The 144,179-nt window shown below is 39.4% G+C and overlaps 1 protein-coding gene across 1 annotated transcript; it reads right to left on the minus strand.

Annotated features, from left to right (window-relative positions):
• Positions 1 to 404: 404 nt before the first annotated feature.
• Positions 405 to 61,969, minus strand: NOX3 (NADPH oxidase 3). Its single transcript, XM_030929425.1, has 14 exons — positions 61,820 to 61,969; positions 61,103 to 61,198; positions 60,880 to 60,990; positions 59,481 to 59,565; positions 49,731 to 49,876; positions 46,384 to 46,565; positions 42,538 to 42,667; positions 37,306 to 37,398; positions 35,198 to 35,451; positions 29,067 to 29,229; positions 17,343 to 17,489; positions 13,234 to 13,358; positions 2,156 to 2,309; positions 405 to 607 (listed from the first exon to the last, which is right to left on the minus strand). Exons 1-13 carry the CDS (start codon positions 61,865 to 61,867, stop codon positions 2,183 to 2,185), a joined length of 1,707 nt encoding a protein of 568 aa, XP_030785285.1. The 5' UTR covers positions 61,868 to 61,969; the 3' UTR covers positions 405 to 607; positions 2,156 to 2,182.
• Between the last annotated feature and the right edge of the window lie 82,210 nt (positions 61,970 to 144,179).

The raw sequence follows: 144,179 nt of genomic DNA on the forward strand, positions 1-144,179 counted from the left end.
AGGTAAAGATTAGATTTGACTATAGAAATTTCTGGTTACAAAGGCTGAATTAAACTCAAATGGGGAAATAATCACACAGAAAGATTGGTTCTATTCAAATTAGGAGAGTTTGAATTATATGCATCAAGTAATACCTCAAGTTACTGAGAAATTCCAATGCAGAGATAGTAGAAATAATTTTTTTAGACATGAATGGAATATTCCTAACTTATAAAATCAATATTAATATCATAGAAAGCATCAGGTCAACATAAAAATCTGAGGATAAAGTAAAAGAAGTGATCAATTTATAATTTAGAAATACTTAGAAGAGCTTAAGAGGCTGCCTTTGTCAAAACACATCATGCCAGATCAATTTAATTCTCTTTTATGGCAGAATGACAGTCCACAAAGATAAGAAGCCTTTGAGAAACATAATATATTTTAATTTCAGTAAAAGTTTTTGTGCTGTTGTATATGACATGTTATTTATAAGCTAAGTATGGTATGGTGTACTGTTTGCAGTAGTTAATTATTGTTCACCAGTTCCCAACTGGGAGCTCATATCAACAGGCCGTCACAGGAATTCCTGGTGGAGTTCTTTGGAGTCAATAACTTAATTGAAAACCTAAACAAAAGATTTGAGATATTATCAGTGAAATATGTAGATATTACAAGCTACATACCTGTATTAGTGTCTGGGGCTAAACTTCAAAACAATCTTGAAATATTAGAAAAATTCTAAAAAATTAATCAATATTAGTAGCAAGAATTATAAGATGTGAGGAATACTTTGTGAACATCTTGGGAGTAAAATAGCTGCATAGTATAGAAAGACTGGCACAATGGGAATTAAAGAAACAATTTCAGTTATTTTGTGGGGCAGAAGTTGAGTAGGAGTGTAAGTGTTAAGAAGACCACAGACCAAAATGTGGTAGAATAAAAAGTATTTGTTAAAAGAGAAAGAAATATGAAAGGAAGAAGGAAAGGAAGGAAGGCAGAAAGAAGGAAGAAAAGAAAACATAGAATTTATTTGTAAATATATGGCATATAAGCTCTGAGAAAGTCCCTCTTCTGCTCAATACTAGTCATGCTTCTCAATGCATTTTAAAAGGATATGAAGAAATGGAAGTGAATTTGAATAAGAGCAACAAGGTGAAGGAAGGGCTTGATATATATCCTAGGCCAAAAGGTTAAGAATTTAGTATTGTTTGGACCAGAAAAGGCATAGGAAAGCGATGATTTGATTATCATTTTCAAGTATTAAAGGACTTTTATGAAAGATAACCTCCGTTGGTGATTTCTGTGGTCTACAGAGGATGAACAAAAGCACAAAAGGAGCTTAAGTTTAAAGCAGAAAAGATCAGGTTTGGATATAAGTTGGTTGTCTCTGCCATCAGGGAAATGAAAATTTGAAATGATTTCTAAAGGAAACTTCAAGCCAAGCAGCAGCATAAGTCTCCATGTTGGATGTAACGTTGGGCATGGAAACAAGTTTGGGAAAGACAGCCTATGCCAGGGGTCAGCAAGCTCTGGCCCACAGGCCAAATCCAGCCCACCCCCTGACTATGTGGATGGTCAAAAAGTGACTTTTACAATTTGTAAAAATTTCATGATACAGGCCGGGCACGGTGGCTCAAGCCTGTAATCCCAGCACTTTGGGAGGCCGAGACGGGCGGATCACGAGGTCAGGAGATCGAGACCATCCTGGCTAACACGGTGAAACCCCGTCTCTACTAAAAAAAAAAATACAAAAATCTAGCTGGGCAAGGTGGCGGGCGCCTGTAGTCCCAGCTACTCTGGAGGCTGAGGCAGGAGAATGGCGTAAACCCAGGAGGCGGAGCTTGCAGTGAGCTGAGATCTGGCCACTGCACTCCAGCCCGGGCGACAGAGCAAGACTCCGTCTCAAAAAAAAAAAAAAAAAAAAAAAAAAAAATTCATGATACAAGAAAATTATATGAAATGTGACTTCAGTGTCCATCAGTAAAATATTTTTGGAACACAACTATACCCATTCATTGACATTATTGTTTGTGGCAATGTTGGCACTTTACAATGGCAGAGTTCAGGAGTTGAGAGTGGGACCATACAGTCCACAGAGCCTCAAATGATTACTATTTGGCCTCTTGTGGGAAGAATTACCCAATCCCTGACCTATATGATTGCAGCCACTTACACAATGCCTGATCTTGACCTCCAAAGTCTAGAAGATCTCCTTGTTGTAATAGAAATGAACACCTCTGGGGTCAGCTGATGAATACAAGCGGCACATCTTTTGAAGGGTCTTTGAGAGAGCTTTAGGTCCACAGAAGAACACGCCAATGCTGCTGCTGCAGTAGGGGTAAGAAAAGGAAAGAAAATGTCACCTGGAGGCAAGGCCAGCCAGAAGCCAAGACAATAAGATTAGTGAAGTGGTTGTGACTGTGAGGTTACTTATTTATTTTTCTCCCTCCATGTCCTTTTTTCTTAGTTTTTTTTTTTCTACCTACTTTCAGCACCATGCTGAGGTAGCACGGTTCTGAAAGCTTCTCCCAGGTTCTCAGTATCCTCCCCTGAACTAATCAGGGAGGTGGAGCCGAGAAGACTGAGGCATGAAAGCGGCCATGAGACTGTTGAGGGGTTTTGATACAGAGGGATTTTGATAGACTAGGCTTTTTGGCCAGGTGACCTTGATTCATGTCTTCTTGGATACGTGACCAGATGTAAACTTCCTGAGAACATAAACTTGATCTGTTTTATTCTAGCACCTGGAACAGTGCATACAGTGGACAATCAACACACATTAGCTGAATGAGTGGCTAAATGGCTTTGCTGAGTAGTATCTGCGTGGTCTTGGGCAAGTCACTATACCTCAGTTTCTGCATCTGTAAAAGATGATAAGGACTACTTTGTATGTTTTATCAAAAGCAAGACGAGATAATACATTCAAAAGGGTTTTAAAAAGGTTAGTTATTACTAATATCCTGTTCAGCCCTGCCTTTTTATAGATAATAAAATTTATGCTACAGTAATAGCAATTTAATTAATTTCTCCTGTTGGAATTATTTTAATTTTCAAAGAAGTCCAGAAGGGAGAGCTGGAAAAGAAAAAGACATTGCTGATAACACAGTCACCCAAACATTGTCATCTCTAATCTTGACATTGCTGATAAGACAGTCACCCAAACACTGTCATCTCTAATCTTGACATTGCTGATAAGACAGTCACGCAAACACTGTCATCTCTAATCTTGATATTGCTGATAATACAGTCACCCAAACACTGTCATCTCTAATCTTGACATTGCTGATAAGACAGTCACCCAAACATTGTTGTCTCTAATCTTGACATTGCTGATAACAGTCACCCAAATATTGTTGTCTCTAATCTTGACATTGCTGATAAGACAGTCACCCAAACATTGTCATCTCTAATCTTGACATTGCTGAAAGAATACAGTCACCCAAACACTGTCATCTCTAATCTTGACATTGCTGATAAGACAGTCACCCAAACACTGTCATCTCTAATCTTGACATTGCTGATAATACAGTCACCCAAACACTGTCATCTCTAATCTTGACATTGCTGATAAGACAGTCACGCAAACACTGTCATCTCTAATCTTGACATTGCTGATAAGACAGTCACCCAAACATTGTTGTCTCTAATCTTGACATTGCTGATAACAGTCACCCAAACATTGTCATCTCTAATCTTGACATTGCTGAGAATACAGTCACCCAAACACTGTCATCTCTAATCTTGACATTGCTGATAATACAGTCACCCAAACATTGTCATCTCTAATCTTGACATTGCTGATAAGACAGTCACACAAACACTGTCATCTCTAATCTTGACATTGCTGATAAGACAGTCATGCAAACACTGTCATCTCTAATCTTGACATTGCTGATAATACAGTTACCCAAACATTGTCATCTCTAATCTTAACATTGCTGATAAGACAGTCACCCAAATATTGTCGTATCTAATCGTGACATTGCTGAGAATACAGTCACCCAAACACTGTCATCTCTAATTGTGACATTGCTGATAATACAATCACCCAAACATTGTTGCCCCTAATCTTGACATTTCAGAAAACTGTGTCAAAGAGATACTTCCTGCATATATTGACTATCCCAGAGCTGCTCAAATGCCTTGCGACTTAGTTTATGTGTAAACACCACATCCATGCAGGGGTGCAAAGTTGTTTTTGGAAGCTGGGGTGCATCAGTCTCTAGAGATTTTCAGAGACTGTGTCTTTTTTCTCTTGTGTTGAATATTACTATTCTTTGTAGCATTTTTTCCAACCTCTAGCATAAGCTGAATTGTTTACTCTAGTGTAGATCAAAACTTCTCAAGCTTTGCTGTGCATAAAATCATCTAGGCAGATTGTTAAAATGTAGATTCCTAGGCTTGAAGTCAAGGAATGCATGTTTAGTAAGGATCTCGGGTGATGTTGAGGCAGATCGCCCTGTGAGTCACACTTTGAGAAATGCTGTCATCAAGACATTCTTTGGGCTTCAGGACCAGCTCACTATACCATCTCTGTTTCTTCAGACATGGATCTTGCTGAAAACTGTCTATGTAGCCTATTTTTTCTTAGCTTATATGTTAACATGGTTCTCTACCATGTGTCATAGCCACATTTTAATTGTGTGTTCCAGGACCATCACATCCACAGTAGAAATTGATGGTTCCACTGCATTTCAAACTCCAGCTTCAAAGGAATTTATCAATGGCTTAATTTACAAATGACAATATGTTTAAAATGTAACAGTACTGCTTTCAAAGGAACCATTCCCATGGCTAAATTTGAGAAAGTAATTTTTCAGAAAATATTTCCCACGGAAAAGTATGAGTTTATGGCTTAATGAAGAGATTTTGAGGTGTTTATGGAAATAAAAGGCAATGGTTAAGAGTGCTCTTGGCTCCACCACTTTGTTGCTGGGTAACTTTGGGCATGTTAATTACCTTCAGAAAGCCCCCAGTTTCTCATCTATAAAATGGGGAGAATTATAGAATCTAGCTCCTAGAATCTCTGTGAGGATTAAGCAAGACATTGCAGGTATGGCCGCTGGTCCTGTGCCTGGCACACGGTGTGCTCTCAGGAACTGCTAGCTTCCTAATGTTTTTTCCCATGTGATGACTATTGGTGTCTGCCTGTTCCGTGAAGCTGAACAGAAGATGTGGTGCGGGGTGTTAACACAGAGGTGAGTATGTGGACTTACTGAGATCAGCACTAGATTTTTGAGCTCTGGACTGAAACATTTTGAATGGTAGATGGGTCAGGTGAGACCCTTCCCAGTGAGGAGTCACAGCTTTGCTTTGTGTCTGATGCCCAGAGGTATCCTTGCATCTATTTTCAAAGATGCTGTTATGGGTGGTGATATTTTTCCATTAGTGTAGATGTCACCAAAGAGATTGCCCACTGGCCCACTCCAACAGGCTAAGACTGCCCTTTCGTTTGCAGCGACAGTAACTGCAAACCTGATGGTGCCCTTTGATGCTCTGCCTTTAAGACTCCATTTCAAAGGATTCTGATTGCTGCTGCCCGGTGTTCTACTGGTGTCCTCAGCAGTTCACAGCTCCCCTGCCTCTTTTGAAGTTGTGGCTATCACACTGCACAGCTAAGTCCATACTTTACTCAGGGGCCATAACCGCCATGGTGATGTAATCACCAAAAAGTTTCACAAAGGCTGTTGATTATCTACTTTCTGCTAAGGTGGAAAGGTCAGCCCTTCACTGGCTCTCTGTGAATCACTGTTCCCACATACAGCATTCTTCTGCTTGCCTGGCTTACTCTTCTCGGCATTTATGACTCCAAGTATGGAGAATTTCTTGTCACAAATGCATACTGCGAATCACAGGGCAGAGAATCCACGCAAAGTAGTTAAGGGACAGATGTGGCAGCTTCCCTTTTTTTTTCTTTTATGAGGCAACGGACAAGTGCAACCCTAATGGGGTTGGTAAAGAAAAAATTCTTCTATAAATTTAATTACCCAGAATCACTTGGAATTAAAAAGAGATTCTCTCCAAAAGAAGTATAAACACACAAGGTGCTATTCTTCAGTTTACAGTCTGCATGAGCTTGCACACGCATGGGGGAGCTGGGTCAGGGACAACGTTAACGGCATTGATCAGTCTGGGCTGCTGACTTTGATGATAAAAGGACAAATTTTACACAAGCTGCAAAGATGGCTAACATTCACAGTATTATTTTTAGCTCCGATAAACAATAAAGAAAATTCTCCTTTCCCTCTCTATGTCTGCGAAATAACTGTTGTGCTCTTCTCTGTGGGGTTGGTGCATTTTTCAAAAACAGTTCAGTGATGCCATGCATGAAAGGCATCCAAAATATCACCCACCAGGAGATTTCAGCCCCGCCAGATAAATGGGCTTGTGGGTGCGCCCAGGAGTAATCCTACCACCTTGCTGAATTCACAGGTTCTGCTGCCGTGAGCCCTTCTCTCCTTAAATTGTATGTTTGTTTTTATGTGTTGGCTTTTATGCTTGGTAAGTTATAACCCTGTAGGGGCAGACCCTAAACCCCATTTTAAAAAAATCAAATTACTTTATACCCTGAGTGCATTCTGCAAATAAAATCAATAAACAGAAGCTTCCCGTGGATTTATGGAGGCTTAGAAAGAAGATGAGAGCGACAAACTCTGTATCCGACAATGGACACAACTTCTGGTTAATCCTTTCTAGTGAGTGTTTTTCATTAGAAATGCCTCCAAATGATTCATCACATAATTATATTTTGTACAACACCTTCTTTTTTCAGAACCACAGATGATAATTGTGCTGGCCAGCTTTTTTTTTTTTTTTTTTTAACCTATCTCCCAGTTAATTTGTAGCAGCCTACGACATTACTTTTCTCTGTGTCCTAATTACTCAGTTGCTCATGAGTTGCTGCAGATGTCCCTAACCAGGCTCACTGTGGTGATTCTCCTCCTGCCCACGCTCCACAGGCTCTGTTTTCTTTGGCAGCCAGAACTGTGCTGTTCGGACTCTTGTCCCAGCTCCCTCATTGGTCTCATGGTGCTGCCACTTGCACATACTGGCCATTTTGCTGGGCTGTGAGGTGCATAGATAAAGTTGCTTGTAACTGTAAGACCTTGAGAAGCTTATGGTCAAATGGGGAAGAAAAATGAAAGCAGCTGACTTGTAGCATCCGATTCCAGGGAATGGTAGAGCCATTTTGCCAACCCTCCCCCACCCCATAAAACACTAACATATACATGCCTTCGTGCATAAGTAACCAAATATTTTGCCAAACTAATAATTTGATAGATAGGTAGTACCATCGAAGAAGCTTTGCAGCATAATGATAAATCCACCCTGTACTCACCCATCTCTCCAATTCCCCCTACCACAAATGGAGTAATTTCAGCAATTTTCATTGAGTCTTCACTTGGCTCTAACCAGAGAGATTGATGCCCTCTCGTGGGAAGGAACTATGGGAATATGCTGACAATTTCCTCATCATAAGTTTATGGTGTCTTTATTTTTCCCATGAAGCTATAATTTATCATGTGTTGTATTTCCATTTAAGTGTATTTCTTTGAGTATTCTGAACATTTTAGTCATATAATGAATGTTTAGGATATCCTGTTAGATAAAGGTCCCTGTATGCTATAATCAGAATGCTAATTTGTCAAAAATATCATTTTAAAACATTTTGCACATATGCACATACAAATGAGAATTGAAGGGTGCGTACACAAGCAAATGTGGATCCAGATGGACACATTTACTCAATTTAGTATAAAGGTATTTTCACGTTTCTGAAAACAATGGGTGGTCTAAAATACATTCTTGCAATATGGATTAGAAGCCCCCAATCATATGGTAAGTTGACACCTTTCTTCATCGTTAGGTTGGGTTAAACTGTTCTAACAAATGGTAGTACTCTTCTATTTTTTGTTTTTTTCTTCAGAGTTAAAAGAAACACTTCTACTGAAGTTACAAAAAAAAAAAAAAAAAAAAATGACCAAACCTTTAAAGTTTTTATGGTAACTAATTACATCAAATTTACACCTAAAAGGCCTGGTGAAGTTACTAGCAGATAAGTCGAAAGTAGAAAACTATAAATATTATCTGAAGTGTAAGATTGAAGATTTAAGGCCTATGGAAAATCATTTTATTCAATTAATTTAAAACAACTGATCTACAAATTCAGAAAGCTAAGTATCTGTACAATGTGTGTTTGTCAAAAAAGTAACTAGATGTGACAAGGGTATTTTTATTTTCATTCTGTCTACCTTCTTGGAAGTATTTTCCTGATTTTCTGAACATTTACCTAAAGCTTGGGAACGTATTGACAATGTTTACAAAAAATGCAATACAGTTTCCATTTTTGAAAAAGATACCTTTCTCTAGTAAGACACAGATGTCAATGTATATAATTAGCCTACTATATTTCAATTGGGAGAATAATTTTTAATGTTTTTGTTTTGTAGTACTTTTCTGTGCTTTGTCTAACTGAAATAAGATACAATTTTCACATATGTGAATTTGAATATATTAATAAAAGGCTTATAATGCATCCACTTAATGTTTGTTGATTGTCTTTCAAAACTATACTTGTGTTTTTGTAATATAGCTAATATAGTTACCAAAATTAATTACAAATAAAAACAATAGAACACACTTTTCTGTTTTCTACTGTCAGTCTTTGATCTATTTTTAATTTTTCTTCTCTCTTCCTTATTTGTATTCATTTTGATGCCCATCAATTTGTTTCTCTAGTACTGTTATTTTTGCAATTTTCTGGTTCCTTTATAGCTTGTACTACTCTCTTTGATCTGCTTCCCTTCAAGCTTTATTTTTGGTGCTGTTTTTCATGTTCTATAAAAAATCTTTTTGCCCCTCTTCACTTTATTCTTTTGATTTAACTCCTTCTTAGAACAAGAACAAACTCCAGCTTTGAGTGAACAGGTAAATAGTTTTGAAAGAGTGAGTCCAGAGAATCCTCGGCTTCGCGCTGATGAATAGAAATGGTTGAGAGCCTACTTCAAAGGCCCTCAAGAACAAAGAACCCTTTCTGAGGCCACTAACAAATCCACCAATGTCTTCTGACCCATCTTTGCCAAAAGATATGAGCTAACGACAGGACAGAACTGTCTTGTAAGAGTAGCCAAGCAGGCTTGGGAACAAACATATCCTTGACATAATAAGGGGAAAACATACTGTTTATCTCTTTAATAACCATCCTGAGGAAAATTAATGTTACTTTGTCCTTTGTGCAGAACAGTAATTGGATTGTGTGTTTCATTTATATCTGGACAAAGGCCAGGATATTGAAATACTTCTCAATATTAGATTTTCTTGTTTAAAAATTAGATTTTATTGGCATTCTCTTTCCGAGATTTCTTCATTAAAAGCTTCATTAAACATAAATCTCCTTTTACACAGCAGAAAACAAAATTATTTTAAGGAGGTCATTTTAAAAGTCTTTTGAAAGGGTGGTGCTAAGCTTTTGACTAAAGGCTTGTCTTTTCCCAGGGATCTGGCATTCCAGGGATAAAATGATTGACTTTGCCTTCATGTGTCTAAGATTAATGACATAGATGTTTGAAGCTATATAACAAGTTACCATGTTCTAGAGTCTAAGGCTATTACAAATATGATATCAAAAAATTTGGGACTAGGAAGTATGCTGTAGAGGTTTGATTCAGTGATTCCAAACCTTGGGGGCCTCGTCTACTCTGGAAGAGATGAAGTCATCCATCAAGGAGAGAGAGTTTGCATAGCTACTGTGCTGCAAAATATAGCTGAGCATTAAGTACGTTTCTGCACTTAACTTTGATTATAGCTTCTAGAAAGGTACTAGCAACAGGGAAAGTGATGGTAATGTAGTTTTTCTACCTTAAAACTGATTACTCTTTACTCCCTGCAAAAAATTGGACAGGCCCACTTCTCAGCACTGAGTAACGTAATTTTCTGGGCAGAGTTTGTGCAAGCCCAGTTTTATCCTTTGTCTCTTGATGCTCCGTGTTCCTGGCTCATGCCTTTTGGAGGGAAGAGAGATAATTAAATAGTTTGGTTTTAAAGGCCTTCCCCACTGGACTGCAAGCTTTGTGTGTAAAAATAAATAAATACATAAATAAACGCCATGTGAGATGTCAAAAAGGGACAATCCTAATAAAGACTGAGACTATCTAGAAGAACTTAAAACCAAGATATAGATGTCCATGTCAAAGCCTGTGAAGTGAGAACATTTATTCCATGATGACTGAAAACCGAATGTAAAACATTTATCAATGAATATATATATATTTTTTCCCTAACAGAGAAAATAGCAACAAAAAAACCCTGAGTTTTCTCATATCAGCGTGTAATATTTTGTTAGTTTCTACCTATAATCTTTTCAAGGAAATGGCAGATGAAATGATCTCATCTCTGCTCTGGGTGGGTGTGAGGTGGGGGTGGTGATTTAGACTCAGAAGCGCTGGGGGCCCAGGAGCCAGGGTTGGGTGTGGAGCAGGAGCTCAGAGGAACGGGATTCTGTGGCTGCAGAAGCCAGGATGGGTTGGAAGCACGCATTTGGAGAGAAGGTAGAACCAGAACTGGATTCTAGGCCATATGTCACCTGAGGTCAGGGCAAGAAGCAAAATGGAGAAAGGAGGTATCAGGAAGTGGCACCTGGAAAAGTCTCCAAGGCCACTGCCACAGCTTATGGAGCATCAGAATGAGCTCCACGGGGCAAGAGGAAGATTGCAAGGTTGCGCAGCTGGTCCACTCACTCCCTCCCCAACTGTATGCTTGAAGTCATGCTTTTCTTGGGGTCTCCTGCTGGAAAGCCTGTACTCTTGGGCTCAATGCGAGTCAGGAGTAATCACCACAAGCAGGCCTTCAAACCTTCTCTTCCCTGGGTGTAAACACTCCTGCTTCTCTGCAGGTTGCTGGGTGCAGGGTGCAGAGAGGTCTGGCAGGGGCCTCACGGAGCACAGGGCAGTTGAGGTCTGAGTGACTTCACAGGGAATAAGGTGACTGGAATCAGATGGTTATGAATCTTGGATGGCTACCTGATCACTCCTTCCACATCTCCCTCCTCGTTAACATCCTTCAAATAGCTGGTCCAGGGAGTCTAACAAATTCCATGACAACCGATAAAAAAGAAAATGGCATCTTTCTGGCAAAGAGAGAGTGTGAAAAAAATGTAAAAAAGGAGCAGCCAAAAATCACCAAAAGATAAATAATATTCACCAGAGAAGTACTCTGTGAAGCAGAACAAATACGAAGGAAGTACCAAGAGTTTAATGAAGCATGCTGTCTCTGCAGGAAGCCCACGAGGCAGAAATGCAAGGACTGAGGCTTTAAAGGATGCAAGACAATGGAAAAATCGCTGGGGATACGGAAGCACTCAGAGGAACCCTGGTGGGCTTTAATGTATTCTTACTGGTGCAATACAGAGAAAGTGGATGGAAAGAAGGTCAGTGTATAGAAGACCCAAGGGGCATGATTATTAAGGCAGATATGAGTGTCACGTATTAAACTCTGTGACCTGTCAATAGTCTATTTCCTGACCCTCCAACAGTGCAGTTCTTGGAACTCTTGTCCATCTGTATCTGCCCGTCTGGTCATCTTATCCAGTTTCATGGCTCCAAACAGTCCATGTGCTCACACCTCTGGCTGAACTTCTCCCCTGAACGTTTGCTTCTTATATTCATCTGCCCACTCCATAACTCCACATGGATGTATGACAGGCATCATAAGGTAAACATGTCAAAAACTGAACTCCTGATACCCCATATCTGCCAACCAGCTGCTCCTCTTAATGTCATCGCTAAATGGTAAGTGGGGACTCCATTCTATTGAATAGCTTGAGTCATACCTCACATCCCATCCATAGTCAGTTCAGCTCAACCTGCAAAAAACTCCAGAATCTAACAATTTCTCATGACCTCCTCTGCAGCTCCCTAATCCAAACCACCACACTGCTGATCCTCTCTGGCCTCTCCACCTCTGTCCCAGGCACCTCACATTCCCTTCTCTTGCAGCGTGATCCCATGCCACTCTACTGCTCAAACCTGTAAGTGCCTTCCCCTCTGTGAATAAAATCCAAAGTCTTACGATGACTCGCAACTGTCTCTGTGACTTCTCCTACAGTCTGGCTCTTGCTGCTCTCCCTCTCACGTCCTCTGTTCCAGGATCATGCCAGGAATGATGTCTCCTGCCTCAGGGTCTTGGCACATGCTCCAGTTGCCCCCATGGCACACTCCTTCACTGCCTTCAGATCTTTCCTCAAATATGGAAACTGTTCTTTAATGAAGACTATATTATGACATGCTGACTTTTAAGAGCCATAGACAATGAAGGTTCAAAGCAAACACTGACTTAGGAGACATCACAACAATGATAACTGTTTGCATTAGTGCTCCATACTACAAGTATATTTACATTATGAAAACAACACTGTGAATGGATGTTATCATTCATATTTTTCAATGGGGTGCAAAAGCTCAAATAAGCTGCCTCGTCCAAGGTCACACAGCCAGTAACTTCTAGAACCAGGAAGTGCAGGCTTCACTTCAGTTTTGTGACCCCAGAACAAGTACTCTTGCTTCTCTATATTGAAATTCGTTATATAATGATAATAATAATAACAGTAATAATGGAAATGATAATAGCAGTGATAGCAGCTAGTGCTTCTTGTGTACTCCATACAAAGCACTGTTTTAAGCCTCTTACATGCATTCATTAATTTTATCCTTGCAGACTCTTAGGAGGAAAGCACTATTATTATCTGCAGTTTGCAGAGGCGGAGACGGAGTCAGTACCAGGGTAGGTAACCTGTCCAAGGTCAACCAGTGGTAAAGGCAGAGCCAGGATTTACAGCCAGATGCTGGGTCCTTAACCACCACCCGAAATCCCTGCTTTGTCTTCTAACATTTTCTCTTTTGCTAGACATGCTAGATAGTGTACAGTTGGACAGGAGTGAATTCTCCAGTTGGGTAATTAGAGATCAACTGTATCCACCAAAGATGTCTTGAAAGCATATGCAGTTGAAGAAATACCATCTTTAAATTGAGGTTAAATGTGAAAAATTGCAACATAATCAATAACTGTCAGAGGTTGTAAAAGCCAGTTCAGCAGAGGCTTGTGGCCCCTGAAATATACCATTGACCACCTTTTCTAAGGTAGATGTTTTGTCTCTAATGGAGATGCACAGTCCTGCAGATTAACTTTTCACTCCAGCAACCTTTGCATTTCTCCAGAGAAGAGCCCAGCAGGGAGAGGAGCAAGATCTTGCCTCACCTGGGGTGACTGTAGGCAATCTGCTTGAACTCATTGTTCCAGTTGGGTCTCCCATAGAAGGTCTTCTGTTTTAAGCCTGTGATCACATCAGTATTTTCATCCCAATGTAAAGCTATGTGAACAGCCTAAAGTAAATTTGTGGCATTAGATGACATTTAGAAAAAAAAATAAGCCTTCTATCAATAAAGAATAATCATGTTCATTTGTAGATTTAATTAAAATATGTGTACAGGGCTGGCAATGCTTATCACTATTTGCAGATGTCACCAATGCTGTACTTTAGGGCAAGCATCATATCTCATTTAAGTCTGAATCAGGCCTCGTCGGAACTAAGTGCCTCTTTATACATAGTAGGTGTGCAATAACGTTAACCTAGAAAGAATATTTTCCTTTAAAAGGATGAAAGTAATATAGTAAATGTGGTTAAGAAAAAGCAAGCGCTAAATGACTTCCTTCTTTTCCTGCCAAACTTTTCAACAATTCATCTCTATCTGCTATCCCCTTTCACTTAACATTGGCTCCTGGGGAGTTGAGAAGGGCATTGCCAGATTACAGTGCTATGAAATGTCTGGGAAGAAACTGCATCTTACAATCAGACCTGCCTAGTGCGTTGAAACAGTGTGATGTATATGGTCCGGTTTCAAGTGCCGGGAGGCCGTGGAGCCCGGCAGGCAGAACATGGTGGCCAGAGCCTAGCAGGCGGCTTGGCTAGAGCTCTGTGCCTAATCATTTGCCTTGGAATTAAGTGACTCCATCCAGGCATCATGTAGCTAGTGGTCAATAAGTGAGAGCCCACAGCGTAATCTCTTGTGATCATTTTTTTGTTTGTTTGTTTTTGTTTGTTTGTATGTTTTTGGTTTTTTTTTTGAGACAGTCTTGCTTTGTCACCCAGTCTGCAGTGCAGTGGCGCGATCTCGGCTCACTGCAACCTCCGCCTCCTGAGTTCAAGCAATTCTCCTGCCTCAGCCTCCCAAGCATCTGGGACTACAGGTGCATGCCACCACACCTGGCTAATTTTCTTATTTTTTATTTTTTATTTTTAGTGGAGACGGGGTTTCACTGTGTTAGCCAAAATCGTCTCAATCTCCTGACCTCGTGATCCACCCGCCTTGGCGTCCCAAAGTGCTGGGTTTACAGGTGTGAGCCACCACACCTGGTCATGATCATGTTTTAAGTTGCTGTCATTTATTTTAGCACCTTCTGTGTTCTGGTAGCTACCTTGCTTCTCACCTCCTAGGATCTGTGTCACCAGTGCTCATCCCTTAGACCCCTATGTGGTGCTCTATTCGTCTTCACCCTCTGACTCATCCTGACCCTGACCAGTTTGGGTAACAACCCTGCTGGGTGCAACTCATGCCCCAGGTCCCCACTGCAAGCCTGACTTTCCTGGCTGACTTTCTCTCCAGTCTAAAAAAGTAGTTGTATCTAGGGAGGTTCAGCTGAAAATAATGGAAGTGTCCCAACAGGTCAGGAGACAATGGCAGGTTGATCTCAGAAATCCAGGCCAATTATATATAAAAGAAACCTGAATTCATATGTTCATCACAGCAGTATTCACAATAGCAAAATCATGGAACTAACCTAAGTGTCCATCAACAGTTGCCTGGACAAAGAAAATGTGTTATATACGTACTATGGAATACTATGCAGCCATAAAAAGAATGAAATCATGTTCTTTGCAGCAACATGGATGGAGCTGGAGGCCATTATTCTAAGTGAACTAACTCAGAAACAAAAAAACCAAATACTCGGTGTTCTCAGTTATTAGCAGCAGCTAATCAATGGGCACACATGGACATAAAGATGAGGATAACAGGCACTGGGGGCTCCAAAAAGGGGGGATGGTGAGAAGGGAGTGAGTTTTGACAAAGAATCTACTGGGTACGATGTCCACTATTTGGGTAATGGGTACACTAAAAGCCCAAACCCCACCAGTATGTGTTATACCCATCTCACAAATGGGCACACACACCCTCTGAATCGAAAATATAAAGATAAAAAGAAATCCAGGTTGTAGAAAGTTGTGAGCAGGCAAGTCTGACCCCAGATGGCAGGGCTACTGCTGGAAAAGAGTTGGACTATAGGACTCTGTGCAAAAAGAGGTGGGGAACAGTGGCGAGGGTGTTAAGTGATATGTCAGGTGCGGGAAGAGAACCAGCAAAGCCATGGGTGTGTGAGCATGCACAGTGTGATGGGTGAACACGCATCCTTTGGTGGCTCTGGTGCCAGAGAAAACTGATGGGAGTGGGACACAACTAGTGAGTCGGAGTCAGGCTGGGAAGGGCCTTAAAGTCCCTGCTGAGAAGTTTGGGCACCATTTCACACACAAAAAGGGCCTTCCCTACTTACGCTTGTGGTACCGCCAATCACTGATGTTCAAACATTTGGAATGATATTTGTCCCATATTTCTCAGCCCAGTGTTCAATTAATCTCCAAACTCTGTTGATTTGCCCTTCATAATACCTCTTCCATCTGTCCCTTCTGTTCTTGTCATTTTGCCACTTTGAGGTTGTTGAATTCAGTTTAACAATTGGGTATTTCTAAAACAGCCTCTTCATTCTTTCCCGACAGAATGCACCAATTATTTTTCCTTTAAATGTTGAAATTAGTGATTTTTCTGCCTGAAATTTGGGAGTCGAAATAATTTTCAACATGTCATGGCAAAAATGTAAGACATCTATTTTAATTTACTCGTGTTTAGAAAAAAAATGTGTATTTTATAGCATATTCTTGGAAGTAGTAGAGATGGGAGGGGGCAGGATTGTGTTGTCGCCAAATCAACTTCAGTTCTCGGTTATGAGAACCTCAGTCCCATGGCTCCCAGTTGGCAGGGAATACCTAGGTGCACACTGGGATCAGTGCACCTTAGAAGTAGAAGAGCAGGCGCAGTACGTGAAAGCAGAAGACAGAAGCTGTCTCTACTTCACCAAACCGTTCATCAGTCAAAAATCCCACTTGAATAAGGAAAGTGTTTGTTTGGAAAACATAATTAACACTATATAATTCATTAAGATGTTTCAAGCCTAGTTCCCAAGAAACCTACATTTTAAATTATCCCAAAGGATTAAATATTTAAGAAGGACTGCAAATAAGACCATAAAAATTCATTAAGCTACTGAATTTCTAGCAGAGTCTTATTCATTTGCAGATGTACAGAGTCAAATTACAGTGATGTTCCTTAGGGCCAGTGTGTGTGTGTGTGTGTGTGTGTGTGTGTGTGTGTGTGTGTGTGTGTGTGATGTACATACACAGAGCATTCACTTGTAAATGCAGTGATTAATGCCAATCTCCCAGGCTCAAATACACTTTCCTTAAAAGTACATATCAATAATAGCTGCTGATTAGAATATATATTGTGTAACCTAGTAATCACTTCATTGTTAATTCCCATATTTGAGGAGTTAAAATGAATTACAATGTAATAGTTATCATTCAAGAGTATCAACATTGAAATACTATCATAGTCAATATTTTGGTATACATTATTTTTGGTAAATTCAATCTTAATGTTTCATTAATACAATATACTGCAGAACACCTGCCAAAACAAAAGATCATCTTGATCTTAGGTAAATAAACATGTATGCACACAATTTCTAGGAACACCTTAAGAGAACAAACTCTGGACAAATTATGTATTCATAATAATTATTTTCTACAGACGCTCACATACTTTACAATACAAAATGTTGAATGTAAACACCTAGGAATCTTTTTTGCTTAACTCTGAACAGCTCAAGGCACAGAATTAGAACCAGTCAGGAACTCAACAAGATGATGCAGCCAATCAGTACTATTCATTTGATGTCACTTTTAAAGGGACAAATGCAAATTTATTTGGGATTTCCAACCTCTGGATTGTCTTCCATTGTCTGACCCTTTCTATTCCTCAGCAAATTAACTGTAGCTTCTTTTTTTGGTTCTTTGATTGTTACAACTTGAATCACTCTTGCTAATCTGATTTTATTTCACTCTCCTTTCCTTTTTAAGAACTTAAAAATAATTATGTCATCCTATCAGAGTGCTACATAGCTCATTATTGAAATTGTTCCTCATTGCTATTAGATGAGTTAAGCAATATTGCTTATTCTCAGAGTCTTATCAGTACCTGATTTTCATCCCAGCCAGTAAGAAATATATGATAACTCAAAAAGTGAGTTTTCCCCTGCTCACTCATCCGTGTTTCCAGTGAGAGTAAGAGATCAGCAAACCACTCAAAAGCTCTTGCATCCCGGCAAATCCAGTAGAAATACACCTGTCAAGAGAGAAGGCAAGTGAACGGATATATCCCTCTTTTCATATGTGCTGATAATCACAGACTGCTTTATCTCCCTCAAATTATTTGAGCCCAAATGGGCACTTCTGCAAAATAACATGCTTTCTTTTTTTTTTTTTTCCTGTCAGTGAACAGTCACACTGTGATTTCTTTTGAAAAAATTCACATTGTGTTTGAAAAAGCCCAGAGTGAATTCAGAGAGTCAGGAGCCTGTGGGCCGTGCCAGTTTCTCTGGATGAGGATCAACTCACCACATTTCTGGCTGTGCTGCTTCTGAACAAGATTAATAATCATAACTAGCTGTGCCTTTCACTGCTCCCAAAGGGGGATAAACCGTTAGACCAACCCCTTCATCTTTACTTATGACCTAAGCTCTGGATTTGAACTTTGTTCTCCAGAGACCCCAAAGGCTTGGGCACTAATCCACTTCACTAGCTACGGCCTCTGGAGAGTGAAGATTATGGTAATTTCAGAATCAAGTCACACAGGCCAGAAATTTCCTCTCAGTGAAACATATCAGTGTCCAAGAAAGCTGGTGGGTGGTGGCTGTGCCTGTGTGTCAACTGCTATAATGAAATTATGTCTAGGAAGAATTATTTTTTTAACTCTCGGTGTTAAGCAAACGACATGTGACAAGAAGTAGTTCAGGTTTGCTAAAATAAAAGCTTAGTTTTTGTGCTTCGAGTTTCAAATAATTGCATCTAGAAGAAACCACAGGAGAGAAATCTATTAATTCTCCCAATTTTTCTCACACTCCCACCCCTTGCTGCCCACACCTCTCTCTCTTGTGCCTTCTCCCCAAAGAGATATCTCTATGGCTTAACAATATCCATGAGGGCTGGTCTTGATTCCAGCTGCTGCCTGGTAAATCCCCACCTGGAAATACCTCATATGGTGCTCAGTGTTCTCTTCTCTCCCTCTCTGCCAGCCAGCTTGTAAGCTCACAATCATATAATCAGAGATATAAATGAGATTTAATTAATATATCAAATTCATGAGACAAAAATCAAAGAGTTTATTTCAAAGCTAAACATCTTTTCTATTTGCTTCATGTTTAGGCAGGACTTTATAATATTAATTATTTGTAAGAGTAAAAGATGCTGAGAATAAGGCCTCTTCTTTCAAGAATTAGGCCTACATATTTGTTGGACAGCTCCTGTTCACAAGGGGACTTAAGATATTAATTTCGGGACAAATAATCCCTCAGTCTCTAAGCACAAAGACCTTCTTTTCTCAGGAAGAGAGAGGGTTGCCCTTCTTTTCCTGACACTGCTTTCTTCCTGGGGATGATTGTTCACAGCCTCTCCAGGCAGAGCTAAGCGGGGATTCCCTTTGGTGACGCCCTCTGAATCCCCATGAGCAAGGGGCTCAGGTTCATCCATTCGTTCACTGATTCAACAAATATGTGTTGAATGCTTCCTACCTGTCCAGACTTTTCTGTGCTCTGGAACTATACAAGTGAACAAGACAGGGCCAAAAAAAAAAAAAAAAAAAAAAAAAAAAAAAAAAAAAAAAAAAAAAAAAAAAAAAAAAAAAATTGATGTCCACTTAGAGTTTGCATCTTAGCAGGAGAAGGAAGATGATAGGTAAGTAGAATATAGGCTATGTCAGATGGTGAGAAGTGCATGCAGAAACCCCAGGTGGACTAGGAAGTGTTGCAATATTAAGTTGAATGGTCAAATGAGGGGTCATTGAGCCCTTTCTTGTTTTTGGCCTCTTGTGTTCACTTTTATAGTTCTAAGGCATAGAACAGTTTGGAGACATAAGAGGCATTCAGTACATATTTGTTTAATCAGTAATGGATGGACATGAACCCTCAATTCGTGGAGATTCATGTCCCCTCTTCATGAGAAGGGGACATTGGAGAAAAGACCTGGAAGAGGCGAGGGAGTCAAATGCTTAGGGGAAGAGCTCTGCAGATGGTGGGAAAGTTGTCCTGAGTGAGACCTTTCCAGGAAGAGCCTGGAGGCCCGTGTGGCTAGAGGCCAGAGAGGGCAGGGAGAGCAAGGAGATGGGTGAGGGGTGGGCTGGGGGAGCCATAGCGTTGTAGGGCTTTGGGGCCATCGTTGACTTTCACTCTGAGGCAGGAAAGCACAGGGAGTTGGCGAGCAGGGGAGTTCCATGGTTCACCGCAGGTGGCAGGATCTCTCTGGCTGCTGTATTGAGAACAGAACCAGGGATTGGAGGGTGAGGGAGGAGGAAAGGAGGCCAGTTAGGGGCGGATTTTATATTCGAGGTTGGTGATGAATTAACAAGGTGCTCACCTACGCACGACCCTCTCCTCCCTGGCCTCGGTAGTCTGTTTCATCTCAGAGTATGGCACTGGGCATAGAGCAAATATCATTGATTTATTTTCTCTCTTTCTCACTTTTTAAGGAACATGCTTAAAACAGATTCATAGATGGATAATAAACCAGAACATTTGCTTTATAAAAAAATCCTCCAATTTCAAATCTAGTCCCAGTCATCCTTTCTTGAAAACTATGCGCATCTTAGCTTCCTCCGTACGTGAAACTTTATCCTTTCAAATAGAAATCCTTCCTTACTTTCTCGTGGCCTAGCTGTGTGTCAGCGTTCTTAGGGTTTATTAAGCCTTTTATACTTTTTGCTTCCTTGTAATGGCTTTGTGTGTTTTTCCCTCCGTAATTGACTCGTAAGTGACACTGGGCCGCTTTGGTGTAAGAGGCTATGGAGGAAAAATGGATAGACTCAGTAGAAGTGTTTCAGGCAGAAAAAGAAAGAAAGGGACTTTGAACAGAAGCAAAAGGTATTTACTTTGACTTTCTTTCATCTTTCTAATGGTGGGGGACTCTCACTGGGAAGGGACATAAGAGTTCCACCTCTGCATTTCGCCCATGAGAAAGGACCTGGTCAATGACAGACCAAGTATTCCAAACAATAGGCTACAACTCTGTGATCTGTGCTTTTCAATGCTCACTCCACCTTAGTCTCCAAAAATAAAACCACCCTGAAATCAGCTACCTGTAGAAAGCATGCCTTTTCAGAATTCCATAGCTGATCTCAGAGACCAAAAATACTTGAGTATACTTTAAAAGATTTTATTAAACAGAAAGTCATTCTCAGTAAAATAACAAAAGTTCTGAACTTTCATAGTAATGAAATTATTATCTTTTTTTACAGGACTCATCCCACACTTTTTTTTTTTTTTTTTTTTTTTTTTTTTTTTTTTTTTGGAGAGGGAGTCTCTCTCTGTTGCCCAGACTGGAATGTAATGGCGGGATCTTGGCTCACTGCAACCTCCACCTCCCGGGTTGAAGTGATTCTCCTGCCTCAGTCTCCCAAGTAGCTGGGATTACAGACATGTGCCACAATGCATGACTAAGTTTGTATTTTTTAGTAGAGATGGGATTTCACCATGTTGGCCATGCTGGTCTCGAACTCCTGACCTCAAGTGATCCACCCACCTCAGCCTCCCAAAATGCTGGGATTACGAGCATGAACCATCATGCCCAGCCACATTCTTGTAGATATAGTGGATGTCTAGATGTTTTGGGAGACCCCTCTGGGACTGTGTCATGGGGTTGAGGGGTTCTGTGTGCATGTGGCCTGTCACAGACCTTAGCTGTCACATTGTTTCCAAGCACTGGCGATCAGCCCAAACTCAGCCAAGTCCATTTGCAAAGGGCTTGGGTCTGAGTGACGGTCACTAGGCTGGGCTCTCTGTGTGTCCCTTCTCATTTTCATGTTTTCCCAAGCCTAGGCTTCTCTTTAAGAATTCTTCAGCATCACATAGGGACCAGGTCAAAGAGGTCTGGGGCCAGTAGGAAATGCAACTGTGCTAAATTTTGATAAACAGTTTTAGAAAATGAATTGAGAAGCGCTACCAGTCTGTGTTACTACGAGAGCTCAGACTCTCCAATCAAAGTTGGATGCTTTTAGGCGATTGCATCTCCAAAGCTTGTGCTATATCTTGAATAGATATCCATGAACACAGGCAGAGGGCCCTTTCACAAACACAATCTGTATGTCTTTATATCCAAAGTCAATTTCCAGAGGATGAAACAGAAAAAAAGTTATTTACTTATGTATTTATTTATGGCCCAGAACTCCTCTAAGCAAGGAAAGTGAACACAAGAATACAGATTTAGGATACAGTGTAGCATGGTACAACAACTCAACGTTGTGAGCCTATGAGATCCATCCGCTGTTGAAGACTGCTGCCGGCTTCACCATGCAGGGAGAAGTTACAAATAACTTGTGCAACTGGGCACAAGGTTCTTAACTCGAACCTATATTACTGCATATGTAAAATGGCAATAAACACAGAACAATAGCTCATGAGGTTATTGTGAGGATGAAAGGATATGTTTTACTGAAGCATTTAACGCAACGTCTGGCAGACACAGTAAGTGCTCAGAAGATGTTTGCTGCTATTGTTGCTATCCTTGTTTGTCATTTGGAGGAGCTTAGAGAATGAAGAATGGAGACAACATATTACAGAGCAAAGAGGGACATGCGCCTTGCTTGGCACGTGTTCCCACTGATCACTCCTGGTCACTGAGAAGGGAAGCCAAACTTGACCTCTGGCACCAGTGACAGAACCAGAATCTCAGCATTCATCATGAAGACGTGCTCCATGAAGGGGAAGCCCCTCACCAGGTTCGGTGTGTACTAAACCAGCCTAGAGGCATTTTACAGGGAGCCAGGGGCCCACCTTGACCATCGCCTCCTCAAGGAGAAGGGCAGTGGCTTGCAGTGCCACCTGCCTCCTACTGGGCAGCATGCCTCTGTATCCCACACGGCAAATGAAAGGACAGAACAGACAGAAGCTTGAAACCAGCAGGATGACAGAAACTCTGCGTAGAGGGAGAATCAGGACCGTTTTCCAAAAGGAGAATTTCTCTCCGTGAAAAGATAAAAACTGGTGTTTAGAAAATATATTACCTACTCAATAAATGATCACTCTTATTGTCCCGGTTTTTATTTTGTTTTTGTTAAGGGAATCCTGGATTAATACAAGAACAAATAAGAAGAAATAAAAGAAGAAATATTTTTTTCTTAATGATAAGCCTGCCTAATGTGTAAAACTTCTAGTTTAAAGTGATGCAATTATAAAATTGTTTTTCTGGTGAACCATTATAAGGCCAAGACCAGGCTTTGTGAATCATTTTTCATCCTTAAGACATTTTCTGAATGTCATTATCCTCGATGTTAACTATTTCATGACTATATTGCTACTTTGCCCTGTGGCTGAGGACTGATTTCTTTTGGGCCTCGGTTTGGTCTAATTATAGTTAATAATCCTTATTGAACAACTGAAACATTCTTTTCTTTTCTTTTGGAGACAGTCTCGCTCTATCCCCTGGGACTGGAGTGCAGTGGCATGATCTCAGTTCACTGCAACCTCCGCCTCTCAGGTTCAAGCAATTCTCATGCTTCAACCTCCTGAGTAGCTGGGATTACAGGCACCTGCCACCACGCCTGGCTAATTTTTGTATTTTTAGTAGAGATGGGGTATTGCCTTGTTGGTCAGGCTGGTCTTGAACTTCTGGCCTCAGGTGATTCGCCTGCCTTGGTCTCCCAAAGTGCTGGGATTACAGGTGTGAGCCACCACACCTGGCCTGAAACATTCTTTAATAGCAGAATGATTCCATACATTGTGGCCTACCATACTATGGATATATATTCCATACTATGGGATACTCTAAAGACACCAAACGAAATGAAATAGATCATCAGGTATTGACACTGAAGGTGCCCCAAGTTATGCTTTAATGAAAAACAAAACAAATTGCACTTCCTCTTCCTTCTACACACACACACACCCCTATTTATGCATAAATGTGTATGGGTATATGCATATAAATGCATGGAAAAGGAATGGAATGAGACATATTCAACTGTTTAATGGTGAGTTTCTCAGGGAGCAAAGTTGGGGAGGTGTTTAGTTTGGGGAGGGAGGTGAAGGGAGATTTTAAAACGTTTGTGTATTTCATTGGACTCTTTTACAAGAAGACCGTAGTCATGGAATCTGTGGTTAATAGACTAAGACATTAAAAATATTAATAATCCCAGCACTTTGGGAGGCCGAGACGGGCGGATCACGAGGTCAGGAGATCGAGACCATCCTGGCTAACACGGTGAAACCCCGTCTCTACTAAAAAATACAAAAAACTAGCCGGGCGAGGTGGCGGGCGCCTGTAGTCCCAGCTACTCGGGAGGCTGAGGCAGGAGAATGGCGTAAACCCCGGAGGCGGAGCTTGCAGTGAGCTGAGATCCGGCCACTGCACTCCAGCCTGGGCAACAGAGCGTCTGTCTCAAAAAAAAAAAAAAAAAAAAAAAAAAAAAATTAATACTGGTCACTTCTGTACAGAGCAACAGTGAGGGCTGATGGGGTACTGAGGCCTTTTGAGGCCCTCCAAGGAAAGGCAAGATGCACACGTTTCTTTATGAGAGGTGCGCATGGCCCCTCTTAAAGAGGCCAACTGATGGCAGCAATCTTGGTGGTGAGTGGAGATGATCAATTCCAGGAGTAGCCAGAGCTCCAGTGTGAGGGAAAGGGAAAGTAAATAATTTCGCAAAGTAAACAGATCAAATTAAATGCATTTTTCATTCACTAGAAAAGAGAGCAGGCCCTCCTCTGTTTTATTAATATATTTTAGTAGAGTATGGATTTTTTGTCTTTTTTGGCCTCTTTCCCTTGTTCCCACTGGCCCGTGCTGTCTTTTTATTTGATTTATCTGTTTATTATATTAGGTTAAGAACCCAAAGGCCATTTTGCATGGGACACACTGTAAATACCCATTATCATGGTTATATATTATGGAGCTGATGAAGGAAGACAATTTATGAAGAAATGAGATTATCTCAGTTTTTGTATAATCTATTGTATTGTAGTCTGAAGATTACATATGCAGTTAAGAAAACGCACCACATCTTGCAGTTGGCAGTTCTCTCAGTTCTGACTGCACAGCTGTGATATCAGGGAGAACTAAAATGTGTAAGCCAATCTATTTATGTCAGCAATCCTCTCCCTCCCTCCCCATTCATACACACCTATTTCATTCATCATTTTGACAGTTTGCACAAGCAAACCATCCTAATTTTTTTTCAAGAACTCTTTTCACAAATTGAGTGTGATGTAGAATTAATCATACCCGTTAGGCAGGAGGTGGAGGACTTTATCGCTAGAGGGCATTTTTCGCCCCCAGCATTCAACTTCCTCCATATTGCATCACAGAGAATTCTCAACCACCCTCAGCCTTCCCTCATCCCACAAGGGCACAGCATTCGTAGCTGCCTTCAACTCAGTGAAGTTTGGCTCTTACTTCTCTGTTGAAAATATTTCTTTCATGTATTACAACTTTTTTTCCATTTTCATCACAGCAAGCCATCATTATACTTCTTGTTATTTTGCCTTCTTGGGAAATCCCCTCCTGCCCATTCTTCCCCCTACCCTTCCACTCCCCGCCCTCTCCCAGATCTTTCAAAATAAAAGGTACTTAGAAACATGGAGATTTTAAGACATCAGCTTCAAATGGAAAGTACTACTTACGACGCTTCCCACTAAGGAAGTGGCAGGCGTCTTACTGGTTATGCTCCTGCGTTTTACTTAGAAGTTTTCTAGAATAATGCAGCAGAGGAGAAGGGTAAAGAAGTTCTAGTTTGCAATGGTGACAATTGAGAAAACTTTGGTGCCCATCTTTTACTGTAGACTTGCAACTTGAGTTTTGTGTGTAAAAATCTATACCTTATGCCAACCAGTGTTTTTACACAGGGAGGAAAAAAAATCACACCTAATTGCAGTTAACCATTTAAGCTTAAAATTCCAGCTCTCAATGCCTATGTGAGTTTTTGTTTCCTTCCTTATTACAAAAGAGGACAATCTGAAAACCATAGTCCAGACTTAAAATTGTGACGACACTGTTAGATAAATACATACTGCTTTGCTCTGCGCTGCACTTCAAAAATTATATAGATGCTGACAGGTTAGTGGAAGGGGTAGTCTTTATATCTCAAAAGCAGGTGGGTAGCCCTGACAAATATTAGTTACATAAGCCTAACGGTAGCTGTACTCAAATCAACACAAAGTTGCTTTAAAAGAGAGAAACTTCCTAAGCCTGTTCTCATGCCTGCAGACGTGAAGGAATTGGATCTGAAGTGTAATTTTCAGCCTAAACTTTCAATAGCATGAAAACCTCACTTCTTCCATGAAAGAACTTTGAAGCAAAAATCAGAAACACGCACTCAGGTCCTGACTCAGTGGTAAACCAGCTGGGTGACTTTGGACCAATCGTCCCCACTCGAAGTACAGAAACTGACTTTCATGGTCCTATGCAAAGCTAGGAGATTAGGGCCTTTAAGTTAGTTTATGATCCCACACTTTAGCTTCCCTTCTCCCACATGACATTATTTCTGCCCTTATTTTCAGCTGAGTCGTGTCCAAATAGTCCCTCACATTTTTATAAGCAATGAAAACATTGCTTTTATATTTTTGACTCTACGGTTTCTGTTTCTTGGAATAGAAATCAATGTCCCTATTTTATGGTTTTGTGGTGACTGCAGTGCTGAAAGCCTTGAGAAACCCCACAAGCAGAGCCCAGGAATGACAATGGAATGCTGAGAAAGGAGGTGGTATTAAGATTTTGTAGGCTCCTGTATGAATTTGAAGATTTTGGGGGGTTCTTATAAGATTTTTCCTCTATGTTCCTAGTAAAATAATTGGAATTTAGTAAAAATCATTGAACAATCTTTTTGGTTACATAAATAAAATCTTAAAACCTTTGAATTTTAAAGAAAATTGTATACAGAAGCCATTGTTTATTCTTTTTGGACATGGAGACATTCACTCATTGATTTATTCACTATTTTAACTATATATATAGTTATCACATAATATATGTGTGTGTGTATATATACATATATATATAAAAGTATAAAGATATTTAGAGAAGCTATGCTCAAGGAACTCACAGTCTGTTAGAGAAAATAAGATTATTTTGTGAATCTTAATGCAGGAAAGATATGTGACGTAACAGGAGGGCAGCAAAGGAATGGTGGAGGTTAAGAGAAGCAGGAGGTGATTGTGAGTCGGGTACGATGAGAGTGAGACTTTGCATGCCTCTGAGCAGGACTTGAAATATTAGCTGGATTAGTGAGTGAATGAAAGTGAGACACGCTATCCACCACCATCTTCCTGTGAAGCGCAAAGTGACTTTTAGCGTCATGGAAACCATGAAGCAGTGAGCCACCGCTCTAAGCGGGTTTTACTTGGTAGGCAGCAAGAGGGAAGGAAGAACTTAGGGTGGCTGAGAAATCATCATGAACCAAAACAAAGCATTGCTGTGAGGTCCAAATCTCCCAGTCACTGTTTTGCTTGCTTTGTTAAATATATTATGGTGTAGAGGAAAGAAGATGAGCTTTGGTGCCAGAACGGTCTAGATTCAGACTCTAGTTCTAGTATTATTTAGCTCTCTGTGTGCCAGGGTCGTCGTCAGTATTGAGAATATTACCTATCTGAATGAGCTATTATGAGCATTCAGTAAGATGACTCTATCATTTCTATTAGCTTTGTGATCTAGCTTCAGTTTTCTCATCTGTAAAATGGGAATGAAAATGATAGGTACGATGGAAAGATGGCATGAGGTAGTGCATGTAAAATGCCCAGTTTCCTTCCTGTTAGGTAGTCAGTGCTTGATAAATCTAGGCCATTAGTAGTAGTAGTACTGGTAACCTATTTATATCTTTGGTAGATATAATCAGCATTTAGATAATCATTTATATTTCTGTACACACATTTCTATAGTGATACTTCCATATTATTTCTCTTATTTAGCATTAAAACTCTCTGTTGGATATGGATTCTTATTTCTCCATTATGTGGATCAGGAAACCCAGCTCAGAGAGGTGAACTGCAGGCAGTACTTCAGTCAGGGTGGAATCAGGCATGTTCTTTGATAACAGCAAAATTCAGGTGCCGATTCTATGAGCAAGAATCCCATGGTCTTCCTACAATATTGCACTAGGGCTGCAGGAGGAGCTGGGGTCACATCTACCATGTGTTGGTTTTGTCATGGAAAGAGCCAGATGAACCTGAGTTTGAATCCCGATTCTGCCTTTGATTACCCATGTCTTTTCAGGAAAATCAATTTAATCTCTCCAAGCTTCAGTTTCCTTATCTGGAAAACAGGCCTTGTGTTATTTACTTTATAAGGTTGTTGGGGAGATTAAAAAATTCAGATGAAAAAATGTATGTCAAGAACCTGTCACTTGAAAACTCAGGAAATAGCTAACTCCTGTTTCTTAGTTGGCAGAGACCCGAATTTAGAGATCTTCTGGCCTGCATTGCCTGGGATGCTTCACAGAATACGATTTCTTGACAGAGGTTAGGTGAGGAAAGGTTCTGTGGCTAAATAACCTTGGGAAAGATAGATGAAACAAAGCTGAATGAGGCTCTTTTCTGCGGAACTGTTTTTTAGAGACAGAGTCTCGCTCTGTTGCCCAGGCTGGAGTGCAGTGGTGTGATCATGGCTCACTGCCTTGAACTCCCTAATATTTAATTTTTTTGTAGAGATGATGTCTCACTATGCAGCCCAGGCTGATCTAGTCTCAAACTCCTGGCCTCAAGTGATCCTCTCACTTCAGTCTCCCAAAGTGCTGGGATTACAGGTGTGAGTCACCACACCCCAACCCCACAGAACATATTTAATGGCTAGTAGATGATGTCTTCCAGTGTGCGATGTTGCAGGAGCATTGCTTAAGTTCCTTTGACTACAGAATTCTCTTTAGTAGATCATGTCAGGTGACAGATGTCCCATGTTTTACACATTGAGACCTGGTGGTTAAGTCAAGCATCTCCCTTTGATAGCTGAGGACACTGTGTACAAAGGGTTAAGCACAGAAGATACGCAGGACTGGGCCCAGCACCAAGCTCGCCTGCTATCCTCACTCCTCCTGCATTCACACGGCTTTGGGTTATTAGGGCTCCTTGCCTACCATTCCTCTAGTGCCTGCTGCTGGTCCTAAGTGGGTCCAGCAGCAGGTCAGATGGAGTATCTAGATATGACAAAGGAGAGAAAGAAATTCTAGAGGCATCTAGTTGTAAAACATACAAGAAATGACAAAAGGGAGATTCAGAGCGGGATGGCCACCCCACAGCAAGGCGGCCAATAAATCCCAATTGTGGCTTCTTGTTAGGACTGGGTCCATGAGAGGAAGACATTGAATTGTGCACTTGCAACCACAGTCTGAAGCTAAAGAGACTAAGGAGAGGTTGCCTGTTAATATTGCGAACTGCCACCCAGTCACATAGCCATTTGCAGCCTGTCCATATTTTATTGAGATGAGCAATTACATGTCCTGTAATGGCAATGAAGCAATAAAATTTATGTCTTGTCATCTTTAACAAGATTAGACATAACCCTACTCATAAATGTAATACTGAGTGGAGATTTTTAAGAACATAAGTATAGTTAAGGATCCTTGAGTTTATCCCTCATAGTTAATTAAAATCCTCCCCAAGAATTGGCAGATGATAGATATAAGGACATTGAACCTTTTAATCCATGGAAGGGTGAACTAATGATTTTTCCATACCTTGCTCAGCTTCAGCGGGGTCTGCGCCTCACTGCATTTGTACCATATAGATTTCAGAAGAGCAGCGAAGGGAGTGACTCCGATCCCCGCGGCAATGCACACACTCACTGGGTAGTGAAATACATCTGTCAGGGCAGCTCCAAAGGGCCCGTCCACTGCCAGCCTGGAATCACAGAGGAACGCAGCCTATTTGACCTTCAGAACACCTTGCTTGTGAACCCAAAACCATCTGGAGCTGGTGCTTTTTATAGGACGTGTTTGCCAGTGCATGCAGAGGTTGACTCTGTGCTTGAAAATGCCCTGTTTGGAGAGCCTGGGGTTAGCATGAGGATTTCCAGCTCTGCCTTATTGGGAGACAGCCAGGTTGTCCTGGCTCAGGCACTGTTCATAGAAGGACAAAGCCTGACATCTCTCGCTATAGCTCAGGCCTCTTCCATGTGGCATGCTCTCCTTACAGTTCTTAGAAGCTTGTTTTGGCTCCAAGTATCATTGAGGCTGCTGGAAGAGCCATCTCCCTTTCCACCCCAGTTGCCATCAGAGGGAAAAATCTGGAAGCATCAAGATAGCTTAGCAGGCTTATCTTTCCTCTTCCTAGTGTCATTCTCCCCTTTTTACTTTTGGTCACACATCTTAGTAGGTTTATGTAATTTTAGTCTAATGGAAGCCATTCATTTGGAATAAACACAATTTTGAAGTCATTTGTCAGTTATGTGGAACTTCTAAAACCCATTATTTTAGATTATACTGACGTAAAATCTGTAGTAATTAGGCCTTGGGTATCACTGGTATTTTTCTCTGCTTAGCAAATTTTTCTTAATACGGATAAAGTATATTCACTGAATAAATAAGAGGGTCCTTAGCATGGTCCTATGTAGACTGGCCCCTGAGTTCTTCTCCATCTCTTATCACTGGTTTTCACTCTGGTGAGATATTAATATTTCTAAAATATTAAATACACAATACTCCCTACTGCCACCGGGCCTTTGCATACGATACCCTTTTCCCTTGGAATAATCTTCCCCAGTTTCTTTTCTTTTTTTTTTTTTTGAGATGCAGTCTTGCTCTATCTCCAGGCTGGAGTGCAGCGATGCGATCTCGGCTCACTGCAACCTTCGCCTCCTGGGTTCAAGTGATTCTCCTGCCTCAGCCTCCCAAGTAGCTGGGACTACAGGTACGTGCCACCATGCCCAGCTAATTTTTTTGTATTTTTAGTAGAGACGGGGTTTGACCATGTTGGCCAGGATGGTCTTGATCTCTTGACCTCGTGATCCACCCACCTCGGCCTCCCAACGTGCTGGGATTATAGGCATGAGCCTCTGCACCTGGCATCTTCTCCAGTTTCTTCCCTCTCTCCTTAGTTAGTTAATAGTTATTCCTCTGGTAGGTCTTATCCAAATCATTCTTTTCCTGTGGAAGCCTTCTTGAACCCCTCAGATTAGATTAAATCCCCTCTTATATAATTTATAGCTACATGTTCCCCTCCTCTATAGTCCTCATCACAGCTGTAATTTTACAATTTATTGGTGTGTGTGCATGATCTGATTGATGTCTGTCTAGAGCTGTGAGGTCTAGGAAAGTAGGAGTCAGGGCTGTCTTTGCTCACTGCTGTAACGCCAGCACTCTCTGACATGAAGTTGTTCAATAACAATTGGTTGAATAAATTGTAAAGGGAATGTTTAAAATATTTCAGTCAGCAGAATGTATTAAATAACCTCAACTATTCCAAAAGCACACATTTACATATGAACAAAGATATGCTAATTAAAAGGTTTCCGAGTTATTCATAACCATTCCCTAAGGGGTGTCTGTTGAGGACACCGGAGGTTGGCCCATTTGGGCTTTACTATGTGTTCATGAAAGTTCAGTTGGGTTTATTTTAAACTGTTCTATATGCCAGACTTCCTAATAATTCAAATGAACTCTCCTCAAGTTAATCTTAATTAATAAGGCTTTATTACATATTGATATATGGAAATGGAAGAATAAAAATAAAAGGTCATTAACCAGAAATGGTTAGTATCTTAGCCCACTGTAGATTATTCCATAAATAATTAGATAAAGGAAATTGAGAGAAAGAGAGAAAAAAACCCTGTACATAGATTAAAATGTCTTATTGTTCATTTTTTAAAAAGAATCAGTCATATTGGGGATTTATTTGACACTGATTTAAAAAGATATCAAGAATTTTGTAATTAATCCACAGAAATATACAATAAACAAATTTCTACATCTTTAGAATTGAAACTCAAAGCTACAGGAGAAAGTATTTAGTCTAAGTTCCCTGCTAATACAGTAATCCTCCTGCCACATCCCTGAGAGATGATCATATTCCGATGTTAAACTGCAGGGCACCTTGTTCCACTTAGGGGCAATTCTAAGTATTAGACAATTTTTTCTCGTGTCTTACTGAAATCTGTCTTCTGACAACTCTCATCTTTTGCCTTTCTGAGAAGCACATTCCAGATCTTTTTCCTTTTTTGCATCTCAGGCCTTTAAATAGTTGATCATAGCTATCACGACACCCCAGTTGTTCTTTTTTGGGCCCAAATTTCTCCATTTCTCCAAATTTTTAACAATCTGAATCAACTTCCTTTGCACAAATTTTTGTTTATCAAGTTTATGCAGCTATCCCTGCCTTGAGTCAGACACAGCGTTCCTAACAATGCTGCTCAGAAAATGATTCGTCTTGCCTGCATCCATGTCCTGTGGGTCCTTGTTGGATAGTTCAGCAGCACCCCACCCTACCCCATAAGTTCCAATCTCATCTCTCTGAACTGACTGCATTTACTCCTCTAATAAACACTTCCATTGCTATCTCTGTGGTAGGTGACCATTCTTATCTTGGTAATAATAATAGTAGTTAACTCTTTGAGCACTTACCGTGTGCGAAGTATTATGTTAAGTGTTTTTATGGACTGTTATATTTGATCCTAAACAAAGCCATGAGTACCATTATTGTCATCTTCATTATACAGATGAGGAAACTGAGGCAGTGTGTTGCATACGTTCTCCAAGATCATACACAAAGTTGGGCTTTGAACCCAGCTCCTCTCACACTGCAGCCCCCAGCTCTGGGCACAGGATAACTTGCTGAAAATGCTATCCTCTGTTTACCTTCAGAAGGTCTAGTCTTTTGAAAGAGCTCACATTCTCTCCCTTTTTCTTGGGCTTAGAGGAAGAGGTTTCCTTGTTCTTTTTCTGGGCTTGCTTCTCCTCCTGGGCTTCTCACTCATGAATTCCAGGGGCTGGATTAAATTTGTCTGGGATCCAAAGCAGTAAAAAGATATATTGCTCTCCCCAATATGGTAAATTTAATTCAAAATTGAAACAGTGGGGAACTGTAAAATCATCCAAGGAAGTCCAACAACATCCTGATTCTTTGTATGTTGAAGATTTAAAGAAATTCTAGTTTTTTGGAAGGCTTTGCCTACACACATACAGAGGCAGAGGGCGAAACAAATTAGTGAATGGAGGAAAGCAGCTCTGTTTATGACAACTCATTTTTATCGAGCCCATAATTACTTACTGAGTGACTGCGGGTCAGGGCCTGTTCTAGGCCCTAGGAATGGTAAAGTGAACCAAACAAAGCCTCTTTTCTCATAGAACTTCCATTCTAGTGTGGAGAGATAGACAGTAAACAAACAATCAAGCAAATATTTAGCATGTCAGGTGGTGGTATGTACTATAAAGAAAAATAAAGTCAGCGTGTGGCATCATGGCGATTGAGTGACTGCTGGGGGTTGTTTCATGGGAGTGGGAAGGAAAGGCCTCACTAGAAGGAGACATTTGAACAGAGACCTGAAGGAAGAGAGGAAGCTGCCCAGCAGAGATGTGGGGAACAGCATTCCAGGTGGAGGGAACAGCAAAGGCAAAGGCACTGAGGACTGCATTTTCAGTGTGTGTGAACAACAAGAAAGCTGGAAGAGCTAAGCCCAGGAGGGAGCAGGAGGTGGAACAGATGAGCCCAAGGAGGCCCTGGGGATCCTGTTGGGCCTTGCAGCTGGCAATGCACTCCATAGGCAGAAAGCATATCAGCTACTGAGTAACCAGTACCGAGTTCTTCTTGGGGGACTGGCTGAAATGCTATCCGGTTTGTGAAGGGGAAGGGTGGTTGATAGAGGAGATAAGTGTATGCACACAAGGCAGAAGCCAGGTAGCAAAAAGGATGAAGCCTTTTGCCTTGGCGTTGCCAAGGGGAGAGCAGGGACCGAGAAAGCAGTTAGATACTGTGCCCTGCATATGTGTGTGTGTGTGTGTGTGTGTGTGTGTGTGTGTGTGTGTGTGTGTGTGTGCTGGGGGAGTTGGTGAGGGTGGGGTGCTGTGCAGTGCTTCTACTTTTATGTCTGATTTTAAGCATTTGCACTGCACTCTGAACCTTAAAATTTTATTACATTGCTTCATTTCCACTATAAAACAGAAAATAGTCAGGTGTTGTCGTCTGATCTGGGGCTCTGGTTTGAGCAGATGATGTTTCTACTTGGCTTGGCATCATACCATTCTTGAGGACCAGGGTTTGAAAGGAGGCCTGTGACTCTTCCTACCCACTAAATACAACCAAGCCCAGGGGTGCAGTCATGGCTCAGTAGCCTATGAAAAGAGGGAAAGCAGGACGATAAGCAGATTAAATTTTGTGTCTCAAATTTATTACGGTACCTTGTTTGTCACCAATAAATATTTGTCAAATTAAATGAGATAACGAATCCATATTGGCTCCAGGGCTTCATTTATTCTTTTGTCAAATCTTTCCTCTGTATGCACTGCACATCAGACACTGTTGTAGGCACCGGAGATTCCAAGGAGGAAAGACAACGTCCTGCCCTCAGGAACTTCCGTTTGAAGTGTCTCTGCCGAGCTCCCTACCGAAGTGCTCACGGCAGTGGCTGCTTCTTGGTAGTTCCTGATACCCTCCAGGGATGGCAGAAGTAGGAATCTCTTGATGCTTCTTTTCAAATATGAAATTCTTCCAAAAATGTTTTTCTCATCATTTTTTTGGTGTCCCTGTTATTCCAGAGCCCCAAATGTGTGCTTTGTAAGCTTTTGGGTAACCCTGCGTGAAGAGTGGGAATTGACCTGAAGCCATTGTTTACTGAACAGAGCCAAGGAGTGGTCATTTACATTGGCACTTCTGTCATGCGCCCAGGCCTTTTCTTTATCTTTCCTCCTCCTCCTCCTCCTCCTCCTCCTCCTCCTCCTCCTCTTCCTCCTCCTCTTCCTCCTCCTCTTTCTCCTCCTCCTCCTCCTTCTTTTTTTGAGACAAGGTCTCACTCTATCGCCCAGGCTGGAGTGCAGTGGCATGATCTCGGCTCACTGCAACCTCTGCCTCCCAGGTTCAAGTAATTCTCCTGCCTCAGCCACCCAAACAGCTGGGATTACAGGCACATGACACCACACCCGGCTAAATTTTGTATTTTTAGTAGAGATGGGGTTTCATCAGGTTGGCCAGGCTGGTCTCAAACTCCTGACCTCAAGTGATCTGCCCGCCTTGGCCTCCCAAAGTGCTGGGATAACAGGCGTGAGCCCAGGCTTTTCTGAATAGAGTGATGGTGTGGTCAACCCCATTGACATGTTAAAGTCCTAACCTCAGTACTTAGAACATGACCTTATTTAGAAATAGGGTTGCAGACATAATGAATAAAGCTAAGATGAGGCCATGCAGGAGTGGTATGGGCCCTTATATCCGATATGACTAGGGTCTTTATAAGAAGAGGACACAAAAACATAGCATCCTTGTTATGAAGACCCGACTTTACAAATATAATCAAAAAAACTCAGAGTGTGATAGAAAAAAATGCCTAGAGTTGTCTCACTCATTGCAGGCTACATAGAAGTCACCAGGTGATGCTTTAGGACCTGGGAGAGAAACCCCTTTCCTGGATCACCTTCTCTTGGCTGAACACTAGTTTTTTTTCTGTTCTTTTTTTTTTGTTTTTGTTTCTGTTTTTACAGAAATAGATGTGTGTCTCCTAGAAGTCTACAAAATTATGCTTTTTATACACATTCTCAAATTTAAAACATGGGCTCAAACTCACCATCTAATAAAGGTATTGCTGAATCTGGTAACATGTTGATGCATTAAGATACCTTACTTTTTATAATGTTGCGATTTATACATGAGAGAAAGGGGCACGAACCTTGGCAGTCTCCAGGGCTCCTGGAGGGCCTGTCCCTCTGCCCCAAAGGCCTCCAGTAGCGCTGCCGTCCAGTCTCCTGCTGCCCGGATGTGCACGCTGAAGAAGTCTTCCTGGGGGGCAGAGGTAAGGGTGAAGGGGTGCCACTCCAGCGAGGATATGGCCGAGCACTGCACCAAGATGTACTGCCCTGGCGCCATTTTAAAGCCACGCTTTTTCATGTGAAGTTCCAGGACTCCAGAGGGGTGGCTTACCACCTACGTGAGAGCAAGAGAGTTGGTTGCCTTTGTCCTCAAAATAATAAAGAAACACCTTTCATTCCCTCAAAGGTGTTCACAATTTTAGATGAGCTTGTTTCAGGTGTAATTTATATATCCCATCTGCTATTAGCTCCCAACGATATTTGCCACCACTTTCACATCTGTGTTTGCAACTCCAGCAAGAATCATGCTCCTCTGCTTCAGAGGGCAGTGTTTGAAATAGCTGTACCCAGGTGCAGTTGGTGCCCAGCATGTGAGTCCATGTGTCAAATGGCCAGGCTTTCCACAGCACAGTCAACCAGACCCAAGAGAGTAGAAGCTTGCGTATTATTATGCTTAGGGTTATTAAAATAGTCACCACATTAGCTCTGGGTTTTTAACATCTAGGAACATTTTTTTAGCTTTTTCAATGATCTGCATCTTATCTCAATGTCTTGTGAATTAACCCTCTTATTTCTTCAGGCTAAGTGAAAAAGGATCTTCAAACTCACTTCAAACTCTTTTCTTGTTTTAGTTGACTCCACCTTCAAACTCTTTTCTTTTTAGTTGAGTCTTATCCCGTGTCCTGACTCCACTGTGAGTTTTAGATGTAGGGAAGCATTGTGCAAGGTTTCTAGTAGTGTTTATAAAAGTTTTATGACTTGCTGCTTATCAGAGGGAAAGAGCTAATTTCCCTTCTTAGATTTCTATCTTGTTTCCTGAAAAATCTCTCCAGGCCCTCCCGTCTTCTTTTGTGACAAGAGGTATAAGGGAACAAAATCTAGCATCTAGATACTGTGACAGTATTTTTCCATTCAAAAGAGAATTTCACGGCATTTTAATCATTGGTTCTAAGTTTTCCCTCTCCCTACTGGTATCTGTTCTGACACTGCGGTTAAATGGTCTCCCTAGTAACAGCTTGAGTAGGTTTCCAGAAGTTTTACAGTCTGGCTTTTGATACAGCCTGACATCCTTTGGTGCTTAACTTAAAAACAGCAACATAGAAACAGCTTAAAGCAGAAATAGGAAGTAATTTCTATACATCTGCTTTCATGAAGGTGGCTATAGAGATACAGGATTCTGTTAAAATTATGTTAGCAAAGTGGGATAGGCTTGGCTAACGGAGAGTTTCTTCTTGGACATTTCAAAAACTAGGGGAGAGTATTTGGCACCTTTTCACTCTCCTAGGCATGCATTTTTTTGGTCTTGGTCTATCCCTTCCCAGCTTCCTCCAGCAAGAGGTAAACATTGTGAGGATGTAGAGATGCGAGAATGGGGAGCAAGCCTGAAAAATGCTACCAGGAGCACGCCGCTCACGAGGGTAGAACTCTGTCTTCATCCTTCATGCTGCTCATGAGGGTAGAACTCTGTCTTCATCCTTCCTCTCCATTTTTCTTCCCCACATTGGTCCCTCTTGCTCTGAACCTTATGGTGACTGTTTGCCCTTCCTCTGCTTGTTAGTCCCCAGTGAGAGTGTATAGATTTGAAAATGTTGTTTGTTTGCAAAATTTGTGTCTTTACTTGGTGAAGGAAGTGATTCTCCTTCAAGTCACTATGACCCATGTAAAGCACACTCGCTCCCCTTGCATTTCACCCTAGAGAGAAACCAAAATAAAGAAAAAGCGGATCATTCCAGAGCTGTACAATAAACCTTTATCAGAATTCTGTGTACCGTCTGGAGCCCTGATCCCTGTCTTCAGCAAAATTAGTCACACTAAAAGATGCTCAGGATACAAGCAATTATTAGAACAGAAGATGAGCCTCTAAATTACAGACAGTTCTGCAATAAAAATGGCAAATTAAAAACTTGGGCTAATAAAAAATTTTCATCTACACTCAGGCTTTTATTCAGACATAAAGCTACATGCATACCTTGGTAATGACAACTTCTTGTTGAAATCGCCAGAATCTAATTATTCTTTCACATGCATACAAGACCACAGGGCCTAAAATCCATTTCCAAGCCTGCAGAGAGTAGCAGAGAGAGAGAGAAAAAGGAATGAAAATAGAATCCAAATATTTTCAATTTGAACCAAATCAATATAAAACATGACGGGGTTTAAACATTTTTCCTTTAACTTTGGGCCAGTTATCAACAACAAAGATGTCTCCTTGTATTATATACTATAACATTCAATTATTTCTTGAAGTCTACAAGCTTATTTAAGAGATTAAATTCTTCTATATTGGTTTTTATGCTTACTTGATCAATGATGCCTTTATGTAATTGGAAATAATTGAATTTGCAAAGAAATAAAAAAGCAGATTGATGTTTATGTTACATACGATAGAGTCATAAATACTCCCAAACTCAAGCCAAAGTCAAAGCTACATTACTCGCCCAACACAGGACACAAGAAATTGCATTTTAAAATCTCAAATAGTACTTTTTGGGCCAAGAATGCATCACAACTAGAGGGTCTGCCTGAATAAACACAGAAATACACACACACACACACACACACACACACAGTTATATAGAGTAAAATATAGTTTCCTGATACCTTAAATTTAAGTTTATCTAATCACAGCAAAAGACTCAATAATTGTCTAGAGAATTGTGATGGTGAAAATGTCCTTTTTAAATCAGATGCTATGTGAACCTTTGGTGAGTATAATGTGCATTACTGATGATCAATTTACCAGCAGGCTATTGTATCAGGCGCTCTGAACAACATAAGGTGTCTTCCTCAGTAAAAGGGAAGGGATGGGAAGTTACAAATTTTGAAGAGTTCTATTTGTACTGAACAATCCCATGAGGCATATGTATTGTCTTGATTTTACAGAAGACGGAATTAAGACTCAGTCAGATCAACCAAATTGTCCAAGGTCATAAAGGGAAGAAGGTGTCTGGTAGAGATGTGAACTCAGATATGCCTGACTACCCAGCCTGAGTTCTTTCCAGGACCCCAGGCTACCTCCCACGTGCATTGCCATATTGTCGTGGTCCTTTCTGTCCAGCCCTGAAATTGATACTGAGGCTTGTTTTCCAAAACATTAGAAACTCATGAACTCATTGAATTTTAGGATATTAAACGATCTAGGAAATCTACTCTAATTCTTTTTTTCTTTTTATAATTTTTATTGTTTTAAATAGACAAACAATAATTGTATATATTCACGAGGTACATAGTGATGTTTTGATATACATAATGTATCATGATAAGGTCAGGGTAAATTACTCTATTCATCATCTCAAACACTGATTATTTCTTTGTATTGGGAACATTCAATACCCTCTAATTCTTTTAGAATTAAAAGAAGGAAAATCCTGATATTCTGAGTTGCCTGGAGAGTCCGAAGCGGACCAGAGAGAGCCAGGGCTAGAACTCAAGCCTTTTCATGTGTCCCTACACTTCCTCCTAGGTTTTCTAAATCCACCGCCTTACCCCTTGAATAGTATCTAGGGAGGCAGGAAGGATGGCTCGGTCTTCGGAACTCAGACATTCACCACCCCTCACCAACTGACCCGTTACTCAGTGCTCCCTGACCAGTCGTCTGGCTCCGTCTCTTCTGTTGGTGGGTCACAAGTGTTTTAGCATTAGTTGTACTTCCTTTGAGTCACCACTTTCTCATTTTGTCTATTTCTTTTTGTTGATTTCTGGGTCTCTTTGCGTGGTCCCTCTTCTCAACTATATCAACCATCTTTGCTTTTTTTTTTTTTTTTTTTTTCCTGGGGGGCTCTTGGCCTCATAAAAGCTAGATCGATGGGGGCAACACAAGGCAATTTGACCCACTTACTTTTTCTGCCTCAGTGAGGCCCAGCAATGTGTTCGGAACAGCAAAGAGAATAAACCTTTTGTCTCCCTATGCTGTGGATGACGAGGTGAAGATGATCAGAGTAAGGGGAAATTAGGAAGCGTCCCTAGGAAGCACGGGGTTGGGCCAAGCAAAGGAATCCTTAGGTCTCTTATGCTTGAATGAACCAGAAAGCTTTTTGAGAATTGCTTTGGCTGTTTACAGAAATGAGAGTGAGAATTGGCAGTTCTTTCTATGTGGGCTAAAAGAGATATTTGCAAAGACACTCACAGTCTTCATATATTTTTACAAATAATCTTCCCCACCCATTTTAGAGAGTTTGGGGGCATCACACACTTCATTTTGGTGATGTCAAATCAGACATGGTCTCTGATATTTTCCACGGTAATAAAATGTAATGGATTATTTTTCTTTCCATGGTTCAGGTAGGAGAATGTAAGCTATTAATCCCTGACTCCATCTCAACCTGAGTATATCCCTTGCTCCAAGAGGAGGTAGCCAGTGTAGTTACCTGTGTTGTGCCTGGAGCCCCTGGAAGTCAGGGCCTGAGGGAGAGATGGCCAGGGATGAATATTAGGGAACTGTCCTTGCAGTGATACCTGGGACAGACAAGAGTGAATCAAGACAAGGAGGCCTTGATTCAGAACAAGAGGGATGTGTGCCAAGGTAGATGCTGGGCTGGGTGTCTGAAGACCTGATTCTGTCCTTGGGGCCACCACCCCTCATTCTGTGCCACTAGGCACATCTTGGGATTTATTATGTTCACAATATCCTGTTTTGTAAAATGGGAACTAGCTGGAGAAAATTATTATTTAAGTTCCCTCCAAGCTGTTAAACACTATGGCTTTATTCACAGAGATAAATAGAACGTTGGGGCTATGTACTTGTAGCTAGCAGCAGAGTGCTGACAAAATGGGGGTTAAGGAAGCTGGAGATTTACAGTGAATGCTGTGGGGTGTGGAGGAGAAAGTTCATGGCCACAGAGTTAAGGGCTCTGGGTCTTTGATGTGGCTTTACTGGGAATGCCTTTTGTGACCATAGGTAAGACACTGAAACTGCTTGGACCTCAATTTCCTCAGCCATTAAATAATGGGGAAGAACTATTTAGTATCTAAATTTCCTTAATGCTAAAATACTCCATGGCTTCTTGGATTTATTTTCTTCTTCTCCAAAAAATACTCAAAAAGTCACGCTACAGTGAGTATTTTATGATAGAAATAAAACAATGTTGATTCAAAAGCAGCAATAATGAAACTTGTTTCCTTCACTTTCACTCCTGGTTTTTCATTCCTACCAGAAAATAAGAACATGCTGGCTTTGATTTTATTTTATGTGTGTGTTTATGAATAGCCTCTTTTTCTAGACAATCAGATCTCCTGGGGCAGGTCCCACGTCTGTGAATCCTGTCTACTGCATTGCCAAGCAGTGCACTTAGGCACTCAGTGAAAGTTCGCTGAATTGACTCTACCTCGGTCAGGGCTTTCTCCTTTACCACTCACAGCCTTCCCTAGTAATTACAAAGTGTCAACCTTATGGTTACGATTAGTTGATGCTGTAGTTAAATGACATAAAGTGCTTCTTTGGCCTAGGACGACCAGGCATCTTTTGAGACTGGATTGCATCAGAAGCAAACCAGGAATCTGGAGTCCTGTATGCATCAATGCATTTGGGCTGGAAAGGGAGACTGAGACAAGCAGGGGAGGGGGGACTGCCGGGTATAGTTGGTTTCTTTAATCGGTTCCGTTTATGCGAGGTGAGGTACAAAGCATTCTCTGTCCTAACATTGGGAACAGTGCACCACTGAAGGAGAAATGATACATATTCTATTGATCAGAGCACCGTGAAAATGCCCTGAGTTAAGAGAGGCAAGGAAGGAGAAATGGAGCTTTGCAGAGACCGAGTAGGTGTGGTGCAGTGAAGCACAGGAACCCTTCCTTGTCCTTGGGATGCCTTTCGGATTCAGTGTCTATAAGACATCAGAGAGAGTATCGTACGGTTCAGCCAAGCGGTAATTGCATAGCCCACACACGCTTTGACTCAGGATCCATTACAAACAATGGGAGAGAGTGACACCCTGAGTTTGGGTGTGCAAGGAAGTGGAGCAGGGGAGAGTTAGAGAGAGACGAGTAAGGCCCCCTCTTAATGATAATTAATGCCAGCAAACGCTGCTGGGAGCAGGTCCTGGTCTGTATTCATGAGGTGTGGGGGAGTATTGATTTTTTTATGGAGACGCTGTAGCTGAAAATTTTAGAGAGGTATTCATGTTCCTTATTAATATGCAGGTTGGATAGTGGCTACTGAGAGTTGAGTTTAAGACAGAGACAATCTATACCGGCCATTAAAAGAACCACAGTCTAATGGGCACATCTATTCTGGTTCTCTTGGTTTTAAACCTTCCTCCTAGTACTTTCACCCTTAAAATCCAGTGCTTAATTTAATATATTTGAGGGATTTTTTTAAAACAATGCAATCACTTATATTCTTCATATGTTGATGACTTAATTTCCCAAATCTTCATCAATTGTATATATTATACCCTGTTATTCCATGTTTTAAGTTACGTATTTTTGGACACTTATTTCCTCCTACTTTTTATCTGCCAGTTGCATTTATTTTCTTGCAAGCATCACTTGGTTGTCCCAAAGATTTGCACTGTTCTAAGATACCAGAGGAGGCCAGATAGGAATATTATTTCTCTTTACCTACGCTACCAACTGTAACGGTTACCACCTACCCAGGAAATCTGACTTTTCAGATCTGTGGACATTATCATCTACACAAATTAATTAAGTATCTTCTTGGCTAATGTCATCATTATTTCAGTTACAAAAGCTTAATTAGGGCAAGAAGTAAATGCATTTGACACCCTAAGTTTTTGATCCCCAAAGCTGTGGAAAGGAAGAAGGCAAGCTTATAAAGAAGGCCTGAGCCTCATTTGGCTGTTCACGGACCTAGGTTTGAGCAGGGGTGCTGGTAATTCTTGGACTGGGAGCAGGGGCAGTTAAGCAGAGGACACGTGGCCAAGGATGCAGGGAGCACAGAGAAGGGTGGTGAGGCCTAAGGCTGACCCCTCCAGGGACATCAGTGTGCTGTTATGAATTCCCACAATATCAGACAGTAGTATTTAAAGGTAAGTAGAATAATACATTTCAAAGCTGAACATAGTGCTTTTGGCAGTAAACCTCTTTAAAAATTATCTGTAACTTGATTTCTCCGTTAGCACACTTAATAAAGAGTTGGCTTTGTCTAGTGGTGAAATGTGCTTTCTTTTTTTCAAGCCTATAAAAGCTCTATATTTTAACTGCAGGGACATTTATTTTTAAAAGCTCCTGGGTTCATTCTTACCGAGGGTTCCTTGCCAGAAAATTGAGGCACAGGGCATTGGGCCTCTGTCTGCCATTCTGCATAGCGGTCTCTACAGAAGGTGATGTTGTGCAGAGAGAGACTGTCTTGGGTTTGGCCTCGAACAATCCGACTTGTTAATTAAGAAAAGCAAAACAAAACAAAAAACAAAAACATCAAACTGATTTTGAGCAGTCTTGTTATTCCACAGATATACATTCTACAGTGAGCTTGGAAATATCACTTCCAGTTCTTGAAACTCAGGCTGTCATTCATTTCCCCCACCTTCTTTAAAACTAAGCATTTAAGAAGCTTCGAGTAACTTTGAAGATCCCAGAAAAGAAGTGCCCCTCTGTGGTATCCTGTGTTAAATTGAAAGTGTCTATATTAGAGAATTCATAATGAAGGGAAATTGTTTGAACACATCCTTTTGTAGACTGTTGAATTTAATTAGGTTTCATCTTGTCCTGATTGCTGATTTGGGCTAATTGGCTAACTTTGTACTATTTGGTTCTTTTGCAGATTTATTTAACTTCTACCCTCATTGGGTTGTTTCTGAGTGCTTAGAAGTCTTCAAGTGAAGAAGTCAAAAGAAGTGCCCAGAATAATGGTATTTTTTCCCCTAGTGACCACCAGCAAGCCAGCGTTTCACTCGGTCAAAATAGGTCACAATGGAGTGTGTCTTCAAGATGGTATTGATACATTAGGAATGGAAAGAGAAGGCAGTCTTAATGAATAGAGCACTGGACAAAGAGTCCTATAATCCTTCTATATTTTATTTGCCATGAGTGCACTCCTGACTGGCCTTTGACAAGTCGCTTTGGTACAAGCTCCTAGGGTTCCTCCTTGGTGCAGACAGCAAAGCCCAAGACTTTCCCAAGGTCAGGGAATCTGGGAATTGTTTGGTTCCTAGGTGTTAGTGAATAAAATGCATTGATCTGTTTTGAGAATCATGGTACTCTAGACTGAGAAACCTTAGCATCACACAGACTTATGTCCTGGACAGCCTGTGGAGTGGTGTGGTCCCTGTTATATCACAGGGCATGGGAGGAGGGAGCAGTAATATGCCCTTGGAAACAGCCTGGTGTCAGCTAGAACTGACATCTTGGCCTTTGTCCCAGTCTGTTTTATGGAAGCCATCCAAACTTGATAACATCCCTCTGAGTTCGATGAGAAAAACTATCTGTAAATCTCCAATGTACAAATGACGCCCAGGCATAGGCAGGGTGAATAGTAAGTGAGAGTCAGAGGAAGGATTCCAGACATTTAACACTTTCATTCTCAGGCTGTAGGCAGCATTCCCCGTAGTGTCTAAAAGAAGCCTCATCTTATTCCACAAATGCTGTATCTTTTAAAAATTTTAAACTTTTGAAATGGCTTCATCTATGCCATCCCATAATAGGAAGATTAGTGGGCCTTAACACATTCCAATAATCCTACTTTCACTTGGCACTTTGTGTAGAATTTGCAAATTGCTTTTGCTGTAAACAGTAGCTGTAGAATACTTCACACTGAGAAGATTAAATGAGGCCCTTATCCTAAAATAAGGTTTTCAACTAGGTTAAAATCACTAAAAAATTTCATCTTATGATATGTTATTTGGATATCAAAAATATCTCCAATGAAACACTGCCCATTGAAATTCTCTTGTGCTTCTACAGTGCACCAGGGTGTGGATGTGGGGGATGTATGTTTAGTGGGGCAAGTACATAGTGTCTGTGAAGAGGGCTTCTAGACTCCCCTGGGTTATAGGTAGCCTCATAAATACGCTGCAGGGGTCACAACCCCGGCGTCATGAGCGGAATCAGCAGTAGGAAGGGGGGACTGACAATCTCTGAGTTGGAACACACTAGGACCGTCACACACTATCCACCTTGCCCACCCCAAGTACAAAAATAACTGGTGAGATTTTCTTTTTTTTTTTTTTTTTTTTTTTTTTTTGAGACGGAGTCTCGCTCTGTCGCCCAGGCTGGAGTGCAGTGGCCAGATCTCAGCTCACTGCAAGCTCCGCCTCCCGGGTTTACGCCATTCTCCTGCCTCAGCCTCCCGAGTAGCTGGGACTACAGGCGCCCGCCACCTCGCCGGCTAGTTTTTTGTATTTTTTAGTAGAGACGTGTTAGCCAGGATGGTCTCGATCTCCTGACCTCGTGATCCGCCCGTCTCGGCCTCCCAAAGTGCTGGGATTACAGGCTTGAGCCGCCGCGCCCGGCCGAGATTTTCACATTCAGAAGAGCCAGTCCCAGAGAGTTCTAGCTGAAAGAAAATGGAAATCCTCTAGCCAGGCAGTAGAGTACCTGTGAACGTGGACTGACCCGGTTGCTAAGGCTCAGCAGAGGCACAGGCAGTCTTTTAAGGTAAAATGCACCCTCAGGGGCACTTCTTCCTTGGAGAATGTGTTTCTTTCTGTCCGCCAGCTGAGGGACAATGGGAGATGTCTTAGGTACAGGCAGTGGCGGCGGCAGAACTGTGACCCCCTTCCAGAAGTAGGGGGCTGAGCATTAAGGGTGAGGAGGGAGACTGGAGGGGTCGTTGACTTGCAGAGGGGCAAATCCCAAAGCATTGCCCATGGGCTCTACATGGGACCCAGAGTCACCAAGGCATGTGTGACTTCCTAGGCCGTGCCACTCTGCAGCTATGCACTTGCTCTTCCAGGTCCGTGCAGAGAAGGAGGCCACCTCCGGGACAGGACCCTCTGCACTCAGCAGTGGCAATGGTGGGAGAATGAGGGGCGGAAGAGGGCATTGTGCTGTGCAGGAACAGAGGAGTTGCTGCTGGCAAGCCAAAAAGGGCGTTAGCAACATTGCTGGTCGCATTCTTGCTGGTGTTGAGGAAGGTTTAATTCATAAAACGGAAGACTTGTTCTTCCAGGGCTTGCTAAATCAGAGTAAAGGTTTGATGATCTAAAGACTGGTGTCCTAGATCTGACTCTGTTGTTTATTCATCATGGGAACTTGAGGGCATCACTTAACCCTGAGAACACCTTTTTCCTTTTTATGAAATGGGGACAATAGCACCTTCTCTACGTGACAGGACTGTTGTGGTGGTCGAGTTGATCATGCATATGAATGTGCTTTGAAAATTGTAACATGGAAAAAATGGCAATCAGTTTTTGAAATAATTAAAAGGGACAAACTAGTTCATAGACAGCAATTGATTCATTAGTCCAGGGCCATTTATTAATATTTAAAGGATTGAAAAACATTATATTTGAGGGATTTTGAACACATCAGGGGCTATGCTAGCTTCCTGATGAAGAGATGAACCATATCAGGTGGGTATTGAATACCAGAGCAGTGTTTTACGGGATGTCTGAGCAAAATGGAGTCCTAGAGGTCAAATGGGGAAACTGAGGCCCAGAGGACCTGAAGGGCTCACTCTGATAACTGGTCTCAGAGCTGGATCTGGACCCCGCACCAGACTGCCCATGCCACACATTGTCCCTGCCCGAACACCAGGTTTCCTAGTTGATGGTTTTGGTTAAGCAGAAGTGAAATCTTGGTGTCAAAAATATATATCCTGAGTAATCCCACATAAATTGGATTGCAGAACAGGTGCTGAATGAAACATAGATCTACTGTCATCCTGCATTCATTAGAATTCCTGAATTTTATAAACATGCCAAGACTCACTAACAGAGTCAATGAGGAAAAATGAATATAATACTTCACCATCTATTAGCTTACTTTCAGTGTTACTGAAAAAGCGTTTGCCACAGTCAATGTGCTTTTCACACATTGTACAAGTCCTTTAGTCACTGCATGCCGGGATCCTTCATCTAAAGGACTTTCTGAGATTATTTTGGGACTCTCAGAGATAAAATCCTTACAGAGGAGCACAGTGTGGACTTACCCCATCCCATGGATGGCCAGGCTGAGAAAGAAGACGATGAAAACATGGTGTGTGCACCAGAATAACTCATAGGAGGCCTGTCTGATGAACTCGGTTGATGACGTCATGATCAAGACTAAAGCCAGAGAGATCACCAGGCCGGTGACGCCCGCTATTGTCCTTAGCAATTCAGTGGTTGTGTTCTAAAAAAAAAAAAAAAAAAAAAAACAACAACAAAAAAAGAACACCGTGACAATAAATATCCTGGCACATTTTTTTTTTCCTCTTTTAGGACCAGTACTTGAGATTTCAAGCAGGGAGCCATTCACAGCGTTTCATGCAGAAGCATGTTAGCCTCAATGAGGATACAGGCGCAACTCAAGAAGGAGCTTCCTCTTCCTCCCCCTTCCCACCGGCTTACGGTGGCTACTTGCTTTGCTAAAATTTCATAAAATACCATTTCATCAATCACATTTTTTTATTTGTATAAATCATTTTACATCAAAGTTATTATACTGGAAACCCCTCCCTCCCACCCCCCCCAAAAAAGCTGGGCATGGTGGCTTGAGCCTATAGTCCCAGCTACTCAGTAGGCTGAGATGGGACGATCACTTGATCCCAGGAGTTCGAGGCTGCAATGAGCCATGATGCTGCCTCTGCACTCCAGCCTGGGAGACAGAGTGTGACCCTGTCTTTAAAACAACAACAACAATGACAAAATGGGAAAAAATAAAAAAAAAAAAATAAAAAAACAAAGTGATTATGTTGAATTGAAATGAGGGTAGCATGAAAAGAGCATTTTAAAATAAAATATTGCAAAATAAATCTGAGTTTTAAGTTTTTAGTCTTTAAAATAACTATGTGGATCACCATGCCTAAATGCATTTTAACATTAATGAACACTTTTTTTGAGAGGTCCCTTGGGGCGTTCCTAATAAAGCAGCTGCACACTCAGTTCCCCTGGTAGTTATTCCTTGCTCTTGCTTCTTAATTGGAAAGACCATGACTTGCATTTCTTTCACGCCATCTCAGGGGGCCTGGAATAAGGCTTGGTAAATCCTAGGTGATCAATAAAGGTACAGCTATTCTTATCTGGTGGACACCGCTAAACGGCCAGAATTCTGACCTGTGAGTGCAAGGGACAGTTAAATAGCCTTTTGGAATATGCATCACACAGCAGTTTGTTTTTATTGTGAGTTTCCCATATTCTTGCCAAGTCATTAGTATTCATACATTGTGTTACTATCGCTGAGACGGCCACGAGCTCAATAAACTCACTATATCTTTTGTCAGTAAAATCTCATTAATTTGGGCTGCTTTGAGATCTGGAGGTAATTTGGACAGGGACTTCTTCATTGTTTATTTTTTCTTCATAGAGCAAAGAGTGGAAATAAAATTGAAGGGGATATATCTCAAACATTTAAAATATTTTCTTTTCAAGTACATTCAGGCATTTTAGAAATCCATTTACATCATATGATGTGCTAATTTCACATCATTCTTCCTTGCCTATTAAGGCAAATCACCATGTCTCTGTTCTTGCAACACATTTATCGACTGGTTAGAGTTGCAATGTATCCTCCAAAACAATCCCACTGCATCTCTAAAAATATTCTATAATGTACACTCTATGTTATTGATACTCATCTCCCTCCAAATACCCTAAATTACAGAGTTTCCTGAGCTTAATTAGTACTTACACAGTATATTGCTTCTAAAATTTTGAAATTACTGTATAGGTAGTAGTTTAATTATTTTGCTATTATAATATATAATCATATCACTTGAAAAGTATTTTTAATAAATACTATTTATTACATAGACTATGCAAAATGTTGAGATTTATTCTTGAGTGTGTGTAGCAATGGATTTTCCAGCATCTTAGTGGGGAAAAACAGTAACCTCAGTAGGTGCCCAGACAAATGCTGTGATTCAATGGACTAACATAAAGGCATTCCCACTCGCTTAGAGCAGCTGCAGTTCTGATTTGCAGGTGTGAAATTTTTGCTTCCAATAGCTGTCAGCTAAGAAAAGGTAGCTCAGGCTGGGCACGGTGGCTCACGCCTGTAATTCCAGCACTTTGGGAGGCTAAGGCGGGCGATCATGAGGTCAGGAGATCGAGACCATCCTGGCTAACACGGTGAAACCTCTATACTAAAAATAGAAAAATTAGTTGGGCGTGGCAGCGGGCGCCTGTAGTCTCAGCTACTCGGGAGGTTGAGGCAGGAAAATGGCATGAACCTGGGAGGTGGAGCTTGCAGTGAGCTGAGACTGTGCCACTGCACTCCAGCCTGGGCGACAGAGTGAGATTCTGTCTCAATAAATAAATAAATAAATAAATAAATAAATAAATAAATAAATAAATAAAAATAAAAATAAAAATAAGAAAAAGAATAAAAGAAAACGTAGCTCAACTAAACCTGATCAATGGCCTGATACTGAAAATCACCTTAGGGGACATGACATGGAATAAGTGTCCCAAAACCAGATTTTGAATTTTTGTTCTTTAAATAAGGCTGGATGGGGGAAATGGTCACTTAAAGAGATGGCCTGGATAAGAATGGAGGGATTTTCATTGCTAAAGTGTATTGCCTTAGGGCTTTTCTTGGGCAATAGAGATCTTTTTAGTCTGGTCAACATGCTGCACACATATGCCAATATGGTGGTACATGGGAAAAAAATTGAGATCAACCACAAAGAAAGAGGTAGGGGTGAATTAAGGGAGATGACTGTCTTAATCTTGGAACACAGATTGCTGCGCCTACATTTTTGGTTTCCTTTTTGTTCCCCATAGCTGCTGACACTCTGTGCACACAGGTAATTAGCATTAATGATGTCACTGGCCATGCAGGTCTCATTGTGAAATTAGCTGCTTTGCCCAGTATCTGATTTGGCAAAGCAGCTATTCACATATGTGCCAATGTATGAGGCATTTGGAGAAGAGATCCGGAAAACAATCTGCAGATTGAAAATGAAGACATCCAATTTATAATTTCTAGGTTTAGATGGCACTTCACATTCTTTGAGTCTAACATCAGTGAAAAAATATCTAATCATGGACTGCTTTTAAAATGTTAAATTTTAAAATATTAGGAATTAACAGGTTACTGCATTTCTAGTGTGTGTGTGTGTGTATATAAAAATTAATTAGGTGACATATCTTTTTCTCCTTGCTCATAACTTCCCAGCAACATTAATGATTAAAAAAAATTTTTTTTTAGAAAATGTGAAATTAAGAACAAATTCACATGTAAATTTTCACTGTCCAGCCCTTTTATTAAAAGCTTTTCAATATAGAATTCTTGATTAGAGGATTGGAAAAGGACGGATTTTTCAGGGGAGAAGCTCGTTAGCAGGCAGGAACTCACCATGGGGAGGGTCCGGATAGGGTTGAGGTAGCTCTCATTAGGGGTGCTGCCCAACTTGGAAAGTGCAGCCAGAAGTCCCTGGGCCTCCTTGGACTGGCTCCAGCAGTAGCGTTCCAGGTTGAAGAAATGCGCCACGACATGGATGGCTAGGACGAGACGACACCAAACATGTACCCTGTGGCTTCCTCCCTAGTTACTAAAAAATACCGTGTCTCTGTGCTCAAGTTTCTCTGTTCTGGTTTTTGTAATCTCCAAGGAAAAGTGATTTATTTACACATCTTTCACAGTGCTTTGAGTGAAGCGGATTGAATACTTCCAAACACATTGTACAAAAATCTCCACATTTATTTAAATTATATTAATAAAGTAAATCTCAGTTCATCATAAAGTGTATAGTTATCATGGAAATGGAATAAATGTTATGATAGCTCAGCATAATTATATATGATATAATTCTAAAAGAAATAATTATATATAACTTCTTAAGAAATCGGAAAGCATTATTCTAGAATACTGTACATTATACATGCTGATATGTATGTATATGATACAAATGATAGATACCAGGAGATATATTGTTTTTGTTCTCTTTTGTTTTCTGTTTATTCCTTTACACATTTTAGTATACAGTAGTCCCCCCAGTCTAAAGTTTCACTTTCCCCAGTTGAAGTTACCCGAGGTCAACCACAGTCAGAAAATATTGAATGGAAAATTCCAGGAGTGAGCAATTTGTGTTTTACATTGCATGCCATTATGAGTAGCATGATGAAATCTCATGCCATCCCGCTCTGTCCTACCTGGGATGTGAATCATCCCTTTGTCCAGCATATCCAGTAGCCCTCTTGGTTATCAGACCAACTCTCATGGTATCCCAGTGTTTGTGTGTGAGTCATCCTTATTTTGCTTAAAAATGGCCCCAAAGCGCAAAAGTAGTGATGCTGGCAATTTGGCTATGCCAAAGAGAAGCCATCAAGTGCTTCCTTTAAGTGAAAAGCTGAAAGTTCTCTACTTAATAAGGAAAGGAAAAAAAAACTGTATGCGGAAGTTGCTAAGATCTATGGTAAGAACAGATCTTCTATCTGAAATTGTGAAGAAAAAAGACACTTGTGCTAGTTTCGCTGTCACACCTCATACTGCAAAAGTTACAGCCACAATGCATGATAAGTGCTTATTTATGATGAAAAAGGCATTACATTAGTGGGTGGAAGATATGAAAAGGAACATGTTCCAATAGATGGCAGTCGGGGTCAGTACTATCCACCGTTTCAGGCATCCGCTGTGGGTCTTGGAATGTATCCCCTGCAGACAAGGAGGGACTACACTCTATGTATATATACCCCTGCACATACACATTCACACATACATTTGCATGGTGTTATTCCTGGTGGATTGAAATAAGCCAGTATTTATGGAACTAAACATACCTTCTGTATATTCTGAAGAAATAAATGGAGCTTTCTAATTCTGGGACTTGGTGGTGTCTAAATTCTAAATGAAGAGAACAGGCTTAAGAACACAGCATCGTCTGGCCTGAGGATTCTGTGTCTGATGCTGCTCTTTCCAAATCTGTTGGGAAGCCGGCAGTCACAGCTAGGCAACGACATACTGATGCTTTTCCTGCAAATGAAACTCCCGCTGGGTGGCCAGTTGATAACTGCCATTGGGATCAGATTCATGTGTGAAATGAGGCTTCATTGCCCAGGGTATAGATAATTTCCCAGTTGATATCTTCTTTTCTTCTGCACCCACAGTGAGGAGTAGTGCGGCCTATGACTATCATACAGTCTACACAAGTTGTGAAGGAGTTACAGGATCCTCCATGGCTGTACCTTGTGGGTTGAGGTATGGAAGAAAATGTGATGGGGAAAAAGAAACAGCAGGAACTTCTGAGAATATTGGTGTCATTTTGGTTCCTATGGTCCTAGGAGCAGATTTATTTAGAAATGCTATCTTCTATGCAACCTCTTTTCTTTGTCACCTGAGTTCCTGCTATCACTCCCTTTTCTGATTTGCAAAATGTTCTGCTCATGCCTTACAGCTTACTTCAAAAGTTGACTTCTATCACACATTCTTCAATTTCACCAGCACAAAAGATAGTATGACCATAGCATTTCTCAGATATTACTGTTGCAGTATCTGTTTATCCCTACACCCCCTGATGAACTTTGACTCCTCAAGGATGGACTTTATTCATCCTTGAAACCTCAGTACCAGTTCGCATTTGACAATTATTTGCTTAGTGACAATGAGATTACAGAAAGGTAGAAGGGGTAAAGAAAGGGTCAGAAAATCAATCTATAGATGCAACCTTGTTGGAGTAGTGCTTTCTCTGTTGAGATATATATATATATCATATATAACAATAATATATATATAAGTGTATATTGCACATTTTTTCTTTAGCCTTTAAGTTGAAAATCAAGCCAAACATACTTCAGGTTGAGGCTCACGCAAGAAGGCAAAGCACATGACACTGTTTCTGCATCATGATGTTTACTGCCTCCTTGTGGCTTCAGAGAGGTTAGCACCCACGATTTACTCTATTTCCTCCCAGGGTGCTTTGTCAACATATACGGCCATGTCGATGAAGGGGCTGCCTTGTTTAGCCTCAGCATCCACAAAGCTGGAAAGGCTTATCTAGCAGGAGTCCTTTCCAATATGTTACATGCAAAATGGAAACTATTTGCTAAACTGAACACAAACATTGTCCAGTATTCCTAAATGCTGTTTTCTGATAATTATCTCAAAGTCTTTAAAAAGCAGGTAGTACGTTTCATAGCAAACACATTGAATGTTTACTATACAACAGACACTGTTATAAATGCTATAGGCGTATTATCTGATTTAACCCTCCTCAGGTATCAGCCTTCTTCTCATTTCACAGACCAGTATCCGAAGAGTTAAGGAATGTGTGGCTCATTAGTGATGAAAGTGGTTTAGTGGTTTGCGTGACTCAGTGCTCCATCTTTTGACCATTAAGCTGTATTGCTTCATTTGACTAATGAGCAATTATCATACCTGATTTTTAATTGAAAACTAGCTTTTTTCTACGGGCTTGGATAAAACTGAATGGTTTACCTGGTGTCTTTAATCTAGAGTCCAACTGTTTCTAAGGCTTCTGACTGATAACAACATTTGGAGTCCTCACTGTAGGTTGGTGTGAATGCTCCTTTTACATTCTGCCCCTTGACCCTTACTCCTCCTCTCCTCCTAGCTTTCTTTAATTCTCTCTCCACAGACTAGGGCACTCCAGACAGGGTGTGAAGCTGTTCCCAATTTACAGAGCTAGAGACTGAGCTTCGGACCGAGTTAACTGATATGTTTACCATTGCATAATCCATATGTGATAGTCAGAAAGAGAAGGCAAGATAAGTTTTTAATATTTTATAACTTTTTTGTGTTGTTGTTGAGACAGAGTCTCACTCTGTCACCCAGGCTGGAGTGCAATGGCATGATCTCAGCTAACTGCAAACTCCGCTGCCCGGGTTCAAGCAATTCTCCTGCCTCAGCCTCCGAGTAGCTGGGATTACAGGCATGCACCACTATGCCCAGCTCATTTTTAGTAGAGATGGGGTTTCATCATGCTGCCCAGGCTGGTCTCAAACTCCTAAGCTCAGGCAATCTACCCTCCTTGGTCTCCCAAAGTGCTGGGATTACAGGCGTGAGCCACCATGCCTGGCCTTATATTTTATACCATTCTTTTCCCCTGTAATGAGTTGTTGATTGCAATTTGTTTTCTGTTAGATTGATTTCCACATAGGAATTTGACATTGTTAAATGAAATTTAAGTATGTTGATTGAATGAACAAAGATATTGAACTACTTATTTATTCTTATTGCCAGGTCTCCCATAACAGAGCTGAAGAAACTAATGAAGGAGTATGAGGAAGCCCCAGATGGTTTTCAAGAGGTAGGTTCTGAGGGAATGTGTAAAAACTATTCTCTCCAGTATTTGTCACGCATTTTAAAGTTCATGTCTTACATGTTCCCTTGCTCCCACTACCTCCATTTTGTTTTCCTTTCACAAGGTAGAACATACAAAGTGGAATATTTTATTTATCTCAGGAATTCTCAGAGAGAAAACTGCTTATGTTGATTTTATTTGTCTAAACATTTTATTTTCCCCTTAGATCTGATCCTAATTTTACAGCAATCTTGGCTTGGAACTAAAGATACACCAACCACTAAATTCAGAATTGTTGTGACTTGATAGACATCAGGGGAGATACTATTTTTGTTCTTTTTCAGACATTATATTTTCTATTCCTTCCCTTCTACATTTTAGGTTCTTAAAAATATAAGTAGCCACGCTGTTTATGTTACAGAGACAAAGGCTACAGAGATGGGATAAAACAGTGACATGGTTTGATTTCTCTCTCTCTTAGTCATCAATATCATTTCATGTTATTAGATTTGATATTAGTATGTAACAGAAAGAATACTGAAGAGGATACTTCTCAGTCACTTAACTTCTTTCAGGTCCTTTTTTCCCATCTGTGAAATGGGTAGATTGTACTAAACAAGGTTATCTAAGCTCCCTTCCAGCTGTGTGGCTCCTGTGTCTTTCTCTGAAGTTTACCGGGAACATATTTGTCATCTAAAAGGGATGTGTAGAGCAATATGGAAGTAATGCAAACACGAAGTTCATGTTTTCATGTTTCCAAAGCCAACTCTGGCTTAAATGGGGGCTCTTCAGTCTTGCAGTAAATCCAATGCCATTAGCTATGGGGTGAGCTCTCCCTGGATCTCTGTGGCCTTTCTACAGTATGCACTGCTGTGCCCTTGGAGGACCACAAGACACACATTTCCATAACCCACCCAATTGTGCCAGGATAAAAGGTGCTATAACTGGATCTTTCTACAATTTTGTGTTCTCCCCGGGTACTTTTAAGAGAGCAGCAATTTTGGAAACACTACACATGCGCATTTAATTGGTGTGTGAATTTCTGAGTTCCAATAAGGAGCTTTACATTGAAGAGTGAACAAAAAAATAATCATAAAGGCTACTATTAGAGCCAGTTGTGAAAAAGTTCTTTTACCTTCCTTCTTTCATTTCATTTTTCAGGAGATCAAAGTGAGCATAATTGAGGGGAATCTTGGAAGCGTGGTCCGTCCTTGCTGTCTTTCTGCCTGCCTGTCAGTGATAACAGTCATTTTGGAGTTAGTCACCTCCTAATTAAGCAGCCTTTAGAAACAAGGACCCAGGGACAGATTCTGGCTGTGCTTCTGCAGCCAGAATTTGGCTGCAAACTTTTAAACCTGTGGTCTGATTTCTGTAGGAGGATTCGTTGACTCTGGCACCCTGTGTGTGCCATGCATTTGTAAATCACATTAAATCCTGTCAGGCAGGACTGGGAATGGAGCTTCCCTGAAGCTCCCAGAGCCCCAGGTGGAACTGGTTAGGAGCAATCCTTGAGGGGTCAGGACTGAAGAGTTTGCACCTTTAGGGCTATTCTCAAGCCTGGGTCTCCAAATCTTTATTTTCTGGGCACCCTTATTCTGCGCTCTCTCCTCTCACCCTGCCCTTGTTATGTTTATTGATGTTTGTAGACTAATTTTAGCAACTCATCAGGAGCTGCACTTGGCTAATTGTTCACTCCTGGAACCTGGCAGAAGCAAGCTGCCGACTCTGCCAGGGAGAGCCGCCTGGGTCACTATTTAGACACCCCTTGATGGAAGCTCGAGCTCAAAGTACTACTTTTCAATTGGAAGGGTCTTCAAGGTCTGCTGTGGACCAGGGACTCCAGAAAGATCTGCATTAATAAGAACGAAGAGGCTGTGAAACTATGATTTTTAAACCCGTGGGGTTATAGGTCCCCGAAAATGATTTATTAGTGGTTCAAGAATGCTCCAGCAGCTCTTATCATAGGCAGGCAAGCAGGAAGGCAGGAAGCCAAAAGAAGAGTTCCTGTCACTGCATTTTCCATGATGTCCTTGATTACAGATACCATTGTTTTGCCTCTTCCCTCCTCCTCCCTCGCCTTCTTCCACCAGTCTCTAATTACATCCTTTAATGATTTGACCAATTAAAGCCTGCAGCTCAGCTTGTAGGGGAACGGATGAGAAATTAGAGGTTGGCACGCAAACTTCGATGTGGTCGCACTTTTCCCAAGGTTACACACCTCTGTTAAGCCAGCCGGCTATTTGAAATGCAGCATAATGGGCGATGCTAATAAAACAAGCGCAGGGACATTTTCAGCTGCTCCCAAGTGAATCTACCAGAAGAACACCATGTGAAAAGCAGAGGTGTTTCCATGAAACCAAGGCTTAGCATTTTTTTCCTCCTAAAAGCGCAGTTGCCAGACGCATTTCTCCGTTCATGTGAAATGTAATAATTGCTTTGTCAGGGTTTGGGAGAAGCAGAGAGCTTTCTCCCTAGCCTCCTCCCTCCGTTTGCAGGGAGTGGAAACACCGCAGTGCTGCTGGTTGCCATGGAGGAGTAGGATGAGGGACACTTTGTGGTGGGTGGCAGTTCTGACCCTGCTGGGGGAACCCCAGGTGACATCTGGGTACCTGGCAAAGCAATGGGGTTCAGGAGGAAGGGGGCCGGAGAGAACATTTGATTCTCTCCAGGGATGTGTGAGGGAAAGGGGGAGAAAGAGTACCCTGCTTTCTCCGGTTGCAGCAGAATGTGAATGTATTATCTTGGACGACTGGCATCGTTTAAATCTTTTCCCTCCGCACACTCTGTTCAGTCCTCCCCAGACTGCTCATAACTCCCTGAACAACTCATGCGTCTGTGTGCTGTACCATTCCCAGTGTTTCCTTCAACCTCTCTTGCCTGCTGGCCGACTCCTACTCATCCTGTTTTCACCAAATTTTTGAGGACCTCTTGTGTGCCGGGGACCAGGGCAGCCAAGATGTGTAAGGCACAGGCTCAGCCCCAGAGGTGATCAGCTTCTGGGGAACAAATTTCACTCTGTGGTAGAAAGTATGACCTGAGACCCCTCGCTGAAATGGCTGCCTCCGAGGAGGTGGGTCAGGATATGAGTCCTGGGCATGGCCATGTCTCACCCATTTAGCACCACGAGGAGGGCAGAGCATTTCAAGCAAAGGGGATCCCTGGAGCAAAGGCACAGAATGCTTAGGCACTTCCAGGAGCTGGGTGTACCCAAGGGGAAAAGCCAGGGGGGTGAGGCAGGAGATAAGACTGTGGCAGGGGGCACAGGCAGGGGGCACACGTGAGGTCACTGGACCCCTTGGCCAGGCTAAGGGCTTTGGATTTGATCTTATTTGCAATAGCAGCAAGTGAATAACCCTGTATTCTCCAAATTTCCAACTAACTCTGGTCCCGACAATAATCTGCACATCTCATTGAAATGTATTTATTTATTTATTTATTTATTTTGAGGCAGAGTTTTGCTCTTGTTGCCTAGGCTGGAGTACAATGGTGCAATCTCGGCTCACTGCAACCTCCATCTCCTGGGTTCCGGCGATTCTCCTGCATTAACCTCCCAAGTAGCTGGAATTACAGGTGTGCAGCACCATGCCTGCTAATTTTTGCATTTTTAGTACAGACGGTGTTTCACCGTGTTGGTCAAGCTGGTCTCGAACTCCTGACCTCGGGTGATCCACCCTCCCCAACCTCCCAAAGTGCTGGGATTACAGGCATGAGCCAACCACGCCGAGCCTGTATTAGTATTCTTTTAACTCCACAGAAGAAAGAGCATGAAGAACTTATCTGATATCACACTACCAATCAGTAGAGAGGTATAAAATAATTTGGTCACCTGATTTCAGTCAACTGCTGCTTATACTAAATTATACTCCATCCTAAAACAGCCATGACCACACTAGTTTCAGAAAGAAATAGCTGCTATCAGGGTATCTTTAACATGGGGGATATTCATTATATGTTTCTAATGCATTGGTATTATTGATACACGATTACATATAAAGAAATGTACATGCCCAAAAGTTTAAGGAGAAAACTATTTCATAACACACATTTTTCTTATTCTTTGCTTTCTTTTCTGTTTTTTTTTTTTTTTGAGATGGGGGTCTCACTGTGTTGTCCAGGCTGGAGTGCAGTGGCACAATTTTAGCTCCCTGCAACGTTCACCTCCTGGGCTCAAGTCATCCTCCCACCAAAGCCTCCCAAGTAGCTGGTACCATAGGCATGCACCACCATGCCCATCTAATTTTTTTGTATTTTTGCTAGAGACGGGCTTTCACCATGTTGCCCAGGCTGGTCCTGAACTTCTGAACTCAAGCAATTCACCTGCCTCAGCCTCCTGAAGTGCTGGGATTACAGGCGTGAACCACCATGCCTGGCCTCTTTTCTGATGTATTTTGATGCTGGCTGTTTTTTACCCCCCTTCTCTCTGTAATATCTTTAAAACTTTCTCTTAGAGTTCAATTGTGTCTTAAAGCTATTGTACTATGATAATATTCTTGCCATTTTACTGTTATGCAGAAATCAAGCTATTTAAGACTTTAAAGGAAGCCTAGAGATTCCTTGAATTCCTTCTCTGATGAGCCTATCAAGGAGCAATCTGGTCTCTGTTTGGACACCACCCATGATGGGGAATTCAGTACTCTTAGGGAAACTTCATTCTAATTTTAGATAATTTTCAAGGTCCCGAAAAGACTTCCATTCCTGAGCCAAAATCTGTTTCCCTGAGTCTTTGTTCCTTCATGCATTCGCTCATTCATGAAAGGTTATTGGTGCCTACGCATACTCAGCACTGTTGTGGGCCTTGGAATACAAAGATGAACCAGCCTTATTTTTTCCCTCTTTATCCCTGAGCTGGTTTTCTCTAGGACACGATGTCTTTTTACTCTTATTTCCTCACAAACCACAAAGACCTTTTACAAAGCAGTTCTCGGGTTGGTTTAATCCAGTGCCGAAGACAATCAATGGGAGCATCTTCCCCTCATGTCTCACTGCACACCCAAAGTTGTGTTAATTGGCACTCGGGCACCGTCTGTCATGTCTTGTTGCTTAATTAAATTCACATTTGTTTTGAGTGTTTCTTTTACTCTGTTTTTTTTTTTTTATGCATGAGAGGATAAAAACAAATGAGGAAAACATATTATAGTTAAATTAGTTTGAGAGAAACAGTCCTGAATCATAACTCTTTATCGCTCAGATAGCCTTTTATTTCAGTGTCTTTGTTTTCCAGCAAAACCACAAGCTGGTTGATGACTGCTCCTCCTCCTTTCTTCCTCATCAGAGTTTAACCTTGGCCTTGGATGCTAATTTCTAGTGCCTTCCTCTTGAATTAGAAATATAATAATAACAATAACACTTTATATGCCGATAAAGCTTCATGTGTTTTCAAGACCCTTTTATGTCCATTACCTCAATACGATTCAGAACTTTGCTCACATGATCTTTCTTTTCTTTTTTCTTTTTTATTGCCCACGATACTATTTGACAGTCATTTTCCTATGACTGTGAATGAGATTTTGAACAGAGGTCAGTTTTATTTCCAAAGTGAATTATGCTGAATAACAAAGTGTTCCTTTTTCAAGTATTTATTATTGTATTATTAACAAGCTTAACTATTCACAAATGAAGTTTCACCAACTTTTCTTTGACAAATTGAGGTCTTGGTAGGGGAAAACTCTTATGTAAGTATAAATTGAAAATGTAAAAACCCATTTGTATAAGGTTTACAGGGTCAGATAAATGGCAAAGAGTTCTTTTACCTGAGGGTGAGACTTGAGGAAGTCAGAGTTAAAACAAAACTATGAAGTTAGGCATCAGATATTGTAAAATCCATGAAGCAATTAATAAGTACTTACTTGCATTAACGGCTATCCCATAGGCGACCAGTTTGTGAAATTTGAGGTTTTTGTCTAATTGCCTCCTCCATGGTCCTCTGCAGCACTAGAGTAACAAAAAAAAAAAAAATGCCTGATTTATGGAAAAATTACAATGAAAACACTGTCATGACAGTTAAGAGAGTAGGAATCAGGCTTTGCCTCTAAATGTGACACAAAAGTTAATGGCCATTAGTCAAACAGGCAAATCAAAAGGTTATTAGTTGCTTTGCTGAACTCTCAACTCAAAAATGATTGACTTATTAGTTCTCTGGTTATAATTCAAAACTCTTGAATAAGCCTGCCAAAATACATGCCTCACTCAGCTTCTTTGTTTAAAAACTTAAGGTGATAGCCATCATCCTCATTCATGTGTTTTAGGTAGTCTACAAATTATTCCTACCTACACAAAGGCAAATATGCATCTATATATAAATATTCATAAAATCATGATGATGATTATACAGGCATACCTTGGAGATATTGTGGGTTTAATTTCAGACCATTGCAATAAAGCAAATATTGCAATAAAGCAAGTCACACAAAAATTTTGATTTTCCAGTGTATATAAATTTATATTTATACCACACTGTAGTCTATTAAGTGTGCAATAGCATTATGTCTAAAAAAAGTACATGCTTTAATTAAAAAATACTTTATTGCTAAAAAATGCTGACACAGAGACACAAAGCGAGCACATGCTATTGGAAAAAATGGCGCTAGTATACTCGCTCCACACAGGGTTGCCAGAAGTCTTCAGTTTGTAAAAACCATAGTATCTGAGAAGTGCAATAAAGGGAAGTGCAACGAAATGAGGGATGCCTGCATAATGAAGTATTTTCCCTGGTAAAAGTTTTTGAAGGACTCATTTTCTGTATGCTATTTTGTTTGACAGGAAGCACAGGTAAGTTCCTAACACAGTGAAATCAATATAATTGGGAAATATCCCATTATGTTTGGTAGAGGTTAAAATCTACATAATAAAATCTATGTACTGTGATTATGCTTTTGTGGGTGAGAACCCTGAGAGATGTTTCCTTGTGGCACTTGTCTCAAAAGCTTATTTGTCGTCTTTCAATCAGAAACAATGATGATTCCAGCTATTATAATGCTTCCATCTTCATGGTGCAAATACATCAGGAAACTGTTGAGCAATGAGTTGAGTGTCATGTAGGAAATCAATGGCAACAGCCAAAGCCAAATCAGATAGATGTACTGATTACTGTTTTTCAGTTTTAGCCTTTCTATTATCTCTAACAAAGAAACCCAAGTTTAAACAGAATTACTGAGAATTTCATAATAAAGTACATTTTTGTTTTCAATGGCACTTATATGAGGAAGTCATAACGACTGAGATTATTTCAAATATTTTAGTACTTACAATACTTGTTCCTCTTATGAATGAAATAAGGTTTCGACTGATAGGTATTAGAATTAGCATGCAGTTAAAATTCAGGCACAGTGCGGACGCTCGTGCCCAAGCCAGTGTTGACTGTCCACATGTAAAGACATAAAAAAGAGATTCAGGGAAAACAAGGATCCAGGGCAAATAAAATGCATTTTGTTTTCTGAAAAAGTAATGTTTAATCATAAACCATACTTACACCCAAAATAACTCGTGTGTAATGGAAAGACTCCTCCTCTTCATACCAGTAGAACGTGTCAATAAACAGATACAAATTTACTCCCAGCCATGAGAGCTAGAGTAGAAAGGAAAGAGAACCAATCAATACTACCTTCAAGCTTTTTCTCTATTCAAAATCACTTGGGGTTCTTTTAACGTGGAATGAAGAGCTTCTCAATATTAATCAGAATCACTCCACATATTTATTTCTCATAGATTAGTTTTTAATAGGATTATAATGGTAAGAAATTATTACCTTTATAAAAAACATTTTAAACACATACGAGTCAACTTTAAGTGATTTAATGAAACTACAAAAGCTTCTTAATCAATGTTGCTTGACAATGATGTCAAGAAGGAGGAAATCTTTAAAAACAACTCTGAGAGTTCTCTAGAAAAAATTCCAATTTCATAGTCTAATTCAGAGACTTCATTTGATTTAGAGAAACACTCATACATTATGCAAAAACAAACTACTTGACTTTAAAAATAATTAAAAATGAGCTCAATCGGAAAACAACTTTGCATGATTCTATAATGGTAAATTAAATATATCTACTGAATGTTTTCTAACAAGTTTTAGTCTTTTAACCAGAGCAATATTTCAAGCTATTTAGTGTTCCTATACAAGTTTTCCTAAAAACCAAAGACTATTCAATCTATATATGTAAAGTTGAATAACGAAATTGATACTTACTACTAATATGATGGAAAGACCCTCATTCAAAACCCAGCATCCCATCATGATGCTTGTTGCTCTTCGGCTGTCAGCAAATTCCCTTTCCCTCACCTGTGTCTGGATGTTGAGTCCTTCGTGAGGGCTTCCCTAGTAAATTATTTTGTCTTTTTGTCATAGGAAGCACCTACAGGGAGCAGCTCTCGAGGAATTTCTAATTAAGGACTTCTTGCCAAGAGCACATCACCAAGCTGCCATGCCTCATGACCTGGGTAAATACAAGGCAAGTCTCTGTCTAATGATTCCTTTCGTCAGAGATTTTATAAGAAAAGAAAACTGGTTTTATTAAATTGTCTCATGTACTTTATACCCGTTCATTTTCTACATGATTGCAGTCAAGATGATAATAAGTCTTTATGTAAATTTGAGAAATAACCTAACTGCTGAAGGCTGCATATAGCAAAGAACTTTCTCTATTTGTTATTTTTCCTTTTTTTTTTGGAAACAGAGTCTTGCTGTTTCACCCAGGCTGGAGTGAAGTGGTGCCATCTTGGCTCACTGCAACCTCCGCCCCTGGGTTTAAGGGATTCTCCTGCCTCAGTCTCCTGGGTAGTTGGGATCACAGGCATGCACCACCACGCCCGGCTAGTTTTTGTAATTTTAGTAGTGATGGATTTTGCCATGTTGGCCAAGCTGGTCTCGAACTCCTGACCTCAGGTGATCCACCTGCCTTGGCCTTCCAAAGTGTTGGGATTATAGGCATGAGCCACTGCGACCAGCCATAGCTTTTCTACTTCTTTAATTCCTTTTCCCCTCTTTCAAAAAGCTCTCTATAGAAGACAAAGAGTATGGGCTAAATGAGTATGAATTAAACCATCTTTCAGAAGATGATGAAAAAAGATTCTAAAAAACATCAGATAGAAAACTCTCATATAAATCTAAAAGTGTGACTATAAATAATGAACTTTTTTGTGGGACTGAGGTAATACATGTCATTAATCACACTTGGTGCACCCATGCGTTAAGTGCAAATATCCTTTCATACTCCAGTTACTCCAGGAATGGCTGCATGGGAGCCTCGTCTGTCTCTGATTTTGTGTAAGTCATAGTTGTTCAATACAATGACCACAATTCTACTCTGGTAGGCAAAATTGTTCCAATTGAAGCAATTTTCTGACTAGTTTTGGCCGAAATATTTCCTTTAAATTTTTTAGACAAGATGAAAATAGGAGGAGAATCAATTTTGGAAAATTAAATCTCTCCTGTTAAAAACCTGGTAAGAGTAAGAATTGTGAATATTCATTGATCTTTATTTAACCAGGTACTATTAGGTTAAGGACTTTTCAAGTATTGTCAGTTAAATCATACATGGACTCTGTCAGGCAGTATTATTATGTGCACCATTACAGAAATGTGGAAACAAGCTGAAATGAAGTAACTTGCAGTAGGGGTGGTTGGGATTTGAATTCAGTTCTCGAAGTAACTTGCAGTAGGGGTGGTTGGGATTTGAATTCAGTTCTCGAAGTAACTTGCAGTAGGGGTGGTTGGGATTTGAATTCAGCTCTCTTTGACTTTAACATCTTCATTTCTAACCATTACCTTATACTGTCTCTTTTATGAAATACTAATATATGGACCTGTGCACCAAAGCATACTGAATATACAGATATAAATTGCAGTGCTATAAATTAGGAATTTAATTACAAATAAATGTTGCTGTGTGTGATTAAGTACACTATTTCTACATAATGCCAATGAATTACAGAAAAATGGATAAGTTATTCTATTGTACTAGTCATGTTTTTTATTTTCTGCATTTTTGGGGTGCATTGACATCTCAGGGTCTTGCTGTCTTGGGGAGAAACTGCTCAAATCAGGGTTAACTCATTCCTAGTGATAGCAAACAACTGGTTTGGGAGCATGTTTCTGATGTGCAAACCAAACATAGTCCAAACCCCTAACCCTCTTCCATTAAACTCTCATACATAGAGTCAACCTCTCCCCTGCCCTCATTCACCTCAGAACCAGGTACTGGACAACAAGGGACCAATCACACGGGTAGCCCAGGGCCTGCAGAATCTATTCAAATGATCCAATCCTAAACCTGCTCCCCTGATTATACAAACTTGCCCCTTTCTTCCCGTGAAAACCACAAAAAAGGCTCTGCCTTGTGTTCTCCCCTTGATCCTTCTGCCTCCTCATTGATCTCGGTTAAGTATTTTGACAAACAGGTGAGTTTTCCACTTGTCGCCCAGCTCTGATGTGTTACCTCTTTTGAGTCTTATTTTCCACATTAGTTTAATGGGACTAACAACACCTACCTTGCAGAGTCATTCCCATTCCCCTTTCACTCTTAATCTGCCTAATACGTACACACACTCATAAACACACTCACACTCACACTTAAGACGATGCTTCTTTTGGAGAAAAAGCTTCTTTTGAATTGGCCCATAAAAAATATAGTAAATTTACTTCTTGGAAAAGACATCATTTTTTAGGGATTTTTTCACTGTAGAAATATATGAAAGCACAGGCATTTTTGGCAGCATTGACCTGCGATTAGAGTGCAGTTAGTAAGATATCTTTAGTAGCTTCTTTAACCGTGAGCAATATAAAGATGTAAAGTCTTTATATTCATTTCTTTAAGCCAATAATCTTCCATGATAAAATGATTTGTTATTTCTGAAGTGTTTAGGATTTACATATCTTAGAGGTCTTATTCAGTTGGGTTATAAAAATTAATTCAGAGAGAATACATCTAGAATTTTATACTATCTCTTCTATTTTAGATTCAATGAGCGTGAGGAAGAGTTGAAATGTTCTTGCCTTCTGTGTTCTTTACCCAGTGTTACAAAGGAGAGACTTACATTGCTGTATGGTAAACCAGGCACGGTGGCTCAAGCCTGTAATCCCAGCACTTTGGGAGGTCGAGGCGGGCAGATCACGAGGTCAGGAGATTGAGACCATCCTGGCTAACATAGAGAAACCCCGTCTCTACTAAAAATACAAAAAAAAAAAAAAAAAAAAAAAAAAAAAATTAGCTGGGCTTGGTGGCACATGCCTGTAATCCCAGCTACTTGGGAGGCTGAGGCAGGAGAATCACTTGAACCTGGGAGGTGGAGGTTGCAGTGAGCCGAGATCACACTACTGCAATCCAGCCTGGGTGACAGAGTGAGACTCTGTCTCAAATAAAAAAAAGTGTGGTCACACTTTTTTGTTAATTGCTTAGAGCATTTCTAGTATTACAGTAAAAATAAAACTTAAAGTTTAGTTTTAAAAATTAATCTTTACATGCTCCATCCTTATTTCGAAATGTGATTTCTTTATTCTTCATTTTGAATATGGGAAGAATACTATGTTAAAGTGTAGCTATTATTCCTTTACAGTACACAAAGAAGGTTCACAGTTGTATGATGGAAGTATAGCTCATGATTTAACTTGGGAATTTTCTCATAGATTTTATTTTTATAAAATTTGCAATGATGCTCGGTTCATTCATATTGAATAATCATATGTGGACTTCAAATCATATTCAAATTCATTCAAAGCCCAACAATTTTGTATAATTTATGAATATACGTTTTTCAACTTTTCTATTTTTATTAATACTTTTAAGAGTAACCTGATGACACCAGTGATTGTTTTGCAATACTGGGATCAGACTTCATAAGACTCATGATACCATGTCTTCTATCACACACAGAAGTCCAACTTAGGTCCACCTGTGGGCTCCTTTACACAAGCACTCAGTTTTTATAAACAAGGTATTAGGTTGCTCTCATTATTTGTTAATTTACCTGTTGAAAATTCTGGGAGGCATATCATGCCCAGAGGTCAACTGCAGTTTTTACTTTGTTGAAGGAATCTGTACAGATCACAGCTGAAATCAAGACTCTCAATCACTTTCTAAGAAATGATTCCCAAGCTAATGGGGTTGTATTTAAAGAGGAAGGGAATTGTACAAAATCTAAGGAAATAATATAAATGTTCAGAATTTGATCTATTTTCACCTAATTGTTTTCATCACTAGTAGGTAGTGCTCACTTCACTTCTCAGAATTTTCTCAAAACGAAGTGAAATTTGCCTTGTTTCTGTGGTGGCTACTGGCTTTCTAATTAAATGGGTATATTCATTGACTCTTCCAGCTCACCACAAAAGATGATGTGGGCTTTACCCCTTGTGAATCTCACCAGTAACAGACCTATAATGGAAAAAGTAGGAGGGAAACAGAACAAATACGTTTCAAAAAGCAGGTTAATTGCTTGTGTATGTGAGTGCAAACTCTGTACTAACGATGCTACATTGCTACATTCCTCGACTGGTTTTGCTCTATTATATTTTAGTTATTTTTAGTTCTGTAGTTGATCAGTTGACCTAACAAAGAAATACTTTGATCTTCAAGAGCAAGATTGATCGCCTAGTATATTTTGTTGCTGCCTACTGTGATCTAGTTTCCCTGTGGATGTAGCAGAATTCACAATGTATAAAAATAGCATTGCAAAATTATTCTCTCTTATGGATTAAATATGTTTTTGCCTTTTCCTAAAGCATTTATAAACATCTAAATACTAAGGTGAACATTAATGACAACAAAAGAAAAAATGCAAATGCATATAATCCCAGATCCTTACACGGTTATTTTGAGGAGTGTTTATTGTGATAATTATGTAATTATATTAGATAAATTATATGTTGGATAAATTTCATTTTTAAAGGAAAAGAAGAACAAAAGAAAAAAGTCCATACATTAACATATATCTGTTTTTAAATAAAATTTGATTAATTTAAACTAATATTTTACCTTTGCTGAATTAAGTACATTAGATTTTATTTCAGAAAACACTGTATTCTCTTCATACCATTTAAAAGCGGCTTGTGTCACACACTTAGTTTGCATTAACCACTGAAGCTTTCCCCCATATCTATGGCATGATTCTTTCCTTGATCCAACTCTCCCAACCTCAAACAAATACTCTCTGAGTCCACTCCTGCATCACACAACCCTAGGCACAGTGGGTATTAGAGGTCTAGCTTCTCTATTTCGAAGCTTACAACGCAGCTGGGGAGGCCACAGGTACATGTGCAATGGCTGAAGAATCATTTAAAGGTGAGGCTATCCTCAAGTGGTAGAAATTGCACAGCTGGGGGCTCCTGACACATGAAGAGACCTAGCTAAGAGCCTCCAGGGAGAATCCTTTGGACAAGGTGGATTGAGGTGACTTTTATAAAAGAAAACAGTGTGAAGGAGAGAAGGAGGAAAGTCAGTTTGAATCTCTATGTTCTCTCAGAGTCTTGTCCATGTTCCTAAAACATCAAGCAGCAGGGTAAAAATATCCCTGCCTCCATTCCCCTTCTTGCGGTTGCTTTTGGTCTGGTCTTCTAAGCCCAGAATGTCTGTGTTTGGTTCCCTTCCCATTCTCCTGCCCTCATCTTCGTCATCACTCACATAGGTTTGCAATGCATTTCTTCTCTCTATTTATCAAGTTACCGAAAATCTTTCTCAAAATTGATGGGATAGCCACTTCTGGTAGGGCATTGATAGTAGGTTACCTGAGGATCCCAGTTCATGAGAGAACAGGGTGACTAATTCATCATTTCTTACCCCAAATTAAGTGGCACAATTCAGACTCCAGTTCTGCAAGTTTTAAATGTCCAATTTTGAAATTTGGTGAAAGCCAGGATTATCATGCTCTTTAAGTGTTTTATATTGCATCTAGCACATATTAGAACTTAATAAACATTTAATAATCCATACAGAACCACATTTACTTCTCTGCTTTTTGACACACAAGACACAGATATAGTCCCAGGGATTTTCAAAGAGTCAATGGTTTTCATGAAAGTGTAAAAGTGAAAGAGAAGTTTTCCTTTCTAGGCAATGAATCATTTAACTTCTGAGTTCAGGAAAATTTAAAGTTTAAGAAGGCTAGTCTAGAAATCCCTTCTTTGCATATCCAAGCTGTTCATCTCTCAAAAGTCAAAGTGGATGCCAGAATTCCATAGATTTCATTTTTCAAGATGAACAGTCATATTTGAACATATTTCAAGCCAGATGGTTTACAGTTCATGTATTTGTTGGCGTTTTCCTGCCACAACAACTAAATATTGAAGACACATATTTGTGATGAGGAGCGCACTTCCAACCATCTTTTCCTGTTGCTCTTTCAGGCTGCGTGCTCACCCCCTCCCTCAGCGCCACATCACTGCATGCCACAGGGGAAGGCTCCCAGCACTCACACGATGAATTACATCCATTTGATTTAATAGACAGGGGATAGGTGAAATCACATAAAACAAGCCTCCTCCAAATACATATTTCTTGTAACAGCCATGAATTTTCCGGTAGCAAATAAGAAAGCAAATGAACAGTTATTGAAATATTCCATTTTCAGGATCCATTTAGACAAGCTGGAAAGTTTACTTTTTATCCTCCTAGTACCTTATAAGTCAGTTTGCCAAACTTTGGGACTAGTTGATCAGAGTTCAGAAAAGAACAGGAACATCCGACAAAGGTTTAGTATTTTTTTTTAAATGCCATCAGATATGAAAATAGCAGCTGGAGAAAGCACTGCACATTTGTTCCAAAGGATGCCAATGTCACTCAGCAGGTTCAGTGATATCTCTCTTCCAGGACGATATGACTTGCAGTTCGTTCGTCATCTTATGCACAATTTTTATTATTCTACTCAGTTGTCAATGTTTGCATTATTGTAGTCTTAAAGATTCATTTTATTGTCAAAGGGCCATTGGGAAGTTGGACCAAAGCAATACAGAAATTTAAAACATGGAAAATAGAAGAAAGAATGTAAGTACATAAAAGAATTATGTTTGCTTAGTATTACAACAAGATTTCTATGAATTTTCCATAAGCACTTCACAAGCAACTGGCAAAATGGAATAAAGCAAACCTGTCCACTGCCATCATTATAACCGTCACCCAATGACCCACAACACATACACACAAAAAGATTCAGTAATATTTTTTTAGAGATGGTTTGCAGAGTCCCATATTTTGAATGAAAATTTCCCCTAGAATCATGACCCTCAAGAACGGAAGGAGATGGTAGGGATCCTGTAGAGCAATGTTCTCATGTTACAAAGGAGAAAACAGAGACCAAGAAGATAAGGGACTAGGCTTAGGTCCCACTGCTGGTTAGTGGAGAAACGAGACTAGAGCTGGTGCTCAGATCCTCTGGCTATTTCATTTCATCACTTGCTCCACTTCTATTTTCACGACTTCGCAGTCTACAGTGGACAGGGATGAAAGAATTAACAAAAAGCATATCCTGAGCTCTCACTCTGGGAGCCCGAGTCCTAGACAATGCTGCCTGGGAAGTGCTAATTGGAAAAATGTAACCACTCTCCAAAAGCCTGGAGTATGGCTATTTCTAGAGGGCCACCCAGGTGCCAGGCATTTCATGTTATTATACTTAATTCTTGCAGTTAGGATGGTATAATAAAACCTGTTTTATAGATGAGAAGGATGTGGGGATGCAAAGAGGCTAAGTCACTCTCTTAAGATCGCCTGGTTAGTGAAGGCCACGCTGAGTTGCAAGCCCATTGTGTGTGATGCCCCAGTCCTGCGGTCTTCCTGCTTGACCATGTTACTTTTAAGACAGATGCACAGATATATGATGACAACTATGGATGGCAACTTCCTTTATCTGCATGAATGCTTCTGTTTTGATTGGCATCCAGAGCTAGAGGCATTTTATTGTGGCCTGGCTGATTAACTTAAACCAATAAAGAAAAAGTCTTATTCAGAATGACTGGGGCCATGAAGCTGTGTCACAGTTCCAAGAAAAGAGAGGATCAGTCATCTGGTGCTACTCTGCCCGCCTTCACTGATGATGTAACTCTTGAGAGAGAGTAGGCTTTATGTCAAATGTTTAAAAGTTTATACTTAAAGTGTGAATTTTCCCAATGGAAGAATACAATTTAATAGGACAGTGGTCCTGAAGAAATGCCTTATTACTGGTAGATAATTTAAAACTGAAATTAATTTTTCCCATTGCCCTATTTTTAGCAATTCTTTTGGACGACAGGAGGAAGCAAATTAATTGCTCAGAACCTACATTAGAGTGTTTTTATTTTTATTTTTTAAATTTATGTTTATTTTTAATGAATGGCTCATCATTAATTGTTTTTATTCTTAAAATGGAAGAGTTTAACAAAATAAAGAGTTTGTTAACACACATTGAGAAGATGGTAATGGAAGAAGTTTCTTTCTGCCACACATGCCTATAGAAAAATCGAATCCTAAAAGTAAATAGAAACTTGCTTTTAGTACAACTTAATATTAACTATTTTCTTTCAGTGAATGGAAGAATTGAACACAAAAAGGAATTTTTAAACCTATATTGAGAACAATTTATTGGAAGAAGATTCTTTTTTCCTCAACTTTTATTTTAGTTTTGGGGGTACAGGTACAGGTTTGTTACGTGGGTAAATTGCATGTCGTAGGGGTTTATTGTACAAATTATTTGGTGACTCAGATAATGAGCTTAGTACTTGATAGGTAGTTTCTCGATCCTCATCCTCTTCCACCTTCCACACTCAAGTATGTCCCAGGTGCCTATTGTTCCCTTCTTTGTGGCCATGTATACTCAATATTCAGCTCTCACTTATAAGTGAGAACATGTGGTATTTGGTTTTCTGTTCCTGCATTAATTTGCTTAGAGTAATGGCCTCCAGTGCCATCCATGTTGCTGCAAAGTGCATGATTTCATTCTTTTTTATGGCTTTGTAGTAATCCATGGTGTATATGTACCATTATCCAGTCCACTGTTGATGGGCATTTCGGTTGATTGCATGTCTTTATTATTGTGAATAGCACAGCAATGAACATATGAGTGCATGTGTCTTTTTGGTAGAACAATTTATTTTCTTTTGGGTACATACCCAGTAATAGGATTGCTGGATTGAATAGTAGCTTTGTTTTAAGTTCTTTGAGAAATCTTCAAACTGCTTTCCACGGTGGCTGAACTAATTTATATCTCCACCAACAGCATATAAACATTCCCTTTTCTCTGCAACATTGCCAGCATCTGTTATTTTTTGACTTTTTAATAATAGCCATTTGGACTGGTGTGAGATGGTATCTCATTGTGGTTTAATTTAGTGGTCCCTAACCTTTTTGGTACCAGGAACTGTTATCTTGGAAGACAGTTTTTCCACAGACTGAAGGTAGGGGATGGTTTTGGGATGAAGCTGTTCCACTTCAGATCATCAGGCATTAGATTCTTATAAGGAACATTCAACCTAGACCCCTCACACACACAGTTCACAGTAGGGTTCATGCTTTCATGAGGATCTACTGCTGCCACTCAGCTGATAGGAAGTGGAGCTCAGGTGGTAATGCTCGCTCACCTTCTGCTGCGTGGCCTGCTTCCTTACAGGCTATGGATGGGTACTGGCCTGTGGTCTGAATGGGTGGACCTCTGGTTTAATTTGTATTTCTCTAATGATTAGTGATGTTCAGCATTTTTTCATGTGCTTGTTGGCTATGTGTATATCTTCCTTTGAGAAGTATCTGTTCATGTACTTTGCCCATTTTTAATGGGATTGTTTTTTGCTTGTAAATTTAAGTTTCTTATACATGCCAAATCTTAGAACTTTGTCAGATGCATAGTTTGCAAATATATTCTCCCATTCTATTTTGTCTGTTTATAGAGTGCTTTTTAGAAGATAGATCTTCAACAAGAGCAATGAAGTCCTGTACGTACATTGAAAATCATCATATAGTTGCTTTTGATGTCTAGTTCTACATTCCTCTTTGTGTGGTCTCAAGCCTTCCAGTCAATTTGTGTCATTTGAAGCTCCAGGTGCTACAGTCCCTAACTGTAGCTCTTCCATTATTTAGTTCAAACTCTCTTTGAGGAGGTAAAAGGCCATTGGACCCAACAGGTGAGGCATCATGGCTACACATCATTTGAATAATTGGTACTGGTTGTGAATAAACCAATAGGTACTTGGCACTTCAGGGTTTTATACTTAACTTCAATTTTACCTCTTACCTCATACTGTATTAGTGGTAAGACATTCTGTCAGATACCTTCCTGCATGTTTCCCTAGATGGAGCTAGCTCTGCCATAAGCTACTATACTACTCTGCCTATAATTAGTACTTACATAATTTGCAAGGGCTCTTTTTCTTGATATTATTGATATTATATGATATTATATTATTGTCAAAAGGGAGAAGATTTCTTGACAAGGCGATTGAGGTGGTGCAATGTACAATCTGGCTTTTGGCAAAACCATTTGTTCAAACTATGGCTTGGTTCTTGCAATCACGTGATTGCAAAATACTGAACAGTGCTCTTGCTGTCTTTCTTTTTTTCTGCCTCTCCACACTGTGTAGGTAGGTGTTTTTTCCAAAGTTAGAAAACTTAATATTTTATTTTTCTGACCAACCTTGATTTCTTTCCCCACTCATTAAACTTGATCTCCTTTTGCTGAGATAAACTGCCCTGGCATTCACTGATCATATCTCATACGTTCTTGGCTCAAAATGATAAAAGGGAGAAGTGAGGAAACAAAAAAGGAAGAGATTGGATGCACTACAAAATTGGAAATCAAGTCAAGGGAGAATAAGTTTTCTGGGCAGCTAAACTCACGTGGTTCCAGATTCTTTCCAGACTATCCAGATTTATGGATGGGCAACGAGATGTAAAACTTTAAAAAGCTATAGAAAGGAAAAAAATGGCCATTCTGACGTAGAAGCATCAAAATTATCTTTGATTCTTTTTCTTTCTCCTTCTGTGTAGTCTTCCATTTATTCCTTCATTTAACAAACATCATTGAGTGCCATGTCCCAGGCATGCTAGGCCCTTGGGTGCCAGATGCATGAGGCATAGGCTCAGTATCTACAGGGAAGCAAGCCAGTCACCATACCACATTGCTTGATTCTGTCCTGTATCTCAACAGATCCCCTCCCATTCGTTCCAGGTGCCCCGCTATAGGCCCTTATTACATTTCACTTGCATTTTTTTCAACTACCCCTAATTGACATATCTGCCTGCAGTTATTTTACTTTGACTCCAACTCTGCCACTGGAGTATTTATTCCAAAGCACAGAATGAATCATGCTGTAACTCCGCTTATGTGTCTGAAATGACTCCCATGAGAGACTGGTTCTGAGTTCCCGCTCCAGCTTTGCTTTTCCATATCCCAGCACATCCTACAAGCCAGCTACTCCAGAGCCAACCAGGAGGTCTGTATTTTGTGTTTTGTTCCTTCTTTCTCTTCTTTCTGAAATGCTCTTCCTTCTTTTTTCTGCATGTATTAGAGTTCTCCAGTGAAACAGAACTAATAGGACACACACACACACACAGAGACAAACATTTGTTTGATTATCATAAATAATTGCCACACATGACTGTGTGAAAGCTGGCAAGTTTGAAATTTGCAGGCAGGCCAGCAGGCTGGAAAGTCAGGTGAGTTGATACCAACATCTTGAATTTAAATTCCACTGGGCAGCAGGATGCAAGCATGGACAGGGTTTCTTCATTGCAGTCTTGAGGAGAATCCATATTCTTGGAGAGACCTCAGTCTTTGCTCTTAAGGCCTTCACCTGATTGTGAGAATCACTCACATTATGGAGGTTGTATAAGTCTGTTTTCATGCTACAGATAAAGTCATACCTGAGACAGGGAGGAAAAAGAGATTTAATTGTATTTACAGTTCCACATGGCTGGGGAGGCCTCAGAATCATGGTGGGAGGTGAAAGGCACTTCTTACATGGTGGCAGCAAGAGAAAATGAGAGAGAAGCAAACGTGGAAGTCCCTGATAAGCCCATCAGATCTCATGAGACTTATTCATCATAATGAGAATAACGTGGGAAAGACTGGCCCTTATGATTCATTTGTCTCCTCCTGGGTCCCTCCCACAACACTTGGAAATTCTGGGAGACACAATTCAAGTTGAGATTTGGGTGGGCACACAGCCAAATCATATCATTCCACCTCTAGTCCCTCCACATTTTATGTCCTCACATTTGAAAACCAATCATACCTTCTCAACAGTACCCTAAACTCTTAACTCATTTCAACATTAATCCCAAAGTCCACAGTCCAAAGTCTCATCTGAGACAAGGCAAGTCCCTTCAACCTATGAGCCTGTAAATCAAAAGCAAGCTAGTTACTTCCTAGATACACAGTGAGGGTACCGGTATTGGGTAAATACAGCTATTCCAAATGGTAGAAATTGGCCAAAACAAAGGGGTTACGGGGCCCATGCAAATCTGAAATCCAGAGGGGGAGTCAAATTTTAAAGCTCCAAAATGATCTCCTTTGCCTCCAGGTCTCACATCCAGGTCAGGCTGATACAAGAGGTGGGTTCCTGTGGTCTTGGGCAGCTCTGCCTCTGTGGTTTTGCAGCCTCCCTCCTTGCTGCTTTCACGGACTGGCATTGAGTGTCTGTGGCATTTTCAGGTGCACGGTGCAAGCTGCAGGTGGATCTACCATTCTGAGATCTGGAGGACGGTGGCCCTTTTCTCACAGTTCCACTAGGCAGTGCTCCAGTAGGGACTCTGTGTGGGGGCTCCAGACCCACATTTCCCTTCTATACTGCCCTAGCAGAGGTTCTCCATGAGGGCCCTGCCTCTGCAGCAAAATTTGCCTGGGCATCCAGGTGTTTCCACACATCTTTTGAAATCTAAGCGGAGGCTCTCAAACCTTAATTCTTGACTTCTGTGCATTCACAGGCTCGTCACCATGTGGAAGCTGCCAAAGCTTGGAGCTTTCACCCTCTGAAGCCACAGCCCAAGTTGTAAGTTTGGCTGGGATGGCTGGGACACAGGGCACCAAGTCTCTAGGCTGCACACAGCACAGGAACCCTGGGCCTGGCCCATGAAACCACATTTTCCTCCTGGGCCTCCAAGCATGTGATGGGAGGGCTGACAGAAAGGTCTCTGACATGGCCTGGAGACATTTTCTCCATGGTCTTGACGATTAACAGTGGGCTTCTCGCTACTTATGCAAATTTCTGCAGCTGGCTTGAATTTCACCCCAGAAAATGGGTTTTTCTTTTCTATTGCATAGTCAGGTTGCAGATTTTCCAAACTTTTATGCTCTGCTTCCCTTATAAAACTGAAAGCCTTTAACAGCACCCAAGTCACATCTTGAATGTTTTGCTGCTTAGAAATTTCTTCTGCCAGTTACCCTAAATCATTTTTCTCAAGTTCAAAGTTCCACAAATTTCTAGGGCAGGGGAAAAATGCTGCTAAATCTCTTTGCTAAAACAACAAGAGTCACCTTTACTCCATTTCCCAACAAGTTCCTCATCTCCATCTGAGACCATCTCAGCCTGGATTTTATTGTCTGTATCATTATCAGCATTTTGGGCAAAGCCATTCAACAAGTCTCTAGGGAGTTCCAAACTTTCCCACATTTTCCTGTCTTCTTCTGAGTCCTCCAAACCGTTCCAGCCTCCACCTGTTACCCAGTTCCAAAGTCGCTTCCATATTTTGGGGTATTTTTTCAGCAATGCCCCACTTTATTGGTACCAATGTATTGTATTAGTCTGTTTTCATGTTGCTGATGAAGACATACCTGAGATGGGGCAGAAAAAGAGATTTAATTGGACTTACAGTTCCACATGTCTGGGGAGGCTTCAGAATCATGGCAGAAGGCAAAAGGCACTTCTTACATGGTGGTGGCAAGAGAAAATGAGAGAGAAGCAAAAGCAGAAACCCCTGATAAATCCATCAGCTCTTGTGACACCTATTCACTATCATGAGAATAGCATGGAAAAGACTGGTCCTTATGATTCAATTACCTCCCTCTAGGTCCCTTCCACAACATGCAGAAATTCTGGGATATACAATTCAAGTTGAGATTTGGCTGGGGACACAGCCAAACCATATCAGAGGGTAATGTACTTTGCTCAAAATTGGCTGACTCAAATTTCAATCACATCTAAAAATACCTTCACAGTGGCATCAAGACTGCGGGTTGACCAAAGAACTGGGCAGCGTAGTTTAGCAAAGTTGACAGATAAAATTATAAAATTAACAATCTCATGCCTCATAAACATAACCCCCTTCAAGAATTGGGTCAAATATGACCTTCTTTGCAAGGTTTCTTCCTCAGCCTCATGTGGAAAGTGCTAAAAAGCTGTGTGGTAGCTCAAGGAATAGCAATGCCCCTAGGGCAGCAGTGTGCTCAGTCTGGGGATAAGGAGTATAGGAGTCTTAACAATTTGGAATTTCACCAGGAAAAAAGAGATGTGAAAAGTCTTCCAGACAGCGGAAGAAGCAGTTGCAGAAACAGAGTCACAAAACCAGATGAGTGTGAGGGAACTGCCAGTGTGGAAACAGAGGTCAGTGGTGAAGACAGGGTAGGTAAGAGGATATGGGAATGGTAGCCTGGGCCAGGTCACCCAGGGTCCTATTTGCTTCCTCATGCTGCCACCACAAAGTCCCCAAAGTTGGAGCTGCAAACAACAGATTTTATTCTCTCACAGTTCTGGAGATCAGAAGTCCAAAATTGAGGTAGGTGCAGGGCTAGTTCCCTTGGGAGACTCTGAGTGAAAATCCCCTCTGTTCCTGTCTAGTAGCTTCTGATGGCTGCTGGCAACCCCCGGTGTTCATTGGCTTGGGGCTGCCTTCTCATACCAGTCTCTGCCTCCATGCTCCATCTTCACATGGATTGCTTCTCTCTGTTCATCTCTGAATTTCCTTTTCTGTGCCTAATAAGGACGCTTGCCGTCATATTGGAGTCCTGCCCTAATGCAGGAAGATCTTACTTCAAGATACTTCCCTTAATTATAGCTACAAAAACTCTTATTCCAAATAAAGTCACATTCTGAGGTTCCTGGTGGGCATATCTTTTGGGGGTCATGATTCAACCCACCACAGCCTTCTAGGAAAAATAATAAATTTGGATCTGAGCCTGCATTCATGGGCCACAGATCTGGATTTCAGGCAGTCTCTGTTAATGGGTCAAGAGGGCCAGAGGTGCCTGAAGCCCCCAAACTGACCAGAGTAGTGACTTCATCTAAAGGGGGCAGCCTCTGCTTGGCTCTGGAAGGAATGTGGGCCAACCTTATTACATCTTTTCAATTTTTAAAGGAAAGTCAGATTTCTAGAATTTTACATGAAACTCTCTTTAATTTGGAAACAACCTCAGATTAAAACAAAAATGAGACTAAAATCATAATATGAATCCAAGAAGCACATCTATTTCCTGGAAATGGCTCATGGAGCCCCCTCCCACACCCCCCAATTTGGGACTTCCACTGTAGGGGATGATAAGCTCTGAAAGAGCATGAAACACAGGGATACTGGCCCCAGACTGCCGTATCAGAGGGTGGCCTGGATGTCGGGGTGGAGGACAGACTGAAGGGAGTGAGCCTGGGAGCTGGAAGTAGGAAGCCCTCGCAGTAGATCAGGGAAGGGCATGTGGATTAGTCCATCTTCATACTGCTATGAAGAAATACCCAAGACTGGGTAATTTGTAAACAATAAGAGATTTAATGGATTCACAGTTCCACATGGCTGGGAGGCCTCACAGTCATGGTGGAAGGTGAAGGAGGAGCAAAGGCATGTCTTACATGGCGGCAGACAAGAGAGTGTGTGCAGGGGAACTGCCCTTTATAAAACCATCAGATCTTGAGACTTATTCACTATCACGAGAACAACATGAGAAAACTCGCCCCCATGATTAAATTACCTCTCACTGGGTCCCTCCCACGACAGATGGGGATTATATGGGCTACAATTCAAGATGAGATTTGGGTGGAGACACAGCCAAACCATATCAGTGTGTGAAAGTTAACTCAGGACGTGGTAGCCCCTAACCCATTGTTGAGCCCCATATGAAGGTTTACAGAATGAAAGCATGAATTAAGGGAAGCTTAAAAAATCTGCTATGTGAAATAATAAAATCTATGGAGGCTAAAGTTTTTTTCCTATAGAATGATTTCAAATATCTAAGAATTCCTTTTTCTCTTTCAGAAACTACATTTATCAACTACCACTGCTTTCATTTTCAAATAAAAACATAGAACCATATACACAAATAATTAAATTAATATAGCTTATTATGACAAAATAATTTCTTTTAACTTTGTGGACAGCACCACATTTTATATTAAGCTGCTAATACTATAACCATATGATTTCAAAATCATCCAAGCTTGAAAAATTATTGTCTCTGACATTCACAATGATCAAAGCAACCCCAATTATAATATTATATTAACCAAGCTAAAAAATAGTATTACAATTTTTAACCTTTCTGAACTGTAATTAATCATCTAACTATGTATCCAAATTTATTGGAAATGTTTGCATAGTTAATTAATTATGATTTATTTAAAAGTATTTCATTTGTAAAACTTGGCACTCCTCCTTAGCCTAAAATCAAATTGCCAAGTGATAAATTTAATTTTAAAATATCTTCTTTAAATCATGTTAAGTTATAACACATGTCTTTAAACAAGACATAGAAGACAATGTTGAAAAACACAATTCTTTCTCTTTTAAAAAATTGAACTTTAAAAATGGGATGGGGGTTAAATTTGAGGAATCTGGTAACTTAAATGAAAAGGCACTTGAAGAGACTCAAAGTCTCCTTCAGAACAATTTACTAAATAATGATCCAGCAAGACAGTGCCTCTAAGAAGTGCTTGATGCACACCTAGAGAAAAAGCTTTCAGGCCTGTAGCTTCTAGTAGGCTTTAAAAGGTGTATTTTTGTATTAGGTGAAGTCACATTATCTAGAATGCAATAAAGCATTCTCATTGAGTCACCGAGAATTTAACTATCATGTTAAAGGTAAAAATATTACAGAACATACATTAAATGTTTAAAAATCATTTGAAATAATGACCAAAAATTAAACCAGATATACATCTACATGAACTCCAGTTTCTAGGTGAAAAATTGAGGCAAGTATTCAGATGTCTACAAATACCAAAATATCCGGATGAAGAAAGCTTCAAGATGTTACCTGGATTTTCTGAACTGTGTGAACCTATCTATGGAAGTTTACTTTTTGAGACTTCTGGTCTCGGCTGTGACCTTCATGGGTACAAGGAGCTCCACTACTACTTAAAATACATAGATATGCCAGTTATAATATTTGTAAATATCAAAGAATACATACCCAGGTTTATGACAAGAATGGAAAACTCTAGGTTCCCAAATGCAGAGTGTATACAAAGCAGTAGGGATGCGTGGGGGTTCCAGGATGGAACTCCACCTTGAGAACCACAGGTTAGAGAACATGCCCCAGGCATACCCACGACATGGTACCAGGTTTCCAGCCTGTTGGAAGAAGCTGTGAAATCACTGCCCTTTCTATTAATTGGAATAAAAAAATCTTTGCTTGTAAGCCTGGGAGACAATGGTTCATCCTTTATTGTGGGAGAAAACAGAATTACCTTGAGAATTGTAACCCTAAACTTACCTGAAAGGTGATGTAACATAGAGCCACAAATTTATGTAAAAATGGTTCCTAATTAGGGGCTTGGCAGAAGCACCGGTAAATATCTCATGCAACGTAGAGCTCTACTGTTGAGTTTCCCTTAAGATAGAGATGACCTCACATATAGAAATTTTAATACATACAAGGTTCAGTACAAAGCAAGACAGTCCATAGACAATACATAGGGTACTGTCTAAATGATCAGGAATAACAGAGCAATAACTATACAGAGAGGAATTATTGCAAGTTATTTTTTTAAAAAGTAATTTGCCTACATTTTGAGGCCTATGCTATAAGAATAAAAAGAAGTAAAATATAATTTTAGTGGAAATACTTTTGTCAAAACTGTTGTGTGTATTGAAGGATAAAGAAAAATGAATGTTTACATTAGTGTTATTGAGAACTCAGGTTTTCTGCATGGGGGAAAAAAGATACAGAAGTGAGATCAATGAAGCTAAGAAGAAATTCTATAATTATGGGTTTAAAAGAGAAGTATCAGTAAAAACAATGATATATTTTATTTAAAATACTATTTTATTTTTTAAAATTTAATTTAATTTAGTTTTAAGTTCTGGGATACACGTGCAGGATGTGCAGGTTTGTTACATCGGTAAATTTGTGCCATGGTGATTTGCTGCACCTATCAACCCATCACCTAGGCATTAAGCCCCACATGCATTAGCTATTATCCTGATACTCTCCTTCCCCCCAAGATTATTTTCTATGTTCACTGAAAACATCCAGAAAAAATAAGAACAACCAAGTGCCGAAGAGCAATGAACATCCCTTGGCTCACGTTGTGGTTTCTAAATGCCATTTATTGGTAAAAGAAACCACAAATCCATGGAGAAATGACTGAGTCTAAGATTGCAGCAGGAAGTTTATAAGAGCCTAGAATATTGTCACATTAGAAAGCAAGGAAACTGGCAAAGACTCCAAGTAACATGTTAAGGAGCCTGAAGATCAAATTGAAAAAGTTACCACTGGCCAGATACAGGATAATTTGAGGACCAATAGAGATAATAACATATCAAATAAGCTTAAATGCATGAGTTCATAAAGATACTAAAAAACAAGCACTTCATTAGTCACTTTTGGAAGCTGTTGGGGCACCAACTTATTTTGGAAACTGATAAATAAATGGAAAAAATCAAACATTTTAACATTTTTGTGTTATCTTTCTGTTTGAACTGTACCCGGGGTAAGCAGATAATTGGCAAAGAGAATTTCTCTTTTTAGGTGTACTGTAGTCAAGCTTATGATCTCAAAAGAAATAATTAAGAATGATCACTTTGCAACCCCTAACCCTAACCCTAACACTAATCCCAACTTCAGTAGACCTAGGAAATTTATCATCATTGGCTGCTAACACCACAAACAGAAATTCAATCAGACATTATGATTTTTTAATTGCATATAATATTTTGAAGTATTTTGCTAAATAAAATATTCAACCTTCATTTGATTGGGCTTCTATATCTAACCATAAATTGGGTATAAAGGATATTTAAAATAATATCCAGATGCACTTAGAAAATTCTAGTCTATGAAATGCTTTGTAGGACAGCCTACTTAGTTTCTTCAAACAACAAAGCACAATTCAAAAGTTTGAGGAAATCTCTAGATTAAAAGAAACAAGAGATATTAAGTAGTTTCAGTGTATTGATTTAATGAAAATCTAACTGGAAAATAAAATCATAAAAAATTTTGAGAGAGTAAAGAAAACTGGACACTGAGTGAATCTGCTAACATTAAATAATTTAAAAAATATCTTCAGGGATGGCAATGTTACTGAGGTTATATTTTAAAAAGAGTCCTTATCTTTTAGAGATATGTATGGAAATATGCATAGATGCAATGACACAATGTCTGAGATTTACTTCAAAATAATCAAGGGGTAAGAGGAAGTAGGTAGAGATAAATGAATACAGATTGGAACAGAATTTATTACTTTTGAATCTGGGACAGGCACACAGGGATATATAATATTATCCTCTCTAATATTTTCCACAATAAAAAATTCTAGAAAAAGAAATAATAGATGTGAAAGAGACTTTAAGATAAACATGTTTAAAATAGAGTTATAAGAGGAAGATGGTCATTAAATAAGAGCATGAAATAATGAAAGATAAGACAAAATAATAAAGATAAAATCAACTAACTCAAAAACAGATTTTTTAAAGCATCAGAGTATACTATCAACAACTCTATAACATTTAGAGCACTAGATAAAATATGTTGTTTTCCAGAAAAATAGGGATTAGTGCAATACATTCAAGGAGAAATAGAAGATGCGAGTAGAACAGTAATGAATAAAGACATGCATTGATAATCAAGTCTACCCTGTTCTTTTCTAATTCAGTGATCAGACGACAGGCCCAGTAGTTTTTCAAGAGGTTTATGGAAACTTTAGAAGAGGTCTCTCTCATAAAAGTAATTCCATGTTAGTATAATCTTGATAATCAAACTAGATAAGGAAAAGACAAGAAAAGGAAATCATAGACAATTTCATTTTGAAACGGTGTAAAATTCCTAACTAAGATATGAACAAACTGAATATAAGGGTACGTAGCAAAATCTGTTAGGGCCAACTAGTGTTTATTTGAGGAATGCAAGGATTTTTGCAGCCATAAAAAGGAGCAAGATCATGTCCTTTGTAGGGACACAGATGGAGATGGAAGCCATTATCCTCAGCAAACTAACACAGGAACAGAAAACCAAACACCGCATGTTCTCACTTATAAGTGGGAGCTGAACAATGAGAAGTCATGGATACAGGGAGGGGAACAACACACACTGGGGCCTGTTGGGGGAGTGCAGGGGGGTGAGGACAGCATTCAGAAAAATAGCTAATGCATGCTGGGCTTAATACCTAGGTGATGGATTGACAGGTATACCAAACCACCATGGCACTTGTTTACCTATGTAATAAACCTGCACATCCTGTGCACATACTGTGGAAGTTAAAATTTTTTTAAAAAATAAACAAACAAAAAAGAAAACTCTCTAATATTATGTACTACATTAGTAAATTCAGATCAAAATCCATATGTTCATCTCAATAGATGGAGAAAAATCATTCTATAAAAAAATACTTATTTATGATAAAAATTCTTAATAAAGTAGGATTAGAGTCAAGCCCTTAAATGAAAGAAAATCATCTAACAAAAAGATATATTAAATCTTATACTTGATGATAAAATTTAAAAACATTCCCATTAAAGCACTGCATAAGGCGTGGATGTTCACTGTAATCATTTAGCCTTGTTCTCATGAACCTAACCAACAAGATGAGACAAGAAATAAAACCGCAATGTATCGAATTGTAAAGAAAAAGATAGACTGCAGATGATTATCTAAATATATGATCCAAGAGAATCAACTGATAAAATATAATACCTACTACAAAATTTTAGGAAAGTTACTACATAAAATAATAATGTAGACAAATTAATAGATTTTCTATTTCTAAAATATATTCAATTAGTATTTCCCATTTACAATGACAATAAAATTTCTGAGGTAACCAGGAACAAAATTAAAAGATGAGGCCAGGCATGGCGACTCAGCCCCATAATGCCAATGCCTTTGAAAGGCTGAGGCAGAAGGATTGCTTGAGGCCAAGAGTTGGACACAGGCCTAGGCAACATAGTGAGACCCTGTCTCTAAAATATCAAAACAAAACAAAACAAAAAGATGTGTTAGACTCTTATGGAAAATTTTGTTGAAGAACATTGAGGTAGAATTAAAGTAATCAAGAGATAAACCATTTTTATGAATGGGAAGACTAACAACCATAAAAACCAATTTTCCCCAAATCAGTCTTTAGATTCAACACAATTGCAATCAAAATCCCACTACTATGTTTTTGAAATTTCATAAACAGATTAAAAAATTAGTATGAAAAAGTAAAAGTCCAAAAATATCTGTGACAATTCCGAAAACAAAATTAAACAGGAGAAATAGACAAAAGCAAAGAAGGGATAACTGTTGGATCAGGTACCAAGACTTGATATAAAGCTTTATATAGAAAAAACTCATATATAATATAAAACTATGTGGTTTTGGGACACAAATAAATTGCTGAATAGTACAGAATATAATGTCTAGAAGCAGATTCATTGTATGTGAAAACTTATATGAGAGATTGCAGAACAGAGGGCAGAAGAGGGACTGTTGAATCCACATTAAAAAATAAATGGCTTTCATTATGGGAAAAATATCATTAGGTCCCTTCCTCACACCATGTACAAATCAATTCTGTGGGATTAAATGTCTTAAGTTAAAAACCAAAATTTTGAAATTATTGGATTAAAATACAGAAGATAGATTTATCTGGAAATAGAAAAAGATGTCTTAAGCAAGATACAAAAAGCACAACTCTAAAGAAGATTTATAATATAGATAAGATACATAAATTTGACCATATGGAAATTAAACTTCTAATATATACACTAATAAGTGCCATATGCAGTTAAAATAATGGGAAAATTGAAAGAAAAAAATTAACATATTTAACTGGCATAGGATTCGTATCTTTAATATAAGGAAGATATAAAAAAATTCTAGAAATCTATAAGAAAGATACAAAGAACCTTCTAGAAAACTAGACAAATAAAACTGGGCAACTTTGAGAAGAGAAAATCAAATTGGTCAACACATGTAAAAGGAAATTTAACTTTATTAATAATCAGAGAAATAAAGCTGAAGAACAAAGTACCACTTTTTCTTACCAATTTGGTGAAAATTAAAATGCCAGACTATACTGAGTTGTCAGTCTGAAAGGGAAAACCACTCTTATTATCTGCTGGTGGGAATGTTGCTATAACCACTTTGGAAAGCCATTTAGTAGTATGCAGTTGATTGGGATGTTTGTGAACTCTACCACCTAGCAGTTCTGCTAGATACCTGCTTTAATGAAACTCACACATGTATTCAAGGAGATATACACAAAAAGTATATTGCAGTTTTTAAAAACAGTAATAAAATTTAAAGCACTTCATGTCCATGAATAGGAGTATGTATAAAAGGCACTTAATTCTGAGCTATGTTTTCTATTAGAATTCTTAATATTATCTTCATGATTCTTAATCAAATTCATCTCCTTTTTCTTCTTCTTGAGACAGGGGCTCACTCTGACACCCAAGTTGAAGTGCAGTGGTGTGATCTCAGTTCACTGCAACCTCTGCCTCTGAGGTTCAAGCGATTCTTGTGCCTCAGCCTTCTGAGTAGCTTGGACTACAGGCATGCGGTATCACGCCAGGCTAATTTTCAAATTAATCTTTTAACCTGGGTTTTGCCGTTGATTTTGTGTATAAAATAATGTTCTCCCCATTTCCCCAGTCATTTTCTGTGATTGTATTTCTGTATGTTCTTATGGATCCTTAAAAGGGAAAAAATTAATCAGAAATTAAAAATAACAAAGCCTTGATTTTGGAGGACAGCCCTAAATAGGAGTCCAAGACTCAGTTGAAAGAAGAAATGTATGGAGTAGATGGAGGAGGATGTGAATGGAGAAGTATTGAGCTGGTGAGTAATGAGAAGCTGTTGGAAGCTGGGGAGGTAGAGGGGTGTGTGAATTGATTTTGAAGACCAGAGGCAGTAGCCCTTTAGTACGAAGTTCTAGGCCAGGTTTTATTTTCTATTTGAAATGTAAGAATAATTGAGCAAACATTATAAATGGACATGTCTTCTCCATTAAAAATATTTTAAAAGCATATATAGCCTTTTAAATAGGGTCCTGTTGTTGACTTTTGGGTGCAAATGCTAGGAGGTTATTTTCTTCTTTGATGATGACATGTTAATTAAGTATTCTGATTACATTACATTGTGATTACATATTGCCTTGCTTCAGTCTTTCCAAAGGCAGTGTTTTAGACGATCTTGAAGTAGTCTTTCATAAATTATCACTTAATAAAAGAAAAGAAGCGTAGCCAATTATAATTAAGTGTTCAAGAGCTAACATTTTTTTTTCTCTTTTCAAAAATAAGTACCAGGAAATTTGTGCAGCCTTGTATTCTGAGAGGCTAAAAAAAACACCCTATAGCAACTGAAAAACAACGTTGTTAAATAAATGAGGTGCAAAATTTGATTTACCTTAATATTGTTACAGTCTGGTGGGGAAAACCCACAATATTCTTCATCCTGTCACTTACAAATTAAAAAAGTATCCATTGTTTATTCCCTTCCTATAATGCCATGGCTATCAGTGCAACTGCAGATGCGGTGATTGATCTAAGCTCTTCAACGTTAAGGAGCATGTAAGCATTTGTTGCATACATGCACTGATATGGTTTGGCTCTGTGTCCCCACCCAAATCGCATCTTGAATTGTAATCCCCACTTGTGGAGGGAGGGAGGCGATTGGATCACGGGGATGGGTTTCCTTCATGCTGTTCTGGAGATAGTGAGTGAGTTCTCATGAGATCTGATGGTTTTATAAGAGTCTGGAATTTCCCCTGTTTGTACTTAAGGTCATTGCTTCCTCTTTGCCTTCCACCATGATTGTAAGTTTCCTGAGGCCTTCCCAGCCATGTGGAACTGTGAGTCAAACCTTTTTTTCTCTATAAATTGACCAGTTTTGAGTATATCTTTATAGCAAAGTGAAAATGAACAAGCAAAGTGAAAGTGAACTAATATATGCACATACATGCTAACATATTTGTGTCTACTCCTTGAGGACAGGCACTATTTATATGTATGCACACTCCCAAGTGCATGCCCAAGGACGTGAATTTTGGTTACAATAAGTTACAATTCAGGGCAGCTGGTGATACTCTTCTGCTCACCTGTCTTCAATAATTTACAAACTTTCAGTTATATGTAAATTTAGGATGCTTTATTATGCAGCTAATTTATGAGAAAATGTCAAACTGTTGGTAATTGCTCTAGTAAATCATTATTTAGGTTTATGTCATTGTGTCCATTCAGTTTGGGGTCACTTAAGAAGGTAGGACAGAAGTGTCATTCAAGTTCAGGGTTAGTTTAAGCAAAATTAATTTTCTGTCTAGTGGTCTGTCTAGATTATGCTGGATTGCTAATTAAATTTCAGGAGTATATAGTTAGCCAAGTAAATGATGTTAGCCAAGAATAATTTTGGAAATTTTCAACAGGATACTCCTGAATATTCTAGTAGAAATGACAACGTAGTTAGTTTTGTGTTGTTATTTAGTCTTAAATCTTTATGTATGGCATTTTCTTTTGTTTGAGTAGCCATAGGGCTTGATTATTTGGTTATTCTGTATTGCCAGCCATAATGCTTTTGCGGTGGGATTGATAATTTAAAGGTGGGAGACAGCCGAGTTAGGCACACAGTCAGCTGGAGTCTGCAGCTTGGTTTCTTGTGAATCCTGGCTCAAAGTTTAGCTGGACAAATTCAGCTAAAGTATGAATCTTCCCAGGCCTCAGTTTCCATAGCTGGGATAGAGGGGATGCTTACAATACATACCTTACAGATTGACTATAAGGATACACAGAAATGATATACATCAATCCCTGGGCATAGTGCAACAGAGGTACATAAAACACATTAATTATTGTGACTGAAAATTCCTCTCATGTGAAGGAAACCAGAATAATCACTTCAAAACATGCCAAAACTTGGACATAAGGATTATTTTGAGCTGAAGGCAATCCAGAAAAAGCAGATATAAGAGCTTCTTTTTCTCCCCTTATTTGCCTAAAAACAGGACATAAATTTTCAAAGTTGTCTTTTCTCTCCTCTCTACCAGGAAGGACAAGAGTTAATCACCAGTGACAACTTATCTGCTTGAAATTGACACCAGAGGAATCTATGTAATAAACTCTACTAACTAGTCCTTATCTACCATTAGTTTTTCATACATTTGCCAGCCCACATGTGCTGCCATTGGAAGCCTACAACCATTTTCCTTTGTCTTACCATTTCCCCACAAACTTACTGCTCTTTATTGAAGATGCTGCATAAGCCACAGTTCCAAGCCACATCTCTGCTCATTCCTAGAATTTCTCCCACACATATATGAGATATACATGTTAATAAGCATCTCTTTGTTTTTCTCTTGCCAATCTTGCTTTGTTACACGGGCCCCAGCTGAGAACTTAGAAGGGTTGAAGGAAAGATCTTTTTCCTCCTCTATACATGCAACAGAAATCCCCATGTTTCCTTGGTGAGATGGCCAGGAGGCTTGGTGGTAGAGTCCTTCCCTGCAGCCTATGGCAAGAATCCTAAGTCGGTTGCATATTTGAATCACTTTTGAAGTTTTTTAAAAATGTAAAGATGCCGCGTAGACTTAAAAATTCATTAGATCAGAATTTCTGGCATTTGGCTAGGGTGTCTATTTCTTCAAGCATCTTGAAGTGATTCTAATGAGCAGCCAATGTCGAAAGCCACTATCAAATAAAGACATTCCTTTAAAGAAAACTAAATTTTTTGGCTGTGACTTTTGGAGATGCAGGGGGTAGGGGTAGGATATCTATGTATTTCAATTCACTGAGAAGCACCTAGAAAAATAACCTATAATCCCTGCTTTCATTTTCTCACTTACCATTCTTTTTCAGGTTAGTGCAGTTGTTTCCACCCCTGCCATGGCACACTTCACAGATGGCTTTCTACTTACAGAATCTATTGACCCATGTGGTTGGTCACTCTCTTCTTTGCTTCCTCTTTCCTTGACTTTCGTGGCAACTTCATCTGGTTCCCATTCAATTTCTCTAAATTGTTCCTTATCAGTTTCCTTCATGGACTCCCCTGTCTTTGTTCCTTAAATGTTGGGATTCCAAAGGTTTTACTCTAGCCCCTTTTTTTTGGTCTTATGCTACATATTCTCCAACAATAATCTCAGCCATCCCCACGGATCACCCACATGCTGATACTCCGGAATGTTCTAGTAGAAATGGCAATATAGTAGTCATTTCAGAACTCGAAGCTGAGTTCACATGATAATGCGTCCAAACCTCAATTTCTAGTCCAGAACTTCGCCTTGAGCACTAGCTTTTGAATTACCAAGTTTACTGTTGTCATTATTGTTGTTGTGTGCCTGGGATAGTTCCTAAAGGGGCTTACTTATTTGTTTTGAATTAAGTGAATCTACCAATAGACAAATGGTCACAAGGCTAACATCAGACCAAACAGTTTGGGTTTGATCTTAGAGGCAGTTAAAAATCATTGGTAAATTTTAAAGCAGCAGACTGAAATGATTATAGATGTATTGTTGGAAAGATAACTTGAGCCAGAGTTTAAGAGATGGATAATAAGGGAGGCAGATCATAAAGAGACAAGATAAAAGCATGGCAAAGCTAATATTTATTGAGTTTGAAGGGGACTAAAATATTCTACCCCCAAAATATGTCATTTTGGCATAAGGATCATTCTGAGCACTTATTTTGAGGCAATTGAGGAATACAGACACAGGAAAGGCTCTAAGACATAAATATGTATGGAAGTAAATATTTTTCCCCTCTTGTTAATATGTCTCTCATCAGTTTAATTTGCCAGCCACCAGTAACTGAACCTAAGAGAGTAGAGGAAGAAAAGTTTTTCTTCTCCTATCATTTCATGCTATTTTCCAGGCACTGAGGTATGGACTTTACATGCACTGTCTCAATACGCACACTAGCCTGTGAGAAAGGTTTTATTATCATGCCCCATTCGCTAGGAGGAAGACTGAGGATTAGAGAGATTTAGTAACTTGCACGGGGTCACAAAGCGGGTTAATACTGGAGCATTAACACCAGGAAGAACTTGCGAAGCCTTGAACTAAAGGTTTGGGGGGTAGAGGAGGGAAAGGAGAAACGGATTAAAAGCTTAAAGGAACAGAACTTGGTATCAGAACTTGGGGCGATGGTGAGGCTCCGGGATTGATATGGTGGTTCAGGAGCTCGAGGTTGCCATTCTGAGCACGTCCATTCATCTTGGTAGGTTTAACAACTGCAAGCTTTGGCCCCACTGAATTATCTGCTTCTAGATAGAACTCATCATTTTACATAAGTTTCCATTGACGTTTTGGGACTTACTGTTCCCTGCCTCCACCTTGAAATTATCACTGTTTTCTTCCATCTGTTCACATTACGTAAATTGTGTCAACACTTCAAGACCTGTATTTTAAGTGTAATCTCTTCCATGAAACTTTTCTTATAATTTTAGTCAATAGCGATACTCTCTCTATTCCTTAGGATGTATTATATACATCCAAAAATTTAGGCAGGTGATCAGAAATTGTAGCTCATAGTGTTTACGTACATAAACTTCAGAACCAGAAAGACTATTGGCTCAAGTTGTTGCCTGGTGACTTGGGCAATGCTGTGTTCGGAATGTCTATGTCTCCCTCGAATTTATATGTTAAAATTCACCTCAAGGTGATGATATTAGGAGTTGGAGAAGTTAGAAGGTAATTAGATCACAGTGGTGGAGCCTGAACCCTCCTGCATGGGATTAATACCCTTATAAAGGAGACCCTAGAGAGGCCCCTTCCTCCTTCTGCCATGTGAAGTTGGAGTAAGAAGACGACTGTAAGGAAGTGGACACTCACCAGATTCCAAACCGATTGGCTTGTGACCTTGGACTTCCCTGCCTCTAGACCTGTGAGAAATACATTTCCATTGTCTATAAGCTACTCCATTTATGGTATTTTGTTATAGTCCTGAGTGGACTAACACAGGCAAGGTAACTAACTGCTTTGAGCTGAGTTTTCTTAGCTGTGTGTGCAATGGGGATATCAATGACAATGAGTATGAAGAACAGTGAACTTTAAATTAAGTGTATAAAATACTTAGCATCTTGCCTGACACAGTAAGCACTTACTAAATGTTGGCTAGTACTACCTTTCTTATGAAATGCTGATGTGTATCTCAGTGTTCTCATAGTGTTCTGTTTTGTACTTGTATTCTTTGGCTTCCCAGGAGCAATGCAATTATCTCAAGGGCAGGGAAAGCGCTCAGCACATCTGGCAAATGACTAAACACTCAATAAGTGATGAATGAATGGATGATTGCACAACTTCTTTTGCTTTTCATTCAGGGGCTAGCATAATGTTGGACTCGTACTAGACACTTAATAAACACTACTTGAGTGTTTCAAAATTATTATTAAAAAAAATGATGAGCATGATCTTATGCCTGATTAACCTAATTGAATGGAACTCCGAATATATTGTAACCAAAGGAATTTTCTCTAAATTTCATAGCAGCAGAACATTCTGCTGATGCCTTTTCTTGGTATCATTATTATTTGTGTGAATATCTTCATCTAGAAATTGGTATTTCTTTCATATGTATGTCCTTGGTTGGACTTGAAGGATGGAGTTCTTTGGTTTGTCAAGAGGATGTAACAGAATTCCTCCCTTCCTCCCTCCCTCTGATTCCTGCTTCTCTCTCTCTCTTTTTGTCCTTTCTTCTCCATTTCACAAATGTATAGCACAGGCCTACCATGTGCAAAGCACTGTGCCAGCACTGAGGACCCAAAGAAGAACATGAAGGTTAAAAGGAGCAAGATACAATCACCAGCTCAAGAAGCTTATAATTTGGGGTAGGGCACAAACCAGTAAATAGACAATTACAGAGCAATATAGTAGAAGAAAACACAGTGTTATGAGGCAAACCTGAGGACCACTACCTGAAGATTCATTATGTCATTTTCTGTCATCATAGATGTATTCAAGATGTAATTCTCTTGGAGTGCTAAGTTAATGTAAAAAACACATCATTGTGACCTTCAATCTAGAAGATGTAGGGCAAAATTAGGCTGGAGCATCTTTTTCTCCGGTGACATTATACATCTGATTTCACTGAAATATGGTACACAATTACTGGAAACGAGTGCCTATAAAAGTCCATAAAACCAAGTGACTTTTCAAGATATAACAAAGGTAAAAGGTTACTGTCATCACCGTCTATGAATCATGTCAGTATCAATATTCTAGACTTCGAAGTGAAATAATAAAAAGTTTACTTAAAGCAACAGCATCAGATAATTAAGCAATTCTTTGGTATTTAATACTAATATTTCAGAAACAGGACTCCAAAATATTTCCAGATGTGCATATGCTGATTGATTTTTAGGTTTATCATCCTTCGTTTTACAATGGAAGTGATTTCTTATACATTGATAGAACGTCTTGTGATTGTAGTGACATTTTTCACTCTGACATTAACTAAAAACACGGTGCAAATGGATAACTATAGAGGTAGCAAGGCGAAGGTTACAAAACATGTGAAAACATTTTTGTTTATTTGCATGCTATATTTCATTGTCTGCTGTGTTTACTTCTTTTTTGATGTGTTAATTCATATCATTAAGTAAATGTCTCCACATATTCATATATGTATCCAGCATTCCTAATGCTAGAGAATATCACCAATGTATCCGACTTATTAAAAGTCAACAGCTATGTATGTATTTGTGCTGCCACCCCGTGACAAACTATAAACTATAAACTTGGTATTATTGCAGTAGCCATTTATGGAAAATGGAATAATTATGCCACTGCTTTAAATTATAAGCAGACCTCTCAATGGAACCATAAACTGTTAATAAGGGTTACATTCAGTAAACGTTTACCAGGCTTTTCTTTCTGCAGTGAGTTGGCATTTCTGTATCTGTAAATTTATTTTCATAAGAAATTGAAAGCAATTGATGAAGCCTATTGGAACAAGGACCTTCAAATCTCATGAAGTTGTTATCTGCATCGCTGAAGGTGGCATGGTCCTAAATCTGCTCCCAGTGAGGCTCTTAATGAGGCCCTCGGACGCTGACTTGGCCTCACTATCAGTGAAACCAAGTTGGTTTTCTGTTGCTTTATGCTATTTTCTGAGTCAGATTTGCTAGGTTCCTATTTTGATCTGGCTTGGGGAGCCAATTAAGGGCAGCAGAATCTAGCTGAGGCAGTGTGCCCTAGCCCTTTAGATTACAGAGGTCAATGGTAAGGGCTCTGGAGTCAGATTGCGAGGGATCAGAACCTAGCCTGTCACTTGCTAGCAATATGATCTTGAACAAGTTCTCTCTGAACTTCTCTTTCTTCAACACTGGAGCAATAATTGAATCCACCTTTTAGTTTTGTGCAGAGGATAAAGTTGAGAAAGTATGTGTATATATATATGACACTTGACAAAGGTCTAGAACACAGTAAGTGCTCAACAAATGTCGGCTATTGTGAGACTCATACATTTCTATTTTTTTATTTTTATTTTTTGTTTTTGAGACGGAGTCTCACTCTCTCGGCCAGGCTGGAGTGCAGTGGTGCGATCTCGGCCCACTGCAAGCTCCGCCTCCCAGGTTCATGCCAGTCTCCTGTCTCAGCCTCCTGAGTAGCTGGGACTACAGGCGCCAGCCACCTCGCCCGGCTAAATTTTTGTATTTTTTTTTTTTTTTCAGTAGAGATAGGATTTCACCGTGATGGCCAGGATGGTCTCGATCTCCTGACCTTGTCATCCGCCCGCCTCGGCCTCCCAAAGTGCTGGGATTACAGGCATGAGCCACCGCGCCCGGTCTCAATTTTTAAGGTTGATATAAACATGTCAATTAGATTTGTCCTTTCAGATCCTTATTCCGGTGATATTAGTCATATTCTTAGTGTGAAAATGTGTACATCTCATAGAGTAATTGGTGGTAGACATGTAATAGCTCTGAATAGCGTTAGCAAAATGACACAGATATTCCTTTTCAAATTTTAACAAGGTACTCACAATAATTGCCCCATAGGTGAGAAACAAGAGACAAAGGTTAGAAAACATCGCTTTCAAAACAGCAGTTTCAAGGTTAGAGATGCAGTGAAAACAAGTCCCATGAACCGCCAATAAAAGTGAAACAATGAACACAGGAAATATAAAGTAACTAGTCTTCTTCGTAATGGACAAAAAAAAAAAAAAAAAAAAAAAAAAAAAATTGGGTTTTACCTAGTTTCGTTTTGTAAAATTTCAACATTAGATTCCTTTGTATTGATCATGAGGTCCTTCCCATTTTCATTCAAGGCTGGCAAATAATTTCATGTATACACGACTGCTTTGGTTTTCCAAGGTGGAGAGAACATTAGAGTGGAAGACCCAGCCCTGCATTCTTACCTAATCTTTTCCTCTAAATAGCTACGTGGTAATCTGCTGACCCACTCAGGTTGCCCAATGTACAATAAAGGTGCTGGAGTAAATTTTCTTTACTCTAGGTCCCGTCTATCTCTGATGTTCTGTAAGCAAGAAAATTATTAGGATGTCAATACAGATTTGCAGTTGCAAAAAACTCTTATCTACTTAAGGTCTGAGCCTCTCTTTGGTGGTGTAATGGTGTATGTTTACACTCACTTGTTCTTGTTCTCACATTTGCAGCATGTCTTATTGCAGAGGAGTTGGGGAAAACCATCATACTAGAAATATTCAAAATTACAGTCTATTTAAAACAATTAAACAATAGCTCTGTATTGTGCTATTCTGTTTGCATTTAGAATAAAATAGCTATTTAATCTGTATAACAATTTGAAACTAATGATGGTTAAATCACCTAATACTGCTTGATACCAGTACAAATTAATATGAAGTTTAACTCCATTTGTGGGAACCTTAGTGTCTCAAGGCACTTGTATTAGATCTCTTCTAGAAAATGATTTAAAAACATTTTGACATCAAATCCTTCTTGACTTTGGGGACTGAATTTCAAAGTACAAGGATTTTGTTATATTGGATCATAAATCTGCTCTATAGGAAGTTTTGCTTCCTTAGATTCCAGCTTTTGGCTTATGCTTCCAAAAACAATTATACTAATAAAAATGTCTAAGCAGAGAAGAAACCAGAGGAGCAAGTATATTAGAAGCCAAAACAGGACTTTTTTTTTTTTTTTTTTTTTTTTTTTTTTTTTTTTTTTTACAGAGAGGAATAGACAGACACCTCTCTGGCATTCAGCATTATAAAACACAAGATTAATGCAGTTCTCAATAAGAAGGCTAAGTGCATAAAATAAAAGAGCACAACCATTATCCATCTCAGTGGATATGCCTCCAACTCACGAATCCCAACAATGCATAAAAAATACATGATGTTATTAGGTGGTAGAAGTTGGCAATATATTGTCCATAACTTATTTATATAAGGCTGTCCAGAGTAGCAGTGTTTAACTCTGCTGGGTAGGCAGATAGGAGGTGAGGCCTGAGTCGTTGTTTGCTAAGTTAGAGGGTAATCCACAAATACGACTTGAAATGAGGTGAAACTTGGGACTTCTTAACCCATCTGTCATTATATTCTGGACCAATTCTCTGTTTTCTTACAAACTTATACTGAACTGACAAAACAAGAATTGTCTCACTGTTTTGTCTAAATTTTGTACTCAGTTGTTTACCTCATTGATGGGTTTATTATTAATTAATTACTTTATTTTTTGAGAAGGGTATCACTCCCGTTGCTCAGGCTGGAGTGCAGTGGCATGATCTTGGCTCACTGCAGCCTCTACCTCCCAGGCTCAGGTGATCCTCCCAACTCAGTCTCCTGAGCAGCTAGGACCACAGGTGCGCACTACCACACCAGGCTAAGTTTTTGTATTTTTTGTAGAGCAGGGTTTCAGCATGTTGCCCAGGCTGGTCTCTAACTGCTGAGCTCAAGTAATCCGCCCTCATTGGCCTCCTAAAGTGCTGGGATTACAGGCATGAAATCTGCCCTTATTGGCCTCCCAAAGTGCTGGGATTACAGGCATGCGCCAACATGCCAGGCCTCATAGATAGATTTATTAATTGAATAAATGCCACCAAAATTAGGAACTGGTGGTTGAAGTCGATCATAGAGCTCTCTGAAAGGACTGATGCTGTCTCTTTAGCTAAGATAGTGGAGCCTGTTTGGGACTTCCCCAGGAGTAGGTAGGCTTGGGATATCAGGAGTCTCAACAGAAGGAGGTTGTATGCCATTTGGGAGGGTCCATTGGCATTGATAAGAAAGGTAATGGAAACAAAGTTCAGCCACAGGGAATCCTGAATCTAGATGTTTAGGGATCCTGGGTCCCTGACAGGGACAGCACACAGTCAGACTAAGGTCATGCATGTGACGTGTATTCACTGGACAATTAGGAGAACTCACAGTGCCGTCTACTATTTTCTGTATCACCATTCTGAAAATTGTATTTCCATGGCTACCTCTAAAGTTTTGTCTACATGTAAACTACTTTCACTTCAACAACAAAAAAAAATTTCTGGTTTTAAAGATTTTAACAAAAAAAAGATTTTAATGTTTATTTAAGTAGTCAAAATAATGAGTGGATAAGGCCCCAAAAATGCCCATAAAAATTGCTAAATGTTTCTGCAGAAAGTACTCCATCCAGAGCTGCCTCACACTGTTCATCCCTTCACTGTCTCTTTTTGTGGGGACTAAAAGCTTCCCATTAGGACATAACAGACTGTCATTAAACCTTAAACGTGAATGTGTTCTCCCAATCTATTTGGTAGGAATAGCACGTGTATGTTTATTGTGGCACTATTCACAATAGCAAAGACTTGGACCCAACCCAAATGTCCAACAATGATAGACTGGATTAAGAAAATGTGGCACATATACACCACGGAATACTATGCAGCCATAAAAAAGGATGAGTTCATGTCCTTTGTAGGGACATGGATGAAGTTGGAAACCATCATTCTCAGCAAACTATCGCAGGGACAAAAAACTAAACACCTCATGTTCTCACTCATAGGTGGGAATTGAACAATGAGAACACTTGGACACAGGGCGGGGAACATCACACACTGGGGCCTGTTGTGGGGTGAAGGGAGCGGGGAGGGATAGCATTAGGAGATATACCTGATGTAAATGATGAGTTAATGGGTGCAGTGCACCAACATGGCACACGTATACATAGGTAACAAACCTGCACGTTGTGCACGTGTACCCTAGAACTTAAAGTAAAATTAAAAAAAATTAAAAAAAAAAAAGGAATAGCACATGTGTTTTCAGGTCGTCAATTTACAGGGAAGTTAGATCATCTTTTTTCTGGGATACTATGCAATTGATTTCTCAAAGGTCACCAATGAACTCCTTCAAGTGAATTGAATTTAAAATTTAGCTTTGCCTTAAAGGGCATTGCAGTTCAATGGTCTAAATCAGGGATTAACAATTAAATGCCTGTTTTTCTGGCGTACGGGTGACATGAGAGATTTTGTGGATGTCCAGGGTCAGCAACGGGTACCAGCTCTTGTTTCTGGTTATGTGTATATTTTTTGCACATGATGTGAGATATATTTGTGGCTTTAAAAAATATATTTTGAGAATTTTAAGAGTATTGGACTTTATAATTTAATATGATTTATTGTACTTAGTTAACTAGAACCCCATTTCCCTGCTGAGTTGAATTGCACTAGGGTGGCAATCTTAACCAGTAGTACTTCTTAGAATCTATTTATGAATCCGCAGGTATAACCTCCATGCAGGGACATTCTGATTTTTTAGAGCTCTGGATAGTATATTTTGACAAAGTTCTCTGGTGATTAAAATAAACAATAGCAGCATACACCTATGTGCATATATGTATGTACATATATTTACACACATAGATAAATACATGTTTTTCACTTTACAATGTACTGTAGAAATCTTACATCAGTGCACAAGGTAAGCTCATTCTTCTAAATGGCTACACTGACTCATTAACTTGATGAACATTTTAAGAGCATGTTTCTTTACTTCTCTGTGCCTAATAAATTTTTCATCTGTAAAGTGGGGGTAATATCAATATATACCTTATAAGGTTGTTGTGAGGATTCAATGTATTCATGTATGTAAAGGACTCAGAAATAGATCTAGAAGCTAATAGGCATTATAAAAATTTTTGATAAGATTATTGTCATCATTGTTATTTTTACCCACAATCTAACATTACCCCTAACAGATATTAAAATGCACAGGCAGAGTTTGTTGTGTCTTCAGGTACTGGCGATTACATGAGAATTTGGATAATTTTTTTCAAACTTTTCTATTAGCTGCAATTCAGTCGTGAGTGGATTTGAGAATGAAGTAAGTAGAGTGTGAAGTTACCTAGGAAGCAGGAGAACTTAGTTCTTACTTTAATCTGCCACTGGAAGTATGCGACTTTGGACAAGTCATATATAAATTCTGAGACTAAAATTCTCCATGTCTAAACTGAGGGTGTTGGAAGAAATAGTCTCTAAAGTATCAATAGCTTTAACTCCCAGTTCATGTTATGGAAACAAAGAGAAGACAAATACGAAATTTTCCCCAGAGTGCAGGCTTTAAGAGGGAGGACACCTTGGTGTCTTCTTCAGAACTGAAGTGGCAATGTCTAGAGTATGCCTTTTTCTCATAGCAGGCACTCAGTAAAATTCTGTCAAAGGAATGTTAAAAAAAAGTGATACTCAAAATGCAAAGTGAGTATTGGTACACAATAGGTCTTCATACCTTTTTTGTTTTTTTAACTGATTATATGAGTTTCCAGAAATCTTTCTAAGAATTTCTAAATGCCTATCTTATCTTTGAACATCAGAAAAAAACACTTAAATAGATTTAATTTTATTTTAGTACATCAACACATATCTATTTCTATTGCTGTATTAAAAGACTGTAATTGAATCACTTTGATAGTTGCAAAACACTCTGTCTAGGGTACTTTATTAAACCAAAAGAATGGAAGATGCATCAGAAATTCCATTTGTACTTGGTGTGTACTAAATGAGCATCATGTAAAAGTCTAGCTCCTCTTAGGGAAACTACTTAAATGTAGTAGTCAGTAGGAAGGAACTACTGGGCTATCAGTGCAATCCTTTCACATTGATCAATGAAGATGAATTTTTGTAGAGCAGCACAATCAGATGTAGCTATGTTATGTTTTCATAACATTAGCATTTGTTATATGATTGGAGAAGAGCCCAGAGATCTTAGAAGGTGAAAGGATGGGCCCCTTGAATCTGTTAGCTCTACCTTCCACTTGACCGTTCAAAGTGACTGCTTCCAGAGATCCTGTGGCATGTTATGCATCCTAGTGCTTTGAGGCCACTGAAATAGAATTAATTTTTTCATACTGGAGTATGGATTTTTAAAATGCCAAGTTTCATTTAATTACACAGTGAAACCAAAACCACACTTTTCTTAATCAGAAATATTGTGAGGGCAAAGTAGGGAAAGCCAATGAATTATAATAAATAATCGTGAGTTTTAATATAAAACTTACTGAAAGATGCAACAGGTCAACCAATCTATGAACCTCTGGAGGGTAACAAGACAGTAAACTTGACATTGCACAGTATTTGACATACTGTGGTATTTGACATACAGTGAATCATTATTTACATTTTATCCAAAAACATTTACCTGAGAAAAGGTCATGACGTTAAATTTGGAGACATTTACAGCAATTGCCAAATGTTTACTATCTACATGAATGTCATGCTTCTCAGTCAAAAGCAGGTTGATGTGCTAAATGTCAATTATTTCAACTTGTTTGATGGTAGCACAGATTGCCAAGCAACATAAAAAAGAGGTTTAATAAATATTATATACACTGCTAACCATTAATCTTGCATAGCAGAGGCTCGAGTTTTACATATAGAGGATTTATGACAAGCAACGGCTCAGGACATTAAAACTCAATTATTGCAGTCCTGGATGGTGGCACTATCATTAGTTCTTGGAAACTCACCTTGTTTCTTCTGCTTCTGCCGCCACTTTGGAGGAGGCATCGGGGATAATGGAATTATTTCAGGAAATAGCACTTTGATGTTTTCTTTGTGTTTTCCAGTCCTTTTTAGAATTAGCAGCAAAGGAGGATTACCCAGAGTTATGTTGGTGGGAAATTGAATTGTTCCATTTTTCTCACTGATTATAAGCCATAATGATATTCTGCAAGAACTCCAAAGACTTCAAGAGAGCAGCACACAAATGTTAAGAGGGACACAATAGCACCAATGAAATAAAAAGTGGTGAGGGAGTCAGCAGCAAGGGAAATGTGAATAGTTTCTAGCATGTGTTTGATCAGCACTAAAACTTGATGAAGGCAAGTTACGAACTTTTCTCCTTTTCTTCTAATCGCCACATATGTACATAACAAAGGACTCAGTGATACAACCACAAAACTCCCTTGAATTAGGTGACCAAGGTCAAGAAACACCCAAGACTGGGTAAGTTGTAAAGAAAAGAGATTTAATGGACTCACAGAGAGGAGGCCTTACAATCATGGTGGAAGGCGAAGGAGGAGCAAAGACATGTCTTACATGGTGGCAGGCAAGAGAGCATGTGCCGGGGAACTGCCCTTTTTAAAACCATCAGATTTTATGAGATTTATTCACTATCATGAGTACAGCACGGGAAAAACCTGCACCCATGATTCAATTACCTCCCACCGGTCCCTTCTACGACATGTGGGGATTATGGGAGCTATTTAATACAATTAAATAGGAGCTCTGGGTGAGGACACAGCCAAACCATATCACCAAGCAAGCTCTGGTCTGCTCAGAGAATTCCAGTGACTCTATTTGCTTCCAGAATAAAAACCAAACTTACCTGGTGCTCCAGATTCTTCATCAGCCACCTTAATCCTACCTTTTTAGGCTGACATCCCACACTCTCTTCAGAAATTCTCTGAGTTCGGCAAAGCTAACCATTGTGCCTGCCCGCAGTATACGCAAACCTTTTCACATCAGCTCCTGGTGGCCTGTCAGCCTGAGTGCCCTTCGCCACTTGCTTCCACATGAGTGTGCTCTACCTGCCTTTAGCACAAATGCTTCCATGAAGATTTGTTTGCTACTGCTCATAATTTCTCCTCCTAAACCCTTGGGAAATTGTGTTTTTACCTTTCTTGTGCTATGTGCATGGTCTAACTTGCACTGTTTTACCATCTTCCTCCCTGACTACATGCTCTCCTACAGCAGAGCCTGGTACCATGTCTTATATCCAGTAGTGCTCAATAAATGCTTATTAGATAGCATCAAACATTTGCCAGTAACCTGAGTTTATTCCCAAACTCAGATGCCAATGAAAAAGAAATCAAGAAAGACTAAATGGCATATGTGCATGTTCATTTTAGCATTTCTTCACAGCAGTATGAAAATGGACTAACACACTTGACAAAGATTAATCTGGGGCAGGGGTGGGTGGGGGGAGGAGGGTCAGGAGAGTGAAAATGGCATTCTGAAAAGAAGAGAAAAAGGGAGACTCAGAGGGGTTGGAATCAGGGCAAGAGGGGCAAGGAGACATACAGTCTTATTTTTAATGGTACATTGGCAATGACAATCACAAGAAGTGTGGCATTTCCTTCCTGGGAGATCCTCTCAGCAGTCAAGGGAGGTTTAAGTGTCCTCCCTTGATAGAGAGACAACTGAGCTAGTGGGTCTCTCCATCCTTATAATAAAGGGATTTCTAGAAATGAGTGCAAAAATTTAGTCAGGAATTTTCTTCCCTTGACTATGTGAGTAATCACAGAAGAATGCTTATGGTAAGCCTCTTACTTCCCAGATGCAAATTCAATTCGCCTGAGCTGTTTTGCGGCTTATGCCAGACGTCTTGAGTCATCTCCCCAAGCAAATAATGTAAGCAGTTCTTTCAACATTGAAATGTGGATTTATTCTAGGACCGGAGACATATTACTAGTATTTTCCACCATTGGCCCTAGGCTAGACAAATAAAGTTTACTTTTAAAAAGGTCAAAAACGCTTTCCAGACTCAAAGTCTCACTCCTTTCAAACTTCTAGGTCACCTGATGCTTGCAACGTCATGTACTTATGTTAAATATTGAAGGTCTCTGATAAAATGTAATAATATCAGAAAAGGCTAAGTCGCTGTGTTATATTCACTTGTTAATCCAAATTAGTCCATATTAACTTATTAGTCCAAATTCACATTATATTCCTTACTAACCACCTGGTAGGGATTTAAAAAATATTATAGGTAAATGACAGAGAAAGTAAGGGCTTTCCTAGAACAAGTAAGGCAGTGACCAAAAGAAGGCATTGGGGAGAATGGAGTACTTTCAGGAAATAACACTTTGATGTTTTCTTTGTGTTTTCCAGTCAACTTGATGAGTAGATAAGTAAACAAATGGCTTAATTCATAGTTAAAGCTAATGCACATACTTACTACCTAATTTTAGCTAGAGTCGTGGGATATTCAATGAGTTTGAATGTTGTTTTTAATATTTGATTGGCTGTGTCTATAAACGGTAGACTTCTGTTTCACCTTCAGAGCACAGAACAATGGTTGGAACTAACAGGTGTTTTTTTTCCCCACCAGAAGAAAGAATTATAAGAAAATATATCTCTGTGGCTCAAATAAATAAAGGGTCAGTTCACAAAGTTTTGAGTTACCTGAAGGCTGAGTAACTATTTGAAGTTCGTTTCACTGGTCTGCTGGGTAGATGGGATTTAGATATCAACTGGGTAGCTGGACTAAAGCGATCATTAAAATTCCTCCCAATTTTGAGATTCTTTGCCAGAAGAGTGCTAAGGACGATAAAGTGATCATATTAAGAACTTAAGCCTGAAGAAAGTGGCTAAAATAACTCAATATGCTTTACATGTCTTAGCTAAGTGATGAATTGGATAGATGCAATACCTCTTGACTGCCAGCTGAAGGGTAAAAAGAAGGGTAGGATTATATATAGTGCCAAGAGGAGGTATAATGAGAAATAATACTATGAAATTTACTAAAGGAAACTGAGATCTGAATTAGAAACATTTTTTCAAATTAGAGCTTCAAAATCTAATGTGTTTTGGCACTGTCTCCCAAGGGCAGCCACAGAAGGCCTTTGAAGAGCTCTGTGCAGCCTTGGTTGGAGCGATTTAAGCAACATGCCCTTTAGAAAATAAAAAGCCTTTCTGGAGGACAGGGGGAAGGGTTGTACAATTTCTTTCAACACAAAATATTTTGATGTGAGGATTTCTCCTTAGGTTTATCTTTCTCAGACCATTTCTTCCGTAAACAGGCTGCAGGCAGACCCAGGCTTGACACACAGAGGCTGCAAATTAAGAAGAATCCTGGGGGAATGCCTGAAACAGCGCTCCAAGCCTGCTCCCTTGTGGTCATGGGGTTAGCAAGAGAGCAGCCATGTCTTTGGCTAGTCTCTGCCCTCTTTCCTTTTGGAGACTGGTTTGGAGGAAGTCTAGGCACCTCTGTGTGCTGCTCCTCTCTCCTTTCCCCTTAAGCTAGTACTTCTGATTTTTGTCTGGTGGCCCTCAGGCCAGCAGAGGTGGGGAGAGGAGAAGCCTGCTTTTTCCCCTCCCGGTTGAAGCTTGGTGTTTCCTGATTATTGCAGTCCACTTGCTTTGTTTTCCCTTCCTTTACCCGGGGCCAGGTCGGCTCTTCACTTTTCTGGCAAGTACACTCGCTAGGCTCACTTGCCTTTTCTGAATCAAAAATGCCACATCTTCACTTTTGTTTAAAATAGGAAGGCAGCAGCTCAATATATCTGAGCAATATTAGGAGCCAAGAACCTCTGGGTCTGAGTCAGAGCCCTGGATCTTTCTCATTGTATAACCTAGTTTACAACCATGGGCAAATCATGGAAACACTCTGAAGCTCAGATTCTTTGTTTATAAACTGCGGATGTCCTATTTTTCTCACAGACTACCATGGGGCTCAAAAGTGATGATATATGTATATGTAGCTTTGGTGGTAAAATTCTATATTACTGTTAGTTACTGTTGCTCCCAATGAACTGGGCAAATCTTTCTTTGGCCTGTTATATATACAATAACCTCTCCTAGTGGGACTTTGTCTCTCTTAACAAGATCTAAGTTCTAAGAGTGGGAAAGGATGCTTACTGCCCTCTACTTTAAACCTATACAAGTGTTCAGAAGGTCATGAGTATCCTTTAAGGGCTGAAGAAATCCAAGAGAAGCTAGGAGGTTTATTTATTCTTTGGTAGACAAGGGGCGGAAGAAATCCAGGTCCTATGGCCATGAGAATGGAAGCGGGCAGTACAAGATCAGGACAGGTGGATGAAAGGAAAAAGGAGACTTAGGGGCTAGTTTTAGACTTAAGTGCTTCTGGACGTTCTCTGATAACAGGTATTACAGGCTGAATTGGTGTCCTCTCTCCCAAATTGATGTTGAAGGCCTAACCCCCGTTACCTCAGACTGTGGCTATCTTTGGAAACAGGGCCTTTAAAGAGGTAATTCAGTTAACATGAGATCATTAGGGCGGCCCTAATCCAGAATAACTGGTGTCCTTCTAAGAGCAAGAAATTTGGACACAAACATATACAGAGGGAAGACCACGTGAAGACACAGAGAAGCATAGAAAGGAATGAAGTACTGATGCCTACTGCAACCCGCAAGCCACCCAGAACTGTGACAAAGTGGATTTCTATTGCTTCAGTCATTCAGTCTGTGGTTCACTGCCATGGTAGCCCAAGCTACTAATATAGAGGGCTTGGACTGGTGTAGCACCATGCTCTCTGGCTGAATAAACCCCACCCTGCCTTCCTAGGGCCTTCTTTCCTCAGAAGTCAGGCATCACCAAAGGTACAGACTTGGTCGTCTTCCTCTTGGCCAGGTGACTACCTGGCAGAGATGTGTTTCTGATACTCCAGTAGTCATGGAAAATATTTGTCTTTGAAACGTCACCCTCTGTCCATGGTATTTAGTTCTCCAGGTCTGTAAGGGCACTATTGCGTTCTAGGTGCATCATGGTAGACAGAGTCTGCCCAACTGCCGACATTTAGGTTGTTTCCTCCTGCGTGGCTGGGACTACAGGTGTGCATTACCACGCTCGGCTATTTTATTTTTTGGTTTTTAACACAGATGAGATCTCACTATGTTGCACAGGTAGGAGAATTGCTTGAGTCCAGGAGTTAGAGACAAGCCCGGCAACATAGCAGCAATACATATTACTTGTATTATTATTACAAGTAATAATAATAATAAAATATTAGATGGATTTGTTGGCATGCATCTGTAGTCCTAGCTATCTAGGAGGCTAAGGTGATCACTCGAGCCACAGAGATAGAGGCTGTGATCACACCACTGCAATCCAGCCTGGATGACACAGTGAGACCCTGTCTCAAAAAAAAAAAAAAAAAAAAAAAAAAAAAGGCAGAATCTTTTGCTTCTGAAATATGTGCATTTGGGAGGATATAATTGGTGATTTATATCACTAGCCACTGTCCTGTGATATTAACAGGTCTTAACTCTTCACTCATGTGCAGAGTTAAGACCTGTTAATAATCCTGAGATGAGGTTCCTCCTTTGGAGTATTGACTCAGACCTAGCAAGTAAGTAATTGTGATCATTCCAAATCACTCCCTGTACGTTAGAGAGATGTTTCCTCTCTTTGCAGTTCTTTAGTATCATTCTTAAAGTTTGTTACTAATCTGCTATGCATTAACTAATAATCAGTTATATTATCAGCTACACAAAGCATAGATTATAATACTTCAATCCTGCTGTTTAGACATTTCAAAACATTTTATTCTCAAAGAAAAGTTAGCTAGTAAGCTAGCTGGGAAGGATAGTTCAAAAGTAACAAGAAAGGCCCTTTTAGAAGGATGAGGTTATTTGCTGGCCAAGATGCAAATACTAACCCGTGTGCTCCACTAACCCACAGTGGACCTCGTGTTCAATGCCTAAAAGAATAATTCAAAGGAAGTTTTCCAATATTCACTGTCAGTTGTGATAGCTTTGACACTGTAGTCATGGTGTAAGAGTTAAATAAATTCAAGAGAGAAATATTTATCTAAAGTCTCTGGCAATGGTACTGTTATTCTCTTTTGTTAGTGAATAATTGAAAAGGTATCATCAAATAGCAAAGTTTCAATTATTCATTAAGTTACTTCATTTACTAGACAAATGTCTATAGGCAAATAACTGACACTTGAATTAAAAACTGGCAACATCTCTACAGGTTTGCTTATTGGGTCATCATTGCTTGAATCCTCAAATGTAAAAGCTTCATACAATTTGTCTATCAGTCATTACAGAGGGAGTTTGGTATTTATATTAGTTTTCTATTTCTGCTGTAACAAATTACCATGAATTTAGCACTTAAACAACATGCATGTATGATCTCATAGCTCTGAAGGTCTGAGGTCTGGGAAGAGTTTAGCTTGGCTAGATCCTCTGCTTAGAGTCCAGAAGGCTGATTCTTTCTGGACGCTGAGAGAGGAATCCACTTCTAGGCTCATATAGTTTGTTGGCTGAACTCAGTTCTATGTGGTTATAGGACTGAGGTCTCTATTTTGTTGCTGATGGTCAGTTGGGAGCCAGTCTTTGCTCCTTGTCTGCCCATATTGCTTCTTATGCATTCACGGGAGGCCCCTCCAGGAACAACAGGTTGAGTCACTCTTGTGCTTCAAATCCCTCTGGCTTCTTTTCTGATACATCTCTGCTGCCTTCAGCTGGAAAAATGTTCTCTGCTCAATTTTTAAAATTTTTTTATTTATCTATATATATTTTTGAGACAGAGTCTCGCTCTGTCACCCAAGCCGGAGTGCAGTGGCACAACCTTGGCTCACTGCAACCTCTGCCTACTGGGTTCAAGAAATTCTCCTCCCTCAGCCTCCCAAGTAGCTGGGATTACAGGCTCCCACCAAAATGCCTGCTAAGTTTTGTAATTTTAGTAGAGACAGGGTTTCACTGTGTTGGCGTGCCTGGTCTTGAACTCCTGACCTCAGGTGATGTGCCCACCTTGGCATCCCAAAGTGCGGGAATTACAGGTGTAAGCCACTGTGCCCAGCCTCTCTGCTCAATTTTAAGGGTTTATGTGATTAGATTAGGTCCACTCAGATAATCCAAAATAATCACCCCATTTTACAGTTTGTAACTGAATTACGTCATGGGGTCCCTTTTGCTGTGTTTTGCAACATATGTCAGGTTCTAGGGCTTACGCATGAGCATTTTAAGGGGCTATTATCCCGCCTATTGAATAACAAGGCAGTTTTTATAATCCAAAGCCTTGGGATTTTTTTTTGTGTGTGTGTGTAAGAAGAATAAAACAAATAAAAAAAACAAAAAGCAAAATGATGTACGAATATCCTCTGTTAGGTAATAAACATGAGTATAGACAGTATAATCTTATTTCTGTAATTCCAGAGCATTTATTTTTCTGGAATGTTGTGATTTGTAACTTGTTCTTACAACACACCTTTCCAATCCTTCCCTCCATCTACAATTGTAAGCATGAGGTGTATATGATGATCATGCCGGGAGACCAAAAGAAAGAGGTCCTATGGAACTATTTTAGCTTTCTGAATATTATTTTATTTGCAGACTTATAGAATAGATTTGTCCTGATCCTCCCAGATTCTAGCTGCTTGTCACCCTCTTCTGTTTGTACAAATTATGTAGACAATATAGCTAGATCATGAAATCAAACCACCGTGTTCTGAAATTCTGCCTCTGTGGTATTCTTTCTGACTTTTACATTATACCTTACATTGGCAGCCCCTGGGGACCAATATTTTGTATTTGGTTCTTTCAACAAGACTAAGCCTCTTTATAACTTCCCCATCTTGTGTCATTTAATCCTCCACTGACATCTTCAAGCCTTTCCTGTTATTACGTGGAAAGATATTCACCTGGAAATGTCACCTCAACGTAAATGTTACAGCTGTCAAAACTATGAAGTGCCTGAGATTTTATCCTATTTGCAAGCTAATAAGTTTACCTGTCACAGTTTCACGGATGCTTGCAGAAGATACGAGACTCCTGGCTAGAGACAAACGATATTATTACTCATGGCACTCAGGAAGCAGGAACCTCATAATGTTCACAATATTTCCCTTGCACCCTGATACCCAGGGGCATGATGTAGAGTAGCCTAGCTGGATACTCCACATGCAGTGGCTTCGCCTCATGCTGAGAAACCCTGACCTTTTTAAAGGGAGCTCAGAAACTACTCTTTTAAAGGGGGCTGCCAGAAAATCTGCCCAGCCTTGGCTTGAAAAGAGACATTTTGTCATCCCGATTGCAGACAAATCAGCCTTATCCCCTAGAGAGAGGTACTATATCTTCCAAGGCTGTTGCTATACAAATATCCTCCAAAAGACTGTGCTGTAAAAAGCTGCCAATTCTTCTAGTCAAAAGACATGCAGAAATGCAAGAGATCCATGAGGAATTGTCTTTCAACTGCTTCTTGTTTAAAAAGTGTCCCTTTGCAGATAAGTGGGCATGCCTGTCTGATATAAACCAGACTGGCTTTGCTTAGATTTAAATGATGTTAGAACCATTTAAAATTACCTAAATTATATACACATACCTTATAATTAATTATTTATTGAAAAAATTGCATATACATATACATAAACAAACACTTTCCAAGAGACTATTACTAAACAAGCAACAAAATATTTATTTCTAACATTTACTAAGCAGAACAAATAAAACAACATAGCAATTAAAAGATGAGACTTGGTTTAAAGAACTGTGCTTACATATTTAAGAAAGGGCTTCTCTGGGAAAAGAAACACTGCTCTAAGCTAGCTTTCCCGAAGTTTGTTATTCAAGTGCAATTTCTGATAGCTAATCCTTGAGAAAAGAATTCATATTCTAATAATTTGAGGACATGTTTTATAACAGCCTTTTCTTCAATAAGAATCACAATGCAATTTAGCATATTAAAGATTCTGAGAAGTCTTGACATGAGGAAATTGGTTTTATTTTGTTTAATTCACTATTGTCTTAATTGATTTGATAATGAACTCTCTCTGTGTGTGTGTGTGTGTGTGTGTGTACATCTAGTACTTAAGGAGTTACCACCTTAATGTGACCAAGACTTAGATTTACTAGGTTATTTTTTTCTTATTTAGCAGGGCTATTTAAAGTCTTGGTATATACTTTGGATTTGATTTATTCTGCACATTTCATATTCAAATTCTACATTTTTATTGGGCTTGATTATCTGGAAATGTCATTAACTTATTCTCACTATCCTTCTGCTTCCTCTGATCTATTTATAAGGTCAGTTCCTGAAGCTTAATTTTTCATATTGATGAGGAAATGTACAGGTATGTCAAACCTTTTAATAATTCACAATAAGGATAAGCATCCATGTGTAATCTTTGCACTTCTAAAATATACCTCAAAAGTGATCAATTAGTTACCAAAAAGTACTCTCATTTTAATGTAAATTAATTTTATGCCATTTGTAGGTCTTTCCACATAGTTAACCTCAGCCTTAAATTGTCTGATTTTTTTCCCTGGCTGATAAGATATAAAATGCACAACAGGACACACAATAACAAGAAACAAGAGCAATTTCTTTTAATACAGATGTTCTTTCTTTTTTTTAAGTCTCATTTAGAGGAACAGATGTTCTAATAAATGATGACAGTTTCTTTTTTATTTTCTCCCAATCTTTAAAAATATGAGTTTCATCGAGTATAATTAATTATATAATAAATCAATTTAAATTGAATTGTATAATTCAATTAGCTTTGACGAATGTATAAAGTTGTATAAGCATCACCACAATCAAAATATGAAACATTTTTATGATCTCTAAAAGCTTCTCTGTGCTTTTTTCATTCAGTTCTTCTCTTTGCCCCCCCAGCCTCTGGCAACTACTGATCTTTTTGTCACTATAGTGTTGTTTTTATCACAGTGCATGTAATTCTCTGTGTCTGACCTCTTTCACTTGAGTAATTCATTTGAGAATCATCTATGCTGTTGGCTCTATCGACACTATATTTCTTTTTATGCCTAAGTAGTATCCCCTCTTATAGATATAACCATTTGTTTATTCATTTACCACTTTAGGCACATTGACTTGTTTCCATTTTGAGCTATTCTGAATAAAGTGACTATGAACTTTCAGTCTTTACATGACATATATTCTCATTTTTTCTTGCATAAATATGGAGTTGTGGGATTTCTGGGTACTGTGTTAGGTGTCCTTTTAGCCTGAGGAGCAGCTGGCAAGCTGTTTCCCAAAGTGGCTGTATCAATTTTAATTTTATTTATACATTGCAACAACATATGAAACTTCAGTTAATCCCTGTCCTCACCAACACTTGGTAGAGTTAGTCTTTTTAATTTTAGCCAATTTAGTGGACATGTGGTAGCATTTGTATTTCCTTAATGACTAATGATACTGAGCACCTATTGTGTGCCTATATGCCATTTGTATATTTTCTTTTAAGCAGTGTTCACATATTTTTGCCCAGTTTTTATTGAGTTGTCTTATTATCAAATTATGAGCTCTTCAGATACTCTGGTCACAAATCATATATCAGTTATATGTTTTGAAAATATTTCTTCCAAGTCTGTGGCTTATCTTTTTCTTCTCTTAACAGTATTTTCTGAAGAGCAATTAAAAAATATTATGAAGTCTAATTTATTATTTTTCCCTTAGTTTGTGCTTTTGGTGTCCTAGGAAATATTTGCCTAATCCATGGTCCCCAAAATTTTCTTCTGTTCTTTCTTTGCAATTCCTGCTAATATTCCGTATTCTGCAGCCTTTTTTTTTTTTTTTTTTTTTTTTCTGGTGTTAATACAGCCACTCCCGCTTTCTTTTGATTATTTTTCATGTTATAAGTAGTCCATATTTGTTCCATTCTTTTATATTTAACTTATTATTATTGTTATTATTTTTGAGACAGGTCTTGCTCTGTCACCCAGGCTGGAGTTCCATGGCACAGTCTCTGCTCACAGCAACCTTTGCCTCCCAGGTTCAAGCAATTCTCCTGCCTCAGCCTCCCAAGTAGCTGGGATTACAGGCACCTGCCACCATGCCTGGCTAATTTTTGTATTTTTAGCAGAGATGGGGTTTTACCACGTCGATCAGTCTGGTCTCAAACTCTTGACCTCAAGTAATCGGCTTGCCTCGGCCTCCCAAAGTGCTGCGATTACATGCATGAGCCACTGTGCCTGGCCTATATTTAATGGATCTTAAAAGTAATTAGTTTTAAAGTTGGTTTTCTGGGGACAGCGTATCGCTGGATTTTGATTTTTTATTAAATCTGACTATTTCAAATTCAATGAAATCAAAACTTTTAGACTATTTATATAAATGTAATTATTGATATACTTTGATTTAAATCTACCATCTTTCTAGTTACTATTTGTTCTATCTGTGTTCCTCCTCCTGCCCCACTTTTCTTGCCTTCTCTTAGTTTGTTTTTTATCTGACTGCTTTCCAGTCTTTTCCCCAGCATTTTAGAATTTTACTTTATGCATGTGCAGATCAATGTTTAAACAATGATTTGAGTGGCAACTTCTGCAGACCTCTGAAGTTGTCTCTCTGTCCAGCTCCCTCTTCACTATTCTTTTCCACAAATTTTAGATACTCTGGTTTCTTCAAACTCTAAACCTTACCTCTTCAACTCATTGGCTCTCTAATCCCTCTTAGTCTTCTGCCTCACTGCTTTTGATCCTAAAACTGTGGCTGGGTGCAGTGGCACATGCCTGTAATCCCAGCACTTTGGGAGGCCGAGGGGGGCAGATCACGAGATCAAGAGATTGAGATCATCCTGGCCAACATGGTGAAACCCCGTTTCTACTAAAAATACAAAAATTAGTTGGGTGTGGTGGCGTGCGCCTGTAGTCCCAGCTACTTGGGAGGCTGAGGCAGGAGAATTGCTTGAACCTGGGAGGCAGAGGTTGCAGTGAGCTGAGACCGTGCCATTGCACTCCAGCCTGGCGACAGAGTGAGACTCTGTCTCAACAACAGCAAAAAAACAAGATTGTTTTCAGGTAGTAAGCTGGGGCAGTTGTAGAGTTTATCTCATCTTTTCCCCCTCTAGCAGGTATAACTGACATACATCACCTGTGTCCACTGTCTGCAATCATTTATTTCATATATTTTTTCTAGGTTTCTAGTTGTGTATAGCAGGTGGCAATTCCTATAGCATTAATCTTTAGTGGGTGGAGTATTTGACAATGCTTTCTTTATTCTATACTTGTGGAAATTGTCTGAATAAATTTTCAGCACCGTGTTGTATGTGAGTGAATGATGTTCAACCTTAAGAATTAATCCCCACTGTGGAAAAGTACCTCCTCTTCCTTTTCTAAACTCTCCTCTCCAACCTTTCATTATTTTTCGTGAAGAATTGTCATAGGCTAAATGACCTGAATTTCATAGGGTATAGACTTGAATTTAGGTTTTTCTTAGCTGCAGCTGTTTAAAAAATAGAAAAAGATTTTCTGAATTTCCATTAATGTATTCATCGTGTTGATATTGCTATCTAAAAGGGACTTTTATTGTTTTGTTCCTGCCAACTTCAGAATAGACTTTAAAAACATTTTTTTTTTTTGTATTTACAAAATATGTTTTAATAATTAAAAATGCTTTCTTGGTCCTATAAAGTTCCTATAAAGGAACTGCAAAATATGTAAAATAGAGTGGGACTGTGAAATGGGGAAAATGATGTAATTATCAATATCACCATTTACTGTAAGCAGCTGATGATTCTCTTTGACCTTGAGAATGAACCTGTGACATGCTGTGAGAAGAGCTGGCAATCCAAATAGGAACAGAAACACTGCTAGAGAAATCTAGAACAGACACAGAGAGTCTGTCCTTATCTGTGGCAGAAGACAGAAATGATGGGTTAAAAGTACTGAGTGTGACACTTTGAGCTAAACCCAACACCCCCATGACCGTTGGGAGAGATGGAGACTTTGACTTCTCATGTTGTTGCTGCTCAGCTCTTGGCATATGAGCTTTGTGCAACCTTCTAAATATTTCTTCTCTGACATGGGAAGAAGGAAAGATTATGAGAATTGAATTTTCTTTCCTTTTCACTTGGGGAGAGAAGCTTAATGATGGGAGAAAAGTGGTAACTATGCAAGCCCAGCATGTTGGATACAGCATTCTCTCTAGAAAAATAACCAGCTGGTCTTATCAGATTCCTGCCTGGGAGAGTATAAATAGCCTTTTCAGCGGTGCTTCCACAACTACTCACACTTTATAAATCAAAATTTGTAGTTTTGCTTGAGGAAACAAGCTACTTAACAGGCGCATTTTAGAAAAACCTTTTCTGAGGCTCTTACTTTTCACTCAATCATTTCAGGTATGAAGCCTAGCAATTTTGGCATCATAGGTATTTATTCAATTTCTTTTCACACTGTACTGTGAGAAACCAGAGTAATTGTGCTCATTTTTCTGTTTTTTTACTAGGTGAGAAACTGTTCCCATTTCCGTGTCTTACAGAGATGCATTTAGATTGCCCTCAGGCATTGCTGGGTAGAGCTGTGCTAGCTGCCTGCTCAAACCTTCTATAGTGGCTTTTTTTCCTGTCACATGAGATCAAAAAAATCTTTTTTTTTTTTTTTTTTTTTTTGAGACGGAGTCTTGCTCTGTCGCCGGGGCTGGAGTGCAGTGGCCGGATCTCAGCTCACTGCAAGCTCCGCCTCCCGGGTTTACGCCATTCTCCTGCCTCAGCCTCCCGAGTAGCTGGGACTACAGGCGCCCGCCACCTCGCCCGGCTAGTTTTTTTTTTGTATTTTTTAGTAGAGACGGGGTTTCACCGTGTTAGCCAGGATGGTCTCGATCTCCTGACCTCGTGATCCGCCCGTCTCGGCCTCCCAAAGTGCTGGGATTACAGGCTTGAGCCACCGCGCCCGGCCAAAAAAATCTTATGAGCTGCTGCCGAGGGGTTGGCTACGCTTCCGATGGCTTCCGATGAGAAAAAATGCGGGAGAGCGTGAGTTGTTAGAAAGTTAACTGAGTCAAATGCCTGGTTGCTTCATTATTAGCTTAAATAGTAAACTCAGGCTGTGTGACCTTCTGTGTGACATGCCCTATTGCTTGAGGTTGGGGACATGAAGATGAACAACAGAAAGCCCTGTTCTTGAGGAACTGCTAGTCTAGCGACATGACACCTAGATAAGATCAGTGGGTTACATGCCAAGATGAAGGTAGAGGGAACCGCAAGAGCACAGAGGAAAGGTAGAGTCTCACCGAGCTAGGAGATGTACCCAACAGCTACTAAATACCCAGAAAAATAGTTTTCACATTCTTTAATATCACTGCAACTGAGTGAAAGCTGTACAAATCAGGAGTAGAACGTGCTACCTGTTTCTGCAGTCCTTCAGTGTGGAAATTGTGGTGTTTAAAGAAGGCATCCCGTGATGGGCTTGCAGTGGCACTGTTACTACAGAGTGAGAGGTAGACAACCATCGATCTCATAGGAGAGGTCTCTGAAGGACACTGGCGCTAGATATTGTAAACTAAGACTTTACAAATAATTACACCCATATTTTTTTGAAGTTATCAAGGTGCTATTCCTAATTTGATTGTAATACGAATACTTTCCCTTGATTTTTGTTTCAAATGTAACCAACGATCCTACTTCTGAATCACATCACAATTGATTAGATCAAATTATTTGTGAAGACGGACTTTTTCTAATAAAAAATGCCCATAAGGTTTGGCACAGTAATAAAATAAATTTGACCAGCCACATTTACAGGTGACTTTTCTTAAAACCTGGGATCGGTACTAATGTGTCATTTTTCTAGAGGAGCAGTTTGAATTCCATCGTCAGTAAAAGTGCTGTGCAGGGCAGGTAACCTTGCTTGGGAGTGAGTCTAGCTGGCCACCCTAAACCTGAATACTGCTTTGCTTTTCTTCACTGGTTCTTATAGTCAAAGTAGTTTTCTTTTTTAAAGGGACTGAAAAAGCCATTTGAGTTTATTTTTTCAGCTAAAATTCACTTCACTACATAGAATAATTTATAATCTATAGTGCTATGCATGAATTTGTAGATTAGAATTTGGTCCTCTCTGAATATCAAGAATTACTGTATGATTTAGGACAATTTGTTTTTCCAGCATTAGGTAACCAATTTCTTAATTTTTTTTTTTTTTGTTTGATTAAGGCAGGGTTTTCCTTTATTGCCCAGGCTGGAGTGCAATAGTGGGATCATAAGTCCCTGCAGCCTCAAACTCCTGGGCTCAAGGGATCCTCTCGCCTCAGCCTCCCTAGTTGCTGGGACTATAGGCATGCACCACCAAGCCTGGCTAATATTTTAAAAATTTTTTTTGAAGAAAAAGATTTCTTTCACTTTGTTACCCAGGCTCGTCTTGAAATCCTGGGTTCAAACAATCCATCTATCTTGGCCTCCCAAAGTGCTGTGATTACAGGCATGAGCCACCATGCCTGGCCCAATTGCTTAAATTTTTAATTGTTTCCATTTAAAGTTCATGTCTCCCAAATCTTAATTTCACTGAGAAGTGTCTGCATCAACAATGTACATGTGGCTGGACGTGGGGACTCACGCCTGTAATCCCAGCACTTTGGGAGGCCGAGGTGGGTGGATCATGAGGTCAGGAGTTCAAGACCAGTCTGGCCAAGATGGTGAAATGCTGTCTCTACTAAAAATACAAAAATTAGCTGGTTGTGGTGGCCGGTGCCTGTAATCCCAGCTACTTGGGAGGCTGAGGCAGAGAATTGCTTGAACCCGGGAGGCAGAGGTTGCAGTGAGCCAAGATCACGCCACTGCACTCCAGCCTGGGTGATGGAGCAAGACTCCATATCAAAAAAACCAAAAAAAAAAAAAAAAAAAAAAAAAAAAGCAAAAACAAAAAACCAGCAATGTCCATGTGAGGAATGGTGCTTGGAGCATGAGCAGTGTGTTGAAATCACTGGTACCAGGAGTAGGTCACACTGCATGTGCCCATGAGTTGAGTGCCAGCTGGAAGCTGGTCAAGCGAGGCTTTAAAGTGGATGAAGAGTTCCCAGAGAAACATTGTATGGAAACCTGGATGATCTTGTAGGCTAGTCTAGAAATTCATGAGGATGGTAAATGTTTTTTCCAGTTTTGCGTAGACCTGGAATTGTTATTAAAACATGGCTGATTCTGCAATGAGAACTTCCAACAGTTCTCTACCAGGGCAGTTCTATTGCTAATACAAGTATTTCCTTTTCTTTTAATGCTATGTTCCTGGTCTCAGGAAGACGTCTATTAGGTCTCAGATTATGGGCTCAGGTTTATTAGTATTATCACTATTTGGGAAATAAAAATTACAGCAGTAAGAGGAAGAATTGCTGATAGAAAAGCAGAAGGTTGTTCTAGAGGGTACTTTGTTGTTATACGCACATTACGATATCCAAGCCTCCAAAATGAAGCATAAATTTGGAACTTAGTTGCTTGATGTAAGATGTTCTTCCTCTTTAAAATGTTTACAAGGTTGATTGAAACAGCTCGGTGGTACATGTGAATTTTGACATTCCCTCAGATGCTCAGTTCCCCGGTGGTGTGGCATTATGGAAATGTAATGTGCCAGTCAGCAGTCACTTGCATCTCCCAAAAGTTAATGCCTTTAGTAGGAGATGTTTTGCTATTAGAGAGGGCTTAAAGTTATGGGATCAGACTCCACACACCAGTGTCTAATCTATCTTGCAGTTAAGTGTATAGCAACAAGATGGTACTGCCTGGCTCTATATGCTAAATTCCTTGCATAGGTGGTGTTACAGTTCTACTCTAAATAAAGCAATCAATCAATATTTCTTCTCTGCTTACACTCCAATCTTCAGAACTGCTTGTTAAGCTAGCTAGATGGATTTACTTAGGGCAGTGAAAGACATTCAGCAAGTCCATCCAATTTCTTGATTTATTTGCTATTGATGCATAAAATAAGCTTGTCTGTGAAATAACCAGGTTGAAATTGCTGTTCTCATGCATTTTCATTGTTATTATTTGGCTAGACTGACTCCTGAGGGTCAAATTAAAACTCATTCATCCAGAGCTACATGAGTGACAATGGATAGCTTCTTCAGTTAAAATCAGTACCAGTACTGTATTTGAATAACACCATTGAATAATCTTAGATAATATCTAGATCTACCAAATTTTCTAAAAGCAAAGAGGAAGAATATCCATATGAATTGTTCATCTTTGAAACGTGTTTGAATTTAATATCTAGATTTTATTGTCACTTAAAATGAAGAGACATACATCATCAACCTAAGAACTCAATGACAGCATATGTGAACTTTTCTAACACAAGAAATAATCATGGTGATATTTACACTTTGTATTGCCTTATAGTTGACAAAAGATTTTTCATGGTGTTATGTCTTCTGATACAACATCTGAAGATATTTTTGAACTAAATTATTGTCACCTTGTTTGAAGACTGGATAATTTTTAAAAATTCTTAAAGATAGTCATTATTCAAAGACACTTAAAGTCTTGCCTATCTTCCCTAACTGTAATTATACAGACTCCTTTAGAAAAAATTATAGATGACTTTTTTTTTGTTTGTTTTTGATGGAGTTTTGCTCTTTTTGACCAGGCTGGAATGCAATGGCGCAATCTCAGCTCACCACAACCTCTGCCTCCCCGGGTCAAGTGATTCTCCTGCCTCAGCCTCCCGAGTAGCTGGGATTACAGGCATGCATCACTACACCCAGCTAATTTTGTATTTTTAGTAGCGATGTGGTTTCTCCACATTGGTCAGGCTGGTCTCAAACTCCCGACCTCAGGTGATCTGCCTGCCTCCATATCCCAAAGTGCTGGGATTATAGGATTGAGCCACCATGCCCGGCTGATGTCTCACTTTCTCTCTCTCTCTCTTTTTTTTTTTTTTTTAACAAAAATTATTTTTGCAAAGTATTTAATGTAAAAAATATATTTCCAAAGGCAACAATATTTAGCCAATGTACTACTCTTTTCAAAAAATATATGCTAAAATGTTTGACTTCTACTTAGAATGCATATTTTCTATTGTATAGAGCTTAGAAATAAGTCTAGTCCTTGGCCTTCATTGTATAGATGAGGAAGTGAAGACATACAAGGTGACTTGCCCAAGGTCACTCAGTGTTAACTGACATTGGCAACTTCATCTATTACTCTCGGGTAAGTATTCATTTTTTACAAAACAAAATCTCAGTACTATAGTACCATAGTTTCAAAACAAGACTGTTTGGTGAACAGCCAGTCTTATTAGGTAAAGTATTTCCATGCCAAATGTAAGTCACATACGGCATTTTGTTCTTGGAGTAATGAAATGATATGACCCACAAAAGTTGAAGGATTATTCCCAGTTGTCTCCTGCATCTATTTTGGTACAGGAATGTAAACATGGAACAAGAAGATGACTGCCACTCAAAATAAATTGCTGCATTGGCCAGAAGTTTTGGCTTTTCTGGTAGAGGGCCAAGTGGAATATTGTGCACTTGGCTTCCAGAAAATGGAGTGGATCCCAAGGCTGCTGATCCACGGAAGTGCAAGACCTAGTATGTTTTTTCTTACTATTATCCATGCATAGGCTGCACATCCTTCGACCAGGATGATTTGACAACTGAGTCAGTTGATTATATAGAGAACCCTACTCTAGCTCAGTGTATTGATTTACACACCTTAACTAGCTGCAGAAATCAGATGAATTTCACTTAATAATGGGGTAGATTGACTCCAGTGTGATGCCCACTATTATAATTTCTTCACTATTTTGCCCCTTCTAAAAGTGGCGTTTTTTTTTTCACTATTTTTGGCCACTTGAAAAAGAGACCAGGAAATAAGGATAGTGAATGGGCCCCATATCAACCAGTTTTTTTTTTTTTTTTTGGTGTTTTTCTTATCATGTCTCCCATTTAATCTAAATATTCTTTCTGTTTCTCTAAATATCACTCCTTTGCTAGGTCTGAATCATCCTTATCAAGTGTATTTTTTGGTACTGTTGTATTTTTCAGGGGAAAAGGAAAAAAAAAAACTTTTTATTTAAGGATTTTTGAACACTAATATCTTTTACCTAGAAAGAATGTCTCTTTTTACTTAAGTTTGGACCAGGAACTTGAAACATTATACATTTTCTGTTACCTTTGGCAATAAAATTAAATCTGAAGTGAAAGAACTGAGTAACCTACAACATATCCATTTGTCAATGTAATGTCCTGAGTAGCACACTTTAAACTTTTAAGCATATACATTTTTAAAAGATCTCCTTATAAATAGCTAATGGGGAAAATCTTAATGTATGAAAGCGCCGAGTCATCTGTCTCACCCACTGCTACTGTCATGAGAGAGGGAACAGAATTTGTCATTAATGGTTCAGCTCATGGGGAAGTCCCTTTCTGAATTTGAAAATGGCAGTAGATGTTTGCAAATAATGGTCCAGGTGCTTTTAAGTATCTTGTATCTAAGGAACATGATTTTTAAAATCACAATTTAGAAATAAAATTAAGTAATTAAAATAATAAAACATGTCAATAGGCATTATCATAGAAAGTTTTTGAAACTCTGTAGTTTTGGTCTAATCAGTCAACCATGTCTTACGGATGAAAGTGGCATAGGCCAAGATGCAGGTCAGGATGCTGTAAGCTAGTGGTCAGCTAAGGAATGCTGTTCTATGAGATTGAAGTGAAATTAGTTTGTACTACCATGCGTGGCCTTGAAGAAGTCCAATGCCTTCATCCAGAGTTCTGTGAGTCTCTGGGATGGGGAGGCCTGGGCTTATATTTTCATGATCACCTTTGGATCTGTTTGTGCATCTGATGAAGTATTCTTCATTCTTCACCTTGAGGCTGTCCCTACATCTCAATCCTGATGTTGACACAAAGGGGAAACAGCGATTGGTTTTTTTGATACTCTTTTCACCCTAGAGCAACATTAATGCAGGTTGATTGCATAAAGCTTCATTAGTGAGGGGGCTCATCATTGTACAACAATCGTAAACAGCATGAAATTGTACGTTAGAAAATCCTTGCCGTTTATAAACCAAAGTTGGTTTTCCTTCAGTTTGTTCTGTATAATTTTTTTTAAAAACCTAATTAGTACATGTGTTAAAAATTTTCAACAGCCAGGCTACTCTTGCATGCAAAAAATATTCTTACATGAGATCCCTAATTAGCCTGCTCAGAGGTGACTACGGTTAATAATTATTTGTATTCTCCTATAATATTTTTAAATGTATATGTCTCAATCCTTCTTTGTAAACAAATGATATCACACTATACTTAATATTTTGTACCACTTTGCATTTTATATGAAAAAATATTTTTGAGTAATCTGATATCAGTATCTAAAGACCTGTTTTATTCTTTGAGTAACTGCATAGTATTTCATTGTATGGGACATTCATTAATTTACTTATTTCTTTTTTCTTTTTGTTTTCAAACACCAACTATTAATAGAATCAGATATACTATAATTTATTAACCAGCCAGCTCTTTACAGATATTCAAGATGTTTCCAGTTTGTTGCTATATATATATTTTTTTTTGAGATGGAGTCTCGCTTTGCTGCCCAGGCTGAAGTGCAGTGGTGTTATCTCGGCTCACTGCAAGCTCCGTCTCCCGGGTTCACGCCATTCTCCGGCCTCAGCTTCCAAAGTAGCTGGGACCGCAGGCGCCCACAACCACGCCCGGCTAATTTTTTTGTATATTTTTTTTTGTTAGTAGAGACGGGGTTTCACCATGTTAGCCAGGATGGTCTCAATCTCCTGACCTTGTGATCCGCCTGCCTCGGCCTCCCAAAGTGCTGGGATTACAGGCGTGAGCCACCACGCCTGGCCCAGTTTGCTGCTATTTTAATATGTTTACATGTGCTCATAATTGAAAGTTTGGTAGGATAAATTTATTTATTTTTTTGAGACAGGGTCTTGTTCTGTCACCCAGGCTGGAGTGCAGTGGTGTGATCATAGCTCACTGCAGCCTCGACCTCCCAGGCTCAAGATATTCTGTTGCTCTGATGGCTGGAACTATAGGCTTACGCCACCATACCAGGCTAAGTTTTAAATATTTTGTAGAGATGAAGTCTTACTTGTTGCTTAGGCTGGTCTGGAACTCCTGGGCTCAAGTGATCCTTCCACCGCAGCCTCTGAAAGTTATGAGATTACAGGAATGAACCACTGCACCCAGCCCTGGATAGATTTTTATAAGTGACTTTTTTTTTGTTTGGATTAACAAGTATTCGGATATTTAATTTAACACATATGGCTAAATTGGTCTCTTTTAAAATCAACTTGTCTGGTTCCATCCCCAAGATTTCATTTGTAGTTTTACTTGGATCACATTGAATTAAATGTTAGGGAAAATACTATTTTATGATTGTATCTTACTGTGCAAAACCAGAGTGGCTTGCAATGTGTTTGTCTTATTTTATGCCTTTTAGTAGATTTTAAATTTTCTGTTTTTTAACTGTTCATTTCTTGTTAGACTTTTTAAAATTCAACTTTAAATTTTGACATAATTTGTAGATTCATTCAGTTGTAAGAAATAATCCTGTGAGATCCCAAACTTTACTCAGTTTTCCTCCAGTGTCAACATCTTGTGAAATTATAGTACAGTTTTGCAACCAGGATATTCAAATTGTCACAGTCAAGATTTAGAACATTTTCATCACCACAGGATGCCAGGAAAAACCCTTTTGTAGTCACACCACTTCCGTACCCTATTTTCTGTTCCTGCTCCCCAAGAAGCACTAATTTGTTGTTTCATTTCTATAATTTTGTTATTTCAAGAATGTTACGTAAATAGACTCAAACATGATGTAACCACGGAGGAACAGCTTTTTTCACTCAGCCTAATTTCCTAGAGATTCATCCAACCTACTGTACGTATCAATAGTTTGTTCCTTGGTATTACTGAGTAGCGTTCAATGGTATGGGTGGACCAAAGTTTATTGAACTATTCCCTACTGAAAAACATCTGAGCTGCTTCCAGTTTTAAAAATTTTATAAAGTTTTATAAAGATTTATGTACACATTTTTTGTCTTCATTTCTCTGGGGTAAATGTCTTCATTTCTTTGGGGTAAATGCCAAAGAGTACAATTACTGGGTCATAGATAGTTGAATATTCTCTTTTTTCTGAGTCAAATAAATTTTGCCTAGCCTTATAGCCTAGATATGTATTTTCTCCTATGTTTTATTCTAAAAGATTTATAAATCTATGGTTTACATTTAAGTCGGTGGTTAATTTTATTTTATTTATTTATTTATTTATTTTATTTTATTTTTTTTACTCCATATACATTTTTAATGAAATTAATCTCACATAATTGGACATTTAAATTTGTAATCAACAAAAAAAGCAGCTTAAAAAGTATATATTATATAATAATCATCCATGTTTTAAATTCACTCACTTCTTTTTTTTAAAAAAAAAATTTTTTTTTATTATATATTAAGTTCTAGGGTACATGTGCATAACATGCAGGTTTGTTACATATGTATACTTGTGCCATGTTGGTGTGCTGCACCCGTCAACTCATCAGCACCCATCAATTCATCATTTATATCAGGTATAACTCCCAGTGCAATCCCTCCCCCCTCCCCCCTCCCCATGATAGGCCCCGGTGTGTGATGTTCCCCTTCCCGAGTCCAGGTGATCTCATTGTTCAGTTCCCACCTATGAGTGAGAACATGCGGTGTTTGGTTTTCTGTTCTTGTGATAGTTTGCTAAGAATGATGGTTTCCAGCTGCGTCCATGTCCCTACAAAGGACGCAAACTCATCCTTTTTTTATGGCTGCATAGTATTCCATGGTGTATATGTGCCACATTTTCTTAATCCAGTCTGTCACAGATGGACATTTGGGTTGGTTCCAACTCTTTGCTATTGTGAATAGTGCCACAATAAACATACGTGTGCATGTGTCTTTATAGCAGCATGATTTATAATCCTTTGGGTATATACCCAGTAGTGGGATGGCTGGGTCATATGGTACATCTAGTTCTAGATCCTTGAGGAATTGCCATACTGTTTTCCATAATGGTTGAACTAGTTTACAATCCCATCAACAATGTAAAAGTGTTCCTATTTCTCCACATCCTCTCCAACACCTGTTGTTTCCTGACTTTTTAATGATTGCCATTCTAACTGGTGTGAGATGGTATCTCATTGTGGTTTTGATTTGCATTTCTCTGATGGCGAGTGATGATGAGCATTTTTTCATGTGTCTGTTGGCTGTATGAATGTCTTCTTTTGAGAAATGTCTGTTCATATCCTTTGCCCACTTTTTGATGGGCTTGTTTGTTTTTTTCTTGTATATTTGTTTGAGTTCTTTGTAGATTCTGGATATTAGCCCTTTGTCAGATGAGTAGATTGCAAAAATTTTCTCCCATTCTGTAGGTTGCCTGTTCACTCTGGTGGTAGTTTCTTTTGCTGTGCAGAAGCTCTTTAGTTTAATTAGATCCCATTTGTCAATTTTGGCTTTTGCTGCCATTGCTTTTGGTGTTTTAGACATGAAGTCCTTGCCCATGCCTATGTCCGGAATGGTATTATCTAGGTTTTCTTTTAGGGTTTTTATGGTATTAGGTCTAACATTTAAGTCTCTAATCCATCTTGAATTAATCTTCGTATAAGGAGTAAGGAAAGGATCCAGTTTCAGCTTTCTACTTATGGCTAGCCAATTTTCCCAGCACCATTTATTAAATAGGGAATCCTTTCCCCATTTCTTGTTTCTCTCAGGTTTCTCTCAAAGATCAGATGGCTGTAGATGTGTGGTATTGTTTCTGAGGACTCTGTTCTGTTCCATTGGTCTATAGCTCTGTTTTGGTACCAGTACCATGCTGTTTTGGTTACTGTAGCCTTGTAGTATAGTTTGAAGTCAGGTAGCGTGACGCCTCCAGCTTTGTCCTTTTGACTTAGGATTGTCTTGGCAATGCGGGCTCTTTTTTGGTTCCATATGAACTTTAAAGCAGTTTTTTCCAATTCTGTGAAGAAACTCATTGGTAGCTTGATGGGGATGGCATTGAATCTATAAATAACCTTGGGCAGTATGGCCATTTTCACGATATTGATTCTTCCTATCCATGAGCATGGTATGTTCTTCCATTTGTTAGTGTCCTCTTTGATTTCACTGAGCAGTGGTTTGTAGTTCTCCTTGAAGAGGTCCTTTACATCCCTTGTAAGTTGGATTCCTAGATATTTGATTCTCTTTGAAGCAATTGTGAATGGAAGTTCATTCATGATTTGGCTCTCTGTTTGTCTGTTACTGGTGTATAAGAATGCTTGTGATTTTTGCACATTAATTTTGTATCCTGAGACTTTGCTGAAGTTGCTTATCAGCTTAAGGAGATTTTGGGCTGAGACAATGGGGTTTTCTAAATATACAATCATGTCATCTGCAAACAGGGACAATTTGACTTCTTCTTTTCCTAACTGGATACCCTTGATTTCTTTCTCTTGCCTGATTGCCCTAGCCAGAACTTCCAACACTATGTTGACTAGGAGTGGTGAGAGAGGGCATCCCTGTCTTGTGCCAGTTTTCAAAGGGAATTTTTCCAGTTTTTGCCCATTCGGTATGATATTAGTTGTGGGTTTGTCATAAATAGCTCTTATTATTTTGAGGTACATTCCATCAATACCGAATTTATTGAGCGTTTTTAGCATGAAGGGCTGTTGAATTTTGTCAAAAGCCTTTTCTGCATCTATTGAGATAATCATGTGGTTCTTGTCTTTGTTTCTGTTTCTATGCTGGATTACGTTTATTGATTTGCCAATGTTGAACCAGCCTTGCGTGCCAGGGATGAAGCCCACTTGATCATGGTGGATAAGCTTTTTGATGTGCTGCTGAATCTGATTTGCCAGTATTTTATTGAGGATTTTTGCATCGATGTTCATCAGGGATATTGGTCTAAAATTCTGTTTTTTTGTTGTGTCTCTGCCAGGCTTTGGTATCAGGATGATGTTGGCCTCATAAAATGAGTTAGGGAGGATTCCCTCTTTTTCTATTGATTGGAATAGTTTCAGAAGGAATGGTACCAGCTCCTCCTTGTACCTCTGGTAGAATTCAGCTGTGAATCCATCTGGTCCTGGACTTTTTTTGGTTGGTAGGCTATTAATTATTGCCTCAATTTCAGAGCCTGCTCTTGGTCTATTCAGGGATTCAACTTCTTCCTGGTTTAGTCTTGGAAGAGTGTAAGTGTCCAGGAAATTATCCATTTCTTCTAGATTTTCTAGTTGATTTGCGTAGAGGTGTTTATAGTATTCTCTGATGGTAGTTTGTATGTCTGTGGGGTCCGTGGTGATATCCCCTTTATCATTTTTTATTGCGTCTATTTGATTCCTCTCTCTTTTCTTCTTTATTAGTCTTGCTAGTGGTCTGTCAATTTTGTTGATCTTTTCAAAAAACCAACTCCTGGATTCATTGATTTTTTGGAGGGTTTTTTGTGTCTCTATCTCCTTCAGTTCTGCTCTGATCTTAGTTATTTCTTGCCTTCTGCTAGCTTTTGAATGTGTTTGCTCTTGCCTCTCTAGTTCTTTTAATTGTGATGTTAGAGTGTCAATTTTAGATCTTTCCTGCTTTCTCTTGTGGGCATTTAGTGCTCTAAATTTCCCTGGACACACTGCTTTAAATGTGTCCCAGAGATTCTGGTATGTTGTATCTTTGTTCTCATTGGTTTCAAAGAACATCTTTATTTCTGCCTTCATTTCGTTATGTACCCAGTAGTCATTCAGGAGCAGGTTGTTCAGTTTCCGTGTAGTTGAGCGGTTTTGATTGAGTTTCTTAGTCCTGAGTTCTAGTTTGATTGCACTGTGGTCTGAGAGACAGTTTGTTATAATTTCTGTTCTTTTACATTTGCTGAGGAGTGCTTTACTTCCAATTATGTGGTCAATTTTGGAATAAGTGCGATGTGGTGCTGAGAAGAATGTATATTCTGTTGATTTGGGGTGGAGAGTTCTATAGATGTCTATTAGGTCCGCTTGCTGCAGAGATGAGTTCAATTCCTGGATATCCTTGTTAACTTTCTGTCTCGTTGATCTGTCTAATGTTGACAGTGGAGTGTTGAAGTCTCCCATTATTATTGTATGGGAGTCTAAGTCTCTTTGTAAGTCTCTAAGGACTTGCTTTATGAATCTGGGTGCTCCTGTATTGGGTGCATATATATTTAGGATAGTTAGCTCTTCCTGTTGAATTGATCCCTTTACCATTATGTAATGGCCTTCTTTGTCTCTTTTGATCTTTGATGGTTTAAAGTCTGTTTTATCAGAGACTAGGATTGCAACCCCTGCTTTTTTTTGTTCTCCATTTGCTTGGTAGATCTTCCTCCATCCCTTTATTTTGAGCCTATGTATGTCTCTGCATGTGGGATGGGTCTCCTGAATACAGCAGACTGATGGGTCTTGACTCTTTATCCAGTTTGCCAGTCTGTGTCTTTTAATTGGAGCATTTAGTCCATTTACATTTAAGGTTAATATTGTTATGTGTGAACTTGATCCTGCCATTATGATATTAACTGGTTTTTTTGCTCCTTAGTTGATGCAATTTCTTCCTAGCCTCGATGGTCTTTACATTTTGGCGTGTTTTTGCAATGGCTGGTACCGGTTGTTCCTTTCCATGTTTAGGGCTTCCTTCAGGGTCTCTTGTAAGGCAGGCCTGGTAGTGACAAAATGTCTAAGCATTTGCTTATCTGTAAAGGATTTTATTTCTCCTTCACTTATGAAACTTAGTTTGGCTGGATATGAAATTCTGGGTTTAAAATTCTTTTCTTTATGAATGTTGAATATTGGCCCCCACTCTCTTCTAGCTTGTAGAGTTTCTGCCGAGAGGTCTGCTGTTAGTCTGATGGGCTTCCCTTTGTGGGTAACCTGACGTTTCTCTCTGGCTGCTCTTAAGATTCTTTCCTTCATTTCAACTTTGGTGAATCTGGCAATTATGTGTCTTGGAGTTGCTCTTCTCGAGGAGTATCTTTGTGGTGTTCTCTGTATTTCCTGAATTTGAATGTTGGCCTGCCCTACTAGGTTGGGGAAGTTCTCCTGGATGATATCCTGAAGAGTGTTTTCCAACTTGCTTCCATTTTCCCCCTCACTTTCAGGCACCCCAATCAGACGTAGATTTGGTCTTTTTACATAATCCCATACTTCTTGCAGGCTTTGTTCACTTCTTTTTCTTCTTTTTTCTTTTGGTTTCTCTTCTCGCTTCATTTCATTCATTTGATCCTCAATTGCTGATACTCTTTCTTTCAGTTGATCGAGTTGGTTACTGAAGCTTGTGGATTTGTCACGTATTTCTCGTGTCATGGTTTTCATCTCTGTCGTTTCGTTTATGAACTTCTCTGCATTAATTAGTCTAGCTGTGAATTCTTCCACTCTTTTTTCAAGATTTTTAGTTTCTTTGCGCTAGGTACGTAATTCCTCCTTTAGCTCTGAGAAGTTTGATGGACTGAAGCCTTCTTCTCTCATCTCGTCAAAGTCATTCTCTGACCAGCTTTGATATGTTGCTGGCGATGGGCTACGTTCCTTTGCAGGGGGAGATGCACTCTTATTTTTTGAATTTCCAGCTTTTCTGCCCTGCTTTTTCCCCATCTTTGTGGTTTTGTCTGCCTCTGGTCCTTGATGATGGTGACGTACTGATGGGGTTTTGGTATAGGTGTCCTTCCTGTTTGATAGTTTTCCTTCTAACAGTCAAGACCCTCAGCTGTAGGTCTGTTGGAGATTGCTTGAGGTCCACTCCAGACCCTGTTTGCCTGGGTATCCGCAGCAGAGGTTGCAGAAGATAGAATATTGCTGAACAGCGAGTGTACCTGTCTGATTCTTACTTTGGAAGCTTCCTCTCAGGGGTGTACTCCACCCTGTGAGGTGTGGGGTGTCAGACTGCCCCTAGTGGGGGATGTCTCCCGGTTAGGCTACTCAGGAGTCAGGGACCCACTTGAGCAGGCAGTCTGTCCGTTTTCAGATCTCAACCTCCGTGTTGGGAGATCCACTGCTCTCTTCAAAGCTGTCAGACAGAGTCATTTGCGTCTGCAGAGGTTCCTGCTGCTTTTGTTGTTGTTGTTGTTAACTGTGCCCTGTCTCCAGAGGTGGAGTCTACAGAGACAGGCAGGTTTCCTTGAGCTGCTGTTAGCTCCACCCATTTCGAGCTTCCCAGCAGCTTTGTTTACCTACTTAAGCCTCAGCAATGACGGGCGCCCCTCTCCCAGCCTCGCTGCTGACTTGCGGTTAGATCGCAGACTGCTGTGTTAGCAATGAGGGAGGCTCCGTGGGCGTGGGACCCTCCCGGCCAGGTGAGGGATGTATTCTCCTGGTGTGCCCGTTTGCTTAAAGCGCAGTATTGGGGTGGGAGTCACCCGATTTTCCAGGTGTTGTGTGTCTCAGTTCCCCTGGCTAGAAAAGGGATTCCCTTCCCCCTTGCACTTCCCAGGTGAGGCAATGCCTCGCCCTGCTTCAGCTCTCGGTGGTCGGGCTGCAGCAGCTGACCAGCATCGATTGTCCGACACTCCCTAGTGAGACGACCCCAGTACCTCAGTTGAAAATGCAGAAATCACCAGTCTTCTGTGTCACTCGCGCTGGAAGTTGGAGACTGGAGCTGTTTCTATTCGGCCATCTTGCTCCGCCCCAAGGTCGGTGGTTAATTTTAAAATAAATTTTATTTGAAGCATGTGTTTTAGGTTAAAGGTTTCTCTTTCTTTCTTTCTCTTTCTTTCTCTCTCTCTCTCTCTCTCTCTCTCTCTCTCTCTCTCTCTCTCTCTCTTTCTTTCTTTCTTTCTTTCTTTCTTTCTTTCTTTCTTTCTTTCTTTCTTTCTTTCTTTCTTTTCTTATAGAGAGTCAATTGCTCCATGACTATTTGTTAAAAGCATTAGCTGTCCTCCATGAATTGATTTTGCTCCTTTGTCAAGAAGCATCTGAGCATGTCTGTTGGGCCTATTTCTGAATTAGTTTGCCTTTTATTTTTCCCTAAATTACTGAAAGTTTTTTTAAAATCATAAATGAGTTTTTGACATTTAAAGAAAATACTTTTTCTGCATGATTGATATGATCATACACATTTTCTTCTTTAATCCGTTACTATGGTAGATTATGTTGATTGATTATCAAATGTTGAACTGCCTCATGTAACTGAAATAAATTCTAATTAGATATAACCTATAATTCTTACCCACTTTAGTGTCTGATTTGTTATTTTCTTGAGAATTTTTGCATGTAGGTTTTAAGAGATACTGGTCTGTACATTTCTTTTTTTGTGTGTGTAATTATCTTTGTTTTTGGTATCATAGTGACAATATTCATTGGGAAATGTTCCCTACTCTTTTATTTTCTGGAAGAGACTGTATAACATTTGTATTAATTATTTTAATATTCGTAAGAATTCTCCTGTGAACCAATCTGGGCCTGAGGATTTCTTTACTGGATGCTTTTCAATTGCAAATTCCATTTCTTTAATGGTTTATAGCACTGTAATATGGCTATCTCTTTTATTTGATTGAGTTGGTAGTTTGTGGTTTTTGAGGAATTGTCCTATGTCTTCCCAGCTGTTGAATTTATGAGTATGTGAATGGAAGTTTTCTGAAAAGGAATTTGGAAGGAAGAAACTTTATTCCAGTGAACAGTTTGCAAATGAGGGAGAAGCATCCTTTAGTATAAAACAAAGGAGCATTCCAGAGAACAAAGGGAAGGCTCATGTATTTATAAAGTCCCAACCCAGGTTCCCAATCAGGTCTATTTATGCAAATGAAGGACTGAAACTTGATTTGTGCTGATTGGGCGATACACATAAGTTCTGATTGGTTGGTTCAGGTGAGCTCTGAAAGTTCCAATGATAAAAAGGTTGAATTTTGGGGGGAACTCAGAGTATCTGTGTGACCTCCAATCAGCAAATGGCTGCTTGAGTCTATTTGGAGTTTATATCCAGTTAGCCACTTGGGATCCGTCTTAAAGAATTGGCTCTTTCCGATTTATATTTTTTCAGAAGTATATTGTTTTGCAGTATTTTCCTAGTATCTTTTTAATAAGTATAGTCTATGTTGTTATCTCCTATTTCATTCTTAATATTGGAGATTTTTGTCTTCTCTTTTTGTCAATTTTGCTAGAGATTTATTAATTTATTTTTAAGAACAAGCTTTTTGTTTTATTGTTTTCCTCTTTCCAATTTCACTGACTTTTTCCCTTATCTTTATGATTTCTTTCTTTCTGCTGGATTTGAGTTTATTTTGCTTTTTTCCCCCTAGTTTCTAGAGGTGCAACTTATTGACTTGAGATCTTCCTCTTTTCTCACGTAAGTATTTAGTACTATAAATTTTCCTGTCAGTACTGTGTTAGGTACATCCCACATATTTTGAAATGCTGCATTTTCATTTTTATTTAGTTTTATGTGTTTTTAAAATTTTTATTTGATACTTCCTCTTTGACCCATACATTATTTATAGTGTATTATTAAATTCCAAGTGTTTTAATTTTTTTAATTTAAAACAATTTATTAAAATTTTTTTCTATGTATTTACTTATTTATTGAAACTGGGTTCATTTTGTTGCCCAGGTTGGAGTGCCAGTGGCATGACCTCGGTTCACTGTAACCTCCACCACCTGGGCTCAAATGATCCTCCTACCTCAGCCTCCCAAGTAGCTGGAACCACAGGTGTGCACCACTACACCTGACTAATTTTTTGTAGAGAGAGGGTTTTGCCATGTTGCTCAGGCTGATCTTGAACATCTGAATTCAAGCAATCCACCTGCCTTGGCCTCCCAAAGTGTTGGGATTACAGGCATGAGCCATAGTACCTAACCAAAACAATTTTTTTTTTAAGAGACAGGGTCTTGCTGTGTTGCCCGTACTGGCCTTGAACTCTTAGGCTCAAATGATCCTCTTGCCTCAGCCTCCTGAGTAGCTGGGACTACACGCATGTGCCCAGTGTTTAGAGACTTTTTCCATTGTTTATTTTTGGTACTGATTTTTACCTTGATTCTATGATGATTAGAGAATATACTCTTTATAATTTTTATATTTGTGGAACTTTTGTTTTGTAGCTCAAGATGTGGTCTATCTTAGTGAACATTCCATTGGCACGTAAAAAGATGTGTGTTTTTGGGTGGGGTGATCTAAATAGGCCAATTAGATTGTATTGTTTTGGTATTCTATAGCCTTGTTGATTTGCTGTCTAGTAGTTCTGTCAATTGCTGAGACGTGGGTGTTGATGGCCCTAACTATAATTGTGGATTTGTCTGTTTGTCTTTTCAGTTCTATCAGTTTTGTTTCATGTATTTAGATGTTCTGTTGTTTCCTGTATTCATATTTGGGACTATTATGCCTTCTTGATGAATTTGTCCTTTTATCATAATGTAATGTCTTTGTCTATATAATTTTCTTTGCTTTTAAATCTACCTTGTCTGACATTAATATATCCACTCCTGTTTTTTTTTTTTTAATTTCATGATTTATTTTTTTCCATCCATTTACTTTCAACCTACTTATGTCATTAAATTTTAGATATATTTATTGTGAACAGCATATAGTTGGGTCATTTTTTATTTTATCCACTTTGCCAATTTCTGCCTTTTAATTGTTGTATTTAAACCATTCATCCTTAAACTAATTTTTGACAGGTTAGTGCTTAAGTCTGACATTTTATTTTTTTGATTTCTGTTTGTTTCCTCTGTTCTTGCTCTTTCTTTTCTCTTCCTTTCCTCTGGGTTATTGAACATTTTTAAAAAAATTCTACCTTGAAGCATTTTTGAGACAGGAATAGCACTGAGTGGTTTCAGGGGGATGGAGAAACCCCCCAACAACTAAAACAAGAATCAGGCAAAGAAACCATACAATAACAGAAAATCCCAAACAAGAGAAAAACAATGGCCAAAACTCTCGTCAAGGTGACTTGTCCACGACTGTTCCAGGTAAACCCAAGTGAGGGAGAAGGTGGGTGGTAACCAGGGGGGGCTGTCCCTGAAATCCCCACCTTTTCCAGAATACTTAGTGATTACTGCACCCCCTAATTAAAGAAATATCCATAAAATAGGAATGCTGGGTGGCCACAGGAAAAATGGAAAAATATCAAGGAACAATTTCACGTAACAGCAAGAAAGGAGCTGTTAAAATTAGCTATAAGGATAAGGGCGAGCCTGGGCTGAGAAGACCCTAACAAACAGGACAGAGGCTAAGCTGGCTGACACCAGCTGGATCCAACAAGGTACTGGATTTGATCCATGCCCTACCACAGTCCTAATTATATGCTCATTACCATACTAAATCACACACCCACCATTGCCATGACAGAATCGAGCATGGCCATATTTAGCATAAAAATGGGTGGGCCCTCAGTTCTCAGAAATTTCTGTCTTTTTCCTAGGAAATCTCCAGATTATTCTATCCCCTAATTAGAGGAGCCTATAAAATTAGTAACCCAGACTCCATCGTGCATGACTCCTGAGTACGCCTGCAGCCCTGCTCTTGAGTGCATACTTTCACTTTGCAATCAAAGCTTCTTGTCTTTTCATTTCATTCTGATTCCTTCCTGAATTCTTTGTCACAATGGTGTTAAGAACCTGGACACCAGCTAAGGCTGGGTCTCCCTGGCATCTGGAGACTCATCTAAGCCCCCCGGCAGCATCTCTAGGACTTTTGAGTGCACTACTCTGTATAGTTTTCTTAGTGGCTGCTCTGGGTATGACAATTTACATCTATGATTTATCACAGACTACTAGTATCAATGTTTTGCCCTTTCAAGTTAAGTGTGGAAGCTTTACGCCCATTCATACTCTACCTTTCCCATTTTTAAGTATCATTGTCTTAAGTATTAGAGGGGGTTATAATTTTTGTTTCAATCGTAGCGTGGATGTTAGGAAGCTTATGAGGACAGTCTATGGTATTGCGTTCCTCACTGCATTTTCTTCCTTCTTAATGCTCAGAAATACCTTCCTTTGGCCAGGCACCGTGGCTCATGCCTATAATCACAGATTTTGGGAGGCTGAGACGGTAGCGCATCACTTGAGGTCAGGAGTTCGAGACCAGTCTGGCCAATATGGTGAAACCCTGTTGGGTTTACAAAATTGCCCATACAAAATTTAGCTGGGTGTGGTGGTGCATGCCTGTAATCCCAGCTACTTAGGAGGCTGAGGCAGAAGAATCACTCTGGGAGGCGGAGGTTGCAGTGAGCCACGATTGTACCACTGAACTGCAGCCTGGGTGACAGAGTGGCACTCTGTCTAAAACAAACAAACAAACAAACACAACCTTCATTTTTATTGCATTTCTGTCTGAAGAGCATCCCTCAGCCATCTCGAAGGTAGGCTGCTGGAATACAGCTCCTTGTTGGCACTGCTTGAGGTGGCTGAAGGAAGGCCACCAGGACGGTCACCTCACATTGCCTCTAGGTGAGGGAATGACACCTCTGTGCTAGGGAGACAAAGAGAGCTTCCTGGGCTGGGTCCTGTGGTGGAGGCCTCCTTGACAGTGCCCGATGCCCCCACCAGACAGTGTCTCTAGGTGGAAAAGGCAAGAACCACAGGGAGGGAGAGCTTACCTTGGCACCTATTAGCCCTGGGGCTTCAGCTCCGTTCCTGTGGTTCTGCCTGGCTCCTGGGATATTGCGCGCAGAACTTTAATCATTAGATTCCAATGTTGTTAGGTACCTGGGCCACTTTCTGTCATGTTTTGAGAGTGGGGAATGCTAGGCTTGGGTTGCCTTCTGTTACGCAGGGTTTGCAAGATACCGTGAGGTTGTGTTGTTCACAATATAACTCTTCAGTCCTCTTGAGGTCCCAAATCAGTTTGCCTTCCTCTTACCACTTCTCCTTTGATTTTTCTCCTACCTTCCATCCAAGGTTTATCATCGTACTTAACAGGGAGAAGCAAGGAGAGCTGAGTCTACACCAGTCATCTTGTTTGGATAGAAATCCCTTTTGTTAGAATTTTAAAAATTTAGATTGTTCAATTCTTAAATATCCTTTAGCCACCACAAAATGAAGGATTTCTCACTGGCTAAATTGTCCCATATAATGCCGGTATTCTTGCCTTTCCAATTTCATCTCTAATTCTCCCCTATTCTCACTAAGGTTTTCTAGAGAGCCAGAAATTCACACTTGATTATGCACAGAACTCTGCTCTCTCCAGCCCCTAACCTATAACTCTGCCCTAAGCCCTTTGGTCTGTCTCAAACCCATCAATGGGCTCTGTTGAACAAAAGAGTCTTCTGCTCCTCTGGCCAGCACAAAAGATAGGCAGAGACCCAGGGTAAGATATCTTTCCTTTCACAGTATCCTTTGTCCTTTGAAGACATTCACTGTTTTAAATAGTATCTTCTATCACCCCTATGTGTTAACACTAATGTAGACAGGGCATTTTTTGCTCCACCTTTTGACCAAAGCCTATGATCTCCTTAAAGGTTGGGATTACATCCCTAACACCAAGCAAAGTGCCAAGCACAGAGAGGGCCTGTAATAAATGTGTGTTAAGTGGTAGGAAAAAAAGGCAGGCTGTTAAACTCTTTCTTCCACTGTGTGAATAGGTTCAGCATGACAATAATAGGTCTGGAGGGAAACTGAAAGGTCAATTAGTTCATCTTTTTGCTTCTGTCCAAGAACACACACCAGATAACTAGGTAGCTAGTCTGATTTTAAGTACTTGAAAATAAAAGAAAATTACAGTTTCCTTTAGTAATCCATTCCAGTGTTTAACAACTCTCATTGTCAGCAAGATTTTCTTTATATCTAGCTTAAATGTCTCACGTTGCATTTTTAAACCTTAGCAGGTAGAAATGTGCAGCCAGGATTTGAATGGTCTTTATTTCTTTAATTACTTTTGAGAATGTGAACAAGTATTTATGAGCTAAATACTTTCTTTCCATGCATCAGGTCCCAAACTATCCTCTATCTGAATGTATGTGCATTTACATGTCCTCATCATTTGGGTCTGAACTACCAGTGCCCTGATATTAGCTCCTTTCTGTGGAATAGTGATTGTGCTAATGGTTTCAGTTTGCACCAGCATTCTTTGGTAGTGCCTTCCCACACTGATTCTGGGCTTAACCACATGACTTTCTTTGGTCGATGGGACAACTGCAAATTAGATGCAAGCAAAGGCTTGAAGAAACTCTTGAATATTTCTGCCTCTTTTCTTTACCTCACCGTGATAACATGCCCAGGCCAATCTGCTGGAAGGATAAGAGAGCAACCTGGAGAAAAACTGAGTCTTCCACCGTGAGGCCATCCAAGACGGAACAGCTCCTAACCAACACACCAGCTGACCACAGACAGACACGTAAGAAGAGCTTAGCCAAGATCAGTGGAGCCTGGCCCAGGTCATCAGAGATAACTGCCCAGTGGATCCATAGACTCATGATAAATAATGAGTGGATGTTGTTTTAAGCCACTAATTTCTGGTGTGTTGGGTTTGCAACAAAAACTGATCCTCTCCCTAGAAGGAGCTTCACTGGTGGAGCTTGACCTCAGCAAGAGGTTCTCCCTGCTGCTTCTCTAACTCTTGCTGTCTTACCTTCTTGCCTGTGTATCTCTTTCTTGCTTTGCTCTGAGTGGTCAAACAGCATAAATTACCTAGGACTACTCCGCCAGATTTTGACCCTCAGCTTTATGAGAAGCAGCCAACATTCTGGTTGTTTACCGTTGCACACATTTGGTGCATGCTTGTATATCCCTCTGTTTTGTAATTCCTGCTCCTGTTTCCTTGCTTTATGACATACTGCTAGAGCATTTTGCATTCCAACAATACCAATACATTATTATGATATTGTATTCTGTGTTATAACCAAATGTATTTCAGGGTAATAATGCCCCCTGGGAGTTACTAAGACAGTCTGAATGTGCCAGTAATGAGTCCAAAGTTGTAGGCTTAATCCCATTATCAGCAACTAGTTTTATACAAAAGAAATAATGGTTTCATTTAGACTATACTTTTAAATAGGTCAAACATTGCATGAATTCACACCCTATCACAAAGGATTCTAAGTAAAAGAGTGTTGGTGGCCCAGTGCCAACGATAGCTAAGATTCACACACACACACACACACACACACACACACACACACACACACACACACACATCTTAGTGACTATAGGGAAGGAGGAAATCTTTATATGAAGATAATATAAACACATAGGTAACCTACCTATGAAGAAAAACCAAGAATTAGGTAGTGAATACTTTGATCTGCAAGTTACTGTTCATCATCTCACAGGTGATGGTATTAGGAGATGGGGCTTTTGAGAGGTGATAAAGTCATGGCAATGGAGCCTCATGAAGGGAATTAATGCCCTTATAGAAGAGCCCATTGTCCCTTCTACCAGGTGAGGACACAGCAAGAAGGCACCATTTGTAAGCCAGAAAGAGGATCCTCACCAGATACTGATTCAGCTTTGTCCTTGAAGTTCTAGTTCTCTAGAACTGCTAGAAATAAATTTCTGTTATTTATAAACCACCTAGTCTATGGTATTTTGTTATAGCAGCCAAAATGGACTAAGACAATGTAGAACTGGTAATCAGAGAGTCCATCTGGAATAACTATACTTCATAAAATAATCAATAGAATCATTTTTTGAGAGTTATTTTGTATAGCACAACCATGGACTAGACTAAACATTTAAAAATGATGACACATCCCTTTGGCAAATCCTAGTAGATTTAACTGTTAAGTGAACCAGTTGCCAAAAAGGTCAAATGTTGAGTGAACTCAGGTCTCTGTTGAGAGTTCTAGTTAGAAAGAGAGATAGGCTTGAGTTACAAACAAGGACTGGGCCTCAAAACAAGAGATCTGGGAAGTTTTATCTATTTTTGGTTGGTTATGTAATGCTAAGAGGATTGTAGGATCTTTATGTGTTTTTATCCTCTGAAGGGTAGAGTAGGGAAGCCAGTGGATTATGACTTGGAGTGATAATTACAGTGTTGCGTATTCACTGACTCAAGGAATGGGTTCGTTGGCTGGAGCAGAACTTCAGGCCTCTTTCCTGCTGTGTCTTCTTCTATGTTTACTGTCCTGATTCTGACTGAGCTATGTACAGAAAGATGAATATAATAAATTTGTTTAGGAAAGGTTTTCTATAAACATTATTTTCTAAAGATATTCTTTGAGGACTACAACTAAAGTAATAAAGAAATTGACAGTATTTGAAAATAAAATATGTTTTTAAGATAATTTCAGTACTAAATTATACCACCTCCAAGTGTACCTATGTTTTTGCTCAGCAGTCTTTGTATTCCTCCCTTGCTAATTTCCCAACTGTTTCAGCACTACAGCACTATCCCACTTTTCCCTCTCAGAAATGGCACTGCCACCATCTACTGTGAGGAGGAGACTGAAGCCACCTGGCATGGATCCCCTCCATGTCATGTTGACATAAACCTATTCTCTCTATTCTGCTCTCAAAACCCCTAATTTTGTTGTTTCTGCTTAATCTTCTTTCGAACAAAGTCAAACTTCTCTATTTCCTTGCCAACAAGTCATCCTTTAAGTTTAACTCTTTTGCATTCGTTTATTCTTGCATTGCTATAAAGAAATACCTGAGACTGGGTAATTCATAAAGAAAAGAGGTTTAATTGGCTCACGGCTCTGCAGGCTGTAGAGGAAGCATGGCACATCTGCTCAGCTTCTGGGGATGCCACAGAAACTTAAAATCATGGTGGAAGGTGAAGGGGAAGCGGGCCCTTCTCATGGCTGGAACAGGAGGAAGGTTTGGAGGGGAGGTGCCACACACTTTTAAACCAAAAGATCTCATGGAAACTCTGCCACTAGAACAGCACCAATGGGATGGTGCTAAACCATTCATGAAGGAACCACCCCCATGATCGAACCACCTCCCACCATGCTCTACCTCTAACACTGGGGATTACAATTAGACATGAATTGGGTTGTGGCACAGATCCAAACCATAGTAACTTTCTGATCTAATTTTCATTGGATCTAATTAAACTCATACGGTAATGACCAGCCACTATGAAATCTGATAACCTTTATCAGTGCTCATACTTCTTCAACTTTATTGAATATTTAACGCTGTTGGACACCTCTCTTCCTTTCTTGAGCTGTTCTCTTGTTTTGACTTCTGTGCCCATATATTCTACTGGTTCCTCTATTTTTCTGACCGCTCCTTTTCTAGATCTTGCATGGTTCTTGACTCTCCACCTGCCCCTAAGTGTAAAATTTCCTAAAGGTAAATCCTTGGCCCTCTGTCTTGCTTTCTTTATACTTTCTTCCAGGAATTGCACTCCTTTGCCCTTCATTTTTACCACCCATTTCATTCCAATACTTGCAGGGCTCCAGCTCAACCTATTACAAAGTGTCTTCCCTGCCCATAGAACATATTCTGTAATATTTAGGCAAGTCACACTGATTTCAACACTTGTTGAATAACGAGTAAGTCATTTTTTTCAACTTAGTATTCAATTTGTTATGTCATGACCAAAATAAATGTGTCTAGAACTATATGTCAGGTCATAGCATTCATGTGTTGTTATTTAAACACACTATTCATATTTTGTTATTGCACAGCTTCAACCCCTGTTTTTTGTTATTGCACAGCTTCACCCTGAATTTGGTGAAGCCACCAAATTCAAAGGTCTATGAGTCTTCTCCTTACTGTAGGTGGGTGAATTTGCTGTTTCTGGATATACTCACATTTATTCCAACTTATACTTCTATTCAGCCTGCGGTGAGGAAAATAACTCTGACTTTGCCTTGTTTTTTTGCTGCAGCACGACAGGGCATGCCAAGAGAACTCTGTAGGGAAGGCTCAAAATTAAATGAATTTTATTCAAGTACTGAAATTTCAGTAAGCCAAAGAACTTCTTTTCAGTGGTTTTATTTGGTATTTTCACCAGAGCTTTCTCACATAATCGTCTCCTTTCTTTTGTTCCCTGTTGTCAAATGCATGGCCTCTGATGCTGAACATGCCCGGGGGAGAGACATGGATGATCACAATGGCCCAGCATGGGTCTTGGCACTCGATGTGTGAGGCAAGTTAGCACCAAGCTGTAGGGCTGTAAGTGGGGCAGAGCTTCTCCAGGCCTTCCTATGGGGCTTCACACACTCTGTAGCTTTTCCTCGAGTTCAAATCCTGTCCACAGACAAACTTCTAACAGAGCTTTTGTTGTTCCAATGAGTCACCACTTCTCCCTATTTATGTCAATCATTCGGGACACTCAGTTTTATCTATACAGTGTTTCTGCATACTCATCGGTTTCTTTTTCCTATAAATGTGAAAACAGTGTAAGAAAAGACTCATCCCCTCAGTGTCCACAAAAGCAGTGAGAGAAAAAGAGGAAAGACTCATCCTGTAGCTCTTGAACTCAAGTAGTGAAGACTCAAGGAAACAACTCCAGACTAAGTATCAATGATTCACACTTGTGAGAGAAAGGGAGCTTGAATTATAGCACACTAACCAAATAAATAATTATTCCTTCCCATAATGCAACCATGGTCATGACAATGAACTACCAATGATTCATGGAGTTTCTAAAATCACTTTGGCCTCTACCTAAGTTGTGTGGATGGCTTCTTTCTCAACTTGTGAAACTAGGCCTTTTGCATCCTTATGTTCTAAAACGCTGTTACCCAAAGTGTGGTCTGTGGCCCAGCGGCAACAGCATCCCCTGGAACCTGTTAGAAGTGTAGAATCTTGGCCGGGCACAGTGGCTCACACCTACAATCCTAGCACTTTGGGAGGCTGAAGCGGGCAGATTACGAGGTCAGGAGTTCAAGACCAGCCTGGCCAAGATACTGAAACCCCGTCTCTACTAAGAAATACAAAAAACTAGCTGGGCATGTTGGTGGGCACCTGTAATCCCAGCTACTTGGGAGGCTGAGGCAGGATAATTGCTTGAACCCGGGAGGCAGAGGTTGCAGTGTGCTGAGATTGTGCCATTGCACTCCAGCCTGGGGAACAGGGTGAGAAGTGTAGAATCCCAGTCCGAATTCAGGCCTGGTGGATGAACACTTGTGTTTTTAACAAGATTCTCAGGCGATATATGTGCATTTTAAATTTCAAAGGCATTGAATTCATTTTTCTCTATTTCATTCTTTGATCCTTTACTCTAGTAGCCTTTCTACTCTCCTTATTTTTTTTTTTAGAGAATAAACTTATTTTTAACAATTCTGAATCACTCACCCACATACATTTGTAGAGTTTAGGACTTCTCGGTTGTCCTGATTAGAACTAATATTAGTCAGATCATTTTTCAACTATCTGAAGGCAAATCAATGAGAATCCCTAATTCCTGACTTAATTGGTAAGCCAGTTCAGAGCTCTCTCTCTCTCTCTCTCTCTCTCTCTCTCTCTCTCTCTCTCTCTCTCACACACACACACACACACACACACCCAGACTGCCAGTGGGTATATAAAAATCTAGTTTTCTAGTCACAAATAGAGAGTTGGTTAAACATTATGGTTTGAAGCACACTTTAATTGATTCAGTAATTTTAGGGGCCCTGGTTGTCCAGAATATAATTGGTTCCTAAAATTCTATTGCTAGATCACTTGGTTTAGGAAAATTGTTTCCCGACAGGCCATTACTTTTGCAAGGATATCTTATCCAAAGAGAGAAATGACTGATCAAACTTACAACAACTCTATACATTTAAGTGTAAACTTCAAAGTCTTGGGGTAAACTTATTTATAAAAAGGGAGCAAAACATTATTGATAATTGATTATTTAACTTACGCTTGTTTGCCTCCATCTGTGAAAGGAGCATCTTTGACAGGTTGAGAGTACTAATTGCGTCCTAGACTTGCTCATCCCCAACACTGAGGCCCTGAATCTATACCCTGGCTCGGGGGCAGACCTGCAGCAACTCTTTGCTCTGGGAGAAGAGTTAAAAGGAGTTCACAATGTTCAGGCCCATCTGTCTTTTGGGAGAGATGTCTGCACTGATTATGGATCCAGACATCAGAGAGGAAGTGACAACTTTCAGAATCCTTGATTCGAAGTCAAGAAAGCCTAGAAGAATATGCAAGATAACATTCAAGCAGAACCCACTGATACTATGCAGAAAGTCTTTCAATTTGAATACTTTACATATTCCTTTACTCACATGTGTATTTATTGAATAAATAGGTATTAAGGGCTTGTTTTCTGTCAGGCACTGTTCTAGTTACTGTTTTTATAGCAATGAAAAAACAAAAAACAGTAAAAAAATCCCTGCCTCTGCAGCTTTACAAATTCTAGTAGAAAACCCGGGAAAGGTTTGAATAGAGGTGTGATGTAACTTGGTTTATGTTTTAGGAAAACCTCTTTGTCCACTATGTTGAAAATAGATTGCATTTATTAAATAGAATGGACTGGTGGACTATCAAAGACATCAGAGTGAGGCCTTCTTTCTGTCCACTTGAGCTTAGGAGTATAGAGTCTCAGACCTAGTTGCTTAAGACTTTAGAATGGTTCACTCAAAACAACACTTTTGATTGAACATCTTATAATAAACCCAATGACAGCGGAAACTCTTCTCCTGAAGCATTCCTGAAATCTTGCTTGAGTAGACCCCGCTTCATGCAGGGTCTCTGCAGGCTGAATGCCTGGTACAGGCTACCACAGAAAAGCCTTCCTAAAAATGACGGTAGCTGCCAAATGTCTCTTGAAACTTTGTATCAGCATTTTATTAAAAATTCAGGTCTTGATCTCTCAATATATTAACTTGCATGAGAAATGGATTTGGGGATTAAGAGTAAAGAAGCTAACATTTGTTGATAGCATATAATGTGCCAGACTCTATATGTACATACTTTCAGTTAATTCTCATACCAACACTGTGTGGTGCAGTAGATATTGTTATCCCTAATTCACAAATGTGGAAAATGAGCTCAGAGTGGTTGATTATTTCCCCCTATCCCACGACTTGACAGTGTTATGAACAGGACTGGGAGACCCAAGCTATCTCCTTACAACATAGCTGCTGCTGCTGTCACGTCAACGATGACTGCTACTGTACACTGAAGGCACCGCTATTTAACTACTCACCATTATTACACCATTTCAAATTAAATGAATGTATAGATTTATGACTTTTGCAACCCTTAGAATTCTGTTATTAGCCTATAATTGAGATCATCCAAGGATCCTCCATCTTGAATTGCTTGCTATACAATATTCCTGAAAAAATTCTGGCTGGCAAAGTTGACACAGCAGCATAGAAACAACCATTATCCATTAGGAGGGCTACCTTCAAAAGGACAAAAACTAATAAGTATTCGCAAGGATGTAGAGAAATTGAAACTCCTATGTACCATGGGTGAAAATGTAAAATGGTGCAACCATTATGGAAAGTAGTGTGAAACTTCCTCCAAAAAAATCAAAAACAGGATTATCATATAATCCAGCAATCTTACTTCTAGGTATATATCCAAAACAGTTCAAAGAAGGATTTCACAGAGATATTTGCACAACATGTTCACTGTAGCTCTATTTACAATAGCCAAGGGGTAGAAGCAGTCCAAATGTTCATCAATGAATGAATGGGCAAATAAAATGTGGCATGTACACAGAATGGACTGTTATTCAGTGTTAAAAGGAGAAATTTTAAAAAGCACAAATACTGTATAATTCCACTCAAATCAGGCATTTAAGATAGTCAAAAGCATAGGAAGAAAGTAGAAAAGTGATTGCCAAGCGTTGAGGGAAAGGGTGTTTAACAGGTAAAGTTTCAGTTTTGCAAGATGAAAAAGTGCTACAGATACATTGCACAACAATGGGAATGTACTAAAGACCACAGAACTATACACTTAAAATGGTTAAGATGGTAAATTTAATGGCATATGCTTTTTACTGCAATAAAAAATAATTCAGGGAAGAAAGGTTATCTACTGGTTAGTACGTAATCACCATTAACACTTGAAAATCCAAGACAAGAATTAGCAATATATTTTTATCTTAGTTTACAGTAGGATCTTGGATAATTAATATTTGTTGGTGGTTTATTTTTGGGGACAAGAAACATCTTTATAAATGCTTCTCCTGTGTCATCTCTCTTTCAAACAACTGATATTTGATGGTGTATCTAAACTCATTCCTTTTGGTATAATATGGCTTTCTTCTGGCATTGGTGGTATTTTAGTGGGCAAAATAACTAATAAGGCACTTGTTATTTAAAAATAAGAAGTGAGCATTCTAGTCATTCATTTCTTCAAATTCTCTAGGCTCTACCCTTCTTCCAAGTTAGGTCACACGAATGCTATATTCCTGGAGAATATTAGTGTTTCCCTGTCCGTAGAAGTGGTTTGACATATTCCCAATACATTAACATGTTTTTGACCTTTATCCAGGGTCAATCTAAGAAATGGCTTTATGAAGAATATCTATGATTTGTAAAATTGCTATTAAGTGCAATGTTAATTTATGTTTCTTATAAAACACACTTGCATTCAATCCCTCTGATTTATTTTTATTTTTACTTTTTTTAGTTTGGGAATGTTTGTCTATTTTTCTCATGTGACTATATTCTTCATTTATTATAAAATGAGAATGATATCACCCTTTCTGTTTTCTCTTTACTTAGCCTCTAGGAAATCCAGAGTCTATGTTTATATGAAATTTAATAATTATTTAGCCCAGATTTCTGGCATAATTACCAACATCATCACTATTAAGCATTGCATTATTGCTTTGTATTTCTTTGTGAACGAATTTTAATCCTGTTATGGATTTAACTGTAATTTCTGAACTTGTATTCCTTATCAAACGACAGGGAAGTCTCTAAATTTGTCATTGGAAGGCTTTTCACTCCTGTTCTATTGCCTAGTGAAGCATTTCTCAAATGTTTAAAAACTGTCCCTAAAGGCAGAAAGAATGAATGAAAATCCTGAAGGGGTTTGGGAGTGTATCTCAAATAGCTCAGTGCTGGCATAATATTTCTTTGTAGTTTTATGTTTTATCTCCTCCAAAAACACATCTGCATTTTTTAAAGATAAAAAGATAATTTTTAAATCAGTTACCAGTCAACATACTTAACTTTTCATTTTTAAATCTTTGAGTAAAATTAATACTCAAGGTAGATGTACTATTTTTATCTTGTGACTTTGAAACCCCTTTGATTCCTGACACTAAATGTAACACAAGAGAGACATTGAGAGCTGAAAGCAAACCTGCAAATAAGCTTTCCCAATCCCTTCATTTCCTGTGTAATGAAACTTGGGTACAGAAAAGTCCAACCAAGATCTCCCAGAATAGATTTTGTTTCTGGTCTCCTGGACCAAAGGACTTCCTGTTACATCACATGCCTCATTCTATGGCCTTACAGCCTGATGAATCATACAAGAAGGCAGGATCAGATGATCTGCAGCTCCCTTTCCAGCCCTACTATTTTGTTTTTGTACTTCTGAAAGCCATGACTACACACTGAGATTCAATAATATAAGTGGAGTTAAAAATAATTAAAGACATCAATAGCTGCCATGAAAATGCCCAATATTGTGTAAAGTAGTTTGCATCCTAAACACACAGCCCACATGTGAATATTTTGAAGGATGCAGGAATGCTTCTAGAACACTCTGTACACAGAGATGGGTGAAAGTTTGCATTTAAATTTCAACTTTCTGTTCACCTCTATTTTTATATCAGAATGTAAATGTCACGAAGACAGATATCATCAACAGGGGGATATCGTTTGTATATATCAGTTTCTGGATATAGATTCAGGTCTCCGAGTTATTATTCTTTAGTCAGCGCTGTCCAATAGGGCGTCCTGGGGTCCTGCAAATGTTTAATATCTGCTCTGTACAGTATGGTAGCCACGAGCCTCATGCAGCTGTTGAGCACATGAGATGTGGCTAGTGCAACCAAAGAACTGAATTTTATTTATTTATTTATTTTTATTTACTTATTTATTTATTTTTGAGATGGAGTCTTGTCTTGCTCTGTTACCCAGGCTGGAGTGCAGTGGCACAATCTTGGTTCAATGAAATCTCTGCTTCCTGGGTTCTAGTGATTCTACTGCCTCAGCCTCCCAAGTAGCTGGGATCACAGGTGCCTGCCATCACGCCCAGCTAATTTTTATATTTTTAATAGAGACAGGGTTTCATCATGTTGACCAGGCTGGTCTCCAACTCCTGACCTCAAGTGATCCACCCGCCTTGGCCTCCCAAAGTGCTGGGATTATAGGATGAGCCACTGCGCCTGGCCTGAAGATCTGAATTTTAAAATTTAAGTTTAATAAATTTAAATAGCACATATGGCTTCTGGTGACTGTATTGGACAGTGCAGCCTCTGAGTCTTCTAAAAGAGGAGTGAGACAGAAATTGGAGGAATGAGGTAATCAACTTTCAAAACACAGATACGAAGAATAGGCAAGTCATTTTCTTTTACTTGAAGTCTTTTAAAAGATATCAAATTAATCACTGATAATCATATTAAGAAATATCTCAGGAGAGAAAAAATATTTATCTTTTTCTTTAAAAAAAGACAATTTAGTGACAGTCATAAAATTAACTGCTTTAAAACGGGGGAAAAAAGTGAACACTAATGCCATCTTGTGGATTCTGG

Source organism: Rhinopithecus roxellana, chromosome 4, assembly GCF_007565055.1.
Source record: "Rhinopithecus roxellana isolate Shanxi Qingling chromosome 4, ASM756505v1, whole genome shotgun sequence".
In the NCBI taxonomy this organism is placed as follows: Eukaryota; Metazoa; Chordata; class Mammalia; order Primates; family Cercopithecidae; genus Rhinopithecus; species Rhinopithecus roxellana.

Bases quoted from the DNA above. Each gene is read 5' to 3' on its own strand.
- NOX3 (XM_030929425.1), bottom strand. From the start codon at position 61,867: ATGATGGGATGCTGGGTTTTGAATGAGGGTCTTTCCATCATATTAGTA. The intron at 49,877-59,480 runs GTAAGTACTTAT...GTCTCGTCCTAG, and splicing joins TGGGATAGCCGTTAATGCAA to CCATCCATGTCGTGGCGCAT. The intron at 2,310-13,233 runs GTGAGGCAAGAT...CCCCTACTGCAG, and splicing joins ATTGCCTACAGTCACCCCAG to CAGCAGCATTGGCGTGTTCT.